Source organism: Lonchura striata, chromosome 2 (genome assembly GCF_046129695.1).
Source record: "Lonchura striata isolate bLonStr1 chromosome 2, bLonStr1.mat, whole genome shotgun sequence".
Taxonomy (NCBI): domain Eukaryota; kingdom Metazoa; phylum Chordata; class Aves; order Passeriformes; family Estrildidae; genus Lonchura; species Lonchura striata.
In genome coordinates, this window is record NC_134604.1 from 69,332,579 (window position 1) to 69,476,757 (window position 144,179).

Sequence of the window (144,179 nt, forward strand, 5' to 3'; positions counted from 1 at the left end):
TTGAGTGTGTGCACTTGCTGTCCGGGGCTCGGGCAGGGAGCATGGGCAAGGGCTTGACCTTAAATACAGTCCTTGTCTAAAGGTAAGTTGATAACCAGGGTCCTCACACCCCACAAATGCCCCAGAATGAAGCAGAGGTAGACAGTCCTCATTTACCTGGAAAAGAGAGGGAGGCAAATGTGCAGTGCAGGCATATTGCTGGGAAAAACTTGTGGAAGCACTGCTGGCAAAAAGGTGTTTGGGTATGATGCTGCTGGGGACAGCAAATACTGATTTCACGGAGTCAAATGGAATTTGGTGGGACTTGCCCACAGACAGAAAGTCCTGGAGACTAGATTCAGGAATTGCTATACTTATACCACATATTTGGTGTCATCCATTCTAAAGGCAGCTGCGACCAATGTGACTGCAACTTCACATTATCTGAGCTCTCTCCATTTTCTGCCATCTTTCTGACAGTTCTAGCTCAGGAGAAGCTAAGAAGGGCAGAAAACCAACCCAGGGAATATAGAAGTTCAGGCAATTAACATATCAAATATTTATTCTGTCTCTCTGTCTATCTCTCCATCCATTCATGCATTTATCCATCTATCCCTTCCTTCTCAGGTACAGTCTACAGAGAAAGGTGTGGTTGAATTGGGTCAGTCAGGAGATGGGACAAGTGGTAATCTGGGATTTTCCTTGTCTTCTGACTTCTACCCTGCCAGAAGTTGAACCCCAGTGGTACTTTAATTCAAGCTCAAGAGAGCCTTACTTGACTCTATACTCAGCCCAGGCTGTCCAGTAAGAACTTGCTACCTTTGTCCATGACACAGATGTCTTTCCTGGCCAGGGGCCACGCTTGTTTATGTGAAAAACAAGTAAGTAGACTAAAGGTATAAGAAGAAGCAATATTTAAAGGATGTACTTACTTTACTGAATAGAAGAGGCCCAGAGAGATAGCTGAAGTACAGAATTCCCCAAGCAGTTGTCCACACTCTGAGCTCATTCCCTGACTGCAATCCAGATGTCTTCAGCTATCTCTTTTGAAGAGAAATCTCATACAAGAAAGACTAGCCCCAAGCATTGTGGGCACTCAGAGCAGGAGGCTGGGATATGTCTTCAGCAGTATTTAATCTCCAGAACAACTCATCTAGTCTCCACTGTGTTTAGCAGTGTGGACAAAGCTGTGCAGAATCTGGGTGGTCAGTATATGGATAACTGATCTATCCTCAAGTCATGAGCATATCCTTAGACTTCAACAGCAAAAAAGGGAATGAGACGTAAGGAAGTAACCAAGTTGCTCATGATCGTGGAAATGGAATGGAGTTGAAAGCCCATAAAGGAAACAAGTAGTAAAAATGGATGTGAGGCTACCTGTATAAAAGTTTGAGAAGCTGTGATTCAGGTCCTAACCAGGAATAGCCAGGTTTTCTTGGCTGAAAGCAAATATATTTCTCTTTGGGAAGATATGTCCAATCTCTGACCCCTGAGTAGATTTCCATCAAGCCAAAGGCAACTTGAATTCACTCCTTCTCCTCTGGGAACAAAAAATGACATGAGAATCTGATGGTGGCAACTTCTCTAAAATCACAGATTGGATCTTAAGTAATAGTCATATAATAATTCCTTCAGTAATATTCAAGAGTTGGTTAATTTAGTTGTGCTTCACTGCCCAAAATGTGAAACTGGAAATGGTAAAGCCTAATTCAAAGTCTTCTTCCTTGATGTTCAGGCAACATGTGTTCCCCAGAAATTGGGATTTAAAAGGACTTTGGAAAGTTCACTTCCCAAAAGGCAGTAACACCCAGAGGAACATCTCTTCTGTATGGAAAAGCCTTCCTCCTTCTTCTTCATGGCTGCTTATTTTTTTTTTTCCTCTCTATTCTTTTAGTACCTACAAATGAGAACATAGTGATGCTTTGCCCACCTCTTCAGGCTCCTTTGGATGACTCAGAACCACTGTGTGCAATTTTGTGACTTAAAAGATAGAGGGAAGGGCAAAGCTCTACCACTCGTTACTGTACTTAAAGCTGTAATTGTGTGTAAGTACTTGCAAATATCAAGGCCATCTTTGGAGACAATGATGTGTAATGGCTCTCCCAGCTATATCCCGTTTGTCCAGTGGAACATAATGGCTAAATCAATGTAAAGTGTCATGCATTTCTTTTTTCTCTTCTCCCTGGGGCTGTTCTTTCCAGTTACGTATGTTTAGCTTTGAACTCTAGAAAAATCAATGAAGATTTAGTTGCTCTCAGAAAACCCCAAGCTAAAAATTTAAAGCATTTTCTGTCATCTTGGTGTGGAATATGTAATCCTTCTCCCCCTCAAGTACCCTTCAGAGCATGTGACTCAGCAAGCTTTTGTTAAATAAGCAGTAGCATAAAACCAAGTTTTTACTTAAATGGGTTTTTTCCTCGAATCTCATTCTTAAACATAATCAGTTAAGTTTTATTAGTAGTAGTGCCATAAAAGAAACACTACCACTTTGCTGTTCCTGAAAAATAAAGGCAGTTTTCACTCCCAACAAAATGAAATGAAAGAAATTGACCTCTGTATCCATGCTTTGACTCTTGCTTTGTGTCAAACCCTGGTTTTCAGTTCACTTCTACACAACACAGATGCTCATGATGCAGTTAGCCAATGACTGCAAGAACACAAGGCATAGCTATCAGACTGTATGGGGGAATCATCTGAAAATAATAAAAAAATGAGCCAGCACACTAAGCACAAACCAAAATATTTCTATGTTTATAGAAAAAAAAATCTTCACAGATGATGTAGAAATGCATTTGCAATAAAACCTTCATTTTAGGACTTAGACCTTCACAGTGGCTCTTGCTTCCAGGACAACTTTCCCTGCTTTGTGAAGATCAGGTACCACAATCAGTAAATACTGCCTTACCTCTCAAGCCCCCTTTAGAAGTAATAAAGTTTCATACCCTAAGATATAATTCTGTTCTTACTACAGAAAAACATACAATTTTCAGGAATTATGCAACACCGTTAGAACATCTCCCTGCAAAGTGTATCAGAGGTCTTGGGGGCTAAAGGCATGGTGCCCAGAAAGGTTTGGCATCACAGGCAGACTGCTCAATAAAGTAGTGGGAGCACTGAGGAATCCGGGGCAAACAAAGCAATTCAGTACTCTTTCAAAAAGTTCTTGGTTCTGATTTTAGCAGTTCAAATACCAAAGCTGCCTGGATATTGGAAAGTCAAAGCATCTGCTTAGGAGCATCATCAGGATTTCAACAGGTAAAATCTGTGAAAGGTACCTTCACGGCACCTCTTGTCCTGTTCCTCTGATTTATATATTTTATAGTATTTATGCATTCTTCCTATGGGTCGTGTGGAAGTTTGAAAGTTTTGCTTTGCAAACAGAAGAAGACTGAAGTATATTCAACAGCCCAGTTCAACCAGTTGCTTTCACTTCTTCTAAGGAAAGAAGCCAAATCCTCTGGCAGCGTGGGGATGTATCAGCACACCAGCTGGGTTACTGCTGACACTGCCAAACAGGCAGGATGCAGAACCAGGCACAGCCATTCTGGTGCTGATTCTGTTCCCCAAGCACCCTCATCTCCCCCACTAATGAGCTTAGTGTTGGCATTGAGTTTATACAGGTATGGTAGGAAGAATGTGTAACTCCATTTTTGGGGGGAAGAAAACCCAAGCTCTTTATCTGCAGCTGCTCAGCAACTGATGTCATGAAGACTCTGTTTCATTGCTTTAAGTTGAAAATATTTTTGTCAAGCATCTTCCCCAACTCTTATGTAAGAACAGACCATATGGGGTAGAGAATGCCAGGAACCGATGTACACTTATATCTATGGTCACATCATCATAACTCTTGTGAGCAGAGGATAACAAAGGGGAGCTTGAACACTGAAAAGGCTTCTTGTAATGCCACTCATCAAACATGATGTCCTTGCAGGCCATTTGTGGGGAGCAGGTAAGCCAGGAAGCTAAGCTGGAGGGTAGGCAGTGTTTGGCTCTATAAGGAAGCAAAATAGCCCACAGCATTTTGTTCTGGTTCATCTCATTCTCTCTCCCATCTTCTTTGGCTCAGCCAAGCATCACCAGCCACACTGCAGGAATCATCTGGCACTTTTCTTAAAAGCCACAAGCCAGCTTCAACTTGACTGGTGTCTTCAGAGTAATCTGAGAGAAGTTAAACCAGCAAATTAGATTCTCTCCTCATCTGACCAGCAGAAATTTCTGGAGAGCGAACTGCAGAAACCCAGGCATATCAGAGGTGGCTCTGAGGACAGGTCAAGCACACAGGAGTTTGAAAGATGGTGTTTGAGATTGCCTAATGCAAATGAGGTTTCTGAAGGAGGAAATAAATCTTGGCTAGCACTCAATACTGTACTGGGAAGTGTGTGGAGAAGAGCACAAAGGCTTGAGTAAACCTGGTGCTTCCCAAGCCTTGGTGTCCTAGCTGGGCAGGTGTAGAGGATGTCCCTGTGGATGCATACAAAAACCAGAAGGCTCCTGGAGGATGCCCTGGTGAGACCCCTTCCCTCTGAAAAAGCCTGAAAGATCTGTTAGCAGGGGATGACAGCACCTCCTTTCCACCTGGCTGGACCATCCATCACCCATTCAGGCCACTGCAGCAGAGACAAATCCAATTACGTGCTAACCCACCAGATCCTCCATTCATCTCCTTCTGCAGGGGAAAAAAACATCCACACCAACCTATGCAGCAAAAAATGCCACCACCCCAATAGCTCACACTCTGGAATGTTGGGAAGACAGGGCACCCTGCTTTACCTGGGCTGGAGAGGTCATGTCCTGTCTCTTGGCAAAAACAAGGGCAGGAAGGAGATGCAGCACCCCAGCAAGGGGTGCAGGGACAGGGATGGGGATGGGGATGGGGATGGGGATGGGGATGGGGATGGGGATGGGGACAGGGATGGGCAGGGAGTACAAGCTGTGTGGTTCTGCACCCCACCACAGAGGACCAGGGGTTGTCCCCAGCAGGCCTAGAGCCAGAGTCTCTGCTTGATCAGGAGCTCTGCAGAAAGTGCTACTGAAACAGAACTCAGCAGAGGTTTAACACCACATTGTACACCCAAACCAGTCTATGCTAACAAGACGAGACTATATATTCATTATACACTGGAAAACAGGAAAAAAACAGTACTTACAAAAGACCCTGCAACTTTCTTTTGTGCTCTTTCTTTTGTGCTCAGCTTGAGCTGCCTCACGCTGGTCTCTGTGAGATTGGTGACAGACAGCAAGATACTCACATTGGGCCACCACACAACCAAGGGTACTCCTTGCCACAGAAGGTGCACTGAGGTTTTCTGGGCTCAGTGTTTACCTGTGCACAGAGGAAAATAAGGCTCAGGAAGACTTTTCTGAGCATTATAAGTTTCTGGTGGAGATGGATCCTACCAGGCCTGGAGTAAGAGCCTCCCATGGTTGTTCACATATCACTGATGCCTGTAAGCATTTTTTGAACTCATTTCAGGAAATAGGACTAATACCCACATCCCACCCTCTCTAGAGGCTTATTTCACTGAGTCAGTAGCTCCTCCTTGGTGGGATCTGCCCCAGGCAGCAGCCCCCAGCTAAGGCTTGTGCACACAAGGTTTCTGCTTCCTGCACTCTTCCTCCCTCATCTGTCTGCTGTGGCTCTCCTAGCTGAGCACAACCCCCTGCCCCATGCTGATTGACAGTAACAAGGGCCTGGTTCAAATCAGATCTGTTGATAGTAGCAACTTGCTCAAGCCTTCAAGCACAGCCCCAGGGAGATTAAACAAGGTTGTCAAAGTCCCCAGTGAGCAACATTTCCAACAAGTATAAGGGATGAATCAATCAAATTTCCTCAAACCTGGAGCAAAAGGGCAGCAGAAGAACAAGCAGATGATGTACAGTAACCAGCAATTCCTTTCCAGCACACCAACCCCTGTCTGGAGCTCTAAAGAGCTGCAGTTCCCAGGTTTCCATGACTCAATGATTTTGGCTGATACCACTTCCCTCAACTCACTCCAATGGACTGCATCACCATTTTCTTAAAGTACAGAAAAGCTGGAGAAAGGAGAAAAGTCACCACAAACCACCCTTTATCTTTCCTAATTCCGTCTCCACATTAGTAGATTGATTTAAAAATCATACAATTTAAAAGATAAGTGTTGGAGCTCGGGATGTTCTCTGATTTTCTGAACCTTTGGGTCACATTAGATCATAGCCCATCACTTTTCTTTTAGTATGTGAAGGTCAGAAATTTGCATTGAATGGCAGAAGAGATTTGTCTCCAGGAGACAAGGATTTTAAAAGAAAAGTCACACCACAGGACTCATGCTGTGAAAGCAAAAATTTATAACACTAGAAATAATTTAGAAAAATTGGTAAGAAAATCTAGCTGGCCTTTGCTTTCTGGTGAGGAAAGTGACATTTTCTTGAGAGCAGCAGCAAAGACTACATTAATCTATCTTTATTTTTCAGACAGGAGACACTGTCTGTAGTTGTTGGTAGTAAAATCTTCTCTCAGACTACCTGCTTGTACATGGAGTTTTTCAGGAGAAGAAAGGAATATAAGAGATAGAAAAAAAATTGCAATACATAAAAGTCTTCCAAGTTTCCATTTGCTTTGGGAAATCTTCCATTATGGCCTTTGATGCCACAAAGTGCCCTTAGGACTAAAATTGGTATTGACAATCTTCAAGAGACCTTCTGAAGCATCCCCATTTTAAATGTTGTTTAAATAGTATAAGCTGTTACAGCAGTTGTGTTGTACTGCTTGAATGCAAACTTGCCCCCCAAAACAGACATAATCTTCCTTATTCCCACCCTGTGCAGTGTGCATCCCAGAGCTACATCCCACCCTGCTTGCAGTTTTGCAATTTCTGAGTGTTCACTGGGAACTAAAACAGAACAGTGAACATCTGTGGGTTATAAACCACTTTTGGAGAGCAGTGAAACTGCACATTGCACAAGCTCATCAAGGAATAGGCTGATTTCATTAGGTAATGCGGAAGTTTGGGGGTGGTTTTGCTTTTATAACACCTTGTTTTAGCTAACTGGGCAGAGATTTGTGACTTGGGATGTCTGTGAATGTCCTTAACTGTGGCTCCCGTGGGGTAAACCTGACCTGCAGGAGGGCTGGGGAAGAGTGGATGTGATTAGATGTCACTGTTTTTTTATGGAAATGCACATGCTGAAGTGAAGAGCTTCAGCCCAGGTTTGACTGAAGTTTTTGGTGAGGACAAGGGTGGGCAGCACAGGCAGGAGCAGCTCCTGCCCTTGCAGGGGTGGTAGCCCTTGGGGCCTCCCCTGGGGAGCAAAGCTGCACCCTGAGCACCAGGGCTTTCCTCTCCAGTGAGCACAGAGCCCACATTCCACACTTGACAGCAGCTGGTGAGGTGGTGCAACCTTTCCATGGCATGCTGCTGAGCTGGAGATGGAGAAAGTGTCCTGACCACACAGCCACAGGGCACAGCTGTGCTGCATTTTGACACTGGGAGGACAAAACTAATTACTGCTGAGAGTGGAAATTATGACAATTATACCAGATTTCTGCTGGTATTTGTTGAGTGATTCTCTAAATTAAGTAATCTAAAATGCTCCCTGGCTAACATCAAGCCACTGCTGACAGTCTTGCTTGTGAGCACGGGTTCCCTGCTAGATGGGAGCTGCTCCAACAGACCAAGGGATGTTTCCAGTTCCATCTCGCCCAGTGGTATTCCCAGTGCTGGTGGTGGGGAGCCATGCAGCAAGGAGGCTTGTTCTGGTTTATATTTCAGCCCCCTTTCAAGATCAGCAGTGCACATTCCCTGCATTTCTCTTGGTCCTCCAGGAAGGAGCTGATGGGTGAGTGGGCAGCTTTTAGCCCCATTCTCCAGGGGAGGATAACAGCCATTTTCCCCAAGGAGCTTGTGTGTTTACAGGCACCCACTAGCATGGCTCCACTGTTTACCAAACCATGAAGAGATGGAGCTCCTGCTAGTGAAGGAATGAAATGCATTTTTCTAGACCAGAAAATGGGAGGGTCAGAGAGAGCCCTTGAAAACCTGGTCATGTGGAGAAAGGAGCTGAAATGGGCAGAGACCCATGGCTGAACAATGCAAGATGGTACATTGAAGAGATGACCAAAAACTGGGGCTGAGCAGGGCTTAGGAATTTGTCCAACTTTTCCAGACCCAGTGCAGGAGTACCTAACTCCACTGCCTTCCTCTTTCTTCTTAAAAAATTCTGAAGGGTGAGATTGTATGGGATTGATGTGTTCCTTTCCCAGACCTAACTGCCCAGACTCTTAAAAATTATATTCAAATTTCTGGCATAAATCCCTGTGTTGCAGCTAATATCCATTATTTGCTGTCTTCTCTACAGCTGACGTGAAGGAGACAAGACAAGCCCCACGGAAATAGAGCTGAACTGTCAAAATGCCTGAAGGCAGGAGGGCTCCTCAGCACTGAGCCAGTGCTTCTCAGAAATTAGGTGAGATCTGAGCTTATGCCATGGACCCAAAGTGCAAACACATGGGGGATTGCAGTCTGGAGGTGGGATGCCAAGGGGGAACCCTTGTCACCTGACACCCTAAATCCAGCTGAAGACCTGGAAGATCAGAGAAGAGTAACAGTGGCCCAGGGAGTATGAAAATGACAGCTTAGGAGCAAACCATCCCCTTGTGCAGCATTTTGTCTGAGCAAGCTTCTTCTCACTTAACTGACATGCAAAATAAGAGATAACAACAACTGGAAGCATAGGCAGGCAACCAAAAGGAGCCTGTAAGCAATGCTCATCTACTCTGGGATGATATCAGAAAGGACAAAGCTTGGCTGGAGTTTAGACTGCATGTTACAAGAAGAAACATGGAGGATGGATGCTACACGTGTCTTAGCAGCAAAAGCAAATGTGGAGAAATTGTGAGTGCATCAACAAATGTGTGAGCCAAGCCACTGACAAGATGATAAGCAAAAAGACCAAAGCATTTGGTGGTGTTTTTGCAGACATTTCATTAGCAATGCTCACTCCCACACCTTACATATCCAGCTTGATTCGGTAAGAAGGGGAACAACGAATAAGAGGAGGAACAGATGAAGGTCTGCCTTGAGAAGCTGTAAGTATTGGGATTCAGGTGAGCAGGTGGGATTCACCTGGGGCTGCTGTCCATTATCAGAAACTCCCAGTGATCAGAAACAGCTCTTATAGCTGGAAATCCTCCTGCAGCATTTTCATGCAAAACCTGAGCAAACATGAATTGGATTAACAAATTGTTAGATGGATTGAAAATTAGCTGGATCAAAAATTAGCTGGACCATTAGGTCAAAGAATAATAATCAATGTTGTGATGGGCCATCTGGCAGCCAGTAATGAACAGAGGACCCCAGGGAATGACAGGAGTTGATATTGTTCAATATGTTCATCAGTCACCAGGCTGATGACACAGAGGGCACTTTCAGCACATATACAGATAGTAATAGATTAGAGGTAATGACAGCCATCTCAATTTGGCAGAGCTGGCAGAGGCAGTCCAAAGAGACCTTGAGAAACTTGGGATGTGTGACAATAGAAATCCCATGGAGTTTCATGAGAGCAGTGCAAGCCCTCTGCTTTGGTGTAGGATAGCATCCTTCTGCCTACACAACAGCCATGCAGGGAAGGACCTGGGCTTTGCTATGAGACCAGCACAATTGAAGGGTAGTCACTGCTCCCTTTCTACTCAGTGCTAGTAAATCCGCCCCAGAAGTTCAGTAATTCATTGAGAAACTGGAGAAACTCCACAGGATGGTCAGTGGCCTAGACCACACGAGCCACAAAGAGATGCTGAGGGGCATGCATTTGGGTAGTCTGGCAAAGAGGTGGCTTGGGAGAGGTCTAAAATCAGCCTGAATCTGCATGAAGGAGAATGATAGAGATAATGGAACCAAACTCTCTATATCAGTGGTAATCTATAGAAAAAAATCCTGATCTTCACTGAGATGAAGAGGTTTGTCTCTTCAGGGGCAGGAGTGAAGGAGTGGACCCCTGTGGTGGAATTCTGCCCACCTACTCCAGCTGACACTGTTTATCTCTTCTGTGAGTGGCCTCAGGTAGCTCCCTCCAAGCACTGCCCTGGGAACAGCTCATTCCTGCAAGTTGTCTCCCAAAAGAGCATAGGTGGGGTGGTGCTAGGTCCTGCCCACACAGCCTTTAACAGGACCTTATTGGCCATTGCACTCTAAAATGCCTCCATGAGCCTCATGAAAAACACAAAGCCTGTTTTGCATGCTAAAAATACCACTCTTATGGGCTCAAACACAGCTCTCAAATAATTTGGGGTATTGTGATCTGCAGGGGGAAAGAAAAAAAGGGGAAAAAATATCTTTAAGGACCAGAAGAGTCCCAGGACTGAATATTATTTCATGTAGACCATCCTAATCTAGGGGCAATCAGCTTTAAGCAGAGTGGGTGTGGACCAGTCCACTGGATGTCAGGACTGGGATTCAGTCTCCAGCTCTCTTTGAGCTGGAAGCATAGGCACAACTGTGGAGACTTCCAGGCAGCTGCCAGGAGGAACTTCCCCAGTGTCTAAGTTATGTTTGCCAGCTCAGCTCCCTGCTGGAAGGATGCTGAAGATCAAGAAGGGCACAAGCAGTGAGAGGAGCTAATTGTGTTGCCTCCAGGTAAGCAAGAAGCTTTTATAATTACCAATTCCCATTGTACAACACGCAGACACGTGCCTGGGTGGAGTGGCTGGGAGCAGAACTGACATCTCCTTACCTCTGCCCTGTTCTGTCCACATGAGGGTGGACCCCTGAAATTCTCAGTTTCCTCTTGTGTTTTTCCTTCACTATGCAAGAGGACAGTGCAGCCAGCAAGACACCTCACTGGCCTGGTTAAAATAACTCAGTTCTGTTAATGTCTTTATTTTAATTTACCAGCTTCATATTTGAAGGTCTCATTAACACAGACAAACAGATTATAATGCCTTCTAAGCAAGCTTGATCAGAAATCCCTGAAACAATCAAAATCCTGGGAAAACAATTCATTGCATTTGATGGTGCAGTTCTTGGAATTGCAGCTATATTAGGCAATACATCTTTGTTCACTCACATTAAGCTAATTGAATGCATATTTATTGTGCACTGTTCTTCAGCATGCAGGCGAAATCAAAGAAGCCTGTTTCACTAGTGAGATGGTAATTTTACATAAGGAATATAGACAGATTTACATCAGACTACTAATGCTATTCCATTATTCAACACCAGAGCTAAAATTAGGAGTCACCTCAACAACCAGATGCATATTTTATCTTCAAGGTAAGAGCCTGAATTAGCATATACATCTGCCTCCTGCCTATAACCCTTAGTTCTAGACAGGCTCTTCTACATCAGGATTATTGGCATGAGAGAGGTACATGAGACTCAGGCTAACCCTTATGTTTGCATCTTCCTGTTTAAATACTGAAGGGTCACCAGAAGTCACACTCCATCTGCATCCATTTGCTTTATGCTGAAAAAACATGAGCATCCAGATATGACATTTTATAAATATTTTTTTTAATAGCAAATAACTTATTGGTACTTGTTTGGAGGAAATGGAGCCCACCTACACCTGACTGAGCTCACTGCAGAAGCACCAGTGCTTTTCCAAGGCCTTCTTTATAATAATACAGCATCTTTCCCCCTGCTGTGTGGCTGAGGGATGGGGAGCCCCTAGCACAAAGCAGGTGCTGTAGCTCATCTGCACATTGTAATAACAGCCAAAGCCTTGTTGTGCAACAGCCACAAACCAGCCCATTAGGAGACTTTTTAATTGGCCATATGTGAGCAGCACTTGGGCAGATGTAAAAATTCCCTCTTAACTAATGCTGTGTTTAAGTATCTTTAATCTGCAGGGACATTGCCACTTGAGTGGGATACTGGGCACCTTGAAGAAAGTAATAAACCCAAGCAGAGCTCTCTGGTTTAGCCTCTATATGCGGTCTGAGACATGAGGCATTAGAGAAAGGGTTAAAAAAATCATAATTTTGATATAAAATCTTCAAATGCTCCTTCTGTCTGTACTGATGAAGTGGTTATTCCATGTCTAAAGCCCAGGCAGCTCTTCTCCAGCTCAATTCAGAGGCTCAGAGATGGTGAAGAATGAAAAAATGCTGTAAGTCTGGACTGTGGATTTACCTCCTCATTGCTGGGGAGCACAGACCAAGGCGCTCCCACGATGCAGGGTGGTTTTTCCATGTGGAGGAGCAAAATGATGTATCCCCTTTCCGTGGGCTGTAGTGCATGCTTTACTCAGAAGCTGCTGAGGAGTCTCAGCTGAGGTGAGGGCAGGCTCCCAGCCATGGGCAGGACCCAGGGCGAGCTCCTGGGGGCTGGGGGCAGCTGCCCTCCTCACTGGCCCTGGGCACACTGGGGGGACCGCCAGGACTTTTCTTTCTCAGCATCTGAGTGCAACCAATGAATTTTCAACCGAGTCAGCCTAATCACATCCATGTTTATTGCCTGCTGTTTTGCTACAGGAAGGCAACACCTCCTTATCTGCTTCAGATCCTGAGGGGCTGCCAATACCAGGCTGCCGTCGCTATGGTTTCTTCATGTTCTCTTCACTCCTCAGGCTTCTGTCAGATCTGTCTTCTGGGGTTAAAAGAGACATTTGGACTTCTAATACCAAAAATAAATGGTAGCACTGGGAGGGGTCTGCTTGCTGAGCGTGGTTCAGATCAAACCACCAAGCTCTTAAGGGCTCGTGGAGGGGTTCAGGCTCTAAGCCCCAAACAACAGGGACATTAATTTTCTGGCTGTCCTAGTTCAGGGCAAATCTGGGGAAAGAACCCCAAAAGGGTTCCTTTAGGAAAGCAGCTTCAATTGGCCCCTCTCCCCAACCAGTTTGGGAAAGATTCCTCTTTGGAGAAAAAGTAGAAAAAACCTGTTTATTAAACAAGCAAACTTAAGCAATATTAAACAATAAAACTTCCTGCCACTCCAAGAGAGAGACAAACTCAGAAAAATCCCCGGGTTGCAGCTGGGCTCACTCAGTCTCTGATCAGTCCCTCCGGCGCTGGAAATGCTGGCGCTGGGCCACAGGCACTGCTGCTGCTCTCCTGGTGTTCAGTCCAGAGCAGGTCCAGAGAAAGGGAAAAAAACACAGTCCAGGGAACTTCTTTGCCTCAGCTAGCTAAAACTAACTAGGAAAAAGCAAAGGAGAGCTTTGTCTCGCTGTCTGTCTGCAGACAACTCGGTCCAGGAGCAGGAATGTGGAGGAGTGAGTGCAGTTCTTTAAAACAAACTCCGCGCTTCTTCCCCCCTCACTTCACTCCTGGAACAAGTCTTAAAGGTGTAGAACTTATTATTCCACATAAACAGGGCAGACGATTGGGGATAAAGGCATCATACAGTCAACCTAGGACACTGGTGCAGGGATTTGTTTGCAGGAGTGGAAGGAAATACCAGATGCAGGACAGGAGTCTGTAATTCACCTCATTGCCTCAGCTGGGGGAGAGTGTAGTCCCCTCTGCTCTGAGCTGTTCCCAGAAAACAAGATTTATTGATATTGGCTTAAACATCCCAAGGGATAAAATTACTAGGAAATGTTACAAGAACCATTTGAAACCTGAGAAGAGGACGTTTTTAGTAATGTGGAAAGAGCCAAATACCTTAGAAGATAAATATTCCAACTTTAAGAATTAATTACTGCTTCCAAGTAATGCAGGCTGACAAATATCATTGTGCAATTTCCTGGACAGATACATTTTAATGGAAATATTGTGCACAAGTCAAGAACAAAATAGAGTGGCTGAACCATGACCCCACAAGTTCGGGTACGTGGGTGCCTCTGCCCAAAGACTTTGCCCAGCAAAGCCCAAAGGGCAGAGCATGGGGCTGAAGCAGCCTCACCATGAGGGTCCCTAGTGAGGATTGCTCCTAGGGCTGGTTATTTTCTGTCACAAAGGAAAAACGTGGATAGCAAACAACCAAGAACATTTTTCAAAACATCAGCTATGTCATCTATGAAGTTCTATAATCATTATGCAAAATTCACTGCAAAGCTTTTCAGTTGTAAATCAAGTATCACAGGGCATTGAAATGAAAGCTCAATCTCTATATCCTATTTTTTTTGGTAGTGTGGGAAGATAGTATATAGCTGATTATACCCCACAGTATACACTGGCATAATGAGTCACAATATACATTTATTATTCTTTCAGTTAAAAGCATCAAGCATTGAATATAGTAAAAAAAATTCATTAACCAATTCCCATAAAGCCATTTTCAATAAAAAGCCTTTGCTTTCTCCTTCTTTTTAGATAGGTGAAATGAGGAGAGTGGTGGAAGAGCAAGCCTGAGAATCTAGGGAAATCTGAATTGTCATTAATTAATTCAAATCCAATCTGAGCTGCTGTTTTGTGAGCCATGCTGTACTCATAACAAGGTTTTCAGGGATGTCACTGAAGGTACCTCAGGGACACAACTCTTTGGAGTGTTGCCTGCAGTTTAGTGCAGTGACCCAAAAACAGCATCACCCTCAAAGATATTGCTCCTAGAAGGACAATGGACTTTGGATCCTCACTTCAGGAGAAACTGAAGAGATTCTGCTGCCATACTAATGTGAGTCACCAGTGCCAAGTCACGTGCCAAGTGCACATAAAAGGTCACCTTTGCCTAAAGGACTTTATTTGGAATCTATTCAGACCTTCCATTCACCAAAAGCTAATGAAGGCCCACAAGAATAAAATCATCTTACAGGAGATCCATGCACAGGATCCAGATTTGTTTCCAGTCATCCATCCATCCATCCATCCATCCATCCATCCATCCATCCATCCATCTCTCAATTACTTTTGCTCCTTGTCTGAAGCTTGAACCCAACTCTTGCCCATGGTGTGAACATAGTCCTTGTTCACATCTGCCTTGCCCACAATCCTTCATACAAACAAACCACAGAATACTGCATGAAGCTGCAGCATTGACCATTTCCTGCACTGAGAGGCAAGCCCCCATCAAGAGACAGTGAGGAAGCAGCCTGGGTCCAGGTGCTCAAGTGGGCCAGAAAATAAAAGGGACATCCATAAAGCTTTTTGAAGAAAACATCCCTGTCTCTGTCTAGGGACGTGCAGCTCCTGAGTTGAAGTGCACAGAACAGGCTGATGGCAGCTGCTGTTTTAAAATTCATGAAGCCTTAAAGCATTACTGGATGATTTCAGAGCTTGGAGATAAGTAGACAAAATAGTCCAACAGGAGGGAGATGCTGCTGTAGTAGCAGCCATAATAGTGTGTGATCACACACATCCCTGCTTCTGAAAACCCACTCATCCATCTTGTCAGAGAAAATTGCTGTGATTCTGTTTCATAGCGGAGGTGGTGGGAGGAAAGAGGCAGATGCATATTTTCCTCTGGTCAAGGAGAAAAGGCCAGGCTATGCACCACTTACCCTCCCGAAGCCACCCTGCCCCCTTTGTGAAGGGCTTAGAGACTGGGGATGGCAAGTATTCAGTAGGGGAGGCAAAAGTTGCCATGGCCAGGAGAAACAAGGCTTTGGAGCTGCTCTGCTAGTACTTGCGAGATGCTTTGCCCTCCCTGCCCTGGAGTGCCCCTCTTTGTTCACTCAGGACTGAAGAAAATGCTGGGGTAAAATGTGTTGGGAGCCAGCAGGTTCTTCCTGTGCTTTACCTGTCAACTCAGGGTTGAAAACTTGTGAGTGAGAGTAGATCTGTGCCAGCCAGGGGACGTTCAGACAAACAGCATAAATGCCTAATTTATGTACCTCTACCCAAAAGTGTTACCCAGAGTGGGCCAAAGAAACTGCTGCCGTAAGTTGGAAGCGTTATCAGAGCAGCCCTCCTCTCTGCCTGCCATCGCAGGCTCTAATCATCCATCACATCCCTGAGGGGCTCATCCTACTCCTGACATGTGGCTGAAGCAGCATGAGAAGCACAGGGTGGAGACAGGAGGTTTTGCACCTTTGACCTGAGCATGGGTGCCTATGTAGCAAGAGCTATCTCTAGCTTTTTCCCATGAGAGAGATGCCCATCCCTACCCCTTGGTTCCTGCACAAACTCTTCCCCTGTACCTGAGTGGAGACCATAGCTCCTGCTTTGCCAGGGGCAGTGGGAGGCGCCTAAGTCAGTGCCTAATGTGATTTTGCACCTGGCCATTGAAGACCATGGTGAGATGCAGACTTGTTCCAATAACATTACCTGCCCCTTTAGCATGTTTTGTACCATGTGTGCACAGAATATCTACTTGGTGAACCTCTGTACTGGATACATGAGTAGGAAATAATTTCCAAAGACAAAAGCTGCAGGTTAAAAAACAACTGAAACTCTACCAGAGTGGTATGTTCTCTTGGAAACAATTTGTTTCCTGGTTTCAAAATGGTGAAATGCTTCACAAATATCCAACTTGTGACTTTTCAATTCCTCTTCAAATTTTCCCATGGACACATGGTCCATTTGGTGAGTCCAAGTCTGCCAGGGACACGCTCGTTCTCAGCAACCCTATCATCCTGCTCCCCTCGAGCCCAGAGTCCTGGGCCTGGCAGAGCAACTCTCACAGTGAAGAAATACTTAACATGTGTTAAGTATTGTATTAACATTTTAAAATAGTACTTTGGTTTGTCCAGGCTGTCACCATGCTTTTGACATGAATTAGCTCCAAGAGTTTTGGACCCAGCTTGCGGTCCCAGTTTCAGTCTGTTCCTGCAGGTCTGGGTATCCCTCACCTGTGCCCTTTGGCAGGGCAGCACAGGGCCTTCAGGGAGGAGACAGACAGGTGACGTGCCTGGACTGAAGAGGTGCACATAGCCCTGGCTGGGCAATAGTGCGGCTGGCACCCCACACCCCTGCCCAGGGCTCACACAGGCCTCTGGTGCTTCTGCACAGAGCATTGCCTTTAACTTGCTCAGTCCCCCTTCTCTCATTTACCACCATCAGGAAGACTCAGGTGTAGATAAAGAGTGAAGGTGGCCCAGGAAGCTTCAAGGCCCAGGGATCAGAAACAACAGGGACTGCCCACTAACTGCAAGGCACAGCACCTACCTGCCTTTCCTAACACAGGGAAAGAAGGAAGTTGGCTTTTGACTTACCTATGATATTTTATAAAATAAAATCTTACTGGGTGCACTTGTGTGAGGACAGCGAGTTTCCTCTGTACAGATTAATCCACTATGGAGTAGTTTTATTTCTCATGTACACAATTTAGAGGTATACTGGAAGGGTAAAACCTACATTCCATGCTCAGACATCCAGCAAGCAGTTAATAAAACCCATTCTAGTATGGTTTAGACTTTATGTGATATAAGAGTAAACCTGTTTCCAATAGCGACAAAATTACTCTGGGGAAGATAAAGGTGTGATTCCTTTTAAATGTAGCTATTTTCTGTCCAGAGAAAAAGTCCTACGCATCAGTCCTTCCTATCACACATCTCCAGAGAAAGCAACAGCCAACCCCCACACGCCTCTGCTGTGGATTGCTCAGCACTTTGTACCACAGCGATTTTTAGAAGCTCAACCCTCCTGTTAAATGCTTGGTGCTCAGATGATTAATTCTGTAGAACAGATCTCTAAGGCACATCAGAAATTGGAGTTCATTCCTAACAGTCTATCAGCATTCAGGCTATTACAGGTGCAAGCAAAACATCAGCTTTGAGGGAAGAAGCAGTTCTGTTATAACCAGAATTCTTACAGATACTTTTATATTTTCATGTTTAATAGAGCTTTTTTTTATGTCCTACAAAGTTTTCCACCAAGGGCTTTCCAAGCATTGTATCAAGGCAGCTAATGACTTACATCATGAACACTCCCATTTTACAAACAGGAAATTGAAGCCTCCAAAGAAAATCATATGAGTAGCTTAATACAGAAAATCCCAGTCCCCCAAAAAGAAATGGAATCAAAGCCTCATGGCAGAAGTCCCCTTTCCAACTACCTCTAGTTAGTTGCTATACAGCTTTTTTTTTCCTTTTTTTTTTTTTTTAATAACCCAACCAGTCAAATGAGAGAACAGCAAGGAAATTGCAAGCTTTGACATACTTACTTCTATACTGCTGGCATTAGTACAAAAATAAAGATTTTTATTAACTAGCTTACAAAAATAAATTCTATTGAGTCCCAGAGGATGTCATTGGGTGGTTTACTTGACTTTGGAAGATAAAGCCTGTTTGAAACGTCTCTTTAGATCTTGCATGTTGGGAGATTTGGGCCGAGGGATGATGGATGACCGCCTCCTGTCCGTGCTGCTGGCAAGCTGTAGTTTGCTGACCTCCTTGCAAAGATACTGGAAGACATCACAGACACCTTGGGAGTCCTCACTGGTGGAGATTTCCAAGAACAGGCTGCCCAGTTCATCTGCCAGCTGTAGTCCCTCTTTTGCCTGTACTTGCCTGGCATGGAGGAGGTCTGCTTTGTTCCCCACAATAATGATGGGAGTCCTGGCATCGGGGTGCACCTTCCGTATGTGCTGGTAGAGAGGCTGGACTGACTGGTAGCTGCTGTAGTCTGTGATGGAGTAGACCAGCAGGAAGCCCTCTGCCCACTTCACACACCTGGACAGGGAGTCCGACACTTGCACGCAGTCTTCCTGCACCTGCGGTACAACAGAGAGCACAGATTTGGCACTGGGTCATGAAAGTATAAAGGCTGTATCACAGCACCATCAAACGGGTCCAAAGGGAAGCTTGAGCTCTGTCTCAGGAGATGAACTCTGGGCATGCAAGAAATTCGGGCTCAAAAGCTGAGCCTTTGGGTAGCAGAGGAGAACCGACTGATCCAAAATATCTCCGTACCTGAATGCACCCCGGCGTGTCTTGGATCTGTACGGCGACGTGGTCCCCGTCCAGATGGACCAGGCGGGAGTAGAGGTTTCCTGGGGAGCAGAGAGCCGTGAGCCGCGGGACGCGGGGCCCGCCGCGCCCGTCCCGCCCGCCCCGCCTCGCCTCACCTGTGTTGGGCTCGTAGTCGCCGATGAAGCGCTTGGTCAGGAACCGCACGGTCATGGCTGAAACACAGAGCGCCGCGTTAGGCATGGACGGACGGACGGACGAGCGGGCAGGGGAGGAGGACGGGCAGGGGAGGAGGACGGGCAGCCCCGCACTCACCGCTCTTGCCGACGCCGCGGGCACCCAGCACGGCCAGGCGGACCTGGGCGCCGGGCGGCCCCGGGGGGCACTCGGCGATGGGCGCCAGCAGGAAAGGCTGGGACATGCCGGGCAGGCGCATGGGAGAGGCGGACCGGCAGCCGGAGGGCCCGCACGGCTGCGCTCGGCTCGGCCGGCAGCGCCCGGAGCGCACGGCCCCGGCGGCTTTTAAAGGCCCCGGCGGCGGCCCCGCCCGTGGGACCGCCCCGCTCCCGCCGCGCCGCCCCCGCGGCACCGCCCCACCTGCCCACCGGGGCGTACCCCTTCCTCTTCTCCCACCCTCCCCGCTCCCAGGGCGGCCCCGGAGAGCACAGGCACCAGGGGTCTGGCGGGCAGCCTGGGCACACCGTGCAACCCAGCAAAGGGTATGCACCCTGCTGGCATCCCTCCGCCCGAGGCAGACGGGAAAATGCACCACCCTCCCTGCAGTGAGGGACTCAGTCTTTAAAGAAAGGAAATTATTATTTTACCTCAGACTGTTTTGTTTCCCACACTCGAACATATCCCTCTACAGCCAGTGTTGAAAACCCAGCTTGTGGATCAAGCAGCCAGCCCTGAAACCTATGTGGTCTTGATTTGGTCCTTTGGGTTTTTGAAGTAGAAAAGTTTTGGAGAAGAATGGGCGCTACACCATGGGCTGCCCTTAAATGAGCCTCAGACCTGCAAGCACCTGTGTGGATGTCCCAGTCTCTAGGAACCATTGCCCTGGCTCCTGTTTCTGCTCTGCACTGCCCTGCAACTGTTTAAGTGCTTAAAAGATAAATAATCTGTTCAGAGGCTGCTTTAATTTTTATCAGGGAGATAGCACATACCAGCAAGATACAACAAGTAGGAGGATAGTGGATGGTACTCGAACAGACTGATCTCATGGCACACAGGGATGGAGCCACCATGAGAGCTGCTGGGTCCTGGATGTAGGTTGATGCTTAGACAGCCCGACTGACCCTGGGTGCTCACACACAGGCAGCTGAGTTAGGACAATACTAATTACCATCACTTAAAGTAGTACCTGCAGAAAAGCATGGTGGAAGAAGCACTGTTGGTTATTTGTGCTACTCTAGTGCCTAAGAACCCCTATGGGTTTCTCTTAACTTTGAAAACCTATTGCCCTTAAAGTTTCTACTTTACTCCCCATCATGCCAGAGAGCTCTTTTCTTTTGGGAAAGATTTCTCTTGTATCACTACAAGCTTTTGGTTTCCAGAGGTTCCTGCTATTGTCACCTTCTCCTTTTGTCAGGCGATTGCTTGTCTTTGGCCTCAGTCACAGTGTCAGCGGCAGCTATTTTTATACACTTCTTGACAAAAGAGCTATCAGAGTACATTCAGTGTGCCTCTGAAAGAATGCTACTGAAACAAATCCGTTCCAGGCAGATGATTCCCAGGCACTGAGCTGTGAAAGCAGTATTAAACAATCATCCTTCCCAAACCTTGAGGAGCTGCCTCTTTCTGGGCAGCTGTACGACTCGAGCTGCCTTGCCTCATGCTGCTGGGAGCACCCCCAAAGGGCAAATGAAGGTGGTCAAGATAACATTTCCTAAGCCCAGGTAGGACACCCTGTGAAGGAATTAATGTCCAGGGTGTGATTATGTCTCTGTCAACACCTACCCAGGTACAACAGGAGCAGCTCAGTAAATTAAAGCAGTTGGGGCCCAGACCAGCTGTCCCCATTCTGCAGACTAGGGACCCCTGGGATGTGTGGCACTCCAGGCTATTCCAAAGGGCCCCTGTAGGCCCCACTTGGAAGCACCAGGCTGTACTTTTTCACCCACCCTCTGTGGATGGCCTACACCACTAGCCCTATGGCCCATCACTATCCCCTTTCCCTCAGCAGCACTGCTCAGTGCCAGGTACACCATACTGCTCCCTGACACATCTCCCTGGTCCAAGCTCTGGCAACGTTCAGCTGCAGTACTTTTGGGGTGAGAGTAGGTGGCTTGCTCCTGTGATGGTGGCATGGAGGGCATCCTAAGAACATGTGGAGCTTCTTTTTTTATTTTTCTGTGTTCCCAAGCTGTATGGGTGCTGCTGATGGGAGCAATGTTCCAACCCCGTGCAGGCTCTGTACTGACAATGGCTCCTCCTCCCCCTTCCCGGTCCTGCCTTTTCACCGACCTTCCCTGCCTAACACTGCATAGAGAGTGCTCAGGAAACCTCAAATCCTGGTGTTGCCAATAGGCTAAAAAAGATGAAGCTGACAGCTCAGAAGGCAGCTTCCTTGCTGCTTCTCTAGGAGACAACAGATTTTGCCAGGGCTTTTGTCAGGGAACCAGTGGTAAAGGTTTGTGGCTGTAAAGGAGCCTCTCAACAGGACTGCAGAGAACAGGTTACAGCTTATGGGTTTAGTGTGTAAAACCCCTTCCAGGGCAAGTCAAAACTGGTGACTCCAAACCCTGTAAGGAACATGCTTCATGTTTCAGCTCAGGACTGGAGATGCCTCAACAAGGCAGTTCTTCAGCTTTTCCCAATTCACAGATCTCCCTCTTTCGTCAGGATTGTGCAAAAACAGGGCAGCCAAACACACATGAAGGAAACTTCAGTAGCAGATCTGTTAAGTGTCTGGGCTGTTTCTGCAAACTTCAGATGGAGCATGAAAACCCCCACCGCACTGAGTGCAACAAACAGGCTACACCTTAATTTATTTGTCTCGTTTCCAAACATTAAAAACAAACAAACAAGGTTACTTTCTTCCTGTACAAACCCAGCTTCATTTTCAGTCATTTCTGGGAATCCTGACCAAGAAAGCTTTCCCAACCTCTCTTCCCAGCCCACACAGGGCTTCCAAATATGTATTTACAACCAACTACTGTTGGCATAGTGACCTTAAAAACTTTTTCTAAATAAATTGAAAAGTTTTCCAATGCAGTGTCCCTGCGAGCACAGCTCTTAAGACCACTGTAATGCTGTCCAGTATTATTATTCTAATTTGTTGAAAATAAGTTGAAAAGTTTAGAACTATGTCCAACTTATAATGTTAATCATTTCATCATGCTGCTACAGCTAATCCACCGTGATTTTGATAAATGAGTACTAACCAAAAACAAAACCTAAATAGCTTAGACATGCATGCATGAGAAGCAAATTTAAAATGCCATCACCAGTTTGTATCCAATAGCCTCCCACTTAATTCCTACAAAGCCTAGTGGAAAATGATGCTTATCTTGTAAGGCAAATACCACTTTTAAATGGCTGTGGAAACTGACAAGCCGAAGAGGTTGATAAAGCACACAAATCTTGCTGCTCCAAGCCCCTTGACCATAAAAGCTAAGTGCATACAGTGCAACAGTGAGGGCTTCAGGATGCAGTGGCACACTCCCATGTCCAACACCTCCAGTGTCAGAATACAGCACTAATGTCATGGAGCAGCTTGCTAAGGGGTAAGCTCCTCCAAATCACTTCCAAAGTCATTCCGCATATACAGCCTGCTGCATCTTCTGAGATGGGAACTTGGAAAACTTCAAACAGCAATCTGCTCACTGGAACTTGGAAACTCCAGCCCATCACCCTTAAATACTAGCCCAAGCCAAACTCTGAATTCAAGGTCCAAAACCTACATTCCAAGAGAATGGGAACACCCACGACTGAGAGTTAGGTAAAGCAAACCTCATCATCTCTCTGTTCCTTACTCCCACACTTACAAGCTGCCCTGCAATTCACTGCTCAGTAACTCTCAACAGTGAACACCTACAAACAGCTTGAGGTCACTTGCTTCTCTAGTACTTCTCTCTCTCTACATGTAGACATTAGTTTTACATCACTTACTGAAGGTAGCTGAGCAATGCCTGACATGACACTTCAAGGTAAACTATTATTTATCTGTAACTACAAAACAAGCCTGAGACTGTGCGTTTTCAAGGCTAACCAAGCAGATTCCCTTCAGCAGTCTCTAGCAAGCTTCATGCTGTTTCAAGGAAAGCTCACTGGTTGGTAAACAGTCAGATGAAGATCTTCATCTGTTTAAAAACTGTACAGGTTAGCACTGGGTATTTCTGAGACATCAGAAAATCTGGGATGAGAGGAAGTCACTGCAACATTCAACAGGCATGCAATAAATGTATAAAATACAAGTGTTTAGTAGCTATGCCAGCCAATTAAAGTGTTAAAAATCAAAACAAAGGCTGGCAGTTTTGGAATGAAACCCGTTTCTAAACTACTACTATTGTTAAGAATGCTTATTGGCATGGAGATGCTGTAAACATTATTTTGCAGGTTACAATGGTGGAAGACCAAAATTTGCCTAGACATTGTAGGTTGTTTTTAAAAATGGTTTCCACAATTCCTCAGTATTCATGAGGCCCCTTAGCCAAAACCTTGCATCAATGAAATCCGAAGCACCGTATCTCTTTTACTACCAAAAAAAAAAAAAAAAAAAAATCAAGCCTGCAAGTGGCACTGGGCAGTTCTTGATACAAGTTCTTAGTCTGCTGATGAAACATTCCACGTCCCCTCATAATAGCTCATGATCATTACTAAGCACTACCAAATTTCAGTGCTCCCAGCATTTATCATCTACATAAATGACAAAACTCGTCAGCAAAAGCTGCAGGTGATTTAAATGACTAAGCATCATGGTAAATGCAAGCTAAATAAATAAACTTCAATAAAAGAAGGTTTCTGAAGCATCTGTTAAAAATAAAAGCCCCAAACCCAACTAAATGAATCAGCCACAATCACATACACTTGTCCAAAACCATATCTTCAGTTTATTTTTTAAACATACACATTATGCCATGAATTCATAAGGAATTGGCTCCAGCAGCTCAGGATCCTTGCCATTAGTTCTCACAAAGTGTGCTTCTCTTGGTGGAGCAGGCTGTAAACAGAAAAACAGAAGATGGAAACTCATGACATTACAGCTCAAAAGCAACTTTTCAAAAAATAACATTTAGTCAACCATTTAGCATCTTATTATGTAAACATTACAGCAATTTTACCATCCCATGTCTCATAAATTTGATTCAAGGAGTAGCAGTAAGAAAAGATCTGCCAAAAAGTGTGCCTGACTCTTGCTGCTACTGAATTAAGAAACCTATGCTCTGGACTCTGTAGCTCACCAACCCAATGAACATGGAGTGATGTAACCTGCAATTCCAGAAGCAATAGCCATTACCTCTACTCTGAAGTCTGGCTGTTAATTCTTTCCTTCAAGAGTTACAATAGAACCTGTTGCAACTAAAAATTCAACTAAACCGAAGACTCTACCAACCCTAAAACCATCCATAGCTGCTGCTGCAGACAAGCAACACCACAAGCACCCAACCCTTTGTTCAGAGCTACAACTACAATTTCCATCTGGCACAGAGCAGTGCTCAGGCACCAAACATCGCAGACAGCCTGGATGCCGACGCACTGCGCGAGTACACTACTCCAAGAATTAAGGAATTAGCTCCTGCCCAAGGACTGTGACCTCAACAGAAACATTACCTGACGTTTCAGTTGAACCCAAATGCCTTTTTCTTTTGCTTCCTTTTTCTTCCTTTCGTTTTCCTTCACACGCTGCAGAAAGCTGTCTCTGCTCTTGGAATGTTTAATATGCTCTATACGCACATTAATTCTCTTGGCCAGAATCTTGCCCCTAAGAAAGGCAGTCAGTTTTCAATCTTCACTTGAAAAAGGTCACATTAAATCAAGACTTACAGAACTAACTCCATAAGCTCAATTACAGGTCATTTTTCTTTAAAGTGCCATACCATAACACAGCTGCAGATGCACATCAGATATAACTTACATATAACTAAAAGCTTATTGTTATATAACAATGTAATATGTAACCATGTGCTGACAATTTCAAATTAAAATTGTGGAGAATACGTAGTTTTAGTCTCTTAGCATACAAACAAGTAATTTTATTAGCAATGCACAGCAGTAAAGCTCCTGGAACCAAAAAAAACTCGTCTTTTTTTGACTAAACTGTATCAAATTCAGCTGGATACACCTACATACCAGTATTTAAAAAGGGCTTCAATACCAGCACACAGGCTGAGAAGCCCTCTTAGGTGATTTGACTTTAGGTGCTGCTAAGAGAAACAAAAAATGTTTCCTCTGACAGGATCCAAGTCAAACGAGCATCATTTGCTTGGGTTATAAAAAGGAAATACACTTTACCCACCTTGAATGACCAATCAAGACAAGAACTGTCTAACTGGCAAAGTGAAAGGAGGGTGCAATTACAGTTCAACTTTCTCAAATATCAAGTTTCAATACACAAAATTTCTATTACTTACTTAACCTGCTTGTTAACAATAATGCCCACGGCGTGCTGAGTAACATTATACACCCTTCCAGTCTTGCCATGGTAACACTTGTGGGGCATGCCTTTTTGAACTGTACCCATACCCTGTTAAGAAGCAAAAAGAAAAGGGGGAACAAAGAGGGGGTGGGAAGTAGCATCAAGGATTTTTCTTTCAGAAGTAATTTAAAGTACACATTTCAAATTATTTGAGATTTAGTTTAAAATATTCCCATTTTATTTTAAAGTTGGAATTTATAACCATGCATTTTGCATCTGAAGACTACCAAATTTTGCTATGTCAGTTCTGGTAGCTTTCAGTGTCGGTGAAATGACAGCTCACTTTGCTTACAGGAAGAGCAAGCAATCACAAGAGACATTCATCATCAAGCTCCAGTGTGTGAGGAAGTGTCAATTCTGAACAATATGTTCTCCAAGTCAAACAGTAACTAGCAAATTAACTACCTTCCATGGGACTGCTACAAGAAATGTGGCATTCCAAATGAAACCAAAGGATTCAACCAAAAAGGAATCCTTGATGAAAGGCTTTCACATTCATCGCAACTAAGTTGTGAAAGTACAGCTGACTTTAAAAGACAAGCTCTAGAATTCACCAAGTGATGGGAAATGCTGCTTCACTTTCCCCCCATTTTATTAATACATATGATGCATCCTCACATTTAGTTATTGATTTCTAGTTTTAGTATAGCTTTGCAATCACGTAACTATGAACTGTCCCACCACAAACCACAGCTCGTAACAGAACATCTACTAAGTGACAGCTGAGGCTCCTATGAAAGTTGTACCAGTAGCCAACTCAAACACTGGCTATAGCAAACTTCACTCCCCCTTTTCAGCTGAACACACCAAAGCAAAGCACACCCAAATTATATGGATCTAAAAATCCACATACACCAGCATATGACACTGAAGTGCTACTACTGGTCTGGTAGCACTGTCATTTCAATATTGCTCCCTAAGTGAGCAGCGGGCACTTGTGCTGACACATGTGACCCAAGCAACAAGAGAGTCCACCCCAAGGAACTGGAGATTGCACAGGACCACGCTGCTTCAGCTTTTAGTCACACAGCACTGCAGAAAGTACCTTGATATCAACTATGTCACCCTTCTTGTAGATCCGCATATAGGTAGCCAGAGGCACCACTCCTGTTAAGAGATATAAAAGTGGATGCTTAGGAAGCCCAGAATTTCATACACATATAAAAAAAGGATGGGGGGCACAGATCATGCATTTGATACAATCTTCCTAAATACCTCCAAAATCAAACCATGCTTTTTTAAAGCAGCAATTACACACTTCACAGACTTCAAATTTTTAAAATACCCAGCTGAAGAAAAATTAGATTTGCGTTTGTAATGCTGAAATTGAAGAGATATTAAACTGTTTAATTTATCAACATAAATGCAACTGCTTATAGATCAGAGGAAAAAAGCCTCTATGTTTTAAGTAACTGCTGAAATACTTTCCTTTCAAATTAGTTTTCAAGCAATGACAGAATTAGCACTGTGGCACTGACTGTCAAGCAATCAGAGTATCAATGCATTTGCAGTAAGAGCTCAGAGCTCTGTGTATAGTTCTACACTTTTTAGCCCAAGTTGTCAGAAATCCTTTGGCACAGGCCCTTGTTTCACAGTCCATCCCCAGGGACTGCAGCTGTCCCTGGGGATGGACTGTAACTGGATGCAGTGCTGGTACTGTAAGGGATACTCACCATGCTTGCGGAAGGGCCTCGAGAACATGTAACGCGTCCCCCTCCTCTTTCCCTTTGTGTTCGTCATTTTGGCTGATTACTGTAAAAAATGAAAGCAAATTGTTCAGAACTACTAGTTCACTCACTACAAAGCTGATGGAATTTTCAGGTATTTCAGATTAATGGAGTCTTTAAACCTAATGACACTGCTTCAATTCAAGCAATGTTATTCACTTAGGCATGCAAAGAAATCAGAGCTTATAGAGCCATAGCTTAACTCAGGTTAGAACGGATGCCAGCAAGGTACTCAAAAATTTAACTCCTGCTTACAGCAAGGTCTACTATGAGATCAAACCAAGCTACTCAACAACTTTCTCCAGTCAGGTCTCAAAACCCTTCAAGGACTAAAGAATATTCGGCATTATAAGGGACCCATAAGGACCACCAAGACGAACTCTTGGCTCTGCGCAGAACATCTGAAGAGTCACAGCATGTACCTGAGAGCATTGTTCACAAGATTATTGAACTCTCTAGGGCTGGTGCTGTAACCAACTTCCCCAGGGAGCTCATTCCCGTGCCAAACCACCCTCGGGATGAAGAGCCCTGATACCCAAATTAAAACCTACCCTGACACATCTCCCTCGGGTCCCACCTCTGGTCACCACAAAGATCAGAGCCTGCCCCTCCTCTTCCACTCATGCAGAAGCTGTAGCGATGAGGTCTCCAAAGAGACCTCAGCTGCTCCTCAAGACCTTACTGCACAGCCTTCCTAAGGAGCATATTTGGAGGCCTGGCTGTTACCATTAACATCGTTCTCCTTATACTCAGTTTGAGCTTCTCCTTCTGACTTCAGCTGGTTGTTTCCTGCTCCTTCCACATGCCCTTTCCAGGCACCAAGATACATCCTCTCGCTGTGAGATGTCCGTCGATGATACTCCAGCCCCGTTTCCTAAGCCTCTCCTCACAAGACATCCGTAAGGCAGGGTCTCCACCACCACATTCATAGGCCGCTATTACGCCTGACACAAGGCTCACGTTCTCCGCAGGCCTACGCGGCCATCTCGGGACTGCGGGCCCCGAGAAGCCAGCCCTGGGCCGCCTTCCCTGCCTGCCCGACATCCCGCCGGGGCGGCCGGGCCCGCCGCCACATGCGGCAGCGCCGCTGCTCCGCACCGGCACCCGCCGCGGGCCTCGGCGGCCCTTCCTCCCTCAGCACTGCCCGCGATCCGCCCGGCACGGCCGCCCGCCACCCGCGGCCTGCTCGCTCCCCCACTCTCCGCCCTAGGAAGGCCGCGGTGCTCCCACCAGAGCCGGCGGCCCCCCGCCCGCCCCTGCCGGCAGCAAGGCCCCTCCGGCCGCGCCCCCGCTCCGTGCTGCCGTCCCCCCCGGCGCGGCGGAGGGGCGCGGGCGCTCACCGTGCGTGCGCACAAAATGGCGCCGCGGCTCCAAGGGAAGGGGGCGGCGCCGCGCCCGCCCTTAACAGCGGGGCCTCGGCGGGGCTGCCCGCGCCGCGCCTGACGAGAGGAGCGTCCTGAGGGGCGGCGGCCCGGGGCGCTGACCCCGGGAAACAGCGGCGGCGCGGGGCTGATCCTGCGGCTAAAGCAGGACGAGCGCCGGGGGTTTCACGCTGTGCGTGTGTTTTCGCGGCAACGGGCAGAACGCGGTGCACAGGAAGTTGCAGGTGAACGTGAGGAAGAGCTTGTTTCCTGTGCGGTGACCGCGCGTCGGAGCGGAATGCCCAGGGAGGCTGTGGAGGCTCCCTGGCTGGAGCTGTTCAGGACTGTCAGGACGCAATGCTGTGCCATGGCCCCGCTGGAGCAGGGAGTTTGGACCAGATGACCCGCGGCGGTCCCTCCAGACTGAGGCGTCCTGTGATTCTCTGGGATGGGGGTGGAGAGGTTTGGCAGCGGTCGGGGAGCAGGGAAGACGAGTGAGGTGTCTGTCAGGGATCCCGAGGAGCGAGTCCTGCGGTGAGCAGCTGGCCCGCCATCCATAAGGAGTCAAGTTTGGAAATGTAAAACATAAGCAGCCAGCCGGGTGTTTTACGACATGAAAGTAGTACGCCAACATTTAAATTCGCGGCAGTGTATCAGCCGCGGCTGCCCGGCCGGAGATCCCGGATTCCCGGGCAGGGAGGTGGGAGAAGCATGCCAACAACCAGAGGCTGCGCGCGTTTGCGTTTTCTTAGTATTGTAATGAGGTGTTTTCGTATTATGATGCCGTAATCTCCAGTTTGTGTGGCAGAGATTTCCACCGGATAAATAAAGCCCGGATTCTCCACAAAGAGCCCTTCCAGTGCCGCAGGTTGCATCGGCTGCGAGAGCGGAGGGAGTGGTGAGCAGGTTCCCGAGCTGGCCGTCACTCACTATGTTTGTGCATCTCCAGTATCGGAGCAGACAGGAATCACCACGGGAAGCTGATTGCAGTGAGTCAAGAGAGGGCCACCTTCCCCCAGGCTAAACACGCAGAGACGGTTCAAAACTTGTCTCAGCGAGGAGTTGCCCTACTGCAGAAATTTTTGCTTTGAATGAACAAAGCACTTATTTAATTTAGGGGAGGAATGATTACTTAAAGTGGGGTATAAAAACCTTCTTGATCCTCTGACTAACTTCACGGTTCTACTAATGTTGTCTTGCAAAACTCAAGCCATTTCAATCATCACTTTAAAGCAAGTTTAATATTTATGGATCACATGAATGGATATGGAGGATTAAATTCACAGATCTGCCTGGTGAGACATGTTCTGACAGACAGGCCCTGTCTCCACATGAAACCTTTTGGAATAAAGTATTATATTTAGAAAAATGTGTCTGTAATTCATCCCTTCACCATGAAAAATCTAGAATTTACAGCACCTGATACCTATGCAGACAAAAATCTATATAATTTAATATGCATTCAGCCGAAGTACCATGAAACTTTTCCAAGCTTGAGGATCGTTACAAGCCTGAACAACTCTTCGGTGAGAAAGTGCATTGGCAATTGATTTTGGGGAGTATATCAAGCAAAGACAGGAAGCCAAATCCTAAAAGTCATTATTGTATAAAGGAAGATAGGCATTTGCAGTGAGTGAGCTGAATGCCTTAATCTTACCAGTGATTTACATGGGGGACAAATCTCCACATCCAACTGAAAGGAACAGGGAAGAAACACCACGTGTTAAAACCCATACCCACAAACAGAGCACATATGGAAACATATGGAAAGTGTCAATAAGGGAGTGGTAACTGGGAACTTACTTGAACTCTGCTGTTTGTGGCCACATAACACATTCAGAATTTGCTACATATTTTTTCCTGAATAAATCACATGACAGGTTGATTCAAATTTCTGTAATTTTTTTTTATTCATAAATTTACCTTGATTAGCACATTCCCAGGATCCTTCTTTAGCTCCACATTTCAAAGAAACAATCATGTTTCACAGTTTGTGTCCATTGAATCATTCCCTAGGCATGCTGAGTGATCCAGAAAGCCATCCTATCTACCAACATTTGATGAATGGTTTCCCAGAACTGAGACCTGATAAGCAGTTAAAGACTGCAAAGCCTTTGCATGTTGCTCACAAAACGATTTCTTAATAATGGCTGTCTGCAGCAGATAAACGTGTACAATTTGTGGGGTTAGTTCTGGTCTGGAAACGAGCTAGCAGCCAAGCAGTTGTGAGGGAGACCTGCAGCTCTGCATTCCAGAGTGCATGTGCTCCCCTTACTACCCTGCCCTGCCCTGCCCTCTCAAAAACCCAGCCTAAACTGCTTTTCCCTCTTCAAACCACAAGTTGTAGGATCCAGACTCCAATTTCTCCTAGGCTGTAGGCAAACACCACATCTGGTTCTGCTCCAGAAATGCCAGGTACTCAAGATGGGTGAACACAAGTAGCAATGCACAGCTTAACACAAAGATCCAAAACACTGTGAAGGTCCCAGACTGATGTTCCACCCATTGATGTACTCTGAAACTTTCTACGCCATGGTGAGCTCTTTCCCCCCCACTTCGCCTGGTTTGGAGGTAAAGCAACACACGGAAAACAGCTCCAGTGAGAGCCAATTCAAAAGTTGCTGGAGAAGGGAGCTTGAAAGGGAGGACTCATTAGAAGTCAGAGGAGTGGAGAGTAGATAAACATCACTTTGTTTCTTACAGAGTGGAAAGTACCATGCCAAGCCCTAATATTTTCAGTCTCCAAGCTCCCACAGTCAGGATCCTGGTATCTTCTCTAGGGGAGCTGTATTTTCTTCTGACATTTCTCTGCAGCATCTGGATGATGGCTCTCTGTAAAGAATAAATGTGCTGTGATGATTCTGCACATGGGGTTGCCAGGAATCCTTCACTGAAATTTTAATTCACAGTGGGATCTGGCTTGCCCCTATGCTTAGCAGACGAAGTGATACACACAGAGATCCTGAGTGTGACATTCCATTTGTGTTGGGTTTTTCAGCAGGTATGTGGAAGGAATTTAAATTAATGAGAGTTTGTAAAGGGCTTTGAGGTGAAAAATGAAAAATATTCCCCTTCACTAGGGTGTAGGTTTCCTGTGTTTCACAAAATGCATTCATTACTTGAAGAGAAAAAAACATAGCCGATTAGGACTGGAGTAAAATTTTAACAGAAATAAAGAGGAATAAAATCTGCAATTCCCTTTGTGATAATGTTGCAAAATTAAGATCCTAAATTGAAAGTCAAGATTGTGAAGTTAATTGATTACCCCATCTACAGAAGTGCAGCATCTATACTGTGCTCTTGCTTGAAAATTTACTGACCGAAGTAGCATATCACCTCCTCAGCTGACCCAGTTATTCCGTTGTTCACTCCTTCCAAAAGGATCATGTTATATGGTATCTCAGAGTCATGCTTCTGACCCTTTTTATGGTCTCTTCATCTCTCCCATGATTCTAGCCCTAACAACTGACCTTTTTATTTCTGTAATTAGTTCATCTCTTTATCCACAAAACCCCTTCTGTAAATACAATGTGAGCCTAGTTTCATGGGAGTTAAAATTAATCAAATTAGTGTCTAATCAGCCTTCCAAAAATCACAGTGCAGACAAACATCTTCAAAGGACTCGCTGTGGAATTGCAGAAGTGCTAGTACAGGTGGATGTAGTGAGCTGCATTGCCAGTGAGGCATATGGTGGGAAAAGGAATGGAAAAAACGACAGCCTGCCTTTGCGAGAAATGAAAAGGCAAAAACTCTATAGACCAAGAATTGTGATGGGGGCTCAGCATGTCACACATGGGTAGAAGTTTTCATTACACTTACTTAATTCAAAGTGCTCCTCAATGAGGAGTTTCACCAGAGTGAAACAAATGGCCTTTTTTCCATCATTATCTAGACTGCAACATAAATCTGAAATACTGAACAAGTTCTGTCATTCCACTGCTTATTTGATTGACATGGTATTCTACCCATACAGAAATATCAGGAACTTCCAAGAAAGCTGTTTTGTAACTGTGACCATCTTCTTACAGGTACCAATTAATATAAGACATTTATCAAACTTTGGATTTATCAGACTTCATTTCAAAAGCAATTAAGGTCCCTTTCTTTCCTTACTAACAGAGTAAGGTCTCAATCAATTGTTTTTATTATTCAATTATTCAGTTATTAAACTGGTATCATCATTCAGTGTTTTCTCAAACTTTTTGTGTTACCACATTTTTGTCTCTCTGTAACCTCTCCTGAGTCCAAACTAGTTACCCAGGAACAAGCAACTCCTAATATTGTCACCATCAGCTTCACTGAACATTTACTTGTTTTGGCTAAAGGTAAATAGCCACTCCTACACTGATACATCTGATAAAGGATCTGCATGAAGTGGGGATTTTTGTGGGGATTTTCTTTTGATAATGTAAAGAATGTAAGTATACAATTAATATTCAATTATATTTTTTAAAATCCAATATTTTACAATCCAACCTTGAGCCCTTTGCTAGCCCTCTTGGAAGTTACTAACTACAGTTTAAGAGCTGACTTAATGATTAGGATGCTATTTTCTCTTTGTTTATGTCTGATCTTATGCGTACTTCTAGCTGGAAGAACAATGCTTGGCCTTTTTCTGTAATTATTTGCACAGAATATCTCCTTTACACTTTTATTTTACCAAACTAAATTCTCTATTCCCCTGAAGCCTCCACACACTTAGCAAGCTCTGTTCATTTTCTCCCATTCCCACACACTTCTCTTGATTATCAGTGATCCAATTTATACACAACAGTCCCAGTTAACTTGCTTACTGTGAACCAATTACTTCTGAAATACTTTCAGCTGTGTACTGAGGATGATGACAATCATCAAAATAAAGGTGTTGTAGTTTAAAAGGTCTGATGGATGTAGCAGCACAAAGTAAAAATGTGGGTGGAATCATTCTCTAGTCTACAAATATTCTATGACATTCTATTAGAAAATTGGCATCTGAAGTAGCCATTTGCATTTCTCATTAAATGTTCTGATCACAGCTATTAGCATAATTTTTTTTTAATTACTTATGAAATGGCAAAGAACCTTGCTGGAATGAAAGGGATATAAAATATTACTAGTTTCATTTCAGGTAAAGGAATGTTTTCTACTTAGTGTTAGCTGAACTCTTGTAAGCACAAATTTAAATTTTTCTTCCAGCTACGCCAGGTTAAATTTGCTTTTCTGTATGAATGCCTAAAGACAAAGTAGACTCTTTATAATTTTAATAGTGCTACAAAATGCTGTTTTTAATAATGTATTAAGTAACCAGAGTTATTGCAAACTCATTGTAACAATCTTTCCGTAAACATCATTGTCGTGACTCTAGATTTAAATATCTTCTGGATGCCAAAAGAAACTCCTATTCTGCTTCCACAGTATCTTCTTGAAAGAAAAGGAAGGAAGGATCACATCCAGAATCTACAGGAGCAAAAAGCACACTGTTACCTGCATTAGAGCACTTTGCATTACTTAATTATTCTTTCCTTGGTACTTTAGCAGAGTTTGGATCTGTGGTCTGAAAATGTTAGCCTTCACTGAGTGATTTGCTTTCTTCCTCCTTTCCAAAGTGGGAAATGGTCTGTAGCTTCTGCAGTCTTACACATACCAGTATCTTAAATGATGAACCTGAGACAGAGTCCTTGACATCACAAGGTAGAAATGACTTAAAACAGTTGTATTTTTAAAAAGAATGTGTGCATTTATTTTCACCCTGTTTTGAACATTTTCAGTCCTGACATCGTTTTCCAGCTTTCTAGCTGACTGAGCCGTAAACTTGTTATAACAAGGTGAATTTCTCAAGTAATCCTCATCACCTGATCCCAGGAATTGTGGTGGAAAGGGAGCTATCAAATATCACAAGACTTGCAATAAAATAAAGAGAGTTGGCTACACTCTGACAGCCCCTGTCAGTAAGACAACAATAAGTGCTCTGAACAAAAAAACGCAGCTAGAAAAGAACAAATTAATGGTCAGTCAAGGAGAAGTGCAACAGAAAATTAGCAAAGGGTAAACTTGACCAAACTTTGACCAACTGAGGATAAACTAGGCAAACTTTCCCATCTATGTAATAGGAATAGTAGCACATATATATGGAGCAGGATTATTGTTAAGGATCAATTAATTAGTATTTGTGAAATGCTGTGGACTCTTTCCTGGAATATGCAAAATAGCAATGTGAGCTAATCAGCATATGGGCTGCTCCAAGGTAGCTGCAACTTATTCAAGGGAGAGAGTCATGTGAAGGAACAAAACAAGGAAAAATTCCCACGGGGCAAATGGCAATAAGTGCTGCAGGGAGAGAGAAGGAAATTAAATTACAGGGCAAATGGAAGGAGGAAATGAGACCATACGGGACAAAGAGGTGATGCTTGGATTACTGCAGTATAAAAGACACAGGGCACAAACTGCAGGAAATGGAGCTTTATTAGTTCTGCTGCTCTTGCAATAACTTACAGTTGGTTGGTGGGTTTGGATCTTTTCTTTGTTTGGTTTTTTTCCCTTTTCTGTTTTTTTGTGAGGTATTATTAACTTTGTTTTTATAAAAACTAAGTATAACCAGAAAAAAAAAATATAACCAGATGGGAGTATTTAACTGACCATCTGCAAGTACAGAGGGGAACTATGGGTTCTCCAGGGTATTACTCTCGCAAGAGAAGAAATCAAAATTATTCTACTTCTGTACTGCTGACAAAGAGAGCATTGTTTGAGAATTGATTGCAACAAGGATTTGAACAATAGCTTTAGATCAGCGGAAGCACAAAATACTGCTTTAACATATGTTTCAGTTAAAACAAAAATAATTCACCATTCGTTAGTGTCATGAATGACACGGGCTATTAACAGTAAATGCTCTTTAACAAATTTATTATCTCCACAAAGCAGTTTCCAGTATTTTTTCTACCTATTATTGGATATTTTTTCCTACCGATATCCATCTCCATGCTGGTTTACATATTCCTCCTTAGCCTCCCTAGTATCTTGGTACTGTAGAGAACTGATTAGTGGGGGAGACTGTAATGATACAAACTCTTCACCTGGAGGCTGCCTGTTGTCAGATGGTGCGTCACTGTTGTTATTCTGTGACAGCTAATCTTGCTTTTGGAAAACTGCTGCGCAGATCACAAAAATAAAATCTTGCTGACTGCAACGGGAAGCGTTGCTTGGTATTCTGGTAGAGAACACAGAAACTGAGGAAGCATCTTGAAATTCTTACCTCTAATAATGGATTTTCCAAGTTAGGGTTTGTCCTGGTTTGAAAAGCAAAAGCAGTGAGAGGCTCTAAGTCAGAAGTACAATTTATTAGGGAAAAGGGAACAAAGAACCAAATACATACAATAGCACAAAAGAAGAACCACTGACAGAATTAGAGATACAACCTGACACTTGCTGGCTAAAGCGATGGTAGCAGATATGGTTCTGTCCAAGCAGTGGTCCTGTAGACTGATGTAGTTTCCCTCTGGAGGTCCAGTGTAGAGAAGGTCTCAGCTGCTCCTCTTGGAAGAGGGAATCTACTTGCTGTCTGCACAACCCTGCTTATATCCTTGATGGCATTGTTTGGCTCCTCCCTCTGGGCGGAGCATCTCACAATAGAATGCTGTGGCATCGTTTGGCTAAAAGAACAGGTCCTCCTGGAGGGATTTATCTCTGAGTCACGAGATAAGGAAAGAAAAGGATTGCAGCTCGAGGTGGTAATGGAATACACCCCAATATTATAACCTAGGACAGTGTTAGACACTGCTACTGACTCCCAAAGTTTCATACTGAGGAGAAGCTGGAGTTACTGAAACAGTAGCATCTCAAGTGCCTAAATCAAGGACCAAAGCCATTAATTTTTAAAAAGTTTCCATTATTGAAGGCAATTCTTCATAATATTAACCCCCCACTTCTTTTTAAATATACTTGTGGCCCTATTTATGAAAAAGATTCTGTTCAGAACAGTGTAAAAATGCAGACAGTTTTTTTTTTTCTTAGCCCACATCCTTTTATATTGAGATCACTGAGACCAAAGCTATGCATATTTCTCTTCTGGAATATAATGACATAATTCAAAAGAGTTGCCATATTATAAATGGACTATTTTTCTACAAATTATAACTTTATTTCCAGTTAAAATTCCACCTTCTTTTAGAAGTCTAAAGACTCAAACAGTGATAACAGTTTAGAAATCTAATGTTATTTCCAGTACAATGACATTCTTATATTTCACAACCCATTGAAACTCTCTCTTAACTGATGTATATTTTATATTTGTAGAAATATAAACTGAATAAATATTTTATTCAGTTTAGTAGCATAACCTTTTTTATTTTCCCTTTTAACTTCTCAGATGATGGTTATCCTTTGTATAGCAGATTAATTGTTTGCCAACTATACATATATGGCAAGATGCCCAGTATCAAAAAATCAAAGTATGAAAATATCTCCATGTGTGAGCTCAGCAAGAAACAAATATTACCCTCTTCTTAAAAAGAAAAAAAAAAAACAACAAAACAAACCCACCAAAACCAAAAACCAACAAAAACCCAAGAGAACTCAACACCTTTACTGAGGAAATATTTGATCTTCTAAAATGAAAGTACAGGAAAATCATCATGAGCAAATTTTACCTTGTCAGAGAACTCTTGTCTAATCTATTTTCTTAACAGATTTGGTCTAACACCTCTTCATAAAATATTATGAGATTTACTGATAAAAATGTTAACAAATAAAATAATATTTATCTATTATACATAATAATTTGTTCATTTTATATACTTTCCTATGATAATGCTTTGTTCATATTTTGCTTATGATTACAACTAAGACAACTCATGTTTTGAACCTATGAATAAAGTGCATCACTTGTCTAACTACTTGCTCAGATCCTCCCATATCCAGGCAGTTTACCACCACCCCTGTCGTGGCAGCCAGAGAACATGTACAACTGTTATGAAAATAGTTGTATTTTCTGAAAACGTACCTTCAATGTAATTTACAAAAATAATTTACAAATACAGATGTTTCACTATCTGTCAGTCAGTACAAGATGGTTTGATAACATTATTTTTGAAATATATTTCCTGTTGTCTCTTCAGTTCTCTGGAAGGATCCAATGTCAATTTTAATAATGTGTTAATATTCCAGTCCTGTGTAATTTATGCAGTATCACAGGTTTTTTTTGGAATTATGAGATATGAGTTGGGGAAAATTTCCTTTATGTCTTAGTCTCTACTGCCTCAGAGCACAAATCCTGGAACACCCATTGTCCACAAAGTAAGATGCATTTCCATAGCAAGGCTGGTTAATCTATGATGAGAATGGTAGATGACCTTCACTGGGATATGTGTCAATAAAAATACAGACGGTGAATTCAGATGGCTTTTTTGCAAGGACAGAACCACCTCCCCTCCATCCTCACTATTACATCTGGATGCAAATTTAAGAGTTTCCGGAACAAGTGGAGGTATACAGAATCATAGAGCCATTTAGGTTGGAAAAAGATCCTTAAAATCAGATCCAAGTATTTACCCAGCATTGCCAAGTCCACACTAGCCCATGTCCCTAACTGCCATATACACAAAGGAACCTGTTCTGGCCTCAGATCTGACTCTGCTAGGAGCAGAAGGCTGGACTGAAGACCTCCAGAGCCCTGTCCAACCTGAAATATCCTATTGTAGTATGCTGTTGCCGTCACTCTGTACACTAGTCCAACAACAGGTGTGGTATGTCTGCATGCAGGTAGTGCATCAATAGTCGGACCAGCTGGTGGCTTGGCTAGCGGAGGGGTAAATGGACTTGTGGGACCAATTCTGTTGTCAAACAACATTAATGAAAACCCGACAAGCCCAAGATTCAGCAGAACCATCTATAGTCACAGATGAATGATACAGGCACAAACACACCTGTACCATGCCTACTCTTCAGTTTCTGAAGCCAACCTACCCACACACCCTAGAGTAATCTGGGTGTTTGCCAAACTGCAAGATTATGAAACAAGGAGAGGCACAGGTTAAGCAGCAGCAATTTACCCTTGTTATATTTTCTCTTTGCTCCTCTATGTCTCTGTACATTTGGAATGTAAGTTCTCCAGAAGATAGAATGGGATTTTCTCTTAGTGTCTCATATATTGACTGAGGAGGCCAAGTGCTGTGGCCTCTGACTTGTGGTAGTACAAATGCTATGCAATAACCACAATTTCATGCTCTGAGAGATTTTCAGGGTAGGGAAATAATTCTATCTGTTCAACTGATGTACCTCTGTAAGAAAAGAGCCCATTCTTTAGTGAAGCCCTTAGGAGATAGTGTAGGTGCCATTTCTCTTGGCAGCATATTTCAACCATTAACATCTTCCACTGTTAAAAAAAAAGTGTGCTATTTATGATTAAAATTTGTTTCATTCCAGTTTATAGGTACTTTTCATGTTATGCCTCTCACTGTGCAAGATTAAAGATCACTGTAAACACCTTCCAGTCTTTTTGAAAAGTCAAGCAGACTGTGCTCTTTAAGTCTCTCCATATAAAGAATTTTCTCCTGCCTCAAATAATTCCAATTATCCCAAAAGGCTTGATGCTGACAATTACGGCATGATTTTCAATTCTGTTTCTTCATTTTCTCATATTTTATTCTAGTTTAATGGTTGATCATATAGAAAATGTTTCTATATTTCCCCTCATTCTATGTGGCGTGAGTTCAGTTTGCTTGTAACACAGCAACTCAGTTTACACAGAACAAAATCAAGATCTCTGTATGTCACTAATTTAGCATCTTCCTAGCTGCTCTTAGTCTCCAACCACAATTATCCACACCTGCCAGATACAGGCCAACACACCCATGCATTCTCCATGCTTTTTGAAATGTAATCCAATAATAACTGAAATAACTCCAAAATAACTGAATTTTTGCCTTGGAACTAGAGACAGTCTTTCTTCACAACAAGAATATTTTACCTTCTTTCTCTATGGGCAGGAAGAAACTTCTAGGCAATCTCTGATTTTCCACTTGAGTGCCTTTTTAAATTTCCTGCGGTATCCTCTGCCTGAACGGTTCCACTTGATGCCACCACATAATTGGTTTGAAACTGAATTATCTCCCAGATAGCAGTATCGGCTTCTGCAACAGTGCAATTGCTTTTTGTGCTTTTTTGCTTCAGGGAGACAGCAGACTGCCTTATTCTTTTCATGTCATGTTTTGAAATTTGGTCTACTCTGTATGATAGAGGAGTATCTGTTGTGGTGGGTCTGACTAATACTGTAAGGAATTGTTTTGGAGATGTTTCTGACAGCAAATGTATTTCAGTAGATGAAGTGCTGGATATCTGAAGGTTTGACACGTCTAACCTGCTAAATAGCCATTCTTGCTTTTTTTGCTTAAAGATGGCCAATCCACTACTTTTGTTTCTATTCTTTCTCCTTCCCCTGATGCTGTCCTCCCCCATGGTTTCTGTGGCAACAGTTTCAGAATGTATTCATCCAAGAGGTGTTCATTTTCTCAGCTAGTATACTTTTGAAATATACAATTCGAGATGACAGGTATCTTATAAAATGGTTTTACGTGATATAAAACCAATTTCAGGATATTTCAGGTTGCTGTAGAGTTCATTTACAATACTTTCTAAAGTCATATTCTTTATGTTTCAGCTGAAGGAACATTTACTATTCCATTAACTTAGTTGCTAAAGAACATTTACTTCTGAAGATCATAGAAATTGTAATGATTTCATGTCATAAATATTAAAACACTTTATAGTGAATAGATGTATTTATGATCAAGACCTTGTGTGCATTGACATTGTTCTTAATAATAATGCATCTTGATCTTCTAGATTTTTCCTATATATGAAAAAAGACAGGGTGGCAGATATCTTGGCTAGCTTTGTGCTTCTTTAGTGCAGGTATCAACATCTGGAAGAAGCCATCCAGATTTCTTCTTACAATCCGCAGGCAAACAACATGATTAAGCTCTTTCTCAGGTAGGTCCCTCAATTACGTGGTATGACTACTTTAGACATCAGCTTCATTTTCCCAGATGTCTGAGGCCGGGGCACTGTGTTCCTTTCACCCTGACCCATCCTGTGATTCCGTGGTCAGGTATTGGAATAGGTTGCCTTGAGGATTCGATGACAGTACAAACCGGTGTCGCTGAGAGATCCCTTCTCTCCGCGCCTGCCGCGGCGCCGGGCGCGCCCGGCCGAGCTTGGCGCCCTGGCGGGGCGGGGCGGAGGGGCGGGCGGGAGCCGGGCGCTGACCCGGCGGGAGGCGGGGCCGCGCCGGGCGGGATCGCTGGGAGCCGGCGGGCGCGGGCGGCGGGAGCGGGGCTGCGCGGCGGCGGTGGGAGCTGCGCGCCCGGCCGCGGGGCCCCGCGCCGGCGGGGGGCTGCGGGCTGCCCCCGCCGCCTGCCTTCCTTCCTTCCTTTACTGCCTCCCTCCTTCCCTTCGCCTCCTGCTCCCGCCCGGCCCGGCTCCGCTCGGCTCGGCGCTGTGATTGGGCGGAAGATGGCGCTGGGCGGATGGAAATCCTAATGACAGTCTCCAAAATCGCCTCCATCTGTACCATGGTGAGCGAGGGGCCGGGGCCGTGCCCGTGCCCGGGCGGCAGCGGTGCGGGGGGCGGGCAGCGGGGGAGGCCGGGCGGCGTCCCCGGGGCGGGGCGGGAGCGCTGCCGTGGGTGGCCGTCGGGAGCGGAGCGGGGTTAATCGGCTTTGGGAGACTCCGCCTGGATGCGGGCGCCGAGGGGGTTGTGCTGTGCGGGCGGCGAAGCGGGGTCCCGGCTGCGGACGGGGCTGGAGCGCGGGGGGACCGAGCGCAGCCTTCCCCAAAGTGTGCCGAAAGCGGGGGCAGCGCTCCGCGGCATCGCCTCCGGTCCGGGGCTGCCTATTGCAGGCATGTGGTGGTTACGGAAGGGTTTCTGGAAGCGCCCTCCCTCTCCCGACTCACTCCGTAGCGTCCCTGCTCTCCCTCCGAGTGCTGCGCTCCTGAGCTGGGGCTGGAATCGCCCATCCGCGGGCGGGTGCTCCCCGGGTTACCCGGACACGTGCGGGCACCATCCCGCCCCGGTGTGCATCCATCCATCCACGTCCCGATAGGAGAACTCTCCCTGTGGTTGCTTTCTCATTACTCTCTCTCTGTGGTGAATTAGAGCCATAAGGCGCAGCACAGATGCGATAAAGCTCTCTTGGGTTGTTTTAAAGAGGGCTGGGGAGCTCAATAGATTCGCTGATGGAGGAGTGATGAATTTAAGGAAGGAAATAGCTCTTAGTCAGTGGAAGTTACTGCTTGTTATGGAAGAGATGTGCTGATGGTTCATAGCAGAAGTTCTTATATTTCTGCTCTCTTCTGCCTATTCCATGGCCATGAGAAAGTTCTTGTTACCAAACGTGTTTCCACGGGGGAAGGGAAGAGATGGATAAGAGGAAGAACATGTGCGGCGGTACCTGCCCCGGCCCGGGCGGTGGCCGGGCCCGGCCGGCTCTGCCCGCCGGAGCCCGCGGGGCCGCCCCGAGAGCGGCACCTCGGGAGAATCCTCTGCCCCCATGGTGCTGCTGCTGCTCCTGCTGCAGCTGGGGCAACTCTGCACGCCGAGAGGAGGTGAAGGGATGAGAGAGGACACTCGTATGCCAGCCCAAAGAGTCCTTTATTTCCCCAGGTGGGGCAAGAAAGGTGCCCTCCGGGTGGGTGCAGTGACAAATGCCAAAGAAATCAAAGATTACAGCAACTTAAATAGGGGGTGGGCGGACAGGGGTGCAAACCTGTCTTGCCCAATGGGGATAAACCAGAGAGGGATAAAACAACCTATGATAATGTAGCAGGGGTAGGTACAAGGTCAGGGGACAAATAGAAAGGCTAAACTGGAGTGATGGATACAGAACTTTCTGGAAGAAACTGGGGGTGATTACAGGATTGACAGCCAAAAGGGTATAAACAAAGTCAGATTGATGGAACCAATTAAAGAGAAAACAGGGAGAGGTGAGAAGATTGGCAGATAACTGGGGAGCAGAGTGGCAGGAACTTTTGAGGTAAACAGCTTGGATCAAACCAACTGTGAGGGGATAAATGTGGGAGCATAAAGGCTAACTAACATTGATAAAACCAACTAACTAAATCAAACCACACTGCAACAAACATGCTCTGTCATCTACTCTGTTAATTTGCTGAATTGCCATTATTATGTCTCATCAAACAGTGGGAAATGCTTACGTTTCATATTATTGGAAACTGATTTATGCTTTTCATAAGTTGTGCTGCAAAGAGGCTTGAATGTCTCAAACAGGTATTTTAGAGGTGGCCTGTGAGAATTTTGAGTGAATATCTATAAGCCAATAGGATGGGATTGCTCAGGTGGTGGTGTTTAGTCACTGGAATAATGGGGCTTTTTTGACATGGGAGATGACATATTTTAGTTTAGAATTGGAAGAGTCTGACTTCTTGAATTTTTCAGCTGTATATTTATCAGGTGCTGTACTAACATCTTTATGTGGCCAGATTGGTAGGACATGTACCGTGTGCTTCAGGAGTTTCCATTCTCTGAAGGCAAGTTTTAGGTTTTTGAGGAGTCAGTGTGATTCTTCCCTGAGCTGGGGCAATCTTTTATTGCAATTCTATCTGACATCTTTTCACCCAGAGTTGGCCGCTGGCCTTTGTGTCAGCATAAATTCAGTGCTGGGCTCTTGATTTGGGTCAAGTGTGAGGCCTCTCTGCTCTGCTTCTGGACTACATACAAACCATAGGTCTGGGCTGGACAAGCAGATAGTTTAAGATTATTCTCTGTGTACGTTTATTAGAAATGATGTTATGTTACTGAGATTTAGGTCAATCCTGAAACAAATTTTTCAACTAAAAATCTTCTTATTACTAACTAAAGTGTCTGTATTCATAAAGCTGAAATTCTGATGGCAATTAGATATTATCTGTCCAGTCACTGTCATGTGCACTGAGGTGGATGAACTCCAGTCATAAGATTTTTGCTGGGCCTTTCTGATCTATAAGCTTTAATAATACTGTGTTAGTGGACACCTAACATAGGATACCAGCCGTAAAAGCTTTTCAGCAGTTAATATGAGATTGTGCTTAAAAGTATATCTGTAAAGATAGTGTGAAGGAGCACATGGTATTTACTGTGGTGTTGTTCAGAACTGTGTGGTTGAGGCGAGGCAGATATTTTTAATTCTAACAAGAGTCAAATACTTACGTTTAAGCATATGTTTTACAAAATTGAAGAGGATTATAATTGCTGAGTAATACTATTTCTTTTTTCTGGCAATGCTTCTTTGTGTCAACACACTTTGATAAAGTGCCAGACAACTACCTAGGAATTCTTACAAGTTTTAGTTGCCTTTGCCCATGCCTGTTACAAGAACTCTCAGACTGTTCTGTGTCTTCTTGTGAAGCCAAAGTTCTGGTTAGTACAAAACCAGTAACAGGCAATTTTTCTCAAGAGACAGTTTATGCCTACACAAACCTGATGTGTGCATACCCTTCTTATCTGTAACAGAGCAGTCTAGAACTGTATTGAAGAAAGTCTTCCATTGCAGTTCTGTGTTTCCTGACTTTTTTCTTTTTTAAATCTAATTCAAGTTTTGCTTCTGCTGACCCATTTATATTTTGTGTCTTACCCCTGTTGTTTACGCCTCAAATATTATAATAGTATATTATGTTTTACATAATAAATGTATGGGCAGATTGTGTATGTACAGTGAAGCGTGATAACCAGTATATTTAGTTTATCATTGGTACCTTTTGGGGATGATCTTCCAAGAGGACCTCCTCTCTGTTGGTTGATACCTGTGTATATGCTGCATTGATCAAACACCTCAGTGTTCATACCAATGTTAACAGAGCTCTTTCTGCAGTAGTATGTCCTAGTGTTATATTGCATTTCAGTTTCCTTAAAATTCTTTGCTCTATATCACCATTCACATGCTTCCTTGTGCTGTAGTAAGTCTTAATTGCAAGGCTGGAGATTGTGGAAAAGCACTGAAAATACCTTTGCCTCTTGAGTGCTTTAGCCACTGTTCTTGTTGCAAAATGGATGAGGTTAAAATTGTGTGGTCTACTTTTTAAAACCATTTTTAAAGTCTTTGCAGTAAAAGTAGAACTTGGTCTTTACCCTTATCCATGAGTAAAATTGCAATTAAAGCCTTACTTGACTGTACTGTATGGGATTTTTAATGCATGGCTGAGGAGGGATAAAGTAACCTAAGCTAATGAAGATGTGCCCCATGTTATACTCACAGATTGCATCTGGTACTTCTGCTTCTGTTTAGAATCCAGGAAACACTTGCTAGCAGTTAAAAGGCACCAAGTCTTTGAGTAGCTGAAGGAAAGAGAAGATAGGAATTATATTTGTAGCTTAAAAACTATGAAAAGCCTCTAAAATGTCAGTCTCAGACATACACAAGGAACTTGTAATGGTAGTAGTACTTGTTTTCAGTGTTTTTTCTAGAAAGTGGTTGATGATGTTGGCACAACCTGAAAAAGTGTGATAATATTTTAAAACTATGCTAATTCAGAAGCTATAGCATCAGACATCAAAATCATCATGTTTTGGGTGTTTGTCTATGTATTCCCTTTTCTGTCTGCCATCTATGTCAGCATCTTGCATACAGGGTCTGTCACTGAATGTCTTCAGTGATTGTTTCAGCCCACAGCACTACATCAATACATGGTTGGTGGTTAGATGTTGACTGTGTGATGTAACAGTGTGTTCTGTGTGAGAACGTCTGCTTTTCTTACAATGCAAATTTTTTTTTTTCTGTTTTTGAGAGAATTTAAGACATGTGGAGCTACTGTGAATGACTGGCTATTGTCCATTTCCTGCCTGCCTGCTCTCGAGGGGCACTGTCACAAGCATCCTTTTGCCCATTTCAGTCACATTTCGCAAGGGTGAAGATGTTTCAGAGGTACTAGAGTTGAAACAAGCATGTGTGAGAAAAGGCATCTTAGAGGAAACAGACCCTGGAAGTGCCCAGCTGAGGGAAGTTTGAAGTACACCTACCTTAAGTGTCATAGCATAGAGGCTTAATAAACACTCCCACTTGCAGGAAAATTTTCTAGCTAACTGTGAGAGAGGTGTGTATTTATGGGCTTTCTTCCTGCTTCAGAAATTGTTTGTTTACAATAGGGTTTCAAACCTGATTGTGAAATCTGCACTTAATGTAAATTGATGTTTGCCAGAGTCTGCAGCCAGCCAGCAATGGCTATGATGTACTCAATCGTGTTCCTTCTAATTGCACTGTGTCCTCTGAAGCACAAATTATAAGACTTAAACATTAATTGATGATCAGGTTAACAGATTCCTCAGGAAAGTATACAGAAGACCCATGCTGGAAGAAATGAGAATTGAATTACAGCAAGGAAAGAAAAATTATGGGAGAACAGCTTCAAAATTGAGGAGAGGACAGAACAAAACTATCAGAGAAGGAAAGGACTAAGGTAACACGGAGGAAGCCACAGTATTGTGGGGTTCCTTTATCCAGCTGTCTGACATCTCATGGTTGGCAAGAAGGAACATGTGCTGTGTCTCGGCCGCTGCATTTCACTCTGGCACGATGACCTGGATCTGCCGTGCTCCGTGGACCCGAGCGTTCACACACGTGTTCTGTTGGGGTGGCTCTGTCACAAGCCCAGGAGTTTTTGGAGAAGTATTTGATAGGTATTTGGGGTAGGAGCTTACACCACAGTGGGGAAGTCCACTCATCTGTTGGAGTTCTTATCAGGAGACACTTCGATGATAAACGTGACGCTAAGATTCAAGCATTTGTCGTCATCATTTTTCTAGCTGCAGCATGCTACAGTGTGGTAATAAAAGATGAATATTTATATTTGGTCTTTAGAATATTGGGTTTGTGGCACTGTTTAGTATACTAATGAATTTAGATGAATTTGTTTTCAATTTTCATCAAAATAGGAATTTGACTCTAACATAAAACAGTTGTCAAATATGAAATACAAAGAAGGAATTCTCAAAGTTATGTAGTTGTAAAGCAGTATGTATACCAGCACAGGGAATTACTTAGTTGACATATTACTTATTTGAATTATTTGATTTATGTAAGTGTTCCTTTTTTTTTTTTACCCTCACATATGTGAGGGTAAAATATGTGTATATTCATCTTGCATGCTCTAAGTACAAGGAGAAATGAAATATGAATTTGGACTCTAGTCTTGGCAGCAGAACTTTTAGCTATGTCAGTGGGAACAACTGATCCTGTTACAGTCAGTAATGTGGTCTTTGTATTTACTTTTTACATTTCTGAAGCTACTAGTTTGCATTAAAATTTATAGGGATGATTCTGTAAAAATGTGACAAAAGGGGCTTTTTCTATTCAAATTTCCTGAGGGGAAGAGGTGTATAAAAGCCCTGTGTAAGGTCTGATTTTTGATTTCATGGGTTAGGAAGAATGCCAAAGTAAAACACTTTCAACAAATGGTTTATTTCAGTAACGTCTATCTAATCTTTCAGTTGAGGAAAGAAAAAATCTATCTTTTCTGTAGTGTAAAACCGTAAGGTTGTATTACCATAAGTAGACCGGAATAGGAAAACATTTTTACCATCTTGTATAAACTGAAATTCTTTTTATGATTCCATGAAAATGGGAAGGTATAAAAGCAATATATTTGTTTTCTGAAACTGGAATTATGTAAGTAATAAAAGCATATGAAACACACTACAGGAAGCAGTTTATAAAAACAACTATTGAGCAAATGTGTTTTCCCCACTTGCCCTGCATTTTGGGTAGTTAGGTGAGTCTAATTTTTCTGAAATACTAACTTGCCTTGACCTCATTGTTCAAAAGGATACACCATCATACAATTATCATATGTAAGGAAGTGCAACATATCTAGTTGCTGTGAAGGAAAACACATTGTGAATATTCAGGGGGGCTTGAAAAGATGGATTTGGTAGACATACCAAATGTGAAGAGAAATTGATTTTGTGCTTTGGTATAATTTTCCTTACCCACGCAGAGGTGTTTTTACTTCATACTCAAAAATTCTTTTGTCTTACCTGCACATGGTAAGAGTATACAGGACCATGTCTTAGGCTGATAAATAAAATAACACTATTTGGAAGTATTTAAAACGCATTGACTGAAGCTATCCAAATATTTCATGCATTAATCGTGCATGTTCTTTTGCAAATAAATAAACAACAAGGATTATTGAATCCCACTCGCATTTCACTGCTGCTTCCAGTATCAAAAGAATTGTGTTTCAGTTTTGGTTGCAATTGAAGTAACAAATATAAGCTGATTTAAGATAGCTCTTCCCTCTCTTTGCTCTTAGTTCTGATTCATGTGAATACACAGAAATGTATGAATTCACATATTCTGATAAAATGTAACTGGAAGAGTAGAATTCCGCTTTTCTCTTTAACAGAGAATTCCTGTCACAGTGCAACAATTAGTGCATTGGGCTGTGAAATTCTGTCTTAACTTCACTAGTTGTATAGACAAAGAAGAATCTATCTAATCGAGGGGGAAAAAAGGGAAAACACTGAGTGCTTCTGTACTGAGATTTATTTTTGCAAATTATAAATAATTCCATTAATTTTACACTTGTTCAGGAACATTGTTATTCCTGATTACCGAGTTTCCCTTTTACTTATAATGCCTTTATAATGTCACTAAAAAGAGTAATTGTTCTGTGTTTTGTGGTGGTATGGTTAATTTACCTATAGATAAGGTCATGTTTAAAAAATTTCACTTACATATACCTGTGCAGCATGGTTTAGTTTAGTCAGTATTGTTCCTTGCTTCTTGAATGAGGTGGAGAGTATTGTAGGGAAAGATCTAGCATAGTGCATGTGTGAAGGGAGAAAGGGATCTTCAGGATGCTGGTGACAAATGTAACTTTTCAGACAAGAAATTTGTTTCAAAGGTCAAATTCTGATTTTACTCAGGAAATTTACAGCTTAGTTAAATTAGAGGGTAAAGCTGATAAACAATTCAAACGATGACCCACCAAGCTATCAAGTGATCTTTATTCTAGACAGGGATAGATCAAAGCCCCCCATCCAAGGCTAGTAAGATGTGTAAGCTCCCAAGCACGTTAGGCTGGTTATGAATCAAGGCTTTGTAAGGGAAATTCTGCCTGCTAGGTTGGATGCTAATGACAAGGTAGGACACTTTAAAACTGCAATTGTTTGCCTGCTTGCTGACATGTTTTCAGACAGTATTTTTAATGTAGGGTGGCATCCCAATTTACCATGCTTTGGTTTGCATTTGGGAGCAGTCTTAGAGTGCACAAATTAGATGACTTTTGGAGGAAACTACAGCAGACAACATAGATCAGCTGCAGCTGGTGTTCAGTCACAAAACCAGCCTATAGCTAATCTGGCAAGAATGCTCTGAAACCCAAGGTGTGTATGTCAGGTCCTGAGCACCAGCTGATTTGTTTTACAGACTGGCTCCACTTATCTTATCCCTGTGTCAGCTGTTGGTGTGTCTCAGAAGGACTAGTTCAACGTGAAACACCACAACAGAGTGGCCTCTGAGGCTGTGAGAAAGGCACTAATAAATTTCATTATATTCATCACAATTTCATTTCATTATATTGTTCCAGCAAGTGAAAAACTAAACAAACAAAAAACCACATCTACGTTTGTCTGTGCTTTGTTTTTTTTCTGCCCCTTTTTTTTGTCGAAATGTATGGCACCAGTGGGCTTTATAGTTTATTTTAGAAATTTGGGATTATGTATATTTGTAAAATATGAAAATCGGGAAAATACAACTGTACACATTTTGAAGATAATATACCTTCCTATTCCACTATAATTCCTGGGCTTTCATTCCACTAAACTGAAATAAAACCCTCATCTAGTTAGTGTTAAATGTGTTGAGTTTTACAAAACTCAAGCTCTTTTGAAAAAAAAAGTTGAGAGATTTACTTAAGATACTTCCATGGTAAACACAGATCCCTTCATTAAGAAATTAGCTTTCAAGGCAAACTTTATAAATCCAATAGTAAAACTTTTTTTTTAACTTGATGGAGGAGATAAAGCAATTAATGTTCAACTGATTTGAACATGATTAAATAAAGGTTACATATGTGACTTACCATTTTGATAGGTGAAGCCTGCAGTAGTTCAGTTTTACACCTAACTTTCATTAGGTTTGCGAAGATCTTTGTGTAATCATTGATAAATTTGAGTAACAAATAAAAAGCAAATCTTGATTTCTTATTGTGTTCTTGTAAACACACCTTAGTTGCTGAACTTTCTGCTTTGTAAAGCTGCATTTCCTTAGCTGTGAGAAATGAGTGTTCTCTGTGCCTGTACTCTCGTCTCTGTGCTGGAAGGGGGTTAATGTAAGGCAGTGCTTGGTTGTGCAGCTGGATGGCTTTTACACTGATGTGATGCAAAAACTGGTAAAGCCCAGTACTACTGCAATATTATCATCTTCTTGGACTTCTGCTGTGCCTCTGTTGCTTCTCATTTCTGGTTAACGACCATGTGTCCTTCCCCTCAGAAGAACAAGGGAAAATGGAGGTGGATGTGCTGACCAAACTTAATGACGTTCCTTTCTGTCCCCTGTGTTATATCAAAGACACGTTGCAGGGTGGAGACTGAACACATGTTGTATGTGTTATTAGGTGAGCCACCAAAAAAGAGAGTTTTATCTGGGGATTTTCCCTGAGGATTCCAGTTAAGTGGCAGAGGAATAAATTCTCTTCTCCGCAGCGTACGGCACAGCCTGTAATTTCCCAGGTCTAGTTCAGGTCCTGTAACTCCATCTTGGCCAATGAAAAGGGAGGAACTCCCACTTATGCCTTAAACCTCCTGTATCTTCATGTCCGAGAGATGATACAGTACCACAGTAGTTGGTGGTGCTGCAGTGCTCCCCCTCTGCATCTGTATTGTGTATAATGGAAGAGTCAGCTGGGACTGATAATGTGGACTGTCATCATGACTGGGAAACACTTTGAAGCAAGGGATAATTAGGTTTTAAAATAACTTTTATGGGTACTACTTTAGTGTACTCTCGCTGTGTTTCTGCTCTTCGCAACCAATACACTGTGCACAGTATAAATGATTACTTTGGAGGGAGAGATAGCATCCTTTATGACAGACAAAAAGAGCTGTAAAGGGACGTCTGAGTAGCTCAAGGGGTTTTATGTTGGTGTAAAACATCCATGCTGCTTTGTACTAACATTCATAAACAGCTGCATTTAAACATAGATGATGCCATGCTTTGAAGTCACGTGAAAGTCTGAGCCTTGAATGAAGTGTCTTTGAATAATCAGAAAATGGAGATGATCTGGTAGCATCTCAGCCAAAGTTAGATCTTTACTATGCTAGAAAACTACAGTGTTCAGGTCTACACAAACAGAAACATCAGTGTTTATATCATATTTTCCTTTCAAAGATGGAGTAAAGTAACTGCTCCACCCTAGCTTTGAAAAGAGAAAGAATTTCCTTAAACCTGCTCTTGAATTTATTTTTAAAGAAGTAGAGATTTTAAAAATAGTGTAAAAGGCCCCCACAGTTCCTTCTTTTTCCTAGTTCATTTGTAATACTCACCTTGTCAGAGTTTGTGGGTGCATTTAAATAAGGCTGCAAAACTAAATATTCGTAGTCTCAGAGTGCTTTAATCTTAAATGAGGGTTTATACCCCTTTTCCTCACCACTATAATCTCCATTTGAAAACACCTAAAGTAACAAGCCCTGTAGCTAAATCCTCAGGAAAGGGGAGTCTTTATCAAACTGGGTAATTGGAGGGGATGTGACTGATGACAGCAGCTTGGGCTATGGTGTGAATGGAGCAGAGCTGTGGTGTGTCAAGTGTGGAGTTTTCAGGACTTGTGCCCTGGTCTGGTTAAAGTTATTACCTCCTAATGGACCTTTGAGCACATGCTTCCACTTTCAGAACTGCTCAGGTAGTTTGTGTGAAGTTCTGCAGTACCACGGTCATGCCATGGCAGATGCCACAGCACCATTTCATTTTAATTGTATACATTTTTGACACAGTTCTAATATTCATATCTTTGGTGTAAAAAATGAACTTGTTGGGATGGAGTTGCACCTGGTTTTAAGGTTCTTTGATGCATATTATGTTCTGTTTTAGCTGCACTATATTCCTGCTGGAATATTCATGCTCATGTATTCATCTCATTGAGGATATATAAAAATAGTTATAGATATATAGATATCAGTTTTGTTGAGTGAAAGAAGTTGTATGCATTTCTATTTCTTAAAAGCAATCAGTGTAAGAGCTTATCCAGAGCTAGGGTTTTTTTTTTGTTTGTTTGTTTGAATTTTTCAGCAGAGAAGTTTTTCTGTCTCTAAATAAAAAAAGAAAGTAATGCCTTTCTTTGACCACACAGTGTTTACTGCACCAGTTCAGTCAACAGCCACAGAGTAACCAAAGTCACATTCTCTGACTTCTTTTTGAGGATCAGATCTGACAGACAGACTTTTTGGGCAAAGGGTGCAGCATTTGTACTGACCACCATCACTAGCTGTTTTCTTTTATTTTTACAAAGTTAAAGACATTTAGGAAAGCACTTTGCACAACTTATGTTTTCAGTGCAAGGGGAGCAGACCAGTCTCTTTGCTTCCTATGAACAATCTGCATCTCTTAACTTTTTCTGGAATGTGCTTTACAGTATGAAAATTATGCTTCTTAGAAGGAACTCACCAGTTGGCCTTGTATGACCTGATTTGCATCCTGTATTAGTGCAAGTGTTATCAAAGTAATTTGAGTCTGGAAATAATAACAAAGAACATTGAAACAGTGTAATTGCATGAAAATACATAAAAACTATATAACTTTGAGATGCTTTTGAACAGCACATATTTGGAAACATCTCTAAGGTATTTTTTTAGTTGTAATCAGGTGTTTTGCAGGTTTTTTTTTTTATGGATGGTTAGTTGGTTTTGATTGTTTATCCTTGCTGAGAAACTTTTTTCCTCAGCTACTTTCACTGTTGCTACACTAATATTTTGCTGCTTTTGATTTTTTCCTAGGGCGCCAATGCCTCAGCTTTGGAGAAAGAGATTGGTCCGGAACAATTTCCAGTCAATGAGCACTATTTTGGTTTGGTTAATGTGAGTCTCAGACCGTAACTTACTGCTTTGAAAGGACAGAATGGGTTGGTTAAACTGCAAGATTGGGATGAGTCAATACTTAGAATTCTGAAATATATAATCACTGAATATTCATCCTATTGAAATGTGTTTCGGTATTTAGTGTATTTGTTGAAATATGCTACTGGATTTTTGAAATGGGCTCTCTACTGAATACTTTTATTTCTTTTTATTAGTTGTAGGGTAATTTTTACATCACTTTCATGTTATTAAAATATATAAGCTTAAAGAAGGCTATTTAAAATATGTAGCTTGTTGTTCATAATATGCCAACAAAGTAAAATGAACACATTAGAAAAAAAAAATCTTCTGAAAGACTATGAGGATAGGAAGTATTTATATCTGCTATTTATACTAAGATTAAAAAAAAATTACAGCCCAAAGAGGAAAGCAGTAAGAAATATATTGGATTGTTTGACTCAATAATTATTTTTAAGGAATGATTTAAACTTTAATTTCTGATATTACTGATGAAAAGTGTATCGTGTTAGAAATAGCATTATACTGATGTGAAATATTGAATTAGTCTCTTTTATTTGGCTTCAGAAACTACATAGTTAAACCAGGTTGATTTAACAAGAGCTATTCTCTTGCTTTTCTTAATGAAACTGATTATTTAAATGTTGTGCTGGTACTGTAACATGTCTCTACCTCCAGGTGCTTAGCACTGAGCTGGTTCAAGGGTCTGCAGTCTGACCGTACACTGTGGAGTCAGTAAACACTGACAAGCTAACTTCCATCCATCTCAAAACAGCATTGCTTAAATTCAAGTGATTTATTTTCCTTTCTCATGAAAGCTGCAATACCCCCCAAATGCTTCTCTCGGAAGAGGAAATACAGCAGTTTCACTGTTACTACCTGTCAGTTCTGCAGCTCAGCTGAGGCTTTCCATTTTTCCAGTGACAGGGTTTCTCGAATCTGTTACTCTGTTAACAGATAAACTGTTTTCTTAGTTTCTTGTCTAAGTCCAGAGAGGATTTAAAACTAAATTCTATTGTACACCCAATCTTAAAGTTTTACATAGTTTTTACCCTTAAGAAAAGGTTTATTAAAGGACAATCTTCCTAATATGTCATGAGACCAACAAATTCTGGCTTTTTGTACTCAAGGGCGAGTAGAAATTTGAGTGGATATTTGTCATTGCACTAATTTAAGAAGCAGGCAGCTACAATATATCAGAGTGCTTTTAATTTTCTGTCTACTACAGGAATTTTGCTTATTTTAGCTTCAAACAATAAAATGTTATGGGTTAAAATTCTTTGAATTGTAACAATAAAATGGGCTCTCATTATGTTTATGGCACACTGATGCTGGTTTTCAGGTACAGTGGCTGGCAAAGGACATTCTGTGATGTTGATGCCCGAGTGGCTTTCAGATCAGTTCTGCAGGTTGTGTTTACTAACACAGAACATATACACCATAAATATGTAATAGGCTTGCAGCAGGTAAATCTGCCAGGAAAAGTGGAAGTATTAAGCTGTGGCAAATTACTAGAAATAATGACAGAGATAATGAAAATAAATACTAGATAATTAGATAATAAATTAGTACTATTAGATTGAGAAGTTTGGAAATCACAGTTTTTGTCTTTATTGATTTCTCTAATTTATTTGTAGCAATTACAGGAAGTGAATCTCCTAGGGGCTTATTAACATTTACTGCTAAGTTTTTCTAATTTGTTTATTGACTTTGTCCTAACTTTCTCCAGGATAATGGGAAAAAGGGAAATAATGTGGAAGTCTGTAGCTTTCTTCTAACTGTGCAATAGGTGACCATTTGAGCTGTCTGGGATACAGAAAAGGATTTTACATAAAGATGACAATTCTGAAATAGGGATCTGTCAATTTTCCAGAGGTAGCATAAAAGAAGAGGAGGCAAAAGCACTGTCTTACCTCTTTTCCAGCTTTGTGGTAGAATCTAGGGATTGTTCAGAGGATATGCTGAAAGAGCAATTTGAGAGGTAAAAGAAGACCTAAGAAAGGGCAATTATGGGAAACATATGGAAGACCAGATGGTTGATAGGAGTGGAAAATTCAGCTTAGACTTAAAGGGACAATATCATTCACTAAAACAGCAGGAAATATCTAAGGTACGTGGTAAGATGAAAGCGTTAGGGGTGTGATGTCCCATGCATCCGGACAACCAGGAGCATCAAGTCTGCTTATTATTCTTCTTTCCCTCTTCAGTGCAGTAATGCAAACTGTTCCGATCTATGTGCTTCACAAATTAAATAAATGATTTTATCCAGTGAGGATGAAATAAGATTTTTAATTTCAGAGAACTGCCTTGGAAACTCTTCAGCAGTTTACTAGATTTCTAGAGCAGAAAGTTTGGTTATGCAGTCTCTTGCAGTGGCTCCGTGTGTTTTGGAGAAATCCTTTTCACCAGAATGGCTCATTGCAACAAGAAAAAATTGTTGGGGCTGCCCGAGCATCAGAGCTGTGAGGAACCCTAGAGCTGCTCAAAGACTGTGTTCCAAACAGAATTAAGTTCTCATAAATCTCTTTGTTGAATGGGGTTCAACAACCACATTTCTTCCCAGTTGTATGTGCCTCAGAGGAGTAAGCTATAAGACTATTAAGTGTTCATGGGTGTGCAGTGGTTTTGTTGCACAGTGTTTTTGTTTTGCCTACTGTCTCATTTTTCCACATAGATTTGGGTGTTGTAACTTTGTTTTGAGAATTTAAAAGAGAAAAAGAAAAGGGCTCTGTGTAAAATGTAGAGGATGCAGTATTTCTGTGAAACAATCTGATTTCTCAGAATTTAGAGCAGAAGAGCAATACGAACTGATAAAAAGAAAAAATGTGGATTTTTTTTTTTTTTTAACATCTCTTAGTCATGCACAGCATAAGATGGTCCCAACAAGGTCTTTCTTACATTTTCCACTGCTGTTCTGAGGCAGGCTGGAGAAGCAGGGAGTCCCACAGTGCAGGGCTTGTGCTCCTGGGTGCTGTGGCTCTGAGGCAGCACTGCTGAGCTGGGGAGGAGGAAGGAGTCTCTTGGCAGCACAGCCCACTGCTGAAGGTCCAGGATTAGAAAGCAGAGTGGAGGTGTTGAGTGGGTGGTGGGAGCATGGGGAGGCTGGAGTAAGGCATTGGGTGTTTCTCTAAAGATGGGAACTGAAGTAATAATGGTGGTAAGGGCAGCATTTGTTCATTTATCAAATTGAGTAGTTGCATAGTCTAGAAGCCTCCCAACCACTTCCTACTTGTTGTTTTGTACAGATGCCTTTTAATTTTTTTTCATGATTGGGAGCATTTATTTAAAAAAAATTTGGAGTTTTGAGGTGATAAGAACTGATGCTTTCTTTAGAGATAAAACAAATGTGAACTAATTAAATTTTCTTCAGGAGTTTGCTTTCAAACATTCTTCTGTTGCCTGCTGTGTTTCTGAATCTGGTTGGAGAAAGCCTTTTATTAACTTAATCTGGTTGCTTTTATTTCATACTCACAGGCATGTAGGTTAACATACATTCATATTAAATTAATCTGAATTTTGTTCAGTGTTCTGAGGTCTTCATATTTTGTTCATCTCTCACCGCATGGTTGCCATTCTAATTAATTTATCATCAGACTGCTCCTTTTTAAAATTGGAATCTTATGAAAATTCTAATTTGCTTGCTTTTCATCTTTTGACACTTCCTGTAGAAATTTTAGCAGTTTTCCAGTTTGATTAAATTTTAAGAACTTTCTTAACACTTTAATGTAGTTCTCTTTTTATGGCTGTTCCTAATTATAAACTCCTGAACAGCTTACAATATTAAATGTTTTGACAGAAGCTACTGTGTGATTTCATCAACTTCCTTTAAGGTAAAAAGCCCCAGTTTTCCTCTTAAGTTCATTTACTTATTTGCAGATTTGGACCCCAAAGAAGCTAATATAAGTATTTTCTTAGCTTAAATAAAGAAAAATAATGGATGTTTAATTCATCACTTTAATATGGATACCTTAATGATATTTTGAATTTTTTTTCTTCTTCTTTGAGTGTGTCTTAGTTATTTAGAAAGTAGTTCTTCATATTTCATTAATTTAAAATAGAGGAAAGTAATTAATGTTGAGGTTTTGTAATTAAGTTGCATGGTGCTCTTGTTTGTCTTAATTGGGAGAGAGAAAAAAGTAGTTACTTCCCTGTTATTCCTAAGATGTGAAAGCTTTTAGTTCTTTTTGTCTATTGAAGGAACCTGCTCTTAAAATAATCTCTGAAGGCAGTCTTTGCTATATAATTCTCTTTATCACAATGATAAAGTCTCAGAATTTGCTATCTCTATGCGCTGCTATCTCTGTATAACAGAAGTCTGAATGTTATTTTCACATTTTGCACAATGTGTGTAGTAGGTGCGTGCTTCAATTTGCAGGTTGTGTGACTGCAGCTGAAAGGTTGGATTACTTGCAGTGGGCCTCATAAAGATTTTTCCCACGCTTTCAGTGTTGGATAATAGGTTCCCCTGGAGGATGGCAGCTTAAAATTAGAATGGCACTGTAAGATTAGAATGGCTTTATCCACTGATGGCTCACCATGCCTTCCCAGGTGTGGTGGGGATGTTTGCAGTGTTGGGGTGAGCTGCAGACAGGGTCAGTGGCTTCAGGTGCCCAAAGGAGTCTGAGGAGAGGGGAGCATCTGAGGTGTCCTGCTACTAAGTGGGCTATGGATGCTTTTCCTGCTGATTCTGCTTTCCTCCTTCCAGTGGCTTGTCTCCTTCAAAGTGTGCACGTTCCAGTTGTGTTCGCTTTTCCCTGCAATCTTGATGTCAAGCTACCGACTGCCATAGCTTTGAATCCTAAGCAGGCCATGTCACACTGGCATTCAGGAGTTTCCTTAAACAAATCATGCCACCCTGCAACGAGAACTGAAAATGTAGGATCAGGTTAAAGTAGTTATTTTGGACTTTGCTGACAGCTATTAAGATTTGGAGAATCTAATTCCTGAAGTGTGTGAGACGCTCTCCATTTTCAGCTGAATTTCTTCACAGTACAAGGTCATGCTGTACATGTTTGTTGCCATTGTGACAGATATTTTTACCTGAGCATATTTTGGGAGATGTGATATTGGGGGCATTTTTTGAACATTTTGACCCAAATAAATGTAAAATATTACAAATAAGTTAAATTTTAAGTGAGACAAAATTAAATGGTGTTGTTCAGGTTAGCCTAGGTGTTTCATGCACTTACATAGTAATCCTTTGTGCAACATAAATACGTTTTTCTACATTAAAGTCAGGAAGAAACTACTTGCAGAAAGTTCGCCCCTGCTTATGCCCTCTCTTACAGCTTGGAATTAATTTTGCCTCTCTACAGTAATGCAATGCAAACTCACAGATCTCTCTCTTATTTTGTAGTTTGGGAATACGTGCTACTGCAATTCAGTTCTCCAGGCACTTTATTTTTGTCGACCATTTCGAGACAAAGTCTTAGCATACAAGAGTCAGCCAAGAAAAAAAGAGAATCTCCTTACATGCTTAGCTGATCTCTTCCACAGTATAGCCACCCAGAAGAAAAAAGTTGGAGTAATACCTCCCAAGAAATTTATAACAAGATTACGAAAAGAAAATGGTAACTTTTTTCTTTTTCTTGTGTAAAAATTATAGCAATTATGATTTAATTCTGAAGCTGACATAGTGGAATGCCTGTATGTTTGTGCTCTGTAGAATACCTATAGCTCTTGGTGCTGTAGTATAAACAAGAGGTGACCCCAGGATAAGGGTGTAACCCTGGAGCAGTTTTGAGAGGGAATCTTTGTCTCTCTCTCTCTTTTTATAGTGCTAAAGTGTATTGTCATATTGTCACTGGCTGCTTATGAAATTGCTTGTTAGTTTTGTTTTTCTGGGAGTTTAGTATTTGTAATCAAAATTCACTATAAAGCCTTTGTTCTTTGTTTTAAAGAAAATATTTTTTGAATGGAGGAATCGGTCTCCCACTCTTGAGTCTGTGGAAAGACTTGCCCATAAGAATCTAGATTAAATCCCCCCACTTTTTAAAACTGACTTAGAATTTATATGTGTGTAACTTCACCTACTTTTAAAACCACTAAGTAGTTTTGGCAAATTGTTTTTTAAATGTCATTATCCTAAATTTCAAGAGATTTCTAGGGATTTTTCACATTTCTTTTTTCTTATCTGCAGGGCTAATTTGTCAGAATGCTCTAGAAAATTATTTAGTGTTAAAATATAAATGGAGCCTTGTAATCTGCTACTCAATTTGGATGCATTTTTATAAAAATAGAACTTTTTTTCCTAATTACTGTATTTAAATAAACTGTATGAGGTGCCATACTTAACACTGCTGCAATAGATACGTTCATACTGGTGCAGTCTTTCCAAGACCATGAATGCAGACTGAAAAAGTATTTAAATGATGACTATCTCCATAGTAAAAACAAGAAATAAAATATGATGACATTCCTAGTTTGACATGGCTCTTCAAGCAAATGCATTCCATGAGCTGTAATGATATTGTTAAAAGAAAGCTCTTGAGTGCTGTTCAATCACTTGCCTGTGCAGAGTAGGAAACTCATTCCCTTCTTTGGCATGTGTACTTGGGTAAGTGTGCTTGTGTTTGATGCATTTACAGAAATAGTTTGTTGTAACAAATGCAGAGAATCATTCAGATGGAAAGCAGAAAGCAAACCACAGGAGCCATTAAGTTCATTATGGAAAGTGTTCTTTGTAATGTGTAATTATGTCATGCCACTAAAATTCTACCCAGAACAAGGCAATTGGAAAACCTTCAGTAATGAAGTCAGATGTGGAAGTTCAACCCTTGTTTTTTGGGCCTCTTTTAATGATGATACTCTCACCTTTTTTACAAATAAATCGCTACATTCAGGCTGCAATTACATGGGTATCATATATGCCATTAAGTGCTTATTGTAAGGGTATATAATTTTGAAGAATAATATAATTTTTTAAGAATTATAATATAATTCTTATATTATAATCTAGATTAATCTGTTAATCTAGATTCTCTTCAGTCATTATCCAGATGTACCAGGGTGATGGCTGAGGACACAGACTTAATGTATTCTGGACTCCAAAGCTGCTGCTTCATCTTTATTTGCAATGTCTGAATATAGCATGCATATATTACACATCTCTGAACTGGAGAGGAGCTTTTCACAAGGGCGTGTAGTGACAGGACAAGGAATAGCTTTAAACTGAAAGAGGCCAGGTTTAGATTAGATATTTGGAAGAAATTATCAACTGTGGTGGTGGTGAGGCACTAGAAAAGCTGTGGATGCCCCATCCCTGGAAGTGTTCCCTGCCAGGCTGGATGGTGCTTTGAGCAACTTGGTCTTGTTGGAAGGTATTCTTGTCCAGAGCAGGGGAGTTGAAATTGAATAGTCTTTAAGGTCCCTTCTAACCCAAGCAATTTTATGTTTCTCATTAATGAACTTAAAGTTTAATTGCCTGGGAAGCAGCTGCTGGCTTGAAGTCAGCTGGAGGTGTACCATTGCATTTGCATGAAGTTCTAATTGTAAAATGAGCAATCCATAGCTTTCACTTTGCTGTAGTTAATGCTCATTACTGACTGGGCACATAGCCCTGACAGGCCTGTGATACTACACTGTGAAGAACCTCTCAAGGCTTTTACCTCAAGAGCCTTGTAGCTCTTGCCTTGCCTTGATTTACTTGATTAAATATAGACCTTGCAGTTGGCTAGATTGAACTCACTCATCTCAAAAACAGTGTAGTAGTTCATTAAATAAACTACATGGTTCTTACTCTTTGCCTGACCTATTGCACTACTTAACCTCTCCAAATGACCTAGATTAGCATCAGGGTTTCCCTACTTAGCTAATTACCCTGGACCCTTTTTTTCTATTTGAAGTTTATTCCTGTATGCCATCAGACTGTAAAGCTTCCCTGGAGTCTCTGTATGCATTTCAAAACTTGAACTTCACTGAGTATCTTTTTTAGTCACCTATCCACTCCTGTACACTGAAGATCTGTCTCAGAACATTCTTGGACTGCCAGCAAAGTGAAGTAATTGCACATTAAAAGACTTGTATGATATTAGCTGGGGATATAGAATGCTTTTTAAATAGGCAGGTAAATTTCCTCTCAGCAATTCCTGGTCAGAGAGAAAAGAAGTAACTATTACTGAATCTGTGTTATCCAAGGCATTGACCTAAGCTTGGCAGAGATAGCATAGCCCTTGTAGGAGATCCAAGTGCCATCTGGAAGCTGGGCAGGATGACCTATACCAGTTCAGGTGGCACCCCACATACATCGGTGTTTAGGTCATTGAATTGTGCCCTGGTTTTCTTGCAGTTTGGTTCGTTTTTCAGGTAATTTCAATCAGCTGAGTGATTCCTGTCAGTGCAAGCTGACTTGCTGTCCCCTCTTCTCACCCCTTATTTTTTTGGCTTAGTTTATCAAGTAGGCATTTTGGTTCAGTGTCGTATTGCTGTGAATGATTCAAGATGTGAAATAAAGGACTGGTTTTGAAATATGACTCTCTTAAAAACCTTTCTGTAGTACAGCACTAACTGATCAGTTAGTAAGCCTTCTGTTTTATCTCGCAGAACTTTTTGATAACTACATGCAGCAGGATGCACACGAGTTCCTAAACTACCTTTTGAATACGATTGCGGACATCTTGCAAGAGGAGCGGAAGCAGGAGAAGCAGAACGGGCGCCTGCCCAACGGCAGCGTGGACAGCGAGAGCAGCAGCCCGCCTGACCCCACCTGGGTGCACGAGATCTTTCAGGGGACACTGACCAACGAAACCAGGTGTCTGACCTGTGAAACTGTAAGTTCTCACGTGCTTTGCAAACACGAATGCTGCCCAGTTTCTTTCTTCAGTGATCTTTATATTTGTGTGAATATTTGCATTTTTTTCTTCGTTAGTGAGAACGTTCCAGCAGCTGATGCATGAATTGTAGGAAGAGTCATTTGATCAGTATTGGGGAAATGCCCAATTGGATTTTTTTGTCAATGTGATCATAATCACCTTCAAAATTTAGATCGGAAAATTCCAAAGTGGTGTATTCTGAAACAAAATAAACTCACGGATTTAAGGGTGTGAGATTCTTCTCAAATGTAATGTCTTAATAACTTAATGTCATACTTGGTGATACATCTCATAATTAAGTATTATGAATCAGTTTCAATGGATTCCTGGTTTTTAAATTTAAAGCCATTGAAATCAAGATATTAATAGTTGGCTTTTGGTACTTTGATAGTAGACTGGGATTCTCAAAAAACATACCTTCATGTTCATGAAAAGTAATCCTTCCCTAAATGTTTGTCCACAGGAATTCTTCTAATACTACACCCTGAGAAATAAACTTTCTCTGAGTATGCTATGCTAAAATATTTTTGAAAAGTTCTACAATAATAAGAAGAATGTATTTCATAAAAACTTTAAATTGGATTTTACCAGCTTGAGAAAGGGTAAAAGCAGCACACTTTGAAAATTACAGTAATTCTGTCATGGTCTATTCCTTAGAGATTGTAAAAAAGCTAAATGACTTTGGTTTTTGTATAACTTCATGCCAATTTTCTTTAACTTAATTAGGTAATGCAGATATGTCAGCATGACGTTGGAAGGGAGGAATTAATCAAATCTGTATATTTCCCATGTAATTTTCTCAGTCTTCTAGAAATACTCATCTCTTTTATTTCAAAGAAAAGAGTTTCATAATGTCACGTATAATGTAACTGCAGACTATGAGTAATTTAGGTGCTGATTCCACGCTGCCATATTCTTTTTCTGGCAGATTTCCCCTCCCTAATAAGTATTTCTTGGCAACTGTCAGTTGTTTCTCTTCTAGTTCTTGAGCTGTTCCTTTTTTTTTTTTCCTTGAAACATGAGTTTAGCCTAAGTCTTTTGACACAACTGGCATCATTACCTTTTCTCACTGTGACATGAATTACTGCTGTCAGGATTTTGATTTAGGTACCATCCTTAATGCAATTTTAAAACACTGATATGCTCTTTGCTAGCATGTTTTAGTAGTTATCAGGTCTGTCCCAATTTTGAGAATTCTAGTAACACTGCTTAGGATTTCTTTTTCTATTAGCTATTGCTGATAGAAAAATCTAGCTATTGCTGAACAAGATAATAATCAAAATAATCTGGAAACTATTGTATCAGTTCCTGTTTGTTTAGTCTATCAGCTTGTGTCTAAAACACAGTGACCTGGAAATGAGCACTTAGAAACACATTTGGACACATTAAATGGGTAGTATTACTGTGGATTGTGTCTTATTTTTAAAAATACAAAGTATATATGATTGCTTTGATGCTTATTAGAAGCTGTTGGCATTTAGATCATTTCAGAATGTTTAGAAATATAAGCTAAAATGTTAGGAGTACTTGAAAATAGCTCATGTACAAAATGATAAGCAATAGTGGATGAATTACTGCTTCTTAATGACAAGACAATAGCCCTAGTATATTTTTAATTTGAATTGGAAAATTCTTGCATATTTAAATATAAAGCATAACATATATCTCTGCTAAAAGTGACAGACATTATCTTCTAATTGGACCAACCTCCTCAATGTTCCTAAAATGAGAAAAATTTATTCTGGTTTTAGTTGTCCTGGTTGTAGAAAAGAGCATCCTTCCAGATGCACTGCTCCATTAGCCCATCATAAGATAAAAATTGAACTCTCTGAAGATGCATTCTCAGTTTACGTATGGACAGTGGAATATAAGGAATATAGATATGATTCTTTAACAAAGATTTGTGTTGTGAATCAAGCCACTTTATTAAATGAATATGTTACAAAAGGATTGTAATTGTCTTTACATGTTTTAATGTGGTCTCTCTTTATAATGCTTTCATCCTTCCTTGATAGAGGCAGAATGATGAAGTGAATGTAAATTTTATGGCTAGTTTATAGAAACGATCTAGAAATTAATTGGTTTTACTGATTTCTCTCATAGTTTAAGGAAGGATAACAGTAAACCAGAAAGTATTATAATTGGCTTCATTAAGATTAAATTTCAAAAAGCTAAATGTTGCCAGTACTTCTACTGAGAAATATAGGAAATTGTCAGTCTACAGGTGATGGTCTTGCTCTTGGACTCAAGTGACTCTACAAGGCATAAAATTCTTTGCTCAATTCTGCTTTGACTGAGAGAAGGCAATAAGGAAAATCCCAGTGTTCTTTCTCCTATGAGTACTACAGAGCCTTTAGCTCTGCTTGATTTTCTTTCTATCTTTTTTTTTTGTTAACCAAGATAAATCACACATTTTGTTTCAGCTTCTTTTAAAAATACTTTCTGTTTTAGTACACATGGCAGTCCATAGCTGCAAAAGCTCTTTTGCCAGTGAGCAGATTCACACTGCCAGTGAAGTTCCCAAGTGTAAGACATAATGGATTCTGTGAGTGTCAGCCTTCTGAGCTTTGTGTTCTGTGCAGCTTTGGTCATCAGAGTACAGCTGAGCTGCGTGGGTGCAGATTATGTCCTTGACGTGAGAGCAGCACACCATCCTCTTCAGGCAGAACACTGGAACATCTGAAGTCCTCACTATTACTCAGATGTTCCTGTTAGGAGCACCCAGACAGCTTTTTGAACACATCAGGGTTCGATTCTGCAAGTGCTGAGGTTTTCTGATCATGCCCGTCTTTTTTCATTCTATAGATGATTGAAATATACAGCATTGCTCATTGTAGTCTAAGAAGCTTAGTGATGTTTATTTGAAACAGAACCTTTACAAAAGGTGGGGGGTAGGCTTGTAAGTCTCCAGAGTGGCTTTTAATTTTATTTTTAAACTAAAACTATATGAGTTTATCTTAGAAAAATCTGTTCAAATACTAAGGCTCAAAGAATCTTAAGAAGAGGAATTTATAAGTCACCAAAATAAATGGGAGACATCCACGTGGCTATTCTTGCAGTAATGCCTTTAATGGTTCCTCATGATCCTAAGTGCACTGTTCTGGCTAACCTGAGTGAGGTGTTTTAAGGCCATATCACAGAGAATGGAAACTGTCCCTTTGCAAACTTCTGTTTTCAGTACCAATCTCTTTTTAACCAAGAAGAACACATCCCTTCCCTTCTCTCCATTGCCTTTACAGCTTTTGTGTGGGATAAAGCTGCCTGTGAAATCTGTTTTATTTCACGTAATTTTCTTTGATTAGACCAGAAGATGAAGAATTATCTAATTGCATGTCTGAATAACACTGATCACATGACTCTGTAATTCCAGCTGTCCTAGCTGAAGACAGCAGCAGAGTATTTTCTAGAACTGATTTTTTTTTTCTGAGCCATTCTTAATCCCCAGTTACGGTGATTTTCAACAGAGTTCTTAATGTAATAAATGCAGGTCTGATAATTCCAAGAGTGATTTGCGAGGAGATATTTTGAAAAATTGTCCACACAACTAGACCATAATACATCCCTGAATACAGGAAATGTGCAGCACACTGAAGATGCAGTTGGCTTTTTTCCCCACTCTGAACATTTTGGAAGTTTTCCTTATGTGTTCTGTGATCTCTCTAAAAGTATAAACACTATACTTGAGCATCTGAATATTGCAGTTACAATGATGTGTACTGACACAGTGGCGTTTTTTGACATGCACACTTAGCTCTTGGACAGACTAGCAGCAGAACGTGGGAGCCCAGTCCAGCTTTCAACTTAATTTCCTGGGTGTTTGGATTTGCCCTGAGTTATTAATTCTCAAATATGGTTGTCTCGACCACCTGCCTTTTTCTTTTTTTCTCCATGTACACTGCCCTTAGGAGCTGTGTGTTTCTACTCTCTTGATTATCAGAGACCAACTTTCCACTTTTTTTTTCCATTCGGAGTTGAAAGGGGAACACAAATCTCATATATTTAAATGATTGATTTACATTATTTCCCTGTAGCCATTCCACTTTTCCTGCATTCAGGCAAGAAACTGCAGCAAGGTATCTTTTCTAAAAGCATTTACTACTGTATCTAGGCAGAGACCATTGTCATGAGTGACATTGACTATCTTTAGATACAGAGAGGACACAGTAGCAGGCAAAAGTTAAGGTTGCATATATCTGGTTCTTAAAACTTAATACCATAGTTGGTTTTCAGGGCAGCTGTGGATTTTTTCATAATTTGTCAGGGTTTGTGGTGGAATTTATTTTCTGCTTGTAGAATGTTCTGTTTTACATTCTTGTTTTTCTTACATTTTTTTGAGAATTGGCTACTGTTCTGCCTCTGTCAGACCAAGCTCTTATTTGCCAAATTTACTGTCTGCTGAGTATGAGTCCAGCCTGGAAAAGACTTCAGTATTCATGCTGTTTATTAGGTACACTGTGACATGCAAATACATAACTTTCAATTCAAGGGACTTAGAGAAGAACAGAAGTCAGAGCACTAAGCAGAAGAACCACAGTGATTCTGTTATTTTGAAAAATCTGGGGTGCAGAAGAAACTTGGCATTAATATAGTTGATCTGAAATCACAGCATAATGAAAACTGGCATTATATACACCCAGAGATTCATACACACTTCACCCTTCCTGAAAAGAAAGAAAAAATTCAGCAAATCTCTGAAACAGAAAGGCCACTTGCAAAATTTTTTATAGGATATTATAGGGTAAAAGATGCATTCTGTCACTAAAAAGTGGAACTGAAAAACAGAGGTAAATTAGTATTATTTGTTTTAACTATGTCTTCTTTTCATGCAGGTAAGCAGCAAGGATGAAGACTTCCTAGACCTTTCAGTTGATGTGGAGCAGAATACTTCAATCACTCACTGTTTAAGGTAGACACAAACATCCAGTTTTTTGTGATTTGCTTTTACCTGTTACCAGAAAGCAGGAAATAAGCTGCCAGTTCTATCTTATATAGATTGAAATGTATTAAATTATGTTGATATTGTACATTTATATGGATATTTCATATTTAAAGTTAGTATTTACAGCTTTCTTTCTTTTACTCAGGGGTTTCAGCAACACAGAAACTCTGTGCAGTGAGTACAAGTATTACTGTGAAGAGTGTCGCAGTAAGCAAGAAGCACATAAAAGGTAGGGCACAGCTGGGGAAGGAGAAAAATAACCCATGCATCCAGTGAAAATACTCTGGTGTTTCTTTTCTGTGTGTGTGTAAAGGAGAGAACACCTTTTTCCCCTTAATTTTCTTGCACTTAAAAGTAACTTGCTTTCATTCCTCTTGCTAGAATTCAGTGTGTCTCTTTCCATGAGTAGTGAGAATCCCTGTAAAGTATTTTAGGACTCCTTTGATCATTACTTATTTTACAAATGGGAAAATGAATAGTCTTAAGAGAAAAATAAGTTAAGAAGCCAAGTTAAAACAAACTGTTGGTGACTAATCAAAGATAATTGGCAATTATGAAAAATCATTGATTGCATGTGGCTTTTTAAACTTAGTTTTGTTTTGAAAATATTTTTTTTTTCCAGTTGCTGAAAGATTCAGTTTGATAGGACTTTTTGTAACTATTGCTGTTAACTGAGTTTCTGATTTCTTAAACATGTTTGATTAGTTGTACTAAACTGCTTGACAGTGCTCCTGAAAATCATTAGAAGTTCTTTGGAAGCCAGAAAATCATTATGTTTGTTTAAAACCAATTCTTGTCTGCCTAATAATTCTAGTCATGTTTACACCTTTGAAAAACCTGTCAGTTTGTGTACTGTGTGGTTATTTATTATCTGAGAAAGTATTTGGCTGAAGGAGTGGGAGCTCTGACATGCTCTACTGGTTATACCACTGCTGCTGGTTATTTGGTTTACCATAGATTGCATGCACAGCTTTTGCATATCTCATCTGCCAAGTCTGCCTTCATATGTTGCCTAAGCTCACTAATTGGTGTCTGGTAGAGGTTGTGAATCCAGACCTGGCATGTTTTCTGTTGCCTGAGCTTTTTTTCTGTGTGGGAGGTAATGTGAGCCATGACCAATATAAATTGAGTTGACATTAACCTGTACTGTAGGCACTTCCATGGCAAAACACAGCTTTAATTGCTTATATTTTGGATTTCACGTGGGTTGTAAGTTCAGTTTCACTACAGTCATACTTTTCTTCCATCTCTATTAATAAACAGTTTATCTGTGATGGTGACTACTCAGCTAGCAAAGATGGTGTACCAAATTTCTTCATCATTGAATGAGTTCCTATTACCAAACACAGTTACATTATAAGGAGAAGACTTAGTTTTGAAAAGAAAGCAGAAATTGTAGCCATAATATAATAAAAATGTAACTCATCCTAAAAAATTAGTTGCTTCTGTCATCTTTCTGCCCTGCTCCAGCTGTTTTCCTTTCCTAGTTCCCTTTTAGGCAGGTGAGTTATCAAGGAATTTGTCCACAGTCCCCTATCTTTTGAGAAAACCAGTTGTCTTTTACAAATTTCCTGATACTCTGAAAGTGTGGTGTTAATAGACATGTCTGAAACCTGGGCTCTATTGCAGAGACTTTTGAGCTGCATTTAGGGGGTTAAAGTTTGAAAAGTCAGCACTGTGCTGATCTAAGGCACTTGGCTGTGCCAAGAAGCAGAGCACTTTGGTTTGGTTGTTCTGTTAGGATGGGCAGATTTATTGCCCAAAGATTTGGAAGTCTGTGTTTGCTGCCAGGCCAGCTATGGTTGGCTGAGGAGGATTTGTAGTACCTGAGGAAAGGAGCTATTGAGCCCTCAGCAGAACTAGATCACTTTCTGGCTTTGACTGCCATAAAACACTGCTGCAACATTTGTATGAAATTTTAGTGCCAGAGCTCAGCCTTATCTTGTTTGGATAGCAGGAGGTAGGTGCATAACAGTGAGCTATTTGTGTTCCTTGGAAATTTTAAATGAATGGCTAGGAAAGCTTGGAGTAATACTTACACGACAAAGTTGTGTAACAAAGATCTTTATTTTAAAGATCTTGTTTGACTTGGCTGGTTTACTGGGAAATTCAGCTGGAACAGGTCCTCTGAAATTGCTCTGTGGCAATACCTGCACTGTACATCAAGTAGGATCTAGGTTTTGCTTTTGGAACTCTGGAAAGCTATGGGTAGATATACTTAAAAATTGAATTCTGTGCTATGTGCTTTTTATGTCTAAATTATTACGTGAGCTCATCACAGCTGTTTTTATATACTATATTTTACTGTTTTAAATAGTCAGTTTAAAAATTTTAAGTTCTCTCTTTCAGTTAAAGATCTTCCTTTAGTTTAGGAACACTATATGCTTTTAAACAGCTGATTATTTTGGGGTTTTTTTAATGCTTACAAAGGTTTTTAAAGACTTCAGTAGAACAAGTTTCTTGTTGATACCAAGTGAATGTTTAGAATGAATATTGGAAATACTGCTGTTTTTTTTGGGTTTGTTCTTTTTTTCAGGATGAAAGTAAAAAAGCTGCCTATGATTCTGGCTCTCCATTTGAAGAGATTTAAGTACATGGATCAGCTGCATCGATACACAAAACTCTCTTATAGAGTAGTTTTTCCTTTAGAGCTTCGTTTATTTAACACCTCAGGAGATGCCACCAATCCTGACAGAATGTATGACCTTGTTGCTGTGGTAGTCCATTGTGGAAGGTAATAACTCTGCTTTAAACTAGGGATTTTTTTATAAACATAACTGTTCTTATAGCATTTAGAGACCTCTTAAAAAGAAATGTTTTTAGGAAAAAGAGTATGGTGGGGAAAAGCTACCAGTCCTGACAGAAATTATGGCTTTGTTGTTTGAGAGATCATTGTGAAACATGGTAACTGTATTTCACGTTACAGATCTGTATATGAACTTAACTAAAAGAAACCAAACACAAAATGCACATTATGGTATAATAATATTTAAAAACAGTTTCTAAGGAAAAAAGCTTTCTTAGGAAGGAAAGCATTATAGAAAGATTAATTAAAGCACTTCCTTTAGGGTGTGGGTTTTGTTTTTTTTTTTTCCTTCAGGCTTGAACAACATTTTCTGAACTATATCCATATAAATTTTCCTGATTACTTTCAAAGTAGGACTGTTAGATTTTGCTATATTCAACAAATGTTCTTGTGGCTTCAAGGTTTAAAACCAGGTTGTTCTACAAACTTCTTATTCAGTGGATAAAAGCCCCAACTTGAAAAGCTGAAAATCATGATTTGACATCTAGAATCACAGAATAATTTATGTTGTGAGGTCAAATACTAAAACTCAAAACAGGGTAACTTTGACATTAGATTAGGTTGCACTGGTCACAGTTTCGTAACTGGGAATCCTAATTTACTTTCTCTTTAGGCAATTTGCTCCACTTACTCAGTGTTCTTACAATGACTAGAGAGTACAGTTAAGATAAATAGGTCTCAAATTGGACAATTTTGGAAAATAAGCCTTTGTGCCATAGTTTTCTGGGACAGTCTTGTTCTGGATTATAAGGCAAATTCTTTCTGGCGCTTCTGACCATTTCTGCCTTCTTGGGGACTTCTCCATTCTGGAGCTGTGGGCAGGAAGGAGATGCCCATACTGTTTTCACCATGTTGGTGATCTGGTGCACAGACCTCTCCCTCGGGGACGGCAGCCTTCCCTCCCTGATCTCCAGCAGTCCATGGGAGTGCTGCTGGCCAGTTCAGCAGTTCCAGGACTGCTTTAACTTGGTTGTACACTTTCAGTTGTAAGGTTCAGCTGTTTCAGGAATTGTACAGTTTCCTTACTTGAAACCTGATGAGAAATAAAGTTTTATTGGGTTGTTTTTTTCTGGCATAGTCGCAGAGAAATTTCTTGTCTGCCATAACTGAAGAGGAGGCTAAGCATTGTAACAATTTTAATTGGGAGCCCTTCTCATTGCTGAGCTTCTTGAGGCTCCTGAACTGCCCATTTAATTCTATTTCTGTTTACAGTGGACCAGATAAAGAGACTGGAGATGCGCAGCAGCTCTACAGCTTTTTTTCTTTCTGAAGATCAGAAATAGTTTGGGATCTGTTCTGTCTCTATGAAATATCAGAATGCTTTACTGATTTCACTTCTCTGTCTCTGTTAAAGATTTCATTTATATTTTCAGTGCCTGTGCTGCTCATTCCTTATTTGAAATTGTAAATCTTTATTTAGCATAATAAGTAAGACCATATTATGATGATGATCTAAGTAGAGAGTAAAAAAAAAAAAAAACCAAAACAAAAAAACCCAGACACATCCAAACAGAAATTGTAGTGGCAGCCATTCATTTTAATTACTGTTAAGTATTGCTTTTCTACAAGAAAAATAATTAAAGGGAATGCATCTCCACATATATGTGTGTTATGGTTTGTGTTCTTTCCTAATTTTATTTTACAGTGGCCCTAACAGAGGACATTATATTGCAATAGTGAAGAGTCACGATTTTTGGTTGCTTTTTGATGATGATATTGTTGAGGTAAGCCCAACCAGAGCACATGCACCTCCCTTGTGGATCTGATTATCTAAAATAGAACGACTGGTGTGCTGATGAAAAGAGGCTTCAACCCCAGTCTAAATGAGCAATAATTGTATATGCAGAACTGTGCCTTACAAATTGACTGCACTTTGAATACTTTGAATTCCATTTAGGCTTTTGTACTTAAAAGAAACTCCTTGTCGTTTATGACCACTGTCTTTCACCATCTTTTAATAAAGTATTCTGTGGAAAGAAGACAAGTAATGATATAGATAAATTGGGTTTTAGCTTACAATACGTAGGAACTTAATGCAATACTTACAACAACACTTAAAAATTTATATATAAAACATACATAGCTGCTACCCTCTGTGCAGTTGATAGCTGAGGGGAAGCTGAGACATGACAAGTTTTAAGAATTATTTGGATCTTATTGTTTTATGTAATTATGTGAAAATTAATTTGGTTTGGCAATAACTGTTAGAGTGGAGCCTAATTTTATGTGTATATTATGCAAGACATTCCTCATTCAATTTTTTGTGGTTTTACACCCAGAAAATCGATGCACAAGCTATTGAAGAATTCTACGGGTTGACGTCAGACATCTCAAAGAACTCTGAGTCTGGTTACATCCTCTTCTATCAGTCTCGGGACTGAGGGGGAGCTGTAGTGAAGAGAGATTTTTGTGTCTCGCATCTTCTCTTTCCTGGAATGGAGCAAGCACTGAAGAGAAGGAAAGCAGGGAGCTCTAGGGGCAATAGCACAGTTTGCACACAACTAAGAAAAGAGTTTGGGGTTCTTAAAACTTTTGTATCGTTTTCATTTTATTTGCTCAGGTATCATGCTGACTACACATCTCCACTGCATCCCATAAAAGCAAAAAGAGAGATACCAGCCACTCTTGCAGGAGCTTTCCTTTGGGGAATACCATCTCTGTGGTCCTAGTTCAAAGCCTATTGAAGCCTTCCATGGGCTTCAGTGGCCTTTGAATCAGGTTCTCACTGCACTGCCAGATTGGTGCAGTTTAGAGCCTTAGAAATCTGTATTTTATACAGACTTTGTGTATAAAAGGTAAAGGATTCCCTGTGAAATTATTTTCTTGTGCTTAAGTTGGAAAGAATGAGGTTTGGAGGGTTAACATGTGAGCACGAAGTTATGTTTGGGCCCAACTCAATTGCCTTCTTGATTGAAGTGGTTTAACTGAAAGTGTAAACTGGTGTCAGGGAGGCAAGGATGCTTTGCTTCTCTGGAGAAGCTTACATTATTTATAATGTGTGATCGGGAACAATCAGTCAAGGTTATGGCTTTTAATCTCCGTATGGGGAAAGATTTGGTTTGTAATAGTTTATTTTTATTTATAAATTATTGTAACTTTGGATCTTGTGTATTGTCCTCTATTCTAACAAGTACTGGAAGTTTTATATATCCCTTTGAATTTAAACTGATTATGTTTAAATATTAAAGGAGAGACAATAAAAATTACAAAAGTGACACCTACAATATCTGAAAAAAATTTATAACACAGAAGAGAGATTTCCTTCTAGAGGAACTGGTATCTAACTCAGGTACTTTAATTAAATCAGAATAGACTCTTCCCATTAATGGGTGAAAAATGTGATGAAACTGTTATGTAGAAGATGTAAATCATGAGAAAATGTTGGTGCAGTGGTGGTATACCAGTTTTTGTAGTTCTTTGATGATTTGTTAATGGTTCATACTCTAGGCAAATTAGAATTATTGGGATCAAAGTAAATAATTTTAAGAATGTTATTTCCTCTCCTAAAAGCAGATCAACATCTGTTAAGCATTAAATTAGGTCTGAGTAATAAGAAGAAATAGGTTTGGAATTTCATGAGACTGAAGATACCATTCCTGTGAAAGTAATAATATTTAAGTCCTGTATAGTGGAAATTTTTGAAACTAAGCAGCTTACCTTGCTTTAGGTTTATGAAACAGCATTAAGAATTAAATCTTGACAAAACACCTGATCTGTAAAAAATGTGAATTATTTGACATTCTTCACCTAGGAGTACATTGTCTGACAGTAGCTGAATGTAATTTCTGGAAGGTCATTGAATGTGCATTCCAGATTATGGCAATCAGGTCTTGGATGTCCTTGTCACTCCCTTGTCAGCTAGTGATTTTTACATTACTGTAATTTTCTAAGGTTATTTTGTTGATACTGTTACAACTTTTAAAAAGAATGTCTCCTGTCTGCTGCTATAACTGACTATTTACTTACCTGTATCTTTTAGCTCAGGAAATGACTTCACCTATTCACTCAGTTGAACAAATCTTTAACAGGGTCACTAAATAAATTGGGCTATTTAGCAACTGTCATACTACAACAAATCACTTTTGTAAGATGCAGAGTTTCTAATACCTTGGTTTGGCTAGAATTCTTTTATAGAAGATTATGTATCATGATTAAACTACCAGCATTGCAAGGTAAAACCTAAATATTGTGGGAGGTGCAGAAAAATATGATCGGATTTTTCTGAAAGGATTCAAATAATGTTAACATCTGTTTTTTGCTTTCAATAGAAATTAAATAATGGTGCATGTTAGAAGGATGAAGTCCTTTACATACTAAAGGTACGGTATTGCTGAAGAACTGTCATATTACCTTTTGCTAATTTGTTTGGTATTTTTCTTCTTTTTTTCTTATTTTTCTTTTTTCTTTGTTTTTTTTCTTTTGTTTTAATGTAGTTGAAAACTGAGGCTAGTTGATAAATGTTAACAAAATGTTAACAAAATTCAAAACATTTTTGTTGTTTCACTGGTTTTACTCCTGCTATGTATTTTTATAAGATACTGACTTTTATTTTGTATAGGGGTTTTGAGATAGTATTCCAAATTATATATTTCATTTTTCTTTTAGCGCAGCTGAAATAATTGTAAGTTCTTAATTAAATTGATGTCAGAAACTGCAATTTAAAACAGAATTAAAAGAGAGAGAAATTTGAAATATAACTGATTGGTATGTAAAAAAATATAGGATTTTTTTTGGCTATAATACAGTGAGGAGTGTGGGAAAGTTGTCAGTTGTTGTAAATGGTGGAATTTATTTGCTGTGTAACTATGTAAATGTTGATTGGGATTGCAGTCCCTTATTTTGTATATTGGAGCAAAAAACTTCTATTAAATAAAGTTATGTTCTCTAAAGATACATACTGTATCCTTTGTGGAGCCCAGATGGTCAGTCAGTGCCTTTTGTACTGTATAATGTTTTCAAACAAAAAAAATCTATGTGGAACTTGCTGTATTAGGCCAGCTGCCCTGAGCCCTGGGCAGAGAGGTGTGTGTCAATACACTGCATTAAATATCTTACTCAATGTGTTGTTAGAGAAATCATAGAGTGGCAGACAGGTTTTGGGGTGGTGTGCTGCTCTGGGAGTAGTTTTTGATAAGTCTGTCGTCTCTGAGGTAGAAGAGAAGGGAGTTTTAAATAATGTTCTTCCTGGACTTCACCTTAAAAACAAATTTGTACCTTGCCACAAAATACGTGCCCAAGTTGTCCAAGGGATTTCTTGGATCACTACCTTGTGGGAGGGAAAAGAGAAGGAAAGAAAAATGGGAGAATTTACAGCATTAACATGTGAGAGACTGACAAAGGACTGCTGGACAGAAATACAAGCTGTAGCTGGTTACAGTATCCATGGATGATCTGGGATCATTCTTCACTTGGAGTCCGCTCTTCTTTTGTAATGGAAGTAAATAAACTTGAGGTTTCACAAACAGCTCAGACCCTGCCATAGTTGTAGTTGTGACGACTGTATCTGTAGCCTTTCACTGCCCAGAAATGATGACTTTTAGGTGTTGGGTTACATGTAGGAATAGTTAAACAAAGCTATATTTTCAGAATTTAATCATAAATCAGATTGCATCTCCTTGGGTGGCATTCAGGTGGTGGGAGCACACAGGGATTTGGGGCCACTTCAGATCCCCCACCACAGGCTGTGCCATCTGCATTGGGCTGGCAGAGTAATGTAAGGATACAGAACTGTATCCTTCTGGAGCAGCAGCTTGAAGCTGGGAATGACATCCTGGCTTGTTCCCTGTGGAAGAGGGTGGTGGTTTGTATCTGTGGATTTGGTTTTTTTCTTGTCATTGGTTTAGGGTTTTTAAACATTGTCTGAGAACAGTTTCTTGAAATAGTTTTCATAGATGAAACTACCTCTTTGGTTATCTTTATCTCTAAAAGAAGAAGATGTTTCAGTGCATGTTAATTACCTGTGGGCTGCAGTGTTACACTGATGATACTTCTGTGACTTTTAGACAAGTTTAAACAGTGCAGGTATTGATTTTTTTCTTCCGAAGATTGGGTGTGCTTTGTAAGGTTTCCACTTTTCCCCCACATTTGTCCAAGTTGATCTTAAGTTTATGAAATTTTCCCCTTGGAAATTCAGGGGTTTTTTTCCCTCTTGACAATGCAGTGTTAATGGTTTTGGTCTTCTAAGGCTTCAAAGTCCTCTAACCTCTCACAGCATAATGTGAGATGTATAATACATTAGTCTCTTTTCCTGTGAGCCTCCAAGAACTCAATTATTACTGAATTAATATTCTGCATAATGTGTATTCGGTGGTGGTTCACTTTGCAGTGGCTTTGCCACTGATTGATTGCTATAAATGAACTGTGCAAGTCAACTACCATGCAAACAAACACAAGTTTCATAAATACAGAGATTCCTGAAATCCACTGTTTCCTGTTTTGATGATAAGAGTGTGGTGAAGCAGTCATGAATTTTCTTTGGACTTTGTTAAAATATATTCTTTGGGGAACTTCTATACTTCTACAAGAATGTGTATGATATATAAGGAAGATTGTAGATATCACCAATTTGAAATGAACAGAACAATATCTTTGAGTTTCTTAATAAAAGTACAAATAAATTATATTCCTTCTCTCTAGTGGCTTGTGATTGCTGCCTGCATAAGAGATTGTAAGGGCTCAGAAGACAGCAAGGTACTTTGTAGCCAGGTCATTGTTCTAGAACCCATGTTGGTATCATTAGGGAGCTCTAATTACAGAAGGATCATCAGTCGTGTCCTTGATCTGCACTCTGCAGCTTATATAATGCAGGAGAGAGAATGCACAGCAGGAATCTATCTGGAAGTAGAGTGACATAGCTTTACAATTATTTACTGACACAACAGATACTAAAGCAGCATTCCCCCAAAAGACAAAATACTGTATTTAGTACAGATTTCTGGTATTCGGGGAATTTAGGGGTTACTCAAAACATCCTGCCATAGTAGGCTTTTTCATGCCTTTATGTGTGTGCTTAATTTGCTATTTCAGTCTTATTTGAAATTTTTGTCTGTACACAGATATTTAAGGTTGATATGATTGTATTAATGAGTGCTCCTCCAGAAAGAATGTATGCATATATGGAGTGTAATATTTTAGTGGTCTGATCAACAGAGATTTTCTGACTCTTCACTAGGAATCGTGTGTACTTCCTGTAACTGATTTTAGGAAAAAAAATAGTGAAGGTCTCAAAAAATTTTATTAGCATGTTATATTATTAAGTGATTCAATATGTGGGGATGCCTCTATTCTTGAGTTCATCAGCTGAATTTGTGTTGTTGCGTTGTAGCACAACTTGATGCAGATCAGCTGCTTTGAGGTGTGATTGTTAGGTTGTTCCAACTCTGTTTCACTGAGTGTTGCTTCCTTGCAGTGGCTTCTGTGATCAGCTCTTACAAGATGTGCTAACAGCATTCAGCTCAAGTTGCCTATTTCCATGCTTGCACATTTATTTGGCTTTCTGGAAGCTCATTATCCCAATGCTGTGTCACATCCATCTTTTCTGCATCTTCCATGTCGAGGAAGATTGCCGATACACAGCCTCAGACAATGTTTGGTACGTCACTGAGTTATATGTCAGAGATGAGATATAAGGTATTTGCACTGAAAATATCTGGTGCTTTCTGTTTTCTAAATTGTCATGTCTCTGTGGTGAAAGTATCTTCAATATAAAAATGAAAATTTGGATAATGGGATTGAACAAATGCAACCTTGGTGTTCCCTTTTCCTCCTCTTTTTAAGAAGACTATGAAAGGCGTGCAGTGTTTCTCCCTAAGATTGCTACATCATCAAAAGCATATTTGAAAACTGAAGTCTTTGTTTTACAGAAGATGCCTTTTAGATTATTTTTGGTCTTATTTAGAGTTTTGTGGTGTGGCATGTCAATGCTACACAGGGGTCATCAGAAGCAGGTTATGAGATGACCTGTTAGGAGCTAGATGCCAAAGAGGTGTCACTGTAATTGCTAATCCCAGTCTAACATGACCCAAATTTTGCAGAGCAGCCACCAAGAACCTTCAGTGAATGTTGGGAGAAAAACTGCATTAATCAGGACTGTACATGCTGCATATGCGATACTCTGAGACTCTTTTCCTTTTTTTTTTATTTCATAAAAGAGTGACAAACCATTTTAAATGTTTAAAATTTCAATATTTATAGGTTATATATTCAGTCTTTTTTAGGTTGTTTTTTTTTAGTTTGTTTGGTTTTTTTTTGGGGGGGGGTTTGTGGGTTTTTTTTTGTTTTGTTTGTTTTTGTTTTTTGTGGGGGGGTGTTGTTTGTTTGTTTTTAATTCTGGTAACTTTTCCTGTATTGGAGAGTATTAAAGGGAGATACAAGTTGAGATCAAAAAGTGTGTTCCATATATATATATATATATCACAACACCAATTAGCCTCTTTTTTCCCATATTTTGCATGTAGTTATTCATAATTCACCAAAGGAGAAAAGAGACAAAAACTACTATAGTTCCTAAGCTGTCTTTTGTTTTTATTCACTATTGGATTGTGTGCAACGTAATGTATATTTGTGGGGGTAAAAAAAAAATTGAAAAATAACTTGGCCATTTAAAAAAAGTACAATGCATGATAATTTTGTGTTTCAGTGAGTAAATAATTTTTTTGAAAAATACGAAGCAGTGAAATGCTGCTTTTGGACAGATTTGGTTAATTTAACAATAATAGCATACCAAAAGCTTGTTAATAAGGGTTATAGTAAAATGAAAAAAGCCCCAGAGCCTTGAAATTTCTAAAAACAGTGACGGGCTGGCAGGTTGGGCAGTGTGTATTACAGCAGTTATTAGCCTGCACTGTGAGTCTGGGTGTCCAAAAACTGGCATCTCCTGCTGCTTTTGCTGCACGTCAGGTACATCTGCACACGTCAGGAGACTCAGCTGTGTGTTCAGCTGGAAACTTCCATAAGGAACATAGCTGGGATAATAGTGACAGCACAGCAGTGTTTGTCTCTAAGTGCACAAATGCCAGCTTCCATTCTGGAAGCTGAGAAGGAGGAACATCAGAGCGCAGCTGCCAAGTGTCCCCCTCACAAAATGATTAATCTCCGATTTATATGGGGATGCTGAGTAATCTGGTCCCACTTCAGTATTTTCCATCAAGAAAATGTGCTTCAAACAGCTGCCACACATCTCAGGAGGTCTGGTCTGCCTGGAACTTGTCCTTCTATGTTCTAGTTTTGCAGCCACCTATGTGAAGTGCAATGAAAATTCCATCTTAAAAAACACTCCTTGCAAAATTAGTGCTAAGCCTGGGTAGAAAGGTGCCTAAATGTGTTGCCTGCTCTTCCTCTTGACTGCAACAGGCGTAGCAGCTTCAAGGGCTTAGCATATGCTCAGTGGTTTTCATAGTTGAGACATCTTGTTCTAACTTGCTCAGTTTGGTGGTTTTAAATGAGGGCATTTTAGCATCTGCTCATGGCAATTACCTCATTGAACCATGATCTGACTCCCAATTTCCATTCCTGGCTGGGCATGCATAGAAAACATTTCCTGATGGTCTGTGCCTGTTTATTATCTAAGTACAAAGAGCAGAACTGTGGTTTTTTTTGTTTGGTTCCCTCAAGGTTTGGGTAAGATTGTAGGGCTCAGCATGCAGGAAGGTTACAAAAATCCAGTTATCATTAAATTTAATAGGAGTTATTTATTTTAAATATTTTTGTTGATGAGGAAAACAGATAATGTAAAATAAATGCATGATTCATGTGGAAGCAAGGAGTGATGAAAGTTTGTGGCCTTGAATATCTGAGAGAGCAAACCTTTCAAGTGCTCCCTAAGAATATATGGACCCTCAAAAAGCAACACTTCTCTCTGAGCATTATCTGATATGCTGATTCTGTGCAGATCTTACTTTTTCTGGTGAAATGAAAAGCAATGAAGTATTTTTCCTATTCTGCACGCAAGGTCTTTGAGGTGTTTTTCATTAAAAATAATTTTGATGTTTTGTGATTAATGATTTACTGGAATCCTTACAGATGATTAAATTCGGTGAATTAAGGTTTTAAGTTGCCTTCTATCAAGGCTGGTTTCCCATTGTTGCTGTTATTTTTTAAAATTGTATTAAGGAAGATGTGGGGATCAGAATTCAGCTGTCACATTAGCGTTCCATTTATTTGTCTGATTGCTGTTGTGGATGTCTAGATAATTATATGTAAATCATTGACTTCTTGCTAATGGCCAACTTGAGGGGATTTTTCCACAAATCTGTCAGTTCTTGAATGTTTCTCCTAAAGTGTGAGGAGGAATTAAAAAAAAACCATTTTGACATTCATGCAAATGTAGGCTGAATGTAGATGTGCAAAATGCTTAAAGTGTGGTATCTAAATGTGGATGTTTTCAGACTCCTACTTTTGTATGGGAAATCAGGCTACGTATTTAAAAACTGCTGAATTGTAAGTGCCTGAAACTAATAGTTTCAATATTATTTAAAATCCTGCTTGTCTTCTGAACATTTTTTCAGTGTCAATAGTAAAAGTCTGCTGAAATGAAAAGGAGCTACATAAGTCCAGTGTCTTTGGAAAGGTCATTACAATGTGGATGCCTAATACAGAGTTGGAAGCTTTATTTTTTATATGGAGTTGGCAATTTTGGCCTGATTTAATGATAGAAATGTTCCATAGTTTTACATAAGGTAAAGAATCTATTTTGTGCCTGGTGATGAAAAACAATTTTTGCATTAAAAAGTCCTTGTTTTCTTAAAATTACTGGAGGTAGAAATAGCAGTGGTCAAAACATTAGGGGTGTCCTAAGTGTGGCATATTTAAAACTGTGTGAGCAAACCTGTGTGAGGCTTGTGTTTATGGATGCTTAATAGTATTCATACAAAAACACTAATATGAATAGTGAAGCTTTCACATGTTATGTGTGAAAAAGCTGTTCAGTTTTAAAGAGGCTTTTGGAAGCAGTCTTTGCTCATAACTTTGCTCAGTTAATTGAACTATTTTTTCTTGTTCAGATACCATTTGGGGCTTGGAGAAAACTTTTGCAGTAAATTTGGATGCTTTTATAAATTCAAGTGAGTAAGTTTCAGCCTAAAACTGAGTGAAGTATGCAGGCAAACATAGTTATAATTATTTCATTCACATGTCAGTAATAGCTGACTTATCCCATATAGAATTTTAAATCTTCAGTACTCAATTAATAAGCCTTGGAAATTTGTGCTTAGTCTGTTTTCTTATACTGTTGACCTGATTTTTATTTGTTTCAATCATACAGCTATTTGAGAAGAACAGCCCCCTCCTAGAATATGTTACAAACTAAATGACCAAGTTATTTAATATATACATGGCATTCTGTGAAACTGTTTGTACAGCTTTCATAAAATACTGGAATAAACATTGATGATGATGATGTTGACTAATAAAGTGTAATTCCAAGCTACAGAATGGCCAGCTGACTGAAGGGTTTGGATTTTTTGTTTTGTAAGCCATTCTTTGGTTGCTGGATGCATACATGTGCCTACCCTTATGCCTGCACTGTGCCCTGAGATTAAAACCTAAATCTGATGTTCCTGTTGCTGGATTAGGACTGATAAACCATGAGGAATAGTGGCCACTGTGGATAATAGAAGCAGCCATTAGTGTTGCCCCATATTGCTGAAGAGCAAGGCAGACTGAAAGGTTGTTGTGAGTGAGAAGAGCAGTGGTCCCACCAGGATACCCTGGGACCTGGGCTCCAGGACTGGCTCTGGCTGTTCTGTGGAAGGACAAACATTACACTCTGCTACAGAATTCATACACTTTAAACCAGTCCTGCCAAGGCAATGCCTTGTGTATGTATTAAACACTCAATGGCATCAGGAATTTTGCCAATGACTAATGGTGTATTAGGGATTTTTTGCTTTAGAGTGCTGTTGTGAGGAAAAGCAATTGTGTTCATGTCAGTAATACATGCTTTTAAAGCAGGGCTGCAAGAGCAGCTTTCTGAGAAAAGGGAATCTGGTTCTGTTGAAACATGTTTCTCTTTCCACATCAAAATAAAATCCAGCATTTTGCTTGGGTGAACAATGGGACTGCAGAAGGGAACATAGAAGGATTTCCAGCTTGTTGAGAATGCAGTGGGCCACCTACCAAGTGGCACTTGTCACAGCAAACACAACACCCAAGCATCCTGAGCCCTGTGTTACCTTCCAGTAGGACGCTGGCTCAGATCCACTGTGCTATTCCTGGTCTTCAGAGCACCAATGGAATGTATCTTAACTTCCTCAGAGCCCATCCATCTCCCCCTGAGTCTTGTTGGATTGGAGATCACCAAACCACCAAGGGCCAGGGTAAAATCCACTAATGGGATATGGCCTTTTCTGAAGAGGGTCCACGCTGGTTGTATTTGTGCACTTGTGTCTGCAGAGCTGTAAAGTGGTAGGAATTATCCAGCAAAGAAAATTTTGCTAGAAATGGATGATTTGTGAAAACTGAAATGTTTTGTGGGAATGTAATTCACCAGGATTTGGTGAAACAGCTGCAGAGTGAAGACAGCAATCCATTCACTTGCCTGCCAGCTCATTGGATGGGTTTATGGGGAGTCCAGATTTCAGGAGCACTACAGGGTAGTTATGAGGGTTTCAGACAGCATAAGTTTCTACAGTCTGCTGTTACATTCTCCACAAGATACAGTGGCTTCAGCCAAAAGATTTGGTAAGCCTGATAACATGCATGCACTGAGAGGCTGCATTGAGACTGCCTTCCTTCCTTTGCTCCCTTTGCATGCTTGGCTGTGTAACTTTCTGGATTTCACTGAAAGACAACAGGGAGAAGCAGAGGTTATTGTGCTGATAACTTATCAGTTTCTAGAAGAACCAAAAACTTCAGATATGTACAGAAAACTGTCATTTGAGTTAATAGAGTGAGAAAAAGGATGGTTAGCTTCTGAAGACTGTGTTATCAAAAAAAAAAAAACATGAGATAGCAAGGGAGTTTCATAGAGACTTCTGAAGAAAATAGGTGACTTTGGAATGATCTTCTGACTCCCCAGGCTGGAGGAGATTGTTTCCCACTTGAACCTCTTTTTTCATGTCTGCACATGGCAAGTTTTTGGAATTACCTTTCAATGCCATCCTCTTGTTTGCTTTTCACTGTGATGAATTAAAATTGGTTAGTGAAAGAGCAGGAGCTATTCCCTTCCCAATTCTGTGTTCAAACAGCATCTCTGGTCATGACAGGTTGTTCAGGGCTTTGTCCATTTTGGTCTTGAAAATGCCCAAGACAGAGATGGTACAGCTTCTCTGTCACTGCTTGACTGTGCTTACTGTGAAAGTTTATTCTTTCAAGTCTGAACTTCTCCCTCTTCAATTTATGATGATGATCAATCATCCTCCCACTGTGTATCACAGAGAATAGCCTGGCTTTCATCTTCTGTGTTTTAGAATCAAAGACCTATTGTTGTAGGCACATTCTTCTTTCTTTCAGGATTTTTTATAGAGGAGCACAGAGGAAAGAAAGAGAAAACAATTTTCTATTTCTACTCCTGTTTTTCTCATATGGAATGTGTTTGGAGAATTGTTTACCTGGGGTGATTGTTTGATTGGATTCTGGTGAGGATTGTTTGAGCTTGATGGCCAATCCAATCCACCTGTGTCTGGACTCTCGACAGAGGGTCACGAGTTGTAAGGGAGTTAGATATAGTAGTTAGGAAAAGTAGGTATGTAGTTTTAGTATCTTCTTTATATAGTACATTAATGTATTATAGCATAGTTATAATAAAGAAATCATTCAGGCTTCTGAACTGGAGTCAGACATCATCATTTCTTCCCACCGTGTTCGCCTACATTTACAATAACCTATTATTATTTAATGTGACACCTTGTGTATCACAGAGCTGTAAATTTCATCCTGCTGCTCCTGGGGGACACCTCTAAGTGGTAAATATCTCCTCATTTAAGGTGCCTCTCGCTGGCTTTCTTACCAGGCTACTTGTTGCAGCTCAGTACCCTTCTGCTCGTCTGCCTTCAGAATTTTCATGTGACCATGTATATGATTTCCTCCCCCTGACATGACTAATCTCTTCTTCCCTGTGTTTGCCCTCACTTCACTCTCCCTGACTCTTCAAGTTTCTTTGTTTGTGTGTCTCATGTTCCATAGGACCTGCTCCCCACCTCTGAACTCTTCCTCTCAGGGCAGATGTCAGCACACACATGGTTCTGTTTTCTGTTCCTCCCTCTGTCTTCCTCAGCCTCAGCTCCCAGCCTAGCTCATCCAGTCCTGTTCTCTTCTTACTTTCTTCCCACTCTCTTCCCTCTCCTCTGGGGTAGATCTGAGATTTGGCTCCTTTGCAATCAGACTGGAAGTTCTTGGCCTCTCCCTGCGTGGGCTCAGCAGCAGGATGTTTCTGCTGCAGATTCAAAGCTGACCCCCAACCTCAACATTTAATTTGTGACTCATGAATTCTGCCTTTTGAGAGCTGCAAACTCAAAGGCTCCAGGTAGTCTATGTAACATGGGGTTAACCTTTGTCAGAGTCCAGGACATCCCTCTGCCTGCCCTGGCTGTCTCGAGATCCTGACAGGGGACTCAGAGACCTTTGCACAAAGTCAAAAACATTTGTGGCTTTGATTTTAGCCCGTGGAAAAAACTGCCAACTTTGTATGAGGAATTAAAAGCCACAAGGGTTTAAGTAATGTGATAGTTGAGTTAACACGGGACAAAAAAGTAGAATTTTGGTTTTTTTTTTTAGAATGTGGTTCAGGGGATACAAGATGGAGGAATTTGGGTGTGTCCTAGCCTTCTTCTCCTTCTTCTTTGTCCTCCATATCTTGGTGTGATGGTGGCACTTTTCTATTGGTTTAAGGTAGAAACACACTGTCTAACATAGGTGATAGGTATTGGCACATTATGTAAACATAGTACATGTAGTTTTGAATAGTGACATGCAGAATGCCACGGCCTCCTTGCTAGATGGAACTTGGCAGGTCAGAGAAAAAATGTTATAGATAAGGAAGAATAAACAACCCTGAGAAGCTGATCCTACGTGTTCAGACTCCTTCTTTGGCTGCATGGGCAAGGAAACAAGGACTTTTACAATCTTGGGGTCATCCCAGCACTGCAGACCCCATGAACCTTCACCAGAGACTGGGCAATGCTGCTTGCCAGAGGGGACATTTCCATTTACACTGTTTTCAGCCTGGAAACTCCTGTGCAGTGCTTTTGTTGTACCATACAAAGCTACCCACTTCAGTTCTGAGATCTCCTCCTACCTGTCAGAGGTTTGCTCCTCATCTCCATCTGCACTTTGACTTGGGCAGCCATGTCAGCCTCATTTTCCTAGCAAAGTCATAATACCTTCATCTCTACTTATGAGTAACATGAGGGGTCTGCTTAAGATATTTGTAAATATCTTAATATTATAGAATTTATAAATATTATATAATGATATTTGTAAATATCTTAAAATCTATATACTATATTATTAAGATAATTATTTGTAATTATCTTAATATCTGCTTAAGCAATTTGTAAACTAAAAGCATTGGAAAGATGACTTCACTTGATGATCTTCTTAAGAAAAATTATCCTTGCAACACCTGTAAATTATCTGAGGTACTGTGCTGCTAATAATATACTATATTTTCTCATTTTCTAATTTTAAATTTTCACTGCTCGTATCCATTTATATCTCCCAGTGAGTTATTGTGTTATCCTGAAATTGTAGGGGGGTCAGGCTATTTCCACCAGTTTACACAGCCTAAGTCCAGTGGGGCTGGGACCCTACATGCTGGAGAAGGTAAACCACAGCAATAATTATCTGTGACAGGAGGCATCAATTACTGTTTGCCATAGGATTCCTCATTCTCAGCTGCTTGTAATGCATTGCGATTTTAATTTCCTGTGCTGCACAGCAGACACATTGGGCTTTCCTGATGCTGTGGTTAAGCTGTGGTGGTGGAGGGGGTTCCTGGGGAGGCAGCAGTGGGGTGCGGTTCTCCAGCTGCCCTGCTGTGACTCCCAGCCTCAGGACAGAGCAGCTCACCTGTCACCTTAAAACCCAGAAGCTGCCAGGTAAGGCAAGAAGGAAACGCTGAGCTAAAACTGTGTTACAACAGCTTTCCTTGCCCTCAGCTGTCTTCCTGCTCCTGGATTTAACAGCAAGTCCAGAATTCCTCACTGCAATGACAAACCAAGCTTGCAGGGATGATTTCTGCCTAGCCAAGAACACATGGCAGCCCTGAGAATTTCTGGTTTTCTGTCCACAAGTAATGAGTGGCTGCAGGACAGACCCCTGAGAAGTGATGAAGTAAGTTGTTAACCATCCATCCAAACAACAGTCTGGTTTTGGACACACACTGTTTTTTGATGAAGAGAAATGGAGTTTTTCCAGCCACTTGCTGAGAGGATGCTGCTGCTCCTGCCTTTGCTGGCAGCTTCTTCTCCAGCTGCTGCTCCAGTGGCTCCCCCAGCACAGCTACACCAAACCTTTGGAGGGGTATGTCTCCCCAGCATCCCTTTCCCTTTTCCTTGTCAGTATATGAGCTCTCGTGCCCCTAGGGGAGTGAACAGCTTGGCAGCAACACATAAGCCCTCAGTCACAAACTCTAGGGGAGGTGTTTTATAAACATCGCACTATTTTTTACAAAATGTACTGAGGCTGTAATCAGGAGTAATGAGAGGAGGTGCAGCTCCAGCATGCTGCTAATTAGGCACTAAAAACTTGAGCACAGTTGTCAGCACCTCTATCTCCAGTGATAAGTCAAAATCTTCCCCTTCCAGTCCCCCCTGATGAATAACTAAAGTGACATTCAGTTATAATCACAAAGTTATGGCAAAACTGATTTGCTTTAAGCTGTTACACATCCAACAGTCTCTGGCAAAGTCAAGAGGGCTCATTCCAATTACTGAAACACAAAAATATATTGCTATCTTTTTTATAAACAATTAAAAAAAATTGCACTTGTTATTTCCCCACAGCCAATAGCAGTAGTGCCGCTTCCTTGCTTGGCTAGAATCCAGCCCCAGCCTGAGCCGTGTGCCTGCCATGGCTTGTTTGGGAAATCAGCTCCCGAGCTGTAATTTATCCCTCCAGCTGGTGCCTGTGCAGTGTTACTGAAGGGATGTGCTAATTACCTTGTATTAATTCAAGCAGAGACAAGCAAACTGCACTTTCTAATTTGTAGGTGGAATGAAGATGTTGGACATTGGTCTGTGGCAGCAGCTCTCTGGCCACAGAGAGCAGGCACAGACTTTCCCAGGCATTTTCCCAGGGAAGGCTGTGAGAAGATCAGAGAAAGAATGAGAAACAAGTCTTATCTCCACTTGTTGCGCCTGCTGCTGTGTGCATGTGGAATGTGTCGTGGAGATTTGTTTACCAAAGGGTGATTTCTTAATTGGACACTGGATGGTGCTTGGATGGATTGACCAATTAGGTCAAAGCTGTATCAGACTGGCTGTAAGGGCTACTGAGTTTCTTAATAAGTATAGTATAATATAGTGTAGGAAGATATAATAAAGCAATTGATCAGCCTTCTGCAATCACAGAGTCAATGCTAATTATTACACAGCTGGGGGTCTGCAGCGACATTGATCCTATCTTGAACAGCCTTTTGTGCACACATCCAAGTCGTGATCATTCCAGCTTCTCCAGGAGAATGCTGTGCGAAACAGTGTCAAATGCCTTATTAAAGTCCAGACAGCATCCACAGCCTCTCCCTCATCTGCTAAGCTTGTTCTCTTGCCACAGAAAAGGATCAGGTTGGTTGAGCACAACCTGCCTTTTGCACACCCATACTGTCTGGGCGTGGTTCCATCACTGTCCTGCACGTGCTGGGTGATGTCACTCGACCTGCTCCGTGACCTTTTCTGGCCCCAAAGGTCAGGCAGACAGGCCTGTAGCTCCCTGAATCCTTCTTCCAGCCCTTCTTATAGATGGGCATCACATTTGCTGACCTCCAGTCAACTGGAACATCCCCACTGACCTAGGACTGCTGGTAAATCACACAACTGTAGAATGGATTGGGTTGGAAGGCACCATAAACATCGTCTAGTTTTAACCTCCCCACCATGGGTAGGGACACTTCCACTACACCAGATTCCTCCAAGCTTCATCCAGCCTGGTCTTGAACACTTCTGGGGATAGAGCATCCACAACTTCTCTGGAGCAACCTCTTCCTGTGCCTCACCACTCTCACAGTAAAGAATTTCTTCCTAATATTTAATTTAAGCCTATCCCCTGATGGAAAGTGGCTTGATGAACACTTGAGCCAGGTCACTTGGTACCCTTGGATGAATCCTGTCCAGCCCCATAGACTTGTGTTTAAATGGTGTACCAGGATAGCTAAACATTTCCTTTTGGAATCCTAGGGCTTCATTCTGCTCCCCATTCTTGTCTTCCATCTCAGGGGCATGGCCATGTTGCAAAGGCTGCAGGCTGTATGAATTGCTGAGATCTTGCAGGAAGAGAAAGTGACTGCTTTTATTTAGATCACACTAATCACACTAGATCACACACTTATCTTCCCTTCCATTTAGGGAAATGGAATTTAGGATGAAAACCCTGATAGTTGGCATTCATGTTTCTAGTAACAGAATGGATTAGCTGGGACATCCAAGGGAATGTGGCTGTTTATTCTCCTTGTCTGTAGTTCCCTTGTGCACTGCCAGGGGCTCAGGACCCTCTCCCCTTGTCACTTCTGCTGCCAGCAGTGCCCTGGGGCAGAAGGACATTTCCCAGAGCTTTGAAGGCTGGGAAACTAGAGGTGAAGTTGTTTACTTCTTCACCTGACATTTATCAAAGAAGTAATAATAAAATCCAGCAGTGGCATACAGCTGGCAGAAGGTGCTGAGCCCAGGAGTCTGATGAGACAAGCAGATGGGTCACTTCAGCTTCAGAGAGGAGTGGGTTTGTGCTCTCAGCCTCCAGAGACGTGCTGAGGTTCCAGCTGCTGCCCCAGTGGGCTCCACAGGATCCTCTCCTCACCCTCCACACCCGGAGACTCCTCGCTGCAAGGCAGATTTCCTCATCTGAGAAACCATCCTGTGAAAAAGCTTTCCCCCAGTTTTGTGCCTTACCCACAGCCTTCCCCCTGTGCTCCTTCTCCAGTAAACTCTGAACCAAACCCATGCCAGACTCAGGAGTCTCAAAGGTCATCAGGTTTCTCCGAGGTTCATGTGTGGGTTTGGATGGATAAAGGAGAAGACCCAAATAATTATTTCCACTAATTGCCTCTTTTAAACTTTTCATAACAGGTTTTCTTGAGGTATTTTCACTCTGAAGGAGTGGAAACAATCTCTGAGAACTGAAGAGGAAAAAAAAAAAGCTCCCTGCCAAGTGTCAGTGACTTTGCCCATATCCCAGTGATGTCTCCTGCACACCACAACCCTCCCAAGCTTCTCACAGAGTTCAGGTTTTTATAACAGCACCGCTGCTGTACCAAGGGGACTATGTATTTTTCTAGGCTGAATCTCTTTTTTTTTTTCCATCTTAGTTTGTATTTTATATTTTAAAAATTATTCTTCTTCCAATATCTCTGTCAAAACACATATTGGGGCTCATTTTTCATAACTATTTATAGTCCTTCACTACATTTGAAGTTTCCTTTAGGAGCCCTCAAAGCTTGTCACAAGGAGGCTGGCCAGGGGTTAAGTAATGGCAGGATGTTTTAATTCCAGGGGTGATAGGAAAGTATTAACCCAGTATCAGTGCCTTAGTTCTGGTCAATGTGCCTTGCAGTGCCTACCTGGCACGCAACTCTGTTAAGAAACATCCTAAACTAGGGCATATTTTTGGTATAAGCAAATACCCCAGGAATTTGCCACTGGCTTGGCGCCCAAGCCCTCTGCTGTGGACAATGTCCTTGAAATTTGAATAAGATACCTCGGCAGGGAGCAGCCGCCCGCCCTGGGGCAGCGCTGGGGCTGTGCTGCCCTGCTCCAGCTGCGCAGAGCCAGAGCCGGCTCAGCCGAATCCGACGAGCTCGGCAGCCTTGGCAATTCTGTAGGCGCTCCTCTAAACCCTTAAATAGCCCTTGCTGCTTGGAGGCTAGACACAGGTATTGAAGTCCCGCAAATATTTCAGCTGTCATCAAAGGCAAGAAAGAACTTGAGTAGGCAGCAGCTTATTTTTAGAGCTGATGATACACCCATGGAAAAGGTTTTGTGGTTGTGTTGTGAATATCCTTCCACTTAATAAGAATTATTCACCCACAGTTTGCTTGTCTGGACTAGGCAGTGACTTGTGGTTTCAGTCACAAATCCTCACTCTCCATTTCTGAGGATCTCTCCTGGCATGGTCTGCTCCAGCCATCTTGGGGACAGTGCTGGTGTCAGCCCCTGCCATGTGTCTGACAAGGCAAGGGAAAGCCAAGTGGTCTGTCAGCCCCCCGTTGTCAGCAGCAAGGAGGGGCACCTGGCAAGCAGAGAGTGGGGACTGGGGCTCTTCCCCTCTCCCCAAGCAGCTGAGGATGCTGCTTGCTGTTAGCAAAACAGTCCATCCCAGTCTGCTTTAACTCTGGAAATTATAACCTGTTCTTCTGGCAAGTGCTTCTAGCAAATCTCCAGGCAGCAAGGTGAGAGGGTCCCTAGCAGAGAGGCACACTGGCATCATGATGGCTCAGGTCCATGTGGCTAGCCAGTCTCTTGGATAATTAATGGATGTTTTTCAGATTGATAGATTTGATAGATCCTGAAGATGATTCTATTGTTCAAGGCTGTAATACTAGAAAGAGAGTGGGAAGAGGACTCTGGGCTGTGATGAGCAGTGGGTGTACATGTAGCTGCAATGAGAGGTGGGTGTTGTATAGGCAGCACAGCAGCTGCCAGCCGTGTTTTCCCACATTACTTAGGACCTCTCTGAGAATCAGATTGCTCTGAAAATGCTAAAACCTGCTTGCAAGCAGTCCTAACAGTGATACTGAAACTTGAACAGAGATCACCTTGATCTGGAATGAGAGGAAAAGTCCCTGGGTTTGGATATGAAGTGGGCCTCTATCTCCAAGTCCCTTGCTCTCTGTAGCATTTCCCACTGACTTGCTCAATGCAGCTCTCTCTCAGATGGCAAGACTCTGGTTTTTAGAGTTGTGTCCCTGTTCTGTCTATCCTACCATGCAGTGTATTTTATTCCAGTGGGGGTGAGAGATAGAAAGGGAGAGATGCTGGAAGTCTGCATTGCAAGTGCCTCAGTCACTTAGCAGACCTTTCGGTGAATTATTCTCACCTCACATGAAACATTCTTATTTCAGGTATATAACATGAGAGATGTAATTAAAGAATGAGAGACCTGGCGGTGCAGCAGTGAGCCCCTGCGGGAGGGCAGGAGGTGCTGCCTGCAGCCACAGAAGCCCTGAGGAGCTCAGTGCTGGGCAGCTGGGGACAGCCATGTGTGGATCTGCTTGGCATCTCGCCTGTGGTTCTGCAGAGCCCCAGCTGCCCAGGACTCAGTGGCCAAGCTCTCATCTGGACAAGGACGTTCATGTCCCCAGCAGACAGGGCAGTGCTAACATGCCCTTCTGGGAGGTCAACCAGAATTTCCCCAAAGACACAGCCAGACCCTGCCTGGGTCCTAAAACAGCACATTTATTTTAAGACAAGTAAAGGATTCAGTAAGACCTACAGGAGGGTTTCCAAAATGTGCTCTCTTTTTTTGAAATCCAAGTCCATAGGAAGCAAAAATGTTACATTACAACACTCACACTGGGCTGTTTGATTTAGTAGGTCAGGTTGAGCACAAATGTAATTTTGTTTGATTTAGTAGGTCAGGTTGAGCACGAATGTAATTTTGTCTGTCCCTCCTCTGCCTGCTGTCCTCAGATATAGACCAACTTCCTTTTAGGTACAGTCTAATGGTAAAAGATCTGATTTCCAAAGGCCCAACCTAGCTGTGCCACCTGCTGCCTCCCGGAGTCCTGGAGCTCCTGGGATGTGTGAAGAGTGCCAATACATTGCACACACTGCCTTTTCCCTGCAGGCCTGCAAGAGCCTGGGATCTGTTTGATGTGATATCCCTACGGAGCAAAGGTTCATCCAGTTCAGGGCTGCCCTTTGTTCTCCTCCTCTTCTTGCCGTGCCACGCTAAACAGCATAAAGGGTGTAGGAGAGGAGTGCTCATCCATGTGCTTGGAAGGGGAGTGGGAAGGGAAGGGGCAGCTTGTTCTGCTGGTGTGGGTGCTGTGAGAGGCAGTCATGGGCATTTGGGGTTATTTCTGGTGGGGATTGCAGAATAACTTGGAGAAACAGCATGTGAGCACTAGGGCCTGTCTGCTCAACCCATGTACTCGCTGGATTCCCTTAATCACCTCATTTGTGTTTCTCCAAGAAAGGCTGTAGGGAGCTTGGAGAGGCTCTTCTTGGGAAAAAACTGCAACTGCCAAGAGGAGAGAAAAGGTGCATTAAAACGAGACCACACAGGTGGAATATCCTTCTACATCCAGAGGAGCAGCAGAGCAGCAGAAGACAGGAAGTCTTTATGTCACCTCTCTACAGAGCCCTTCATTACCTCCTGCCTCTCCAGGGGAATGACTTCAGTGGGACTGACTCAGAGAACTGAGTGTTTGCTTCTTCTAAGTCAAGAGATAAACATGAAGGGTTTTGTGAAACCTGTTCATGTTGCTCACGAGGAGGGTACAGACAGCAACAGCAAGAATAGGACAATAATTCTTGCTACACAAATTTGCTGCTGGATCAGGGTTGGAGATTTTACAGGGTGCCAGAGGGGTGCAAAAACATCCATGCCCTGATCTAGGAGGGTGGGGGCTCTGCCAAGCCAGACACAGTTCATGGACAGACAAAACCTTTTGCTGAAAGACTCTTTCCAAGCAGCTGTGCTACTCCTGTCCACCTGACTAGCAACATGCTCCTGTCTGCCTCCCTTCACAGAATCACAGATTATTTCAGAATATTCTGAGTTAGAAGGCACCCATGAGGAGCATTGGGTTTAAATGTAAAGTGCATGTCCCGTACAGGGATCAAACTTGCAATCTTGGCTTCATGCTCCAAACAACTGAGCTCATCTCAGGGTCTTTCCTCCTACCAGCTCCTGTGGGGTCCTGATCTGCCTGTTGGGATTGCATTAGTCCAGCTACAAATACAATAGCACTACTATTTATTTCAATTAACCAGTTTTCTGATTAGATCAATCAAGCAATCAGCAGTCACACACAGAAAGCGGCTTCAACATATTATTTCAGTGGCTAATGCTGCCAGCTGAGGTCCCACAGGAGCCTGGGATCCAAGTGCTCAGATGCCTGGGCTTGCTTCTCTCATGGTCTTGTGTCCACTGCAGATGCTTTCTGCCACCCAGCTGAGTCAGCATGTCAGTGCTGTCAGCTCTGGGACAGCTATGAAAAAAGCGCTTTGCAGCAGTATCACTATCTTCTTTTGCAATCTGTAGTGTTCAGGATAGCACCCACTCAGCTCCTGGGCTGAAAATGCAAGTGAAAGTAGATAGGATCACTTAGTCCAGGACAGGCTACACCTCCCACTAAACCAAGTTGATCAAAGCCATATCCAGCCTGGCCGTGAACACTTCCAGGAATGGGGCATCCACAGCTTCCCTGGGCAACCTGAACCAGTGCTTCACCACCCTCATTGTACAGAATTTCTCCTTAATATCTAATCTAAACCTCTTTCAGTTTAAAACCAATTTCTCTTGTCCTGTCACTACAGATTGTTGTAAAACATTATGTTGCCCTTGCCATCTGCTGTATGTGGTATGTGGGTATGGGGCTATGGTCCCTCTTGTGCACACACCAAAATCTGTCCCTGTCTGCAGTTCAAGTGGGGAAGGAGCAGGAGGTGGTGGCTGGGAGTTGTGGCAGCTCCTGCCTGTACTCCCCCGTGGGCGCAGGATGGCTGCTGGGGTGTCAGGAATATGTCTTGTGCCTACAGACATGGTGAGAACCTGCAATCTTGTTGCTTTTATCCTCAACAAATTCTATGTAGGTGGAACCAATTATATATAATGTACTTCAGCTTCCTAAATGCAAAGCATAGGAGGCTAAATTGTGCCCCAGGCTGACGTCAGGAGTATTTCAAGTGTATAGCTGAAGGCAGTATCCCTTTGATATCTGTCTATTAGTATCTGTTTTGCTGATATCATGGGTAACTTTTTCTTCCATTCGTCTGTTTAGAGGGGTTTTTTAACTGTGTTTTAGCAATCATTTTCACCAGCAGAACGAAAGAGAATTAGCTAAGACCAGGATGGGCGTGCATGTAGCTGTTGTAAGAATATGATGCCATAGAAAATACTCCCTTGAGCTTCTGGGTCCAGAAATGAGCTCAGTCACATTCTGTGGAGGTGCAGAGCACATCGCACACAAACCAGTGGACTTCAAATGGTGCGTGTGTCTCTCAGCTCTTGGGGATTCAGCTAATGGTTTTATTTTCATAAGCAAGACTATTCAGCAAGAAATGGTTTCTCAGTAGCTCTGAAAATCTGAGAGCTGGCTCTAAGTGTTCAGGCAAATCCATTTCTGTTGCAGGCACCAGGGAGGGGGCAGTGTGGGGGACATGCTGGGGCACATACTGGAGGGGACTGAGGATGGAGAATAACCTTCAGGGGGCAAGGGCTGGGCTTTTCCCACATCACCTCATCTCCCTGGGGGAGGGAACACCTCCCATTAGGCTCTCCCAGGTCCTGGGAGCCAGAGCCAAGCCTTATGGCCATGCTGCTGCCTCCCATTGCCCCACTGGGTCAGCCCACGTGGAGAAGGTAAGGGGCACAAGGAGTCAGGGAATGCAGCCCCCACAGTAAACAGGTAAACAGATACAAAGACTTTCCACAGGTGAACAGACCTGAGAAGGGTGGGAGATTCAGACTTTCCATAACTCCCAGACCTTAGGCAGACAAAGAGGAGTCCCTGGGACTGCACAACAGGCTACTGAAGACATACACTTCTTGTTCTTATGGAAAATACTACTAATTCATACAAGGACAGAGCTTTATTTATGAGATGCTGGGCTTATTTAGCACACTCCGTAACCAACCATCTCCTTTTCACCAGTCAAGGTTTTCTACCAGTTCAGGCAGGCCCCAGTTCCTGCATCTTTAACTGCTACTGATGTTTCCACTACATGGGGAAAAAGATGGTGAAAAATAATAAGAAGGTTCATCTGTCTTCAGAAAAGGCCATATTTTCAGTAGCCACTGACAACCTTTATATTTAATCTGTTAGCACTGTATTTGTAGTAATGCTTCACGCTGTGGATTTGGTATAAACAGTAGCTTTACATAAGCTGCTTCTTCAGAAAACTCATATCAAGCAACTAATAAAGTGTAATTAGTAATCTGGGCCTTTCATGATGTTACTCTAAACAGATTGTTCTCTATGGATGGTAACTGTCAGTCTGTTCTCTGTATCATTTCCTTGAAAGCTCTAACAAGTACCTCTGCCCTCCTGATAAGGGCACTGCTCAGGGAGTTGGGAAATGAAGAGAGAACCTGAGCACACAGGCAATTAGCTGAAAGTACATCTTGTCCCTTAAAAAGCTGGTCCTGTTAAAGAGCACTCAGCCCACCACACTCAGGCCTGAAAGAAAACACCCTGAGAGGTCATTTGGGAAAAACTGTTACGCAAAAACAACACGTACCAAATCCACTCCAGGTAAAGGACGTTCAGGTTCCTGACAAAGTCAGCAGCCATCATCCTGAGGACTGTCTACCAACAGCTCTTGGAAGCTCCTGTTCCTCCCGTGCCTCTCAGTCCTTTTCAGTATCCCACAGCCACCACGCACTGCCATACTCACTGCCCATCTCAGATATTGGGGAAGCTGGAAGAAGTGCTCACTGAGACACTTTCATAGAATCATGAAGTCACAGAATGGTTTGGGTTAGAAGGAAGAGGTGGGGGCAAGAGCAAACTGAGGCCTAGAAACTGGCCAAACTTCACAGGATTCATAAGCATCATGAGAACTCCAAATATCAGCCAGCAGCCTTGGGGAATGCAAACATTTCTCCAGAGCCACTAATGCTCAAAACTGTTGTAGTTCCCTTTATTTCATGCTTGCAAGCGGAGCAGAGTGATTTTGGCTCAGTCTGTCCCAAATGCACCTGAATCTCATACCTACCCTGGAAAAGTCAACACAGAATTAAAGCTCATAAATTTAGACAAAAAATAAACTCCTCAGTTGCAACAAGTATCTACACAGTAGGGAAAGACCCTAAGTCTTGCCTAAATGGACTATCCTGAGCTGGGGAGCATCTCTCCATAAATGAACAGAAGGGAAGTATGTAAAGAGCACTGATGCAGATGGAGCAATGCCACTCTGCCCTGTCTCCTTGGCTGTGCTGCATTTGCAGAAGAATCCAGACACAGGCTTGCAATAGGTTTATTTTCTTTCTATTATTTCTTTCTCAGTGATGCCCAGAAAATGCAGCTCATCTGACTGATAAGAGCCTCCACAAAGCACACCATGTTTGGTGTTAAATGCAGGCACATCACTCCCTCGGCCTCGCTTCAGTTGTCACTAAACATGAAAGCTGGCAGAGGACAAAGCGGTGACGAGCAAGGCAGCACAAAGATCAGTGGAGCAGGGATGCTGTGGCAGGGACTGTGGCCTGAGAACCTTGTTAGTCAGAGGGAGAGTCATGCTGGGGTGACTCAACTTGGGAAAATGTGCTTTTGATTACTTAATAAAACATTGTTTAATTGTTAGGGTTTTTTTTTTTATTTAAGTAATTGCTATTACTGATTCATTGCTAGTGGATATCAAGGAAAGGGAACATGATGGTACAAGCTCATCTAGCAGACTTGTAGTTACCACTTCAACTCATTCTCCATGTGGTGCCACCTGTATGTTCGGTTTTCATTTATGCCATCCCCGTGATTTTGGTGGCTTTACAATTTTGCCAAGTGGGCATGATTTGAACTGAGTGTTGCCACGCAGGTAGCCTGCCTTGTTAGTAACAGGATTGTGGTGTTTCTGCTGTTTCTGAGAACTAAATTAGATAGAAATGTGTTGCAGATCATTGTTTTATACATCACAGGACATAACAGTAGAGGTTCTGGTCTCAAACAGCACCACATGACATGAATGCTTTTGAAATGTATCAGCCCCTGCTTTCTCAGATCTCATGTGCTCCCCAGAGACTTCTCCAGATCCAGCTTCTCTGTGGATGCTTTACACGAACACTGTGCCCTGTGCACTGCCTGCCCTCCACATTGGCCATCTCTAGGGGACAATGACCCATTGCTTCCTCCACAGGGCAATGTCAGAGCAGGACTTTCTCAGCAATGATTTATTTCAGCTCCTGGGTGCCATGGACCAGAGGCCAGAAAGTCTCTCATCCCTCTGCTTTTGATACTTCTCCCACTGGCACAGAGAAGCAAGGAGGGAAAGGAAATATCTTTGCTCAAATGCCAGACAGAAATAAGTTCATTCAAGGATAAAAGGTATGGGGAGAGGAGAAGCAGGGCATGAGGAGACAGACAGACTGGAGACAGCAGGGGCAGAAGGGGTCATGCTACCTCGGAGAGGATAAGCAGATGAAGAACAGCCTGTAACAGGCACAGCACACTCCTTTCTTGAAACCTGGAACAGGACCCAGCACTGGCAGTTCTCCACATTCCTGTGCAGCCAGCAACATCTCTGCCATCAGCCAGTGGAGATGGCATGGGGTCAGCAGTCAGGACACATGGGCACTGGCACAGGGGTGTCCCTTTGGGTCCTGCAGCAGCTTGTTGGCCACAGATCCTTGCAGTCAGCTGCACATGCCTGAAGAAAGCTTGTGTGAGTCTCCTGGGCTTCAGCACATGGGAGTTACTGCTCATACATGCTCTGGAAAGGGAAGGAAGGGCGAGAGGAAGGAGCGGGCTGTACACACAAAGCAGACACTGCTGAAAGCACTGAAAGCACCTGGGAAATGCTACCACACATGCAACCTCCTCTCCATTCCTCAGAGAGAAGGAACAATCCTTTCTTGTTTCATTCTTCATTTGAGTAATCCCATGCTTTTATTGGGAAATCGAGTGAGTCCAAGAGCAGAGTCCTACAGCACATCCCCTCCTGTTGCAGCTGCCAAGCTCCTCATCCTTTCTGTAAGTCATTCAAATCATCACCTTGGGTCTGCTTGTCCAGGAAGGCTCTGTCCTTGCTCTCACTTCTCACATCACTCTTCAGACTCTGATTCCTCAGTGTATCAATTTTAAGTCCACTTACTCTCAGGCTTTTCAAAGTTTTCAAAGTATATCGTGTATGACAGAAAGGGCAATCTCTATGCTAATAGGCAAGTCCCCAAAAGAAGTACGAACCAGACAGTCAGAGTAGGATTGATTTCTTTGATTGCTCATTCTCCTATTGGCTGCATTTGTAACACTGAATATTTTTAGAGATATTTTAGAGTATGTCAGCTAGAGTTATTGCGCCAGACTGAACTCAAACAGCAGCAGTCTATTGCCAGTATTGAAAGTCCACACTGACTGAGACCTATGAGCCTACACAGCCTACTGATTTTTGTTCTTGTTTTGCTTAAACTTTAGCCCAAATCATCTCAAAGGAGACAAGAAAGACATTTGAGAGTTTAAGCTGTATATCTGCTGAGCTTTTTGGAAGATGGATTAGTGAATTTATTTGCCATATAAAATGTAACTAAATAAAGCTATAAGAACATTCGCTAAGAATAATTCAGCACTGGCAGAAAGACAGATTACATCTATGTGCCTTCTCTTCAGCAAGGTTTTACAATATTAAAGGAAAAGACTCACAGTCCATGAGAATTAAAAAACGGGTGCACTCAATCACTCCCACTTGAAGTTCTGTTGCTCTTATTTTGTGCTGGTGCGGCCCAGATGGGTGCGTGGGGACCTGTGTCACGGGGAGGAGAAGAGTATCTCAACCCTTTCAGACTATACTAATGCCCTGGCACTTCGTTTTGCCTAAGAAGCATCACAGAGCATAAAGTTTTTGGGTGGAAGAGGAGGAATAAACAACCAACAACAGCCACTCGCTTTGCCTCATGCCTTAGGAATCCCGTCTTCAACAATTCCAGCTCTCACTCCTCCTGCATCTTTCCCGTGCCCACCTAGCCTTCACCCCAGCCTATGATTTTAGGAAACATTTTCTGCCCTCTCCGTATGGCCATATTTTCCTAATTCCTTTATTTCTCATCTTCCTTACTCTTCTCCCTTTCGGCAAAATGTAACCATGGTGTCCTGGACATCCCGGTCCTTCCGCAGCACCTTGGCTGGTCTGGGTGTCCTTCAAGCATGGTCACAGTCAATTCCCATCCCCACCCGCAGCTGCGTAAACAGCTGGGGGTCCCCAAGAAGTCTGCGCGCCCTCGGTAGCAGGTTGATCCATGGATGAGGGCGATGCGGAGCCGCCGCGCTTGGGCGGAGCGCGGCGTGCGGCCGCCCCGGGCAGGCTTCGCTCGGTGTCGCAGCGCCACCTGACGGGACAGGGCTCCGGCCGCCGCCCGGGCCGAGCCCGCCCGGGGACCTCGGGAGGGCAACCGAGCCCTGCGCAGCTGCTCGCTCGGCCCTCCTGGCGGTGCAAAACCCGGTCCCCGCTGCCGCCCAAGCTGTTGTTAACCTCTCCCACTCCCTCAAGCCTGAAAAGGGCTGGAAATCTTGAAAAACCTTGGAAAGCCGTGTCTATGCTTGCAGAACATGCACAGTGATTCATTCGGTGGAGGATTTAGCAATAATGCACCCAAAAGGTGTTAACGAAGTTTCCACCATGGAAGAATTGTCTGAAGTCACATCCTGCACAATCCTGGAGAAGACTTCTTGGAGAGTAGTAAGATTTCCATCCCCTCTGTTTCCCACCTTGCTGTCTGTATGCAGCACATTTGTACTCAGAGACAAATCAAAGTCATACCGGCAGAGCTGCTGCAGATCTGCTCCATTGTGCATATCAGGGACACAGCCTATTGCACCTCAGCACCTCCCATTTCCATTAGAAACAGACATGCATTTTCCCTGAGGTTTTATAAAATTTCTGCTCTACACCCCATTGAAAGTCAGGCCGATCAGATGGAGGGACAAGCTCAGGACATGGGGAAGGGCTTGTAAATTGTAGATTCTAACCTTGTCCTGCCACACCTGTACATCACCCCCATTTTTTCTACCTGCAAAAGAATAAGAGCAGGAGAGCCCTTTTTGTCTGCAGTCTAATGAGCTCCCAGGGAAAACAAATTTAGACTTTGTAGAGGCATGGTCTGCAGCTCTAGAGGGGAGACCTAAATATTTTGTGGAGACCTGTGCTTGTGGGCTCTTCTTTAAGCAGCAGATGTGTGACCCATGGGTGAGAAGTACATTCCACACCTCTGGCTTCAGCAGCCCCTGCCACTCTGCCTCCCCTGCCTGCTGCACACACAAATGCGCCACTGGAAAAGTTATGAGTTTTTTATTGTCACTTGTGGAGTGAGATACTGAGCCATCGAAGTGCTTATTCATTTCTGGTTATCTGATTGTCCTAATGTTTCTGAACTGCCCGTTGAAGGTAAGAGATAAACCACAGCCAGCCTCAGACTGAGAGGCGCCTTTGACGTAGCCAGGTTTTTTTCACCTGGGGATGATATATTATTTATTGACTCACACTGGGTCACCTGGAAATACTTCATGTAGGGACTCAAAAGGGAAGAGTAAATACTAAAATCAAAGGCTGTCAGGACCTCCTTTTGCCAGTGGGATTTTTTTTTTCTGCTTGGTGGCTCTGCTTAGAGGGAAGGGAAACTCCTGTGCCCTCTGCCACTCCAAGAAGAAAAATTGCAGCATGGAGAAAAACAGGAAGCTGTTTATTTATTTCCCAAAGAATTCTGTTTCCCTGTTTTTATAACTTTCCTCTTTTTACACCAACTTAGAGGTGCCAAACTACTTGAAATACAGGGATCAGCTCAGGGATGGTGGAGAGATCCAACATTACTGCCAAAGGAGATCCAGCAGTAGAGAACATTGCTGTTCTGTAGATTCCCCAGGTTTGCTCTCTAAAAAAATAATCAAAATCCATCCCATGAAACAGCATTTGCACTGTAAAATGGAAAAAAAAAAAAAAAAAAAAAGAGTTTCCTAAAGATCAGGAGAGTGGTGTACGCACAGAGCATTCGGAGATAACAATTTTCTGAACAAATCTTTGATGTTAGCCTTTTAGCACATAATTTCAATGGGAGACATCCATCTGCTAAAGGGAATATTTGCCTCTTCCATTCTGCATGCAGCTTTGCTGTTGCTATGGTCACATATTGTTATAATTGTCTTTTATTAAGGAGAATCTCCCTTAAAGACTTTTCTACCCAATGCATCCTGCCAGCTCTCTGGCTCATGAATACATGTTTACCTATTTAGCCTGCCCAATGATGGCATTTTTAAGGCCTCGGGGTATTTGGTTTCCAAGCACTGACAGAATTAATAAAGAAGTTCCCAGCATGATTTCCTGAAGTCAAAATCAAGTAGAAAGAGGTGGCGTCAGATATTTTTATGTCCCTTTATGAAAAAAAAGTGTGAAGATTTTTGCTTTTTATCAAACAGAGATCAAGAAAAATAGGCTGAAGTAGATTAATTAGTGCAATTTGTCTGCTTGAATAGAATGGCTTGTCTGCCTTCTGACAGAACTTTTCCTCACCTGTTTTTCAAGGGTCTGTAGTTGACATACATATGGATCCTACAGTTTCCCTGGAGTCATCACTATGCTGGGGAAAGTGCCTTATTTTCAAAAGTAAATTGCTCTGCAGCAAAGCTTCGCTGTGCACCAGGCTGGGTGTGAGCAGTGAGGACAGGGCCCTCTGCACAGAAACCACTGGAGTTTGTGACATCTCCATCCCTGTCACTTGTTCCAGTGCCACACCACCTTCACGTTTAAGAATTTCTTCCTTGTATCTGGCCTGAGTTTTCCTCTTTGAGTTTAAAACTGTTGCCCATTGTCCTATAAATGATTCTATGGAATCATATCTAATTGGAGCAGACCCATATTGGGCTTTTCTTCACGTGCCCTCCAAGATGGAAAGTTAATTGTTGGTAACTACTTATTTCCTTCTTTGGTCTGAGCACAGAGAGAGGTTGAGCTGGCAATGTCCCCTCTATGTTGAGTGTAAAATGTTGGCTGAGTTCAGTCTGACCTGGCAGAGGGACAGAGCTTTCAAAGAAAATTGTGTCTGTATAAATATCATGAAAGTGCATATAGTGCGACAGAGACAAGGACCCTTTTCAGCAACTTTTCGTAGCAAACAGCTGTAGCTGAGCTTGTGGCTTGTCAGACCCTGAGGAACCAGCACAAGTGAGAGCTCTTGTGAACCCTTCAGACAAAAGCAGAGCTGGAGACAGGCTTATTGCCATTGATGCTGGAGTCAGTCACAAGGCAGGTCTGTAGGCAAGCAGTCTGTAGGAGGCACAGGGCTGAGCACAGCTCCTGAAGCAGCTCCAAATCTGTCCCATAACCACTTTGCCTTCTTTGCTGGGTTAACCCTAGCTCAGTCAGGGTGAAACGCAGCACACTGGTCCAGAGGAACAGAAAGCAGCAAGTGTCACCCTGTAGCAAGGCAATGCATGCTGCTGGGTAGTCAGTATTGCAAACAAATCCTAAGGGATCAAACCCAGCTCCACAGCCATGTCTCGCTGCTCCTGAGGTATGATGCCTAAGTCAATGAATGAGAACTGTTTTGCAGGCCAGGCTGTCTCCTGTACTACCACTGAAGGGCTCTTATACCCCTTCAAACAGAAGGTCTGGTCTCTGTCTAGCTCAGCATTTCTGTGCCCCCCTCAGCCCAGTCAAGGCATTCAGCATTGGTGCTGAGGCTCCTTGTCCGGCTGGGGGACTGACTGCAGCCAGGGCCCCTCTGAACTGTGTTACACAGCAATCTCTGCTCCGGCCTCATCCTTCTGGCTCACCCAGCACACAGCACAGCACGTGTGTTGTATATTTATAGACCTCCTTCTTATGTCTCTCATCCTCCTGCCCAGTTCTCCATGGTGTAGTCAGCCTCCATGGTCCCACTGAGCTGTAGCTGCTGGCACAAGCCCCATTTTTAGCAGGAGCATCCATTCTTGCTTCTGCTACCCTGGTTTGCCAGGTTTGCTGTGCAGCTCTGGGAGCTGTGCTGGTGCTGCTTGGGCACCACAGTGATTCCATCTGATCACTTGTATTAAACAGTGGGACTGTGCAGCCAGGATCAGGGGCCAGGTTTGAGTGGCTTTAATGATTGGGAGTTTTGTGCTCAGAGGTTGCTCTGAGGGTAAAATGCTAAAGTGTTGCTGACATTTTGGTGGTGCTGTAAGGACTTGTTTGCTTTCAGGGAAAATGGGAAAGAAGGAAAGGGAAAAATAGGTGATCAAGTGGCAAAGATGAAATGGCATAGTCAGAAATTCATCCTTTGTTTTCCTGAGGTGAGGAAGTGGAAGAGCAGGTTGATGGGGTTGCATTCCTCCTCCTAATCCTCAGCATCCCTGAGTTCAAGGAGCACTGCCAGACCCTTGGCAGCAGAGCAGCTCAAAGAATGCATCTCAGTACCCTGTTCAACTGTGTGATTATTTGCAATTAACTGTGTGTAAATCCAGCAGCTGGAGTATGATGGGAGCCACCTGATCCAGCTCTTGAACAATTCTCAAAGTATTTGGAAGAACACTGCTAGTCACTAAACTAGGATGGCACAAGGATGATGGTGAGGTCATAGGAGCAGCCTTACCAAGTCAGCCCAGCACCCTATCAGCAGATGGCTGGAGAGAGAAGGAGGCTATTTTAGTCTTGTTGAACTTGTGTTGATGCTCATCTTCAGTGGAGAAAACCAACAGAAGTGGTTCAAGGGAAAATAGAAGCACCAAGCTTCTATTCATATTGAAAAAAAATGTATTGAGAAATTTCAAAAATATCTGTTCTAGTGCACAGTGATCTATGGCTTAGGGACCTAAGACACCTCAGTGGACACCTCATCCTCCTTGAGAATGTCCAAAACATATATGAACCCATGCACATTTACATGTGACATGAAGTCCTCTCACAGGGAACATCACACATCTAAATACTGTGCAACTCCACACATTCTGCACTGTATAGAAAAAAAACCAAACTTGTTCTGTTTTTCTTGAAATTGCAGCCTGCAGGTTTTGTGTGAGTTGCTCCCATGGCAGAACAGGCTGATGGGTGGTTTCTTCACCTTCTTCCTGTTTGTAATTTATAACTTGCCAGAATAACTTTCTGTCTTTTGGGGAGCTAAAGAGTTCTCTCTACCTGTTTTTTATTCCACAAACAGAAGCCTTTCTGTACCTTTGTTCACCTTTGTCAGCTTTCTCCATATCTTTGCAGCCATAAAGTAATATGCCTTGTCACCTGTCAATAGCACTGTGTAAATGCTAAGTAAGGCCAACATGTGCCAGCTAAACCCAAGAGAAATCTTTGGAGGTGTGTGTATCCCGCTGAGGTGGATTCAGAGAAAACAGACACAGTGGGGACCAGAGTGAGGAAGGTGAAAAATCTGCAGGACCAGAGACTGAGCAAATTCTTATACCTACAGAAACACAACGTTCTCAAACAGCTGATAACAAATGCAAAATTCTCGGTACTGAACACAGGACACTGCCTCCTGAATCCCTGGACGGAGATGCCTGAAATGTTGGAAGGGCTGGACATATCCTTAGAGTAACAAACCACACTTCTGGGTCTCCCTTGAGCCAAGCAAAGGACACAGCTTGACTCAAAGAGCTAAGCCACTCTGCAGATCCAGCTGTGTGCAATGAAATGCAAAGAGTCTGTGCTGGTACAGAAGAATGCAACCTTTAAGTGTCTGTCTTAAATTCACAGAGGGTCTGGGTTATACATTGAAAAGTCCTCAGATATGTGGGGTCTGGTGTCACTGTTCGTTTAAGGTGGTAGCCTGGATCCTAACTTCAGGTCCCCCTAAATTCTTAGCACAGTCCTTGGAACTGACCTTCTTCTTTAATATCCATCATCGAAACATATAGCTATAAAAACTGACACAAATCATAGTCCCATTTTTTCCCTCCTTAGAGCTAGAGGTGACATCTGCTGCTCAGGGTGGTTTTGCAGACCCCATGCGCTGGTGACATCAGAACTGATGAACTACAGACAAAGCTCTTACAGCCCCTTCCTGTAATACTTTCCCTGAGGTTTCCTGCCCAGCTCTGTGGCTAACATACACCCTGAGGATGGAGAAGTGAGTCCAGTCCCCACCTCAACACATTTCAGTCCACATCTGCGTCTTGCCAGAAGTCTCTATTGCCTGCTGTGCAGGTGGTCAGTGTACATAAGAAGGGAGAAGAATGCAAAATACAGTTCTAGGTCACCTAGGCATCATAGAGGGGAAGAAGCCTTCTTTAGGTGATGCCTTTTCAGCCCTAGAATCACAATCCAAACAAGATTAAAATGATAAAAAGCTGTTACCTTTTATTGAAAGTCCTTCAGATGCACTAATGGCAGAATGCCCCCATGACAAAGAGCTTTGGCACTTTTATAAGTTTAGCAAATTCTCTTAAGTGACAAGAATGCCTAGTTAGAAGTACAGTTAATAAAGTAATTCCCCTCTTGGTTTGGCCCCCTGCTGAAACCTCCCACCTCGCTTCTAGTCCCATACTGCTTATGTCCAAATACATGGAAAAGTGACATGACCTTGGTTCACTGAAGAAGCAAGATTAGAATAGGATTCCAGGAATGTGTCTAACAAAATACTGGAGTTAGCCTAAGAAACTATATAACTATACAATAATAGTCTACAGACCTACAAATATGTGAAAAATATATAAAAAGTAAAAATCTTCTCGCATCATAGGAGTGACTTTTCTGACCTGTTGCAGGCATCTGCTCTAGGCAGAGCCCAGCTGTACTGCAGGTGAGACTGCTTCTCTTCATGCATTTGCAGGAGGAGAACCACGACACTGAGATCAGCTAAACCCAAAACTGTGTGGTTGTGTCTCTGTGTGATAAATACTGAGGCTTAGTGACAAAAGTGTAGGCACTGTTGCCTTGAAAATGTGTTGCTAAGAAGAGGCTGAAAATTTTGAAGTACAGGCAGCAAAGGAAAACACAAGCAGTGCTGTGGAAGGAAGGAAGGAAGAGGCTGTTACTCACAGCTCTCTAGCATCAGATACTGCAAGGTTTAAAACCTGGCTTTCAGGAAGATCCCAGAGCCATTTTTATTTGAAGGGTATGAACATTTATAGAGCTCTACATATTTTAGTGAGCCATGTAAACACTAGCTAATTAATCTAAGTAACAGCATAAAGCAAATTAAATCATTTATCTCCTCAGAGAAAAACTGGTCAGCAGAGTTTTAAAAAAAATCAAGTCCCTAGTAGAATTGTTATTTAAGAAGGGAAAATTTTAAAGTGTTTAATTTAGTTTTTCAGAATAAAGACATTTCCTGATATTCCTGCAACAGATAAGTACAGAATAAAAGGAAATTAATTTAGAAAACATGCTTTTCTCTCCAGTGTTACACCAACATCAGCCCTTGTTTTCAGAAGCATTGCTTTTCATCAGCTGGTGTAAACACCAGGATAGCTGCAGTCCTAATTCCAGTGATTGCTCCTTCAGCTCTGATCTTCCTCTTTCATATGCACACAAAAGAAGAATTTAACAATATGCATAAAATACTCTGATGCCGAAATTTGGTTCAGCTGTTTTTCTGCTCCCCCCACTCACTGTGCTTAAGCTAAATGAAGTGGTCTTTCCCAGAGCTGAATTCACCCAAGTCTGCAATCATTGTCTGAGAACAGGGCATTTCTTTTCCTTGCAGCCTTCCAGTCTCTCTCCTGAGCTCGTGAGCAGGAGCACAAACCCGAGCTGGCTGTGTTAACTGGAGAACACAGCTCCCACTGCCTTTGCAAACCCACACCTGGCCTCTGGCAAGACCTTACATAGCTGAATAAAGGTTTTGAGGATGTAGCCATATAAACTAATGTAAACACTACATAAAAATTATCTTCATTGTGGAGGAGGAAGTAATGCAACTTTATGAGTGGGAAGGTCAAGGAGTGTTATCTGCTATTACCCACGAGTTTTGTGGTCTCCATTCACATTTGATCCATTTGCTTTTCTATTGACACTGGCTTGGGATAGAGGAAACTCAAGCTAAAATCAGATTGCTTGTCAGGATCCTGACAAAGGAAGGAAATGGCCCTTGATTCCAAGGGACCTGATGTGGCATTCCTTGCAGAGCTCCCTGTCCCTTGGCAGGGCTTGCTGCCCTTTTGCTTCAGGTGCTTTAGGCTGGCAGCAGACTGCAGACTGGCTGTGATCACCATGCTTGGAGAATTTCTACTGCAAAAAGTTTCAGAAGAGAGCTCATCATGAATGACAGCACTGTCCTTGCTGGGTCCAAAGTATGGCCATCATAAAAAGAGTTGTCCATCTAACAGTAGAACACATTTACATACCATTATAGATCCATCACATATAAATACATGCAGATACACACCAGATTATACACCAGGAGTAACCTGTTTACATAGCAAAGTTGGATTTTATTTTTTTAACAGATGTTTTTCAAAAAATTATGATAAGGTACTTTGCAAAACATGGGAAAAAATCCTACAATCTATGACTCTAATAAATGAGAAGTAGAAAATAAGAAGAAGGGGGAAATTTGCGCAGGATACACAGATAATTTTAAAGTTATTTTGCTTTGGAAAGTAGTAATTTAACAGCACTGTTGAGTTGAAGGACATTCACTGGCAAAGAAGAAAACAGTCATGATTATTTTCTGTCTCTCCAGGTCAGTTTTGCAGATTTTTCTCTCAGAAGGTCTGAAAGAAAGCTACACTTGTCTCCATTTTCAGATTTATGCCATGAATCAGAGACTGGAATATGGTCTTCCATATTTTCATTACAGAAGTTATAAGAAGACTAAACTTGTCCCTTGTGATTATTTCTGCTGTTGCTTTAAAATGCAGCATAGGGAATTCTCTGCCAGCGCAGAGACAATCAGGAGTACTGGACCATAGTAAGGATTGAGAGGACAGCGCACCAGGAGAGAGGCTCTGCCCCTGCAGAGTTTTCTGGGCTTAGGACAGATAAACTTTCCCATTGAGGTCGCCGCGTGTGCCTGCGCACACACAGAGCCAGCCAAAGCCTCGGGGACCTTCGCCACCCTGCTGTTAATCATTACCCAAGCAGAGCCGTGCTCCCCGAGATCTCTGCCCCGTTCTGCAGCCCTGGGGGGGTTTATTGCAGCCAGCACAGCCTTGGCCGCTGTTTGCATTGCGTGCTGACAGGCAGCCAGCTGGCCCCGGCTCAGAGCCCCGACACGGAGCCTTGCACGGCCGCGCATTTGTCCTTCTTGGGAAAAGGGAGCAACTCCTGCTGGCATCGGCCAAGGGGAGCGGGCGGTGCCAGGGACAAGGGCTGAGGAGGAAGCGGCCGGCTGAGTTCCCTTGGGTGATAATGAGCTCATGCGGATGTGCTCTCGGCACAAGAGCCTGGATTCAGGACTGAAAGGCAGTCAGATTAGAGGGATGGTGCAAGTTCACCCTGCCTTGAGTGAACTATGCCAAACACAAGAAATCCCCAAAGCCCCAAATCTTACAAGATTCATGCACACAGAAAAGATTTCTCCCGCAAGTCTTTAAGTAATTTATACATTTTTTTTCAGGTCTCTGGAAGCTCTTCCTGATTTGCCTTGAACTTCAGCAAGAACTTCATTCAAGCTTGAATTAATTCAAGAATTTAAGTGTTATTCTATTCATGCTTTCCTAAATTGTAGATAATGTAAAACAAAGAGGAATCTGAACCATTTTGTCAAACATTTTGGTTAGCCAGTAACTTGCTGAATCCTGTGTGTCATTTCTGGTTGGTGAATCTCAGGCTGGGCATCTGCTTCCAATCTCATGAATGTGTCACATTAAAAAAACCCATAAAGAATCTGGATTAATAATTCAAACCCAATTGCCTTGCTACTGAAAATACAATAGAAAATACTGAAAATGCAGTGCAATACAATACTCTTCAAAGATGCCTTCCAAACCAAACCATCCTATGGGTCCGTGAGTCTACCATAAGTGCATGATCACGCAGTCACTCAGGGAAATAAGAGGACTTAAATGAAGAAAATGGTTCCTTCTTTTCAGTACCAGAAACTCATTAAAATCTCCTGCACCAATTCTAAGGAACAGCACCAGCCACGCTATATGGGAGACAGATCAATGGAGTTTCCCTGGTTCAGGAGGCTAAGCCCTTGCAGAAAAGTGTGCTGCAATCAGGATGGAATCTTTCTTTCTTCAAAACATGGAAAGGTGTGACTTTCATGGAAAGGGCTGTATTGATTTTTCTTTTTGGCATATGTGGAAGACCAGTACAATTTTGAGCCTCCCCTGTTGGCTCACCTGTTCAAATTCCTGCACTTTGCAGAAATGACAGCTCTGTTCAGGAACTTGGAACTAATGGGACAAGGAAAGCTGCATACTATTGACAAAAGTATTTTCATCACTTACAGCCAGCTCTCTGGGTGCATATTCCCAAAATCCTTTGAAATTTTGGGGACTGAATTACTTTGGTTGCATGTATCTGTTGTCTTCTTCAGTCTTTCTCAGGAGTTTGCAGTGAGCAAATTTTACTCCTTAGAGAGAAAGATTATAATTCACTTGTAGTTCTATTCCATTTTACCAACTACATCACAGGCAGTAATCTTTAGGTATAAAATATATATGCTCAGCAAAGAGCTATTTTTGTGTAGTGAGTAAGGAATAAATCCACTGTGTGCCCAGTTTAGGGCAATTAGGAGTTGTTTTATGAATGCAAGAACAAAGCTCACTTCCAGAAGCTCTGTGACTTCTCTGGTGACTAAGAAAAGGCAGCATGTGTCCAGTGGGGACACAAAGGGTACAAAACCTTCCCCCAGACTGTCCCTGGATCTGTCTTTAGATCTTGAAGAAAGAGCTTCTTGATGAGTGGCATGAGAGTGTTAGTATCAGTAATCAACAGCCAAAGGTGTTGACTGCCATGCACTCTCTGTGGATTGTGTTTTCGGGGTCTTCCTGAAGGCTAGAAGATGATTTACACTGTGCTGGACATCTGAGGGTGCAGGGGAAGCACGTTTGCTCTTCTCTTGATACAGATCTGTGAGGAGACAATAATGCAACTGATGACTTTTGTTAGCAGAGGACATAGTGCAGAAGAACACAAATTAGAAGTATATAGGTGGAAAAGGTAGAAAGAGTAAAAGAAAGAGGAAAGCATAAGGATTAACTTTGGCAGCAGTTTTCTTAGAACGGAGATGGAGAGAAGAGCTGAAAAGAATAGAGGAATGAAGAACAGTCAGCAGTCTCCAGTTGTCTGATTTATAAGGCCCATATAAACCCTTAGTCACACAACATTTTCGTTTTCCAGAAGTCCCAGGCCATGGTGCAGCAAACACCCATGCTGGCTGCACAGGCTCATGCAGCGTGCCTCTTGTGCTGCTCTAGGGTGCAGCCTTCTGCACAGCTCTGCAGGCCTGGCACTGTCAGCACCACCCCTTTGTCTCATGGTCAGAAGACAAGCTGCAGGCGTGTCCAGTCTAGGATTTGGACCTATTTAAATTAAGTTTTCCAAACATCTTGCAGATCTTTGTGCATGCATTATCACTCAGGTATACAGAATTTTTCATGCAGATAGTTTAATATAATGTTGTATTCCCACATCCTAATTATCTCCCCTATGAAGGTGACCTGGTTGGAGCTGTGTAGTTGGGAGCAGGAAGTTCCTGTCCTTCTCATTACTTCAGCTGATTCAAATTCTTTCAAAGAACAAGCCTTGGAACAGCAATTTCATGACCTACAGTCATCTTCAGTGCCGAGGCTCACTAAAAGGCCACCCACTCAGGGTTTGGGCAGTAGTGTGCACAAAATGACACCCATGCTGCCACACAACAGAATAAGTGCCTTGCCCATATTCCTCTGGGTGGTGTTACATGAAATACCAACACTTAAAAAACCTCTATATTTCCATAGAATAACATAACCTGAAACAGGAGCAGAGCAAGTTGATACAATTCAGAGGTACCAAAGAGTGATGGTAGATTTAATTGTGTCTGACTGCAGCAGCAGAGATTCTTCTGTCCTGTGTTTGCTTGCAACAAAGTGAGAAGGAGAACTGGGTTGCCTAAATGGCCTGGGGCACAGGCAATTAATTGCTTCACTCAGTCACCCTCACTGATGATGGGAAAATACCAAGTGCTCCCTGGTAGCCTGGAACATTTAGCTGCGAGGCTGCCTGCAAAGAAATGCTCAGGATAACAAGCATTTTATATTTTTTATATATTTCTAAAATGTGACTGCTATTTTATCACCTACTCAAACTATATAGCTTGATTAGTATTTTATTGCCAAATCTGAAATTTATTATGACTGCTTTGTGGTTATACACCAGTGTTGAATTAGTGCTTTATTACTATAAGCAACTGATAACACCTACCCAATTAAGGTATCTTTGTATCTATCTCTATTTGGAACTGTTCCGACACCAAGTTCTTGTCAGTACTGAACAATTGTTATTATTAGTGACTGAAACACGACTAAATTAACAGCTAGAGAAGTTGTGATTGCACCACTAAACTTCTAGGTAGTTTGATTAGTAAATAATACAGTAATACCAATTAAACATAACAGCTGCTTATCTTATGGAGATTATAAAATAAATATATAGCTGTAAATAAATCTTGTTATGGTACAGTATAGTTTGCATGATTTAAAGTACTTTTAAGAAATAATTAAGCTTTCTAAGAAGTCAGGCACCAGAAAAAAATAGTGGTCTGTATCTCAACATTGTGACTACATCATCACAAAAAACCACAACCAAATAAAAGGAAAATATAAGACAGGTGATTTATGAGATGTTATTTTGTGATTCTAAGTTCTAAATAGTATTACATGTTCTATTTTGTGTCTTTACAAAAAAAAAAACCTACAATCAAAGATGGCAGAATATGCATGAAAATTGTGGCCTCATGGAGAAGGATTTGATCTTGCTGTTAACCAGAGCTTTGAGTTACAAACATAGGCTGTACTTTAACATTGACCTTCCTGTGCTTTCAGAAAATCAAGGGTTTGAATCCTCTGCATAAATAACAAGACTGTGATGCCTGCTCTTAGCTGTAGTTTCCTTTTGCAACTGCACCCCTGAGGCCAAAGCTGTTCCAAAGAGCAAGAAATACCCCAATGAGTGATCGAATGGTCCCCAGCATGGCACGGCTTCTTAACTTGTAGCTCAGGAAGATCATGGAGCTGTGGACACCGTGCTGCTGAGAAGTGCTCTGTGCTGCTGAAGGAAGCAGAAATCACTGCACAGCATTGGAGCATAGCCCTATTCTTGAAATTTGGGTGTCTCAGGGAGACACTGGAGGCACCTCATTTTCTATTAGTGATTTAGTCTTCTGGGAAAAAATGTCAAGGAGCCCAGAGAAGCTACAAGGCAGATCAATTTGATTTTCTTATAAAGGAAGTAAGGAAGAGGCAGAGACTGTGACATGAGTCATAGTTGCATTAACTGGGGAAGGTGGGAACAGAATGTGGGTTTCATTATTTCAGTTAAACCTTTCTTCTATTTTTTCCTTCCTCAGTTATAATTTTGTTCAGTTCCTCTCCTTCTCCCCTATTTTCCCTCCTCCCTAGGACTGGCAAGTGGGAAAGGCAAATGATAAAGGCCAATACCTGCCACTAAAATTCAGCAGGCAGCAAGGCTGGTGAAAATTCCCTGCTTCCAGCATTTATGGCAGGGTGCAATCAGCGGCTTGTGTTTGCTATTTGAACAAAGGAGCTTTGGAGTTAGAGGGAAGGTCTTCCCCAAGAAGCTGCTGACTCCTGAAACCTGATGTCCTGTTCCTTATCAGGCCAGTTTATGACAGGTTTCATAAATGTTTTATGGGACCCTGATGACTGCATGGCTGAGCTGGGTGGTGGCAGCTGCCTCCAACTTTGTGCGTTATTGACAAAGGATCAAAGACCAGATTTACCACCTTGATAAGATGAGATGGATAAGAATCCTGAACTGACTTTCTTCCCATTTCCTGCATGAACAAACACGTTGCAGGATTTATTGACAGAGTCTCAATCCTGAAGACCTTGTTCGGAAAAAAATCCTGCCAATTTCTACACCCCTTCCCCTAGGCTTAGCGGAAATTCCATGAAATGTAAGTAAAGTTTGAGACCCTTGTCTCACCACTTTGACTGAAAACCTTTCTTCCCAGAGTCCCTGGATAGAGGGACCTTAAGGGGATCATTGGTCTTGATGGAGTCAGGTTGCTGGGAGCCATGATGCATTGCCAATTTCCCAATTGTTTGAAAGCTCTGGTGCATAAGGCCTCCTGCTTCACTTCCATCTGCAGTCCTCCAGGATGGAATCTGCTGACCACCAGCTGAGACCAGTGGATGCAGCAGCTGGGAACATGGGCTACATGGCAGAGGCCAGCCAGGCCTGTCACACACAAAGCATCTGAATTTAGTGCATTCGAGTTTAGCACTTCTGATTTTCCAACAGCCAAACCCCTGTGAAGGTCCTGGGGTTGGTCTTAGCCAGGGTTTGAGGTAGTGCTTGTCCTACAAAAGATGTCTCTCCTAGGCAGGTCAGCCACCACCTCCTGCACCAGGAGCACTGTCAGCCCAGCTGGGCACTGTGGTCTCAGGACCTAAAGGCTGCAAGGTGAGAGGGCCACTCAGCATGGTCAGAAGCACATTACACCTCCCACATTTAGGGCGTCAGATGTGCTAGCAAGCTAAAGACAGCAGGTGATGAAGCAGGACTTCAGTGTGTTTCAAACAGAACTGCAGGCCCTAAGAGTTGACTGCTGCTACTATTTTTTGCTATAAACCTTCTAGGTAATTGTCCAAAAAATGTATCTCTCTTTTCCAAGCCTGGGAAGAGAAATATTTTTAGTTTCTTGTCAGTGGATTATTTCATTATTAGTCAAAAAATATTTTGAGACAGCTAAAAATAAGCTACTGTGGAAACACTGGGCTCAGTCATTCTGTGTTGTTTTTTTTTAAATGCAGGAGCAGAACAACTGTTTTTTAATGACACAGGGCATGCCTGTGCTGTGACGTTTGTTTTCCAGGAAGCCTGACTACTGACTCAAAACTTGATCAATAATAGGGCTTAGTGAGACTAAAGTATCACAGAAATTGCCTTCAGAGCCACTTTGACCAGCAGAAGAGATGGGTCAAAGAATTGACTTGCCCACAGCACTTAAATACAGGCAAGAGTACCAAATAAAGAGATGTGAAGTGGGACTGAAATTCTGATTACCAAGTGCTTAGAGCCAGAACCTGCCTTAAATTGGATTCTTCACTGCCAGACACACCCTGCCTGAAAGAGACTGGTGTTCATCTATCTGGAGAGCAGGGAAACACTATTTGAACTCACTAGGAAAGATTTTGATTTTCTCATTCTGCTGTGTCAGACAACAGTTGGCTAAACTGGGGATTCTCCCAGGCTTGAAACATGAACTTTGCTGGGAGCTGCTGTCTGGTTTGCGTGCTACATTTTCTTCAGTCTCACTGAAAATCAAAGTCTAAAAAAAGAGCAAGTTTAAGCATTTTGCTTCTGTCCCTGATGCCAGAAGCTTGCTTTTCTAGAGCTCAAAGGAAGATACTTATTTTAAAAGGTAGGGCTAATTGACCATGAAGTAGCCTGTCGAGTGGAAATGGCTGGGTTTACTTCACTATTTGTAGAAGTATAAGTAACTCCACAAAGATATGGAGAGCAAAATCAAGCCTAGGGACCTGATGTACTGAGGGACTTTTTTAAAAAAAAACAAAAACCACACACATGGAAAATTAATATATATAAAATCTGTCATGTTTTTGCTAGACTTGATAAGAACAAATACTGTGTTATACTACAGGTCCAGTAATACAGCATCAAATAACAGAATGTGGAGAAGCAGCTAAGAAAGCTGCTGAGAAAATTACAAAGAATAAAATCTTGTTTGAAACATTTGATGTTGCTCACTACTCATCTCTAGACAATGCTGATCATTGCCAGCAGGGCAGGATGACAGGCAGCAGAGCCAGCACAGAGGCAGCAGCACCAACTTTGATAGTGAACACAGGCAGGTGGACATGGATCTTTATCTTCTTCAAATTTGTTTTCTAAACATTATCAACTCAGATTGCCCTTCACAAATTTCACTCCAAAACTTCAGAGTAATTGGCTTTTACAATGCAGTAAAGAAAGATATTAACTGGTTTGGGGATTGACTAGACAACCATTCACATCACTCTTTTATCAATATTGCCATAATTTGACACTTTTGAATGGAGGAGGTTGTAAAGCGCCTGCAGACCCTGTAAAATATGTTAAGTGGAGATTAGTCTTACTGCTTAGTTTAAGCCTAGTGAAAGATAATTAAATTGACTGATGCAGCTGTAAATCTCACTTTTATCAAATCCTGGCTCTCTCTGTTCTTATGATTTTACAGCATCATTAGTGTTGTTGTGACAATATCATTAATCTCCTCCTGCTGTTCAGAGAAAGAAAGGCAACCAGCAAACACTATAAAAATCTGCACTCTCCTCACTAGTATTATCTTTTCTCCCTTCTTGGCTCTCACACAACTTAGATACTCATTTCATTCATGAGGTGTTTCATTAAGCTGAAAATTAATTGTAAATACACCATATAGTTTCTTTCACTGTGGTTTGTGAAATGGTATTGTTGTAATAATGCATTACATGGAATTTGTAAAATGGTTTTATTAGTTTTGGGGTTTTAGAGGATTTTTTTTTTTTTCCAAGCAAAAGGGATTAAAATAATTCCTCAGTGTTCTTTAGAGCTTTGTTTCAGCCTTTTTTTAATATTGCAACTTTTTGTAACAACACACAAGATCATCAGGTCTACAAGTGAGGTATGCTGCTGGTTTGGAAACCCTGGGAATTCCACCTTAAATCATTATTTTTTATTTTTCCTCAATTTATTAGACAGGAAAGATTGACTTTTTTCTGCTCCTGTTTTCCTAGTGAGACCTGGACATGGGGAGGAGGTGAAGAGCCTGTATGGGGAGCCCGTAGGATAACAAGACCATGTAAGCCATTCTGATGTAGTAGCTGGAGCTGTTCAGCCTGCAGTAGGCTTTGCACATCCCTCCCTGGTGCAGTGGCTGCTGGGGACATCACTCACCCCCTTCTTGCTCTGCCTGAACTAAGACACCTCTGCCCAAGGCAGCTCTGCTTCTCAAAGTGTCCTTTCTGCTCACCACTGTACCTCACCATCTCCACAAAATGATTCTGTCTTTTTTTTCTCTGTGTGCATCTCCTCTTTATGACTGCATATGAGCAGTACAGCCTGAATCATATGGACTTTTAACTTCCAAACTACTTTTCTTTCCAGGGGAAGGACATTTGCCCTCCCAAAGTGTACCCTTGGATGCTGGGTCATGCACCTTGAGTTGATCAGGGCACACAGAATCCCCTCTCTTGGTATGAGGTGGACAAAATAATCCCACCTCAAACATGAGGAGACTTTAGATAAGTGAAGTTCAGATAACCACACTATCTTTCCCAAGGTCAGCTGGCTCAGCAGGGTTTTATCCATATTGTTTTACCCAGGATATTTACCTGCAACCCAGGATTAAATCCCTTCAAAGCCATACTTCTACCTGGGCACTTCAGGTGGTGGATTTCACATGACTGAAATTTTGTGGCATCCTCCTGGAAAAAGCAAACAGCAACCACCTAACAATCTGAATGCTGTTAGGCTTCTCCTAACAAGGGTCTCAGCAAGCTGCTTTCTCTGTCTGTATTTTCCTGGTTAATTCAAGATTTAAGGCTGTCCCTTAGACCTAATGTAAAACCAGAATTGTGCTGTACTTGGCTGAAGTGAATGGAACAAATTGACTACTTTAGTTCACTGTTTATGAGGAGGAGAGTTTATGTAAAAAATATTTCAGAGTTTATAATCTGGCATTTAAGTTACAGTTAAGCCTAAATATAGTGCTTTAATCATCAGCAGCCATAATTTCACTCCAGTATTTCTTTAAACTCTTTGGTTTGAAAGTCCAAAAGATAAGAAGTACTTCTCAGTAATGCAAATAGACAGAGAGCATGGAGTTCACCCAGAGATTATTTCTCCAGCCTGGGCTGTGCTTACCTTTCCAGGTCTCAGATAACTGTGAGGAAAAAATTCCATCTCAACTCTTTCAAACCCTTGGCTTGCCCCTCTGCAAAGATCTAGGGCAACACCACACTCTTTTCTGTGTCAGCCCCATAGATAAACAGCCATGGTGGTTCAGGGGTGATCCCTAAGTTCTGCAAAGGGGAGGAAGTGATGCAGAGGGCACAATTTGTAGTAATGCTATGGGATTGCTGGGAGTGATGGGAATAAAAGCATAGATAGTTTGGGGATGATATGTGTTAGGGCTGAGCTACTCTTATAAAAGACTACATATAAAGAACTGTGCAGCATCACCTTGAGTGCTGTGTGCAGCTCTGGACACCACAATATAAAAAAGAGGTGTCCAAAGGAGGACAATGAGGATGATGGAGGCTCTGGAGGGGAAGCTGCATGAGGAGCTGCTGAGGTCATTTGCTGTGTTCAGCCTGGAGAAGGGGAGTCTGAGGGGAGACTTTGTCATTGCAGTCATTGCAGTCTGCAGCTTCCTTGTGAGGGGAAAAGAAGGGGCAGGTACCAATTTCTTCACTCTCATGAGCAGTGACAGGACTTGAGAAAACTGCCCAAAGCTGAGTCAGAGGAGGTTTAGATTGGATATTAGAAAAAGGTTCTTCACCCAGAGAGTGGCTGGGCACTGGCACAGGCTCCCCAGGGAAGTGGTCACAGCACCAGCCTGACACAGTTCAAGAACCATTTCGACAATGCTTTCAGGCACATGGTGTGAATCTTGGGATGTTCTGTGTTTAGCCAGGAGCTGGACTCAATGATTCTGATGGGTCAATATGGGTAACATATAGTGAGTCCTGTCCAGCAAAGAAATGATCAGAAAAGAGAAACCTGTGTGAGCAAAACACAAGGATGACTGTGCATAAGTCCTGGGTTCGGTGTGGGCAGCTCACTACTTCCTGCTGCCTGACAGAGATTTTGGCCACACAGAGAGGCCCTGACTCCTGTTTCCTTGGGCATGATGTGAAGGGACATCATATGGGGGGGCAGGTCAACAGGGCAGGAGAAGAGTTTTTCCAAGCTGTGCATAGCCTCTCACAGTTTAGAGCTGCCTCCCAAAGCTTGGAGAAACCTTCTAGCAGGGCACCATGCCTGACTTGTTCCAGGGCACCATGACCTGGAAAATTCTCTTAGGCAGGTCAGCAGGTGCAGGTGCTTGAAAGTCCAAGGGCAGAGTTTTGCCAAAGTTCACTCCTTTATGACACGCAGAGTTCCGCCGCCATGTCCGGGTGGCTCCGCTGCACCCAAGAGCAAGACCTGGGCTGTCCTAGATCCAGGTGGAGCATTTGTGCCCAAGCAAGAGAGTATTTTTCAAAACCTGCTATAAAACAAGCTCCCAGATGCATCTCTGGGCCCACCAAACGGCACCGTCAATGCTCAGCATGCAGTGGTGCAGCAACTGGAGGGGCTCCAACATTTGATCCCAAACCAATGGCACAGATTATCTGGAAACATAAATAGCAGAAGATACTGTGTACTGTTACTCCTCAACAAAAGGTGCACATGATTTGATTCTAATTATATTTAGTTCAGATTGCTTCCTAACGCTTAGCATTTGAAAGAGATGTCAACAATTTTCACTTTCTTTAAATGAAGGTGATAGGATTTTATAGCAGAGTGTAAAGATATCAGCTGGGAAATCTATGACCATCAATGGCTTTAGTTTTCTCCCTTTATCTATTGGTATAGCCCTAATTTGGCACTTGGCTGTTGAGGAAGCTTGTAAAGCAACTGCCGACCCTGTTAAATTTAGATTAGTCTTACAGCTCACTTAAAGCCAGTAAAGTGATAATTAAATCCATTCTTGAGCTGTAAACTCCAGAGCACCTGGAATTAGCTCTATTCCTGCTACTGGCAGTGCAGCTTCATTAGAATTTATACTGTTCCCTGCTGCAGGGACCCTCCAAACATGGAAGAGAGGTGAGTATCTGTCTGACCACACTGCCCACATCCTACAGCCTCCTCTGACCTATGCAGCCCTGTGAAACACTTCTAGGTTGCTGCCACAAGATGCTTCTGAACCTTGGCACAAGGCTGATATGACAATACTTATCTCTAAATTCAAATGATATTACAATGTGGGTCAAAATCATTCAGCTTATCAGAGAGAAATATTGTCCTGCCCTGCTGTGGGGCAGACAACAAATAATTTTATGCTATTCTTTCTTGGCTTCTACTTTGAAACCACATTAGATATTTGGGAACTGAAGCTCTCACACTTTGCCTGCGGTATTGTTGTGTCTTTGCTGAGCTTTGCAGCAGGAGAGAGCCCAAATGCCCTGTTGCTTTTGCCATCTATGAGCCAAATGTGCCACAGCCCCATTGGGACAGAACAGGGTGGACTCAGCCATGGATAAGAAGGGGAGCTGGAAGAGAGCATTGCAGTCTGTCCTTTCCTCATAATGACCAGTTTCTTGGGTCATTTCATTCTGTCTCCGTATCCCTGCTGTCCACACATGGATTGGGAAAAACGGAGGAAGACAGTCTTCTCTCAGCAGACCCCTACTATGTGTCACTTGGCCTGGAAGAATGCCTGCCATTTCTTGTTTCTTTGGTAGGGGAAGGAATCTAAAATACCCCAAAACTGCTTTCACATGTATCAAAAGGAAAGAATTGCACATCAAAAAAATTGTGCAGAGGAGAACAGGTTTCAGGTTTGATCACTGTGACTCAGCAGAAGGCTTATGATAAAAAAAGTTTTGAAACATATTCTGTGTACTTTGTTGTCTTAGCTCAAGTTTTGTCTGACTTTTTTTTCATTTCAAAATTTTTCGTTTTCAAAATCCAAGCACTGGATCATATTTTCTGAGAAAGTACTGCAGACACTTGTCTGTCCTTAGTCTTTCCCCTTCATCCACCATTAACAATGTCTGCTAGAGCAGGAGACAGGTGGAGTTTGGTGCTGAACCAAATTACCCTTTATTTCCTAAATTTATTGAGAAAGTGGCTGAGTAGTGCCCACCTTTGGTTTGGTGAGAATGTCCTGTGTTACATCCCTGTCCTGCCTGGATGTGAGAGGATGAGATAACTCTTCCCAAAGGAGCTACATGGGAGGAGCAATTCCAGGGCTGCACTGACAAGATCTCTCGTGTGCTACACGCTCAGTGTGCAAATGGGTGTCTGAACATAGCTGTCTTGACCTTGGGCTGAATTCTTTCATACAAAAAAAGGTACAATTCATGCAAGTGATAGTCAACATAAAAAAAACTTCTGCAGCCTGCTGCTTGTACCGAATGGTTTGCAAAGCAGCAGTGCCCGAGGTGAGGCAGCCGGAGAGAGATGCGCTGTTTAGACGAGGGGCGTGTTAGCAATAACATACAGGGTCATTTCTAGAAGGCTGTTTGGTCACTGCTGCTCAGGGTGGCACCATGGAAGTGCCAGCGTTACCAAAGGAAGCCCAGGCAGGGAAGGGATCACCTTCGGCAGCATCCAGCGCTGCCGGGAGCTGCGCCTGGCCGCGGTTTGGTGCTGCCACCCGCCGGGCTTCTGGATTGACGAGTTATTTTCCCTTTGGGCTTTCACTGCCCTTCGTCAGACGGGAGTTCAAGGAAGGACAAACCGTGCCTGCCTGGGGACTCCGTGTGCCTTGGCAGGGCAGTGGAAGCTGCCACCTCCCAGTCCCCAGGATGGCACCTATCGTTCCTATCTGCCCAAACGAAACCGGCGTTCCTCGTTTGTGTCTGGGGCCTCATGGTGAAACCCTTTGTCTGACCTTGTCCTTCCACTTCTGCCTCCTTGCAGTCCCACAGTTCCCAGCTTCTGCCTTCAACCCTCCTGGCACCTATCTCATCTTCAGCTGTGATCACCAGAGAGAAAAGCAGAGAATGCAAAACACCCCACACAGGGGCATTTTAATGAGAGGTGGGAGCTCAGTGAGGCATGAGTGCTCTTTTAAAGGAACTAAGAGTTAGACACTGCCCTATGCTATTTGAAGACACAATAAAATTTAATTCATTCGCCTTTTAAGAGTTACCAGTGCATCTTCCCTTGGCTACCTTCAAAAACACTTTTTAAATATTGAAAATCCCTCTGAGCCTTCACTATGAAACTTTAATGGAGACAGCAGATTCTCTGAGCCTGCTGAAAGGATTTCTCTGCAGCATATATTGGTTAATTTACTGAGCTTCTTTCTCCCCAGCATCTTTCTTCTCTCTCTCTCTCTCTCTCATGCCAGTTCTGCTCTTTGTTTCATTTTTCATTTCTTTTTCACTTTTGAGCCAGAATTAATTAAACTTTCTAACCATCTTTTTTTTTTTTTTGCCTCCCCATTTCATTTGAGAGCTTTTATTATTATTATTTTCCACCTTTTTCTCCTTTTGCTTCCACTTTAAATTGCCTCTTTTCTGTAACTTTAGATGAGCTCTTTTTCTTCTATATCCTTCTAGGTTTCCATGTTTCCTCTGACAACGAAGTTTGTAAGTAATTTAATTTGTTAAAATTACAAGAACAGCCCATTATCTTCCAGCTCATTGAGCTCAGGAGGACACCTAGCTGCTCAGAAAATGTGACCAAACATAGGGTGAACACAGGTTAAGAAGAAAGTCTTCCAGATGCTGATAACCTCCCTGGACCCCCTTGAGCAGTAGTCTTAATATCAGTAGTCAGACATCTCATCTGAATTTAGGGGATTGCAATACGACATTTGTTTCTGAAGGACTTGTCTAACACCTTTATCATTAAAGGCAAGAAACAGGCCCTCTGGGGTATCATATACTGGACAGAATTTAAATACCTGTTTGGATGTCAAACCATCTTCTTTTGTTTTCTATCTAATCTCTTCCACAGTGCCTAAGGCAATAACTGTTTGGGTTTTCTTGCTGTGATCACTTATTTCCTGTGGCATTTTCTGTGAATACACAGATTATTCAGCACCTTTCTTGAGCTGAACATTAGGCATGAACACAATATGCAGATAGTTCTTGTACCAAACAGGTTCACACATTGCTGGTATGATCATCAGGAAATGGTGTATAATGGTTTGGCATGTACAAATCTTGTCTCCAGACTATGCTGCAGCATGTGGACCTCAGGTGCCTTCAACAGTGCCCCATGTCCTACAGCACTGGAGCAACAGGGAATAACCATCTTAGAAGGCAAGAAGTGTTCTGGTGGTCAATTATCTTTTATTCTGAAAATGCAGCTATAAAGAAAAGAAGAAAAAACAACAGAATCATGTAGCAGTTCAATTTCAGCATTCTCCCTTGAGGAGAACTTCCAAGAAAAGTTTGCTAGTTCTGGTGAAATAAAGCAGCAATTACCTATTGCCCAGATTTTGCTTTTAAGAGACTCAGTTCCCAACCATCCTCACTGAAATTGTCCCCAAGGCCAGGGAGTGGGGTTATGGTGGGTTGACCTTAACCAGCAGCCAAATACTGATACATATGCTGGATCTCCCCTCTGCCACATGATGGGAAAAAGATGGGAGGAAGGCACCCAGATAAGAGCAGTTCAGTAGGTTAAGCAAAAACTGCCCACTCAAGCAAAGCAAAAAGAGGAATTTGTTCACTTTATCCTTTCAGCAACTGATGGTTTTTTCCCTCCTGGAAACCAGGGCTTCAGCACATGCAAAGGTTAGTTGAGGAGACACATGCCATAACCACCAATGTCACCCCTTTGTCCTCCTTCCCTTGTGCTGTTACTGCTGTAAGGCAGGAAATAACCCTTTGGCCAGCCTGGCTCAGTTGTCCCAGCTGTGCTTCCTCCCAGCTTCTTGCCAACTTCCAGCCTACTTGCTGGTGGGGCAGAGTGGGACAAATAAAAATGCAATGTTGCACAAGTGCTGCTCAGCAACAGCCAAAACACTGTGTTATCACGGTGTGTTATCAGCACTGTCCTAGTCACAAATCCAAAACTCGGCACTGTCTGGGCTGCTGTGGAGGAAATTATCTGTTTCTCAGCCAAGCCCAGCACAGGGAGTCAGCTAGGTGGTTCAGCATGTAGGCAAGCATCTCCAGCTGACCTGTTCTCTGAGCTCCAGTGACAGTTCGGGGCATCTCCAGGGGCTCAGCTGGCATGTGGAGCCCCACCAGCCCTGCAGCCACCATTCCCCAAGACCAGAGTTCTCTGCAAGCCTTGCCCTGTGTCTGCCAGTCCCAAACCTGTGCCTTGGAAGCCTCTGGAAGCAAAAGCACAGGGCCACCACATACCTGCAGATACCTGCATCTCCTCTCATGTTGATTCCCCAGCAGGGGCAGCTACACAAGGACCAAGGGATGGATCCTCCTGGGTACTCAGTCCAGAGCAGCTCTGTCATCTTGCAGGTGCCTTGCAGGAAGCAGCTGGCAGAGCACCCAGGAACATCACCTAGCGGGGAGAGGTTCAACAAATTGTTCTTTGACCCCATCACATTTTTTAGGTCCTATTCCCTGCCCATTGTATGCTCTTTTCCAAGCATTCTAAACTATTGTGGGTGATCTATTAAGCTTTCATTTTTTTCTCACATTTGCTATTATTTTAGAAAAGATACAGTGTGTAATAAATCCTCTTGCCTTCTTGTTTAAAAACTCCCATAATTTAACCTTATACTTTGTCATTCAAAAAGCAATAATCTTGTTCAGTATCTCCACCATACATAATTATCCATACATACAAAATGGCACATCTTTGGGCTTTTATATCTAGTTGACAAATAAAGGTACTATCACCTTTCTGGACAAATGCTTCATTTTCGTGTATCAAATCAAGCTCAGTTAATTGATGCCAAACACACCTCTCAGACATATATTTCTCCTGACAGTGTTTCTACCAGGCTAAGAAGTGTTTCTATATGATCAGTCTGGACATTTTGCTGATGCATAAAGACATTGCAGAGTTGAGGTTTAGTTGTTCCATCAGATCTGAAAAGTCTTAGACTGGAGAACCAAACTTGTTGGAGCTGCTGTGAAGGAACAAAATAAATCCCTCGACTTATTCAGTTAATAAAGCTCCTGATCTGAAATAGCTGCTGCTATTTCAGTCTTGAAGCCATTTCACAATTTCACTGAAGTGCACTGGGGCTGCCACATGGCTTCCTTTCTCACAGATTGTTTGCAGCCAGCAAAACCAACACAGATCATCTAAGGAGCAGGGGTGAAAATTAATTAAATTGAGAAATGAAATGAATAGAGAGTGTTTGACCTGTTTTCAATGGTCTGAACATTGAGGAAAAAACATCAGGATTTCTTCTGATATTTGTTTCACTGTCAGAAAGAACAGCTAGGAAGGAAGAGGCTGTACCTCAGTGGGAAAAAATCTGTAGTTGTATGAAAAAATGGAGGCTCAACCCACAGAAAAAAATCCCGGAGCATTGGAAATAGATGGATCTAAAATGCATGAAATACTGTCTGAAAATCTTTGATGGTGATTCAAAATGATACCTTAAGAAATAAAAAAATAAACTGGTATGTCAGATCTTTATTCTATTGGCAAGCCCATTTTATGATCCAAGCTCTAACGCTGTAAGACATTTCTTCATCCAGACAAATTACTTGTGTTCCCAGACACGTAATCAGGTACATGTAGGAAGAGCTTGGTGGAAATTCATGTCATTCCTCTAGGAGTCACTCCACTGAATTGACTGTGAAGGAACTTCCTCCAGGGAAGCCAGCTCTTCTTAGTGTCACTGCTCCTGGGAAAGCCTGTTTGGATATTAAGGCTTTGCATATGTATAAATGGCTGTGCTATTTCTCTGTCTCTTAATCACAGTACTAAATACTTGAGCAGACCTGGTTTGTGCTGGATCACCATGTCTGGATTGTCTATAAGAATGACTTCATGACATGGGAATAGGCTTGTAAGAAGACATCTAGAAATAAACAACTCTAAAATAGCAATTGAAACATAAATGAGCAATCCAGAACCTCCCTCAAGGGATATAAGGAAATACCAGATGCCTTTCCCTGCATCTCCGATTATCTCAAAGGATTTTGAAATTAAAATGCTAATAATAACAGTCAAGAAAGCTACCAGCTGCAGAATATAAAATCACTAATTATAACCTGAGCTCTAGGTTAAGTAATATTGTTAATAAGGCAAAAACATCAGCAGACATATTTTTTTAAAACTCCCTTAATATTGAAAAAGTTAGATAAACCATATGAGTTATGCAAATTTCTTTCTTAACCTGTTCCCCAGGGAGACCATTTTCTTATGATTTCCTTGCAGCGTTCATCTTCATTCACAGTCTGCCTCAAGTCTCCAGATGATGACACTGCCCAGAGGATGGCTGGATAAGGCCACGTGTCTCCAGTGCTACATGCAAACTAACAGGCAAAAATGCCAGCTGCCTGGGACATGAGGTGATGTTCTGCCTTGTGGCCATGAATCATAGAACCAGGGAGATATTTAGGCTGGAAAAGACCTCTAAGATCATTGAGTCCAACCAATAACCCAGCACTTCCAAGTCCACCACTAAATCATCTCCCCCCAAAAAAGTGCCACAGCTACACAGCTTTTAAATTCCTCCAAGGATGGTGACTTTCACAGCTCCCCTGGACAGCCTGTTCCAACACTTGACAATTCTTTCAAGGCAGAAATCTTTCCTAACACCCAAACTAAGCCTGGTGTAACTTCAGGTTACTTTGTTTTAAGCACATTAAGAACATATGTGAGTGAATGTGAACATATGTGTTAAGGGACAGGAAAATGCTTCTCCTTAGCTAGAACATGAGCCAAACTTCCTCTGAACTTCTGCTGAGACAGTTCTTGAGGCCTCTTGTGTACCTACATAGTCATTAGTCTTATAGATGTCTCTGGGGAATCACCACATTCATAAAAAGTTATGGTGTTTTGTGTGTAAGAGCATGTATGCCAAGAGGACAGCTAAGGTTGAAATGTTCAAGCACTCAGAAGTTAGGATATGCCAGAAGTCAGACTGATGAAAAGATGTCAGTATGCCCCTATGATGGTATAGCTGGACCAAAAGTGATCCTCTGTATGAAGGACTGGGTCTGATATGGTCCTGTTGTATTTGAGTTTTAAGGCATTGTAAAGGCCAAAGGGAATTTAAGAATTATTGCAGTGTATATTTGAATCTTAAAATGCATCATTTTCATATTTTGTATTTGTGATGAATAAGATGAACTAAGATGAACTTACCTCTAGCGAAAAAGCACTGAAGAGCTGCAATGGATAAATACTGTCCCTCTACTGCATCTTAAAAAAGTGATGTTTGACTTTTTACAGGACTCAGTGTAACTTAAAAGTATATAACCTCTGTGTTTCTTATTTTCTATTTGTAGCTTCCTAACATTTACAAAGTAAACCTGAATAACTCCACCTCTTGCCACTCCACAAGCTGCTATTATTTTTATTTTTCCTATCCTTATGCCTTTCTGATAAAGTTTTTAATCACATTCAAATGGCCACTGAAGCAAGTGAACAAAGTTTTAAGTAAAAACAAGTGTTTTCCTAATCACCGCCTGAATACCTGGTAAAACCCTTGTCTAACATAGCAAAGTCCTAGTGCCCAGCCAGCTAAGAATTTACAGCTTCTGAGCTTAGGAAGGAGTGAACAAAAGGGTTTATCTTTACTATGAAATGCCTCCTTTTTTCCTGCTCAGACAGCTGTGTTTTTACAGCCTCACTGCCCAGGCTTGTTTTGAGGTTTGGAGCCCACGGAGGTGAGAAGTGCTGCCTGCTGCTCTCTGCCTGGGCAGCAGCTGTGCACAGAGAGAGGGAATTGCAAGGTGGTGGGGAAACAGCTCCTGCTGTTCAGGGAGGAAGCTGGGAACCCTTTTTAAGCCAAATGTGTTCAATCTCCTGCGCTTATCGGGAGACTTGAGAAACTAATTATATTTTTTTCACCTGTGGCCATCTGCCATAGCCCAGGGCAGAGGCAGGAAATAGAGTGACATTTTTAAAATAGTGATTGGTATTTGACAAGTCAAAGTAGGCCTTGTTTCCAGAGGAGACATATCTGCTCCTTGTCTTTCATGTATAGAAATGAAACACAAACTATCATAAAAAAATGCAGCTTCTGCCAATTTTTATGTACTTGAAGGAAGCTGACTCAAAATAGAGGGGGAAAAAACCCTCATGTTTTTTAATGCCCTGTTTTGTTTGTTTTCCTTTTTGCTTGTGAGAGCTATTGAACTATTTCATGTCTGCTTCTAAAAAATATAAAATTGTAATGCTGCTCAGAGTACTCTGACAACATGTTATCTATGGCCAATCTCTCTGCATTGGACTGAACTCCAGGCATCAGAGAGGCTGCCCAGCATGGGGCTGATTGAACAGCTCCAAGAGTGATGGAGTGATTCCCACCATATATTATGGAAACAGATGAAGCTTGCCACATACAAATAATTACTGATACTAGAAACCTTATCTTCTCCAATCACCACCTGAAGCTCAAGAAAGTTACAGATCTTTTTCTGCTCCTGTGGTTTCACAACAGTGGTAAATAACAGAGATGGATATTCCTTCCATCAAGGATTTTATTTTTTTTTTTAACTGAAACAAATTCAAGAACAAACTACTTAAGTTGAAATTATTCTTCATTTTCCTGCTATTTCATGAGAGCAAGTAACACCTTGAGATGGAAATACCTCCCTATCTGTACCATCCCTCAGTTCATGCTAGGATGCTAATGAGCCTTACAATGAAAGGTGTCCCTGCCCATGGCAGGGGAGCTGGAACTAGATGACTTTAGGGTCCCTTTCCACTCAAAGTATTCTGTTTCTGTGATTCTGTGATAATGCACAACACATTTTCTTTGAGCACCTTTTACATTTCTTGCATATGGTCCTGCAGAAGTTCTTAGTTTTAATATTTTAATTTAAACTCTCCTCCAAGGTCTTAGATTTTTCCTACCTCATTCTGTGTATGCCTTTCAGATGACATTGCAACCTCTGCCATCAGGCTCATCCCCAATGTGTCTAAAATTAGCCCATGAGGTAATTTTGCTTGTGCAGCTGGATGCTGCTTGCAGAATGGGAGCTCCCCCTTACTGCAATGCAGCCCGGGTGAAAGTTGTCTTGCTGGTCTTCAGCCTCTGACAGTGGCTGAGTTGTCACTCTGGGTTTCCTTCAGGGGTGATGCCCTTTTTTGCCCTTCTGCTGGTTGCTGTGCTCTAAAAGCCAGTTTCTTTCAATAAAGAACTTTCTATGAAGGGAACTTCTTTCCAGCACCAAGAAATCACTGCTCTGTCACATATGGGGAAGACACCTGGGGAAACCCACCTGTACATCCCAGCTCCATGTTTGATGCTGCCTTATCCTCATTTTCATGAGTATTCCACCCTCCTTAATTTGCCCCAACTCTATCTGTCTCCCCTGGTTATTCACCTGAGGAGGGTGAGGTCCTCCAACATGCAAAGCCAAAGAAGGATGCTGCAAAGGAACCTTAATGATGCCATACAAATTAAGTTCCAGGCAGGAAAAGCAAACTATATACCAGAGCAAAAGCAGCCAGGCTGTCAAACCACCCTCTCCTGTCATAGCTCTGGATAAAGCTGGGTAAGCAGGTCCTCCTCACTTTCCCACCACAAAGACCCAATTCCCAGTGTAAGGTGCCACTCCTTGTCTGGATAAAGCAGGTTGATAAAGTTTGATAATACTTTTTTTTACACAACTGCCTCTCAACCCAAAACATGTGTGACTTTCACCCAGATTTTTAAACCTGGATCAGCCACTTTTAAAACATCAGTGCTGTTTTTTTTAGTATGTTTGTAATCAGCTCTGGTTTGCATTAATTTGTCAATATCACCATCATGATCCAAACCTCCTTATCCATAATTCTTATTGCTGCATGGGCAGTAGCAACCTAACCTGCTCCCATCTGGTTTGCAACCATGAGGATTTCTTGTTAGGCCTAGGATCCATCCAGTTTGCACTGGAATTGTGCAAAGCAGGTTAGACAGTCCCTCAGAAAATAGACTACTCTGGAGTTGGTAAGAATAGCTGCTGTTACTACTGCAGGAGCTCCTCTCCTGCAAGCATTTGGCAAGGACCTATCCACACCCCAGTCTTGTGGGGTTTGAGTCTTCATTTTCATTTCTCCAGTGAATCCCAGGTGGTTCTAAGTCCCCTTGTGTGTGTTCCACACCTCATCAAACAAAAAGGATTGAAACAACAGAAATCCAGGTATTTATGTCTGAGCATCCTTGATGTAAGCATGCAGTCATGTTTCTGTTCTTCCCCTATTCCCCCTGAGGTACACAGCACTGTCCATGGCAGTCTGTAGGCAGTGGCCCAAGTGCTGGGCAGGGTTGGTGAAAAACTTCCTTCATTGGGCTTAGCTCACAGTGCTCCTGGGTGATACAAGCACTGCACTGGGGAGTATGACAGCTGCAGGGGTCTGGGATCACACACACACACAGACACACACAGACACACACACAGACACAGACACACACACACACACACACACACACACACACACACACACACACACACCCTAATCTATCTTTTTTATTCCATAATAATTCAGTTTGAATCAAAATCACAGAAAAGTGCAGACCAGTTCTGTCTCAGACAGCAACCAGAACCGAGAAAAGCCATGCCAGGCAGTAATATAAAAGCTTTGCTATAAAAGACAAAGTAAACAGAACGCAATATGAAAGCACATCAGGTTCCATTACAATGGGCCATTCATTTAACAGTTGGACTTGATGATCCTTGTGGGTCCCTTCCAACTCAGAATATTCTGTAATGAACAAAATAATAAGGGTTCTAAATGGAGATTGGCTTTTTTCCTAAACTGCCTTTTTCCCAGGCACTTCAAAGACTCTGCCACTAGATGTAGCAAAAGCTCTCTTAAAAGTTGCCTCGGATGCTCTGCTGCATTTCTTTTTCAAAGCGGGGGAAAATGGACTAAAATTCAACAAATAATATAAGGATGACCTTAAATCAGGAGCAAAAATGTCTGGAAGAAATAGTGCTCATGGCAAGCAGCATCATGTAGAGCACAAAAGGTCTCTCCATTAGAAAACACAGATGTGAATGAGATTGGATTATCATGCTTGGAAAACTCTCTGCACACCAAATTCTGCTCAGTCTTCTTTGGAGTAATCCTAAGTGTTTTATTAAATGTGCAAATGGGAGTTAGGAAAGGGGAGTTCAACACCCCCAGGGGTAGGTAGCTGAAATGCCAGGGCAATTGGGAAGTGCAGGGTATATTGCTCCTGTATTTCTCTTCTTCTTTGAATTGCACTATACTTCAGAAACAAGTATTTTTAGATCCCAAAAATGCAAGAACCAAATGCAATAAACCACAAATAAGATAATGTGGTTTGTTTCATTTACTTAGAGGGTTGAACTCTTAGAGCATAAACAGAATGGATTGGTGGGGGAATAAAACCCCCTAAATGTCAAAAGTATTTTTTCTTCTGCTAAAAAAGACATTTAGGCATTTGCAGTGTCAAAAATAAGATATCTGGAAAAATAAAGCATCATAAGTCAAGAGTACAATTAAGGAGACAGTACATGAAGCTTTGCAACATCTGAATCCAACACTTCACCAAGCAGTTTATGATAGAATGAAGATAATTTAAAAATAATAATAATAATTTAAAAGACAGTAAAAAACCCCAAACCAAACAGTTTTTGCATAGTTGCCAGAGGAAGATGAAAACTCAACAAAGTTTACCATGAAATGATAAACAAATCTAGGAATTCGGGCAGTTCCAGAAATTATCTTTACGGGACAGGTCTGGTGCACAGTGGGTAGGTTTCCTTCAGTCCTTAGTGTACATCTGAGCTCATCGTCCAACGGTGCTTTCACAGGCACACAGGTGGTGGCTGATTCATCCTCTCCCAGAACAAATATCCATACTGACCTGACAAACCATGTGCAAAAAAGTGGCCATTTCTTCTCACTGAACCATGGAAAGATCCTGGGCTGACCAGTTCATCTGCAGGCTGGAAGAAGAAGAAAACAAAAGAAGATGACCTTTGCGCTTTACCTGCACATGTTGATCTGGCCCAAGGCTTGGCCAGTTCACCTTCATTTTTTTCTTATGCTAGATTTACCCAAAAGCAAACTATATCTGGAGCTTAAAAGAACTTGCTCTAATTTATGCATTCCAGTTTGGTGAGATTTTAGTTGAAAGCAAATCATCTTAATTAAATGAATGACTCTGCGGTCCCTGCTCACCTTGCTCACTTGAGTGCCATGCAGGTCACAGGCATATATAAAATGGGTGGTTTTAAAGACAGTCACACAAGAAAACATGAGGATAAAGTGTGACTCTTAGCCATGTTATCTATCCCATGGGAAGAGGGCATCACCTGAGCAGGGGACTGACAGCATATATCTCCAGCCCATTATGATTTATTAACCAGTGGTAATAAGCATGGCAAATAAGGACTTTAAAGTAAAAGCAAATTTGGCACGTAGATGTAATTTTTTCCCTAAACTCAGAAATAGGGGAGTCTCTTGTTTCAGATCACTGTAAGGTCTGGATCTGCAGACTGGGAAAGATAGGAGAGAAAAGCAAATTTTTCTCTCTTAACACAACTCAAGTACTGCAAGTCCTTGCAGCACAGGATGTAAAAGGTGTTCCAAACCCAGCTCTCAAGGCTTCCCAGCAGGCAGCTAGCCTGGATTCCATGGGGCTGGCCATCAGTACAGTAGCCAAGAAACTATCTTTGGGAAGCATGCAGATTTTGTGTCATGAGAGAGCAGACTAACCCAGACTGGACATGATCATTAGGAAACAGATGGCCCTGGTGCAGGAAAGCAGCTCTTGTACTGATAGAACATGGCACATCCAGCTCGTGCAAGCATCTTGAAGGGAACAGAGGCTACAAGATTTACAAGGGAGGTCAGAACAACCTGTGCTTGGGATGTGTCAGCCACGTTACACAGTCTCTCAAGGGGATCAAATGCACCAGTGTATAACAAGGATGATTTTCTGTGTGTCGTTTTCACAACTGCTCTGATTTCTCACCAGTTTTAAGATGACCTCCGCATAGGAAGCATGTTATGCCTTCCAAGTGTCACAATGTGAACTGGAAAGAAAGTTCACAAGGTGTTATAAACTATTTAATTTATTTAATTACTTTGATTAATCTTATTTAACTCCATATAATAGAAAGCCCTTCATCTGCAGGATCTACCATGGATTATACTGCTCATCACCTCACATAACCCTGAAAATTAATCCAAAATTTCTTTGCAGAAGCACATCCTTTCAGAGTAGACCAATGACTATGAACCTGTACCTGTGAGGGAGAGGGCAGACTTTGGCCACAGACCCTTTAAGTCTGGAAATTGGAAAGGGGGCTCAGTGGCTTGAGAAGGGCACCTGGACTGGGATGTCTGGGGTGTAGACACAGAATGCCCCCTGGCCTTTGAGGGAGAAATGTGAAGCAGGATCCCAACCCTTCCCTGGTAGGGTCTGGGTTGCCCTGTTGTTTATATGGTCAGGGTTTACAAACCTACTGCAACACCAAACAGTGCCTAGTAGAGAAAGAGCTCTAAAGTCCAGCCACACACTATTGCTTATTCTTCCCATGCCAAATTCATAATTAAAATTTGGGAATATTCATGTTTTCCTGCTTCCTACAGAGTAAATTACATTATATTTTCAATAGTAGATAAATGTATTTCTTTGATGGCAGTAAGAACTATTTAAATACAAAAGCAAAAACTGCCCTTATATATGTCAAAGAATCCAGCAGAGCACATAGAAGTACACATGTAATGAAAAGTCTGATTTTGTCAGGGTTTTATTTCCATACTAATAACACATCCTAATTCCTGCCACAAATGCAAGACCTTCAAAACCTGCCAATCTGTGCAAATAAATAGAAATAGAATGACTTTGTGCATAATTAGAATGATGCCAACCCCTATGACTCTTTGACCCTCATTAAGCAAGGAGCCCTTGCATTAACATGGACTAGGATATGGATGTTGCTAATAATATACCTCAGACTAGGTTGTCTGTATGAATTGCAAATGGGTGGCATTTTTAACAAAGAGTTTTAACCAACCAGGGGCAATTTCCCCTTACGTAACTACCAGTCTATGGTTCACTTTTTCTCCTCCAGCCAGTTTGTGTTCAGGCTAGTGCAGCTGTAAGGGATGTTGCAGTATACAGATTTACTCCTGACCCAGCTGGCTGGAGCTATTTCATGTTGATGCTGCTCACAAATCCATCTCTGCCACAAGTGAAATACAAGGCAGCTTTCAGGCTCTCTGTTCTGCAAAAGAACATGCATGAGTTTATCACTTAGTTATTGGTCTTGTTAAGGTTAATAGCCTATAAAGGTCCTCCACCTTCCATCCTGTCCATTAATCAACAGTGATACTTGGCCTATTAAAAATCTGGAGGGAGAAGAGAGAAAGTCAGAAAGTAAAATGGCCTTTGGGACAATAAAACAACACTGGCACCATCTCCAGAGTCCAGCAGTGATGCCCAACACACAGAAGTACTGAAGGCACTGAAGACTCAGAATTAACAGCATTGTGCTTGGTTAATTGTCTTGCACAAATCTCATATCCACCTCTATATCTTCTCTACGGCTTCGTCCAAGATAATTTCTTATTCTGACCTTTTCCTTCTGTGGTTTGACCCAGATATCCTTCTGCTCTTTGTCTTGCTCCACTTTGCTGTATTTTCTCCTTTCTCTTTGCCCCACTCCCTTCCCTTGCTGTAGCCTTTCTCTGCTGCCTCACAGACTGTGCCCAGAGCAAGTCATTGTCTGTCCCAAAAGCTCACAGTTCAGGCAAACCATCACTGGAACCATCACTTCATCATTAGACTAGCAAATGGAGACTCACTAGCCATGACAGGTGACCCACACTTTGACCACAGACTATGACCAACAGGTCATGCAAGGTTGACATGAGTGGGATAAAGCCAATCTGCGAAGCAGTTTCTCAGAATGTTAGCAATCATGCAAGTTTGGTAACAAATATTTTTGCAAACATGCAAGTCATAATTCTTAGCAGTCATAAAAATATTTGCACTTTCTTGGACTAGCAGAGGCTGGTGTGTAAAATACTCCAGATGAAAGGTGGCCACTGGCATATCTGACAGGTGGCCATGGCACAGCTTCCTAACCAGGCACTACACCTAAAACCTCTGATGCTACTGGGGAGTGAGTATAGGCCTGTGGTTATATGGTCCTGCAAAATGGGGTGAGGTAAGGAGATGCTGGTGTTGATCCTGCTCAAATTAGTTGAGGCACCAGAAGCAGAAATGTTGCATTAACACTATGCTCTGATACTTCATGCCTGAAGGAAACATGACCAGAGGCAAGATATTTGCTTCATCACTGCTCTCTCAAGTTACTTCTTCAGACCAACAGTCAGAGCCCACAGGAATGCTATTCTTCAGGACACACAATCTGTCCTGGTTGCTACCAGCAATTTGTATCCTGAAGGCTTTTAAGCCCTGCCTATGATATCATTCACTAATATAACCCTGCTCCAGCAGTCCCTCTGCATCCAAGACACTGCCATTAATTTAGGAAACTACTGTTGAAAAATATCAGAACAGTCAAACCAAGAGAAAAATGTCCATACAACTGGTACATAGGGGATAATGAAGTTTTTCCCCAAGGTTGGCCATCACAATAATGTTAGAAGAGCTACATTTTGTTCAGGTGAAAAGTCATATGAACAGCTTGATGGAATCTCACCAAACATAAATAACTTCTAAATGAAGTACAGATGAGCAGTTCTTAATGTAAAAATGCAGAAAATAAAGGAAAAGGTGGGTTTTTTGCTTTCCCCCTGCTTTTAAATCTAAAGATGGATATTCTCTACCAGAAATTCCAGATTAGTGGAGGTAGGGGGGAGGAGAAGGACAGTACACGATGGAAGGACAAAAAAACCCCCTTTGATTCATGTATAGGATATATAGCAGCTATGAATCCTACTTTGTTCCCTCACATACCTATTTACTTCTCCTTTAAACCACAGCACCTAAAGGCAAATACAGGTGGTTTTTTTCTATAATGTTAAGCAATGATGACAAACTATTGTCTAGAGAAACTGGTAATCAATTTAAAAGTTAGGCTTTAATAAACCATCCAGTCTTTCCTATCCAGATGGAGGGTTTCATTCCCTGCAACAATGATCTAACGTGACGTTTGTCAGTATTGACTTTCTGTGCCAATGCAGCAGGGACGTGTGATCTTAATCTTAGGGGTGACATTTTATCAATCAGGAAACTATACAGTGAAATACTTTATCCATAACAACTTCATATTCTTAAGAATAAAGAGAAATGTGCTCACTGCCCCACAGAAAATCATGTTCATCATGAGCTGAAGGGAAGTAGCACAGAGCATGAGGGTTTTCCATAGCCTACCCATGAAGGAAGATGGGAAAGATGATGAAAATGGCAATCACACCATGCTGCTCAACACACTCAGGCTGGGCTGTTCCACTCAGTCAGGGAACTGGTTTCCGCCACCTTACTCCTGTTAAGCTGCATCATCATCTTAACAACACGAGAAGCATCTGAACTCAGGATGAGCAATTATTATAAGAACTTGGTCTCAAAACTGTACCTGCTTGTGAAGTTTCCAAGTCATCTACAAACGTCTGAATTGCTTCACTGCACACACCTGGATGCTGGCCACAGGATGTCTCCATGTGCCTGATGAGCACCAACAGGCATCACCAACGGACTCTCCTTCCACTCCTCTTGGGGCAAAAGCAATCCCTGCTGGAAGTGCATTCCCTTTCATTGGTCTTAGGGTTTCATTGGTGGGACCAGATTAGACTTAGGCAATGGACTTTGAGTTGGGTGAGGTGATATCCCCTCCCCTGCAAATCCTTGTTCCTCGTAGGAGACCGTTCCTAGCAGTGTACTTTGTTACAGCCTTGCTGTCCTGCCTTGGTGGCCACAGGAGCAGGTCAGGCTGGGCAGCTAAGTGCCCAGGTTCTGTAGGAAACTGTATCCTATTGTGCTTGTTCTTGTCAGCTCCCCATAAAATATGACTGCTGGAGCTTTCTCCAGTGGTGTAAGTCAGGACAGAGTATTCCAACAAATTCAAACTATTATAATTGTGTACTTCCTTAGATTAATCTCACTTTTATTTATCTGTATGCAACATACATTTCTCTATCTCAGATAGGCTCAAGCTCCCTACATACAGAGAAATGAAGATGAAATCTTATTTTTACAGGATTAATCTTCCCCCGAGCCAGACATCTGAGGATGCTCAAGCAAGTTGTCTACTTCTCCCTGCTGACTACAAAGGAAGCCTAAAGCTAAACTCAGGATATCTGCATTTGGCAGGGTATAAATGATATGATATGCATATGCAAAGTGTGTATTATACTCAAGAAATTCATAACGATTTCCCTTAGTGAATAGTTCTTGATAAAATCTATGAAAGCAGAAATTGTATCAAATCTAACCTTAAATTCTAGGCCTTTGGCTCATTTTACTTTAAAATGCATTTCTTAGTTTATTCATGGAAAAATAATGGCAGAGCAAGTGATCTTAGCAAGTGATCACAGATTAGCATCTGTGACTAATTGCAAACAATCACAACATGATATTATATTTTCATGTCTTCAGCTAGAGAATTAGTCCCTTGATTATTGCTGGTATGCTACTGTACTGCCTGATTTAACAGAGAGAAGCCGCTGTTTTCCTTTGAGGTTATTATGATATATATTCCTGTACTGTTCCCACACCCTGCAAGGAAAGATCTTTTTTTTTTTTTTTTTTTTTTTTTTTTTTTTTTTTTCAGCCTATTACAAGTTCAGAAGGTTGAAGGTTGCACTTGATGATATTCTAGGTCTCTTCCAACCTTAATAATTTAATAATACAAAATTAAAACCGGCTTAAGAAAGCTCTCCCCCCTGAAGGAAAGTGGAAAATCTTGAACCTCCCTTCTGTCAACAAGGCATTAGTCACAATTACTGAATATTTCAGATTGTATAATACTGGCATGTCATACCTGGGAAATGTTTAATTGTCTATTTGTCCCACATGATAATTCACCTAAAGAAATGGCAGCAGCTACAGAAACATTTAAAAATCAAAATGAACCCAAAACATCAGCTTGAGGCAGGGGCTGCACTGCTGCTGGCTGGTTCTGCCTGGCTGCTTCAGGTTATACCAATGCAGGAGGTTCAGCCTTGGGGTCAAGCTGCAGCACAGGAGAACTTTGGACCTGTGCTGAAGATGGTTAGGAAAAGTGGGCAAGGTTGGATAATTTCAATTTCTGTCCTGGGAGCAATGGACTTGTCATCACGTGTGGGGCAGTGCCATTACTATGGCACTGGCCTTGGGAACTCCCCCTGAGAGCCAGCAGCAGCAGCAGCAGCAGAGAGCAGATCTCTGCATGGCAAAGTCTCCCAGAGGGCTGGTGCCAGTCTCTGAAGAGACGCAGAACAGGCTTTCACTTAGCTCCAGCTGGAGCTGCACCATCTCAAAACCACATCAGCAGTGTCTTTAACTGAGATTTATTTCCTAAATTAGGGGAGAGAGAGTGCTGGGCATCGCTATACTGTTTCCAAAATGGGAGATTAGAAACGTTTTCCGTCTGCCAGGTCTTTATACACCCTTCATTAGAATCTGGCCCCTAACTGGGCAATTCAATCCACCACTCCCACTGTGGTTTCCATTGATAGGATGGGGACACAGAGGCAGGCCAAAGCTGTGGAGCACTTTTTTACCCTGGAGACAGACAGAAGATTTGAGGAGTAGGAGGGTATTCCCAGAACTGTGCAGAGCCAGCGACTTTTCAATGCCACACCAGATGCAGCATCTTTGCCTCTTGCACTGCTAAATCTATGTCAAAAACAATGCTCAGGAGATGTGACTTCTTCTGCAGCCAGGTGCATCTGCATCTCTGAAGGATATGAAGAACAAGCACAGAGATTGTGACTTCAAAGAGAAAAGCCTAATAAACCTTTTCAGGCATACATCCCTCCTCAGTACACCAAAACATGACATTTTTCTTTATTTGGCTGGTATTTTCCCACCCTTTTTCATTAAAATTGTTCTGCTTTACAGGATACATGTCCTTGGTCAGTTATGACAAATGTCTGCTGCTAAATGCATTAGGAGGCTAACTGTGTTTGCTCATGCCTCCAGCAAGGATAAAGAGCTAAAAAAATTATATATTCCACTCATCCTCTGACATGTGTGGACAGTAGATGTTCCACAGAAACAGGGTATAAGCTATTTTCAGATTATAATTCAGATGTCCATAGTCTACTATTAAAACCCCTCTGTTATTAATTTATTAGGTGCTATTAGTACACAGTGACACATTTTCATTACTAAGCACTACTAGAAGCAAGGACTTGCACTAATTATCTGTGTTATCATTGTAATCTGTGCAGGCTTTGCAGGTGTTTTGGACTTCACAGCTCTTCCCCACACAGCAGAACCCAAAAAGTCAGTTGTCCCGTGGATACCTGTTCTGCTACCTACAGCTTTCCAGACTGATAAACCTGTCTCTCTCTCAGTGCATCTATCCTCAGTGCACTCATCACAACATCCTCAGTTCCACACAAAACTTAACAGCCCAAAGTACATGCAGAAGGACGGAGAGGAGCAGAATATTCCTGACACAACCCTGGACCTGAAAGAAATTGGGAAAGCTCAACATCACTGATGACAAAGCTCTCACACAAGAAACCAGGGACATCTGCTCTTCTGCAGACCACCAGGCCCACCACCCCTTTCATTGTCTGGGGCTTAGCAGATGTGACAACATTGTGAAAGAGCTCCTAGTCTATCAGCTCAGTCTTAGATAACAAATTAATTGCTTGCTTGTATGTCAAGGCTAAAGAGAAACAGCTTAAACAAGGCTTTGGGCAACTCAGTGCTACATCCATATTTACACTAAGAAATGCAAAAGGCTGTGGACATAGCACTGCAAAGGAAAGGAACAACCACATCCCCACATCCAAACACTGGCCCTGGGCACAAGGGCACAAGGCAGGGCATAAACACTCTCAAAAGGTCAGGAGCCACTGGCAATATTTGCAGGGGCTCAGATTAAAAATCCAAAGATTTCAGGAGCTGGTTATCTTCTTTTTTTCTTTTTCCTTTTATTTTTTTTTTTTTTTTTTTTTAACCAGTCAATTTTTTAGAGATTTTCAAGAGAAGTCAGTAGTAACCTGCCTTGGGCAGTGCACAGTATCTTGTGTTTCAGAAGCAGCCTGGGGCCAGTGCCCCATAATTCAGCACATCACACTCCCAGTAGCCCTGGAGACATCTAATAGTGCTGGATGGGAGCTGCAAGGGGGTTCAGCACCCCAGCAAGGGGGTCCAGAGTCCCTGAGCCATATCCCCCCATTTCACAACCTCCTTCTCTGAAAAGCCACATCCAATGCAGCACCATGTTTAGCCTTCTGTTTATTTTATAGATTCTCTTTCCTGGCAATTACTTCCCCTTCCTATGCATCTCTGCAGAAAACTTTCTGCTCCTGCTAGGGCCCCTCCTGGGTGTCCTGGGGGAAAGCAGAATGCTTCTAATAAGCTTGATGCATAATTTCCCATCGGATTTATCCAGGAGTGGATCAGTCAATGTTTTAAAATGAGAGAGGAAATGCAAACTCCAATCTGGAGACAATAGAGGCAACAGACTTGGAGCACACATCAGTACTGAAGATTAGAAGGTCTCAGTGGCATCTAGTTACAGAGGGCAAACATTTTTGTCACAAAATTACCTTGTTACCTTTATTTTAATCCATCGATGCTCTGATTTCTCAGGTGACCCTGGGCAAAGCAGTGCACTAGAATTACTGCTAGAATGGAAATGATATTTGCTCCCCCTTTGCTGCCCCTTTTACACCAAGAGCCCTGTGGGTATGGTGAGGTGCCACAGCAGCTGCCACAGGGACGTTCCACATCTCAAATTGCTCCTTTAAACATTCATGTAGCACAGTTTCCACAGAATCATTATTTACCAACTAGATCCACAAGCAGTTCATTTTCCATGCATTAGTGTCACTGCAAGACAGTGATTTACTACCTCAGCGAGGAGAAGCTTTCCCTGGGGGACAAGCTCATTTAACCCTCCCCCAAGCCCTGCCACATGCCTCTAGTCAGCATGGGGAAGAGAATGGTGGTCTGCAGCATCCTCACACCTGGGGGCTGTCTGCTGCCTGGTTCTGCCGTGCTGCAGCACAGGGAGTGCCAGCCCAGGGCATCCTGAGAGCTCAGCTTCCTGCACGTGAGCTGAACCTAAGCCAGATACAGAGGATCTGTGAAACACTGCCTGCTTTTAAAATGATAATTTTGACAAAAGGGTCTCACCCTCTTGTGCACAGCACAAGTTGAGTGACATTCCTGATACCTTCAGCACATGGCACACTCAGTCTCACCACTGCTTGTGTCACAAGGCTGATGGTCCTTGATCTGAGGAATATTCAAGTGATATATCCTTCCTCATACTTTCCTGGGTGAATTCAGTTTTTTGAGAGTGCAGAGATCAGGGCAAGAGCTGGGACAGTGCCTTCACTCTCCCAGAAAATCCCAATGATGATTGCTTGCTGATGAGGTAGCAGACATGCTTGACTTAATTTTTTTCCATACAGTTTTCTTGTATAGTTTAGATTATTGGTATTTGGTTGTTTTTCCTTTTGAGGTGCGTTGGTCCTATAGCTGCAAGGTGCTTTCTCTTCTGAGAGTGAGAGGAGCAGGCTGGGTTTGGGTAAGAATGGAAGGCATGAACTGTTAAAGTCTCCCCAGGTGGCAGATTCCCCTGCCCTGACTTTCCTTCTCTTTTTTTTGCACATACAGGGGAAGAACATTACTTTTGTGGGTGCAGGGTGAGGGATACATCAGCATCTCACTTCTTTTCTTGTCAAACAGAGGAAAGAGCCACATTTTCTAAGGTGAAGAATATGGAAATGTTCTTAGCCTGCCTCTGAAAGGATGTAGGACAAGACATAAATCTGAGACCCACTGAGAAACAATCTCCATCTGTTTTACCAAATTTAATGATTCATTCTTATAAGCCAATAATGAAATAATGCCTTTTCTTTTTCACGAGGCAGATTCTAAAGCCAAGCCTGAAAATATTAGCAACCTAGAATATCAAATGGAGACAATTGCCAGCATATAGCTAGCTGGCAACACATCCAAGATGTTTGCCTTCTAATAATAGAAAGCTGTAAGAGGCATAATGAGAAATTGAGCTCTAAGATTTTTATTTCCTATGTATAAATACACTGAAGTCACAGATGTCTCTGCAGTCTTAATCTGCCAAGACCAAATGCAAGGAACAGACCCCAAACACACCAAGAAATGTGGAATAGCAAGCTCCCCATATTGAAAAGTTTGCTCCCTTTCTGATAGCCGGGTGTTTAAAAAGCTCTACCAACCAATCTTAAACAAACTGCCTGATCTATTAAAAAGCCACATTTTTTTCACATTCTCTTTTCCCATTAAGCCAGGGTGTTGGTGCCTGTACTACTGAGGGAAGACATGTCTTGCCAGGAGCACATCTGATTACCTCCCAGAGTCATGAGAACACTGCCAGCTCTGCTAAAAGCCTTTAAAAAAGGTAAAAATATTGTGAAAACAGCTGTTTTGTAGGTAAAATCTGCCTGGTGACACTTAGATTAGATCTTTGCCATGCTAACAGAAGCTTTGAGTTCTAAAGAATGAAAATATAATTTTCTTGCATATCTCGTAAACAGAAATTGTTAAAATTCATGGCATTTACAGTCTCCAGCACTGCAAACCACACTTTTACACACCAGGCCAGCTGGTAACCTGTGAGTCTTATGAGATAATGCCCGTGATTGATACTCATAAAATCTGCAAGGAGAGTCTGTAGGTCCCAGGAGAGCCATAGATTGTCTATAGCTTTTACAAGTTCTACTGTAGCAGGAGGCCAAATTTGCAATTGCCAGGAGAGAAATATTTATGGGTCATGAACCTTCAGGCTGAGCCAGGAGAGCCTTCAGCTATTGTCAGGAGCATATATAAACCCTGCTTTTATGTTACTCAGTTGTCCAGACATAGGGAAATTGGATTCATGCCAGTACTGCCAATATCTGCTGAAATGCTTGTAATTTTTTTTTTTTATTATGTATTGGGCAGAGTATGACAGATTTATTATTGAAGTCATATGGAAGGCAAAATTCTTTTGCTCACCTTTTCTAGGGTCATCAAAGTCTTGTAAAACCTGGAAAGCTCCATGAACAAGTGAAAAAAAGAAGGGACCAGGAAAGTGAAAAGTGGTCAGGCTAAGTGAAAAGGTATTTCTTACCAAACTAATTTATTTTTTAACTTTTTTGAAATTTGTACCTGTGAAGTGAAGAGGAGGTGGGCTCTCTCTTTTCTCCTAAGTATTTAGGATTGCATCTTTCCCATTGCTGGAAAGATAGGATGATACCCAATATTCATTAGTTCACTATTCATTAGTTCCTTGCAATAAACAAAGAAACAAAAAGCTTTGATATTCCCCATAATTTCAAGAATACTAATTAAATAATTAAAAAGCGCTTTCTAAAATAAGTCACAAAAACAGGCTTCCTACATAAGATTTTTTAAAACACCTTGTTCCTTCTGTAAATCTTTCAGTAATTTATGAAACCTTTTGAGATCATTTGTATTATATTGCAATAAAAATGGAAGCTATTATGACAGCAGGTGTCATTTGGTGCAAAGGAACATGTATAATCAGCCATGAGACACTTTCCTACTGGAAAAAGTCAGTCCACAATTAAAGAGCAGGGCTAATCTCATCCCTGATTATATTTATAAGCAGCAACCATCATGACAAGTAATGGCACAATTCAAATAAATTTCCAGATGTCCTTGAACAGATCTCTTTCAAATTGTAAGAATGTACTTATTAATAACTGAATCATACAGCAGCAAAGTAGCTGTCAGAAAAGCTTGGCTATTTTTTCTAGTGATATCTGTTTCTCTAATAAAAGATATTACCTCTTGCTCCAAACTTCTGCATTTTTGAAACCATTCCTAGAACCCACACTATTTTTTTTTTTTTTTTTTGTAGGGACCAGCAAACATAATGCAAAACCTTTTCCCAGTTGTTTTTTGTGGGACTTTTTTGCTGTTTTTCTCAGGCACTGTAATTTGGCATTCAGCATCTGCTGTGTCTGATAAAACGACAGGATAAAATTCAAGTCTGCCTTGTCCATAGCCCCAGCCTGACATGTATAAAACATTATTTTCCCTCCAGCAGCAACCTCTGCAGATTATTCCTTACCCCAGTGCCTGGGTCTTCTGCAAAGCCATCTGTTAGTCTTGCAAAAAGATGGAGGTCCTGACACTGATGCATGAGAGATTGGAGCCTGAATGCAATTAATTGCCACTGCCACAACATCCCTGTGCTTCTGCTGTTCCCACTGACAGAAAATACTAAAGAAACATGAAAAAGCATGTTTCATGTTTCACCTCATAGGGAACCAAGCAAATACCAAGGAGACACAAGAGGAAGTTACTCCGTTCAATATGCACAGGCAGGGGAATTCTGCTGCCTCTTTGGTCTGCAGGTGGTCTGTGGGTCATATGGCAACATCAGCACAGCGAGATGGAGAGGGGAGCAAGGGGATCCCAAGCAGTTTTCCTTTCCTGCTCTTGCTGCAGACGAGGAGCCCTCCTGTGCTCTCCATCACAGAACAAGCTGAGTTGAAAGGGACCCATAAGGAAGGGAGGCAGGTCATGAGAGAGGTGATGGAGAGAAGGCACTAACGTGAAATTTGCATCTCCTGAAGAAGTCAAATACACTTTTTTCTATTCTTTGGTGATCCACGCATAGCACATTTTCAATTCTATCCAATCTACCAACAGAATTAGCACGATGGAATGTGAAACTCCTGTTGTTGTTGTTATTGTTGTTGTTGTCATCATCATTATTATTATTATTATTGTTATTGTTATTATTATTATTATTATTATTATTATTATTATTATTATTATTATTATTATTTCTTTTCATGAGGGTTTATGCCAAACATCAGAATTCTCCCATCCTTGTCCCAGGAAGTTTTAAGAGCCATCTCTTCTTCCTGCCACCATTTGCCTTATCCCTCCATGATAGGGCTTTCCCACGTGCTCCCTCTCCTTGCCCTCAGCAGCTCAGGCAGGAGATGTTCTGGCTGCTTCCCTCCCTTTCCAGGAGCTGCTTTTCACAGTGTCTATTGCAGCTCTCTCTGAGCAGACCTCTTGTGCAGGAAGGGAGGTCCCCTGGCAAGTGTCAGCACTGAGTCTTATTTGCATTGAATACACCTGAAAAATCCCTCATGCTTCATCCAACAGGAACAGGCTTGCTTTAAGCATTTCAGAAAGCCCTCTCTTTATAGGCATAGTGTTATAAGCAAGCATGAGATTGGGGACTGTTTCAATCCAGCTTGTTCAGCTGCTGCTGATGGGGCTGACTCCACACAACAAAAACCCTCCTGGTTGTGCCCCTCCATCGTGTGGGACAGCACAGAACCATGAGGACAGCATCCAGACAGCCTCAAATTACATTAAAAACTGGCAGTCTTGAAAAGACACACATAAGCAACCCAACTGTCTCTCCTGCCAAGGTCCTTTTAAATATACATGTATAGTTGCATATGTGTGTAATTTTTTGTGGCAGGAAAATAAAGTGTTTTCCAATTCCACACCCTCTCCTGTGGAAACTATTTATTTTGCCTTCTCTTTTTCAGTACTAGTAGCAAGAAAATACAGCCCACCTCATGAGCAACAGCTGAACAAGGCAGGCAGGTCTTCTTTGCTTCAGAACTGCCACTCACACATAATTCAAGCTGCAAGTTTCCAATCCAGGAATATAAAAACACTGTTTCCACCCACCATATCCATCTGCTATGCAGAAAATCACATGCAAAAAATTCACTTAGATCTCTTAAGTACGTGGCCAACACCCAAGCTGCGAAAAGAATCTTCTTTTCCCTTATTCCAGGCTGCCCCAACGGGAAAAAAAAAAAAAAAAAAACGTGAGTCTGTATCAGTAATCATGAGTATTGGCAGAGACAAAAGCCAAAGGTGGAGCAGAAGTGTGAAGTCTCTTGCCTGAAGCAGGGACAGGCAACACAGTAGGCAAGAGCCAAGGAAATCCCTGGTGGAGAGCTGGGAGATGTGATCCTATAGCAGAGCCAACTTGGCAATGGAAACCAATATGCACTGAGTGAGTGCATCAGAAACAACCAGGAAAGATGGAGAAGGGCCCAGGACTGAGGATGTGCCAAGGAGTGCTTTGCAGAATGCCACTAGTCAGGGAGCAGAGGAATGGAGGTGGCAGAGGGCTCTGCAGCCCTGGCAGGAGGTGGCTGCAGTC

The 144,179-nt window shown here is 42.1% G+C and overlaps 3 protein-coding genes and 2 non-coding genes across 5 annotated transcripts; 1 reads left to right on the top strand and 4 right to left on the bottom strand.

Moving 5' to 3' along the window:
• Nucleotides 1-17,591: 17,591 nt before the first annotated feature.
• RASL11A (RAS like family 11 member A) lies at nucleotides 17,592-19,161 on the bottom strand. The gene is made up of 4 exons (XM_021541880.3): nucleotides 19,000-19,161; nucleotides 18,843-18,899; nucleotides 18,688-18,767; nucleotides 17,592-18,488 (listed from the first exon to the last, which is right to left on the bottom strand). The coding sequence occupies exons 1-4, from the start codon at nucleotides 19,118-19,120 to the stop codon at nucleotides 18,036-18,038; spliced, it is 711 nt and encodes a 236-aa protein (XP_021397555.2). The 5' UTR covers nucleotides 19,121-19,161; the 3' UTR covers nucleotides 17,592-18,035.
• A 4,549-nt stretch (nucleotides 19,162-23,710) lies between these two features.
• RPL21 (ribosomal protein L21) lies at nucleotides 23,711-28,509 on the bottom strand. The gene is made up of 6 exons (XM_021542003.3): nucleotides 28,392-28,509; nucleotides 26,998-27,076; nucleotides 26,370-26,431; nucleotides 25,260-25,372; nucleotides 24,460-24,610; nucleotides 23,711-23,848 (listed from the first exon to the last, which is right to left on the bottom strand). The coding sequence occupies exons 2-6, from the start codon at nucleotides 27,062-27,064 to the stop codon at nucleotides 23,759-23,761; spliced, it is 483 nt and encodes a 160-aa protein (XP_021397678.1). The 5' UTR covers nucleotides 27,065-27,076; nucleotides 28,392-28,509; the 3' UTR covers nucleotides 23,711-23,758.
• LOC116184351 (small nucleolar RNA SNORA27) lies at nucleotides 25,067-25,199 on the bottom strand. The gene has a single exon (XR_004149117.1). It is a non-coding gene; the product is annotated as a small nucleolar RNA SNORA27 (small nucleolar RNA).
• Nucleotides 25,577-25,657, bottom strand: LOC116184335 (small nucleolar RNA SNORD102). Its single transcript, XR_004149098.1, has one exon. It is a non-coding gene; the product is annotated as a small nucleolar RNA SNORD102 (small nucleolar RNA).
• A 12,246-nt stretch (nucleotides 28,510-40,755) lies between the features above and the next one.
• Nucleotides 40,756-73,915, top strand: USP12 (ubiquitin specific peptidase 12). The gene is made up of 9 exons (XM_021542004.2): nucleotides 40,756-40,960; nucleotides 52,369-52,449; nucleotides 57,824-58,037; nucleotides 61,009-61,235; nucleotides 66,107-66,183; nucleotides 66,362-66,445; nucleotides 68,753-68,950; nucleotides 70,668-70,746; nucleotides 71,302-73,915. The coding sequence occupies exons 1-9, from the start codon at nucleotides 40,913-40,915 to the stop codon at nucleotides 71,401-71,403; spliced, it is 1,110 nt and encodes a 369-aa protein (XP_021397679.1). The 5' UTR covers nucleotides 40,756-40,912; the 3' UTR covers nucleotides 71,404-73,915.
• Nucleotides 73,916-144,179: the final 70,264 nt, after the last annotated feature.

Coding starts and splice junctions, on each gene's coding strand:
- RASL11A (XM_021541880.3), bottom strand. CDS start 19,120: ATGCGCCTGCCCGGCATGTCCCAGCCTTTCCTGCTGGCGCCCATCGCC. Junction 18,900..18,999: donor CCGCGGCGTCGGCAAGAGCG/GTGAGTGCGGGG, acceptor TCTGTGTTTCAG/CCATGACCGTGCGGTTCCTG. Junction 18,489..18,687: donor ACACGCCGGGGTGCATTCAG/GTACGGAGATAT, acceptor GTTGTACCGCAG/GTGCAGGAAGACTGCGTGCA.
- RPL21 (XM_021542003.3), bottom strand. CDS start 27,064: ATGACGAACACAAAGGGAAAGAGGAGGGGGACGCGTTACATGTTCTCG. Junction 25,373..26,369: donor GTGACATAGTTGATATCAAG/GTACTTTCTGCA, acceptor GCTTCTTAACAG/GGTATGGGTACAGTTCAAAA. Junction 23,849..24,459: donor GGGTTCAACTGAAACGTCAG/GTAATGTTTCTG, acceptor TTCTGTTTACAG/CCTGCTCCACCAAGAGAAGC.
- USP12 (XM_021542004.2), top strand. CDS start 40,913: ATGGAAATCCTAATGACAGTCTCCAAAATCGCCTCCATCTGTACCATG. Junction 58,038..61,008: donor AAGATTACGAAAAGAAAATG/GTAACTTTTTTC, acceptor TTTATCTCGCAG/AACTTTTTGATAACTACATG. Junction 61,236..66,106: donor GGTGTCTGACCTGTGAAACT/GTAAGTTCTCAC, acceptor CTTTTCATGCAG/GTAAGCAGCAAGGATGAAGA.